Source organism: Microtus oregoni, unplaced genomic scaffold (genome assembly GCF_018167655.1).
Source record: "Microtus oregoni isolate MIOR12 unplaced genomic scaffold, Mior012 000015F_ref0000493, whole genome shotgun sequence".
In the NCBI taxonomy this organism is placed as follows: Eukaryota; Metazoa; Chordata; class Mammalia; order Rodentia; family Cricetidae; genus Microtus; species Microtus oregoni.
The window spans coordinates 47,780,028-47,911,959 of record NW_024543074.1 but is presented as its reverse complement, the minus strand read 5'-3'; the positions used below and the strand labels follow the sequence as shown (position 1 = coordinate 47,911,959).

The window sequence follows — 131,932 nt, the reverse complement described above, 5'->3', positions numbered from 1 at the left end:
AAGCCTCAAGACGTACCAGCATTTTACCCTGGAGAAGGCCTACTTGCGAGAGGATTTCTTCTGGGCCTTCACACCTGCTGCAGGAGACTTTATCCGCTTCCGCTTCTTCCAGCCACTGCGCCTTGAGCGGTCAGTGCTCCCCGGGGAAGAGGACAGGCTGAACACGAGCTAGAGGCCTCAGCATGTATTTCTGGGTCTCTATGAGGGGATTATCTGCCCCCATCACCATCTAACCCCACCATGCCTGTTTCCTTACTGAAAAGCACTCCCCATAGTAGTATTAACTACCTTGTGAGGACTAAGGCAAGCAGAGCTATCTTTAGGTACTCGGTGACAACCATCACCACAGCCTCAGGGGAAGGCCCTGGCTGCCTGGCACAGCCCATGTACTGTCCAAAATGGTGCCCAGTATCCCCCCAGCACCTGGAGGCCCATCTGATCTAGCCTAGGCATGGCCTCTCTGCTGGACCTGGGCAGTGTGCCCAGGCAGTACCTCATGGCTCACTGGCCTGCTTGGCGCCTGCAGGTTCTTCTTCCGTAGCGGAAACATTGAGCACCCAGAAGATAAACTCTTCAACACTTCCGTGGAGGTGTTGCCCTTTGACGTGAGTGTGGTGGGTATGGGTGAGGACTGGGGCTGCCTCCTCCTGGCCAGCCACTCCAGCCCTGTGGCTTTGTCCTCAGAACCCGCAGTCAGAGAAGGAGGCCCTTCAGGAGGGCCGCTCAGCCACTCTTCGGTACCCTAGGAGCCCTGATGGTTACCTCCAAATTGGTGAGTAAGGCAGGGCCTGTGTGGGATGGGCTTTTGGGTGTGGCTTTGTTTTTACTTCTAGGTATCGCCCTTCCACAGGCTCCTTCTACAAGGGTGTGGCCGAGGGGGAAGTGGATCCTGCCTTTGGGCCCCTGGAAGCACTGCGCCTCTCCATCCAGACTGACTCCCCGGTATGGGTCATCTTGAGTGAGGTGAGATTGGCTGGGTGCTGGGATGGGACCAGCCTGCTAGACCATAAGAAGCCCCGTGACACCTGCTCATCCTGAGCCTGACTCTTACAGATTTTTCTGAAAAAGGCCGACTAAATGGAAGGTTTCCAAGGGTGCTCCATGGCCGGCTCTGGAGCCCACGGTTCCAAGGGTGGTGTTGCTGCTGCTGCTGCTGCTGCCACCGCCCCAAAGGACCAGGCATATCCACCCCACCCAAAGGGTTCTGCCTGGCAGGCGGCTCGGGCTGGCCTGGGGTCCACCGCTGGCCCGGAGGCCCCAGAAGCTGGTGCTGCGCCGGGCCGCGAGAGGAGACAGGCGGCCCCCACACTGTGCCTGAGGGCCGGCCTGCTGCCGCCCAAAAAGAACTGAACCGAACCGTTTGCCCCTGGCCGGTCGGCTTGAGCCAGGCCGTTTTAGAAGAGCTTTTTCTTGGGCGCCCGCTGTTTGCGGCGCAAACACTGGAATGCATACACTACTTTATGTGCTGTGTTTTTTATTCTTGGATACATTTGATTTTTTCACGTAAGTTCGCATATACTTCTATAAGAGCGTGACTTGTAATAAAGGATTAATGAAGTGTATGCCTCATAGGTGCTTGTTCTGGCCAGGCACTTGCCTGTCTGCCTCTGTATTTGGCCTATCCCCCATGGCCTCCCACTGGGAGATTCTCCTCCAGTTCAGGCTGACTACTTACTGAAGGTGACTTCGATCTCTGTTGTGCCAGAGACTGAGTCCCAAACCCCCTTTTTACCATGTCAAGTATCCCAGTGCGCTGTTGGCATACCTCAGCATGATCTCATTCCCACTTAGCAGGAAGGTTTTGGCCACTGAGTCAGTAACTGGGGCTTTCATGGACCCAAAGTTGTACCTACCTATTCTATAGGAATCCGCTTCCAAAGCATTCTCTTGTCATCTTGGGGTGGCATCACAGCACCCACCCCAACTATTGTAAAGACCTGAGCCCCTGAATGCTTCAGTAGGGGAGGTGTTAGCCAACTTCTTTCCTGTTCCCCCACCCCCTTTCATGGTGGTGCTCAGTGTCATCCCTGTTCCTCTTCCCTTGGTCTCATGTAGTAGAACCCTGGTATGTGTGTGTGGCAGGGCCAGGAGTTGGGGGTACAGAGGAACTGAGACAGTGAGGCTGCCCTGGAACTCACGGTAGCTCAGGCTGGCCTTCAGTTTATGCCACAGCTTCCCAAGTACTGGAATTATAACCAGGAACCACAGCATCTGGCTCATTTAGAGACTATAGTCTTCTCTAAAATAAATGGGCCATCTCCACCCACCTCAGGGCCTTTGCACACGATGTCAGGCCTGTTTGAGAAGTATTTTCCCTGGCCAGCTAGGATAAGAAAGTCATTTAGAGATGTTTTGTCAGCAACCTTCCTCAAGTCCGGCCCTCCTCAAGCACCCTGAGGTCCACTTCAGAGAACTTATTGCTGACTACATTCCTGGTCAAGCTCACTGCTATGTGGGCCTCCGCAGGGACCGTGAACACCTACACTCATCTGATGTTGGAGATCTAGGGCTGATCAAAAACAGGAACCCAGTTCTCACTTGGGGAAAGACCAACTGATTCTAGTTGTGAGGTCGGGGCTGGAAGTGGAGGACAAGGCACACAAGATCCCAGCAGCTGAGGTTCAGCCTGAGAGGAAAGAGAGCCACAAGCACAGAAAGGAGGGTGAAGGGTGGCTATCTCTGGAAATAAATGTCAAGGCAGAGGTAATGGCACAGGCAAGGTGCTATCTAGAGGAGGGTATATATAGTGAGAGAAGCTCCAATCCAAGCAAGCCCATGCCGCCTCCCAAAGCCTGGCTACGTCGGGGGATGGGGCCCTCGGTAAGCAACCTTCTTCGACCCAGAGAACGTAGGCGGGACAGTCGTGGGAACTTTAATTAGAAACTGAGATTCGGAAGCGGGCACCCCTGCGTTTTGCTCTAAGCTCTTCACCAGTAGCGCTGACTCGGAGGTCCTTCGCCTCAAGCCATCTGCAGGAGGGCCTGAAGTCTTCTGAAGAGCGCTGCCTGTAGCGTGCCGGGGAGGAAGTGGACCAGCAAACCCAGCGCGGCCATCGCCACCAGCAGCCAGAGCGCGCGCGCGCCCGCGTACAGAGGAGCCAGCCTGCGGGCGGATCTCAGCGGGAGTTTGGACAAGGCCCCGCCCCACAGACTTAGACTCCGCCCCCGTCGTGCCAGACGGCCCCGCCCCTCAGGCTCAGGCCCCTCCCACCGGGCTAGACCCGCTTCCTCGGGGAACGTCGGCCCACCTGTGGTCCCCGAAGGCTTTCTTTCCCCGGGTCCCCAGCCGCCGATCACCGCCTCCCACCCGCAGAGCCGCGTCCGGGAGCGACCCTTCCCTGCCGTGCTTTCCCGGAAGTCCGGCCTGAGTTACCTGAGCTGCGCCGAGCGCGCGTATCCCTGGAAGTAGCGGAGGCGCGCAAACAGGTAGAACAGTCCGCACAGGGCTGCGGCGCCTGCAAAAGGCCAGGCAAGCGCGGTGAACACGCGCGCCCGCCACCCGGGGACCACCCCCCGAGCGCACCCCCGCGCCGTCCCGCACCTTCGTGGAAAAAGATGCCGGCGACCCAGAGCGTGGCGAGGAACAGCGGGAAGTACTCGCTGCAGTTCACCCTGCGTGGGACGCGGTGGGTGAGCGCGCGGCCGGACTGGGCTGACACCCGAACCCATCCGGATCCGCCACACTCACTGGGCTCGGAAGACGCGCTCGAACTCGGGAGGTCCAGAAGTGAGTGGCGGCGACACGTGGAAAGCCCTGCGCGCAGAGATCACCTGCAGGGAGAAGTAGGCTACGGCCGTGGGACGTAGGAGTCAGGTGTGGCGCCTAGGGTAGACCCTGTCCCCTAGCCCTCTTCCCCCTGCCTCTCGCTAAGCGACTCTCTTCTAACTCCCTCCTCCGACCTGCCCCATCAGCTGTGTTCTCTGGAGAGGCCCAGTCGGCCTGGCCTGAGGATTGACTGGCGTGGTGCACGCATCAGTAACACCTGTCGGTGGGCGGAGCAACAGGATACTACTTCTGAACTATTTGACTTGCAAAGCACAGGCAAATGCCCACCTCCCGTTCTTCAGGTCTGGACCCCAGTCTTTTAGTTCCTGAGAAGCCAGTGTCCCAGGACAGAATTGGCACCAGGAACAGGAAGCTCACGTCCTGTCACTAAGAGACCCTTGTTTCCCTTCTACAGAGCCAGCCAGAAGGGACCCTGCCTCAGGCCAGGCTTACTGAAGCTTGGGTCTCAGTGCCACCAAACAATGGCAGAAACTCTTGTCTCAGTTTCTGTTTAGACATCAGGAGCCCAGCTCTACCTGGCAGATACATGCTCCAGGTACCTGTCCCAAGGGCTCACCCCATCTAAGCCCATAGCTATCCGGCTATGCATCATACTTCCAAGCAGACACCAGCCCCCACTACAAGGCAGGTGCCTGACACGCATTTCCTCAGTGGCCCCTCGGCAATCGATGCCATCCTTCATCTGGTCCCTTGGCTGTGCACTCCTCCAGACCCTGACCCATGTCATTTGCCACGGCTCCCCTGCAGACATTCTTTTGGGGCTTCTTCCTCGCCCCTTAGCCAGGACTCAGGCCCTTTGACACCAAGACTCCAGTAGCTCTAGAAGAGTTTGGAGCATGGGCTGGAAGTACCCCCATTCCCTAACCCAAGGACCTGAAGGACAGACAGCAGATTGCACCCGCCTCCCCAACAGGAACCAGCGCACCTTGCAACAGAACTCCCAAGAGGGTGACAGTAGCCAGAAGAGCCACATCGTCCTTCATGGTGCCAGTCACAGAGTCAGCTGGAAGGTTCTTATCAGCCAGTGTGCTGCTTAGAACTGGCCCAGGAGAGGAAGAACCTCAGTACCCACCCCACCCCTTCTCAGTAGAGGCGGGGAGGGGTGGGGGCCTGATTGTATCCACAGAGGCAGGAAGCCTGGCTAGGCTGGGAAGGTAGAAACCAGGCCTGTGACAGCTCAGCCACTTCCCGCCATTGTTCTTGACCCTTCTGGGTTTAGTCCTGTGATAGTGGTGCTCAAGCTCCTCACCCAGGCCCACCCTAGCCTTGGATGCTTCCAGCCATCATGTCCTCCACGCCCTGTATCTTGGTAGTTTCCCAGTGGCCTTTCAGACCTGCCCTTACTCCTGGGTTCAAGGTCAAGCTCCCAGCCCTGACCTCTCCCACACCTACAATTATTTAACCTGTATAACCTGTACCTGCACCTCTATCTAGGGCTACTCTGTGACGCGTAGTGCTGACACATTCTTCCCAACTCTCTTTGGCTTCATACTGCTGTCCAAGTGTCCTCAGCCACCTACTCCATTCTTGCTCCTTCTCGGCACCCTGAGGCCCACCACCCTCAAAACCCCACAGGCTCATGAATAACAGCGTCTATCCTCACTCGGGCTTTGAGGGAACATTAGTCTCTGGGCCAGTGTGTTTGCCCAGCATCCAACCCGGCTCAAGGCTTAGCCCCATCCTTCCCACAGCAAACAGAGCTGACAATTCCTCCGCTGCCAGACTTCTGATGTAGACACGTGTGCCAGGGCTGATGGGAGAAAGCGAGACCCCGTTCTGGAAACTTCATTAGCAGTTTGGAAAAGGAAGCTCAGCTGATGAAAGCTGAGGATTCACGTTGGTGAGCCCTTGGGGCCCTGGGCCCACCCCCTCTGATGTGTGCGAGGCAAAACAGTCACTTCTCTTTTCTGATGAAGTTGGTTTGAGGCAAATATGGTCAGCAGTGGCAAAGTCCAGATTGGTCTGGAGCCGCAGGTGAAAGGAGCAGACCAGCGTAGGACAGGAGAGGGTGGATGCTAAGGAATTAATTGCCTCAGTACCAAATCTACACCTCCTGCATAAGCTCCTGCAGCCGGCTTGGTCATATCAATGGGAGTCTTCAGACATCAGGGGCATCCTTGGGAGCTGTACCTTTGCCACAGAGCCAGCCTCCTTCCTTGCTCTCCTTAAGCCCAAGGGCCAGCCTGAGGCCTTGTCCCTGTGGGCTCTCCCAGAAGCCCTGTCACTTTGTTCATCATTGTGCCCAGGAAATCCAATGAGTCCCAGCTGGGGCTCTGCAGGCTTCTCAGGGCAGAGCTGGGTTTTATGCTGGTCCCCGCTTTTCACCAAGGTGTACTAACAATAGCCCGTGCTCAGTGATGGGCAGGATAGCTGGTGCTCAGTGATAGAGGAATGGGCAGGACACAAGCATCCCATGGCAAGATGGGCTGTATCCTTATGTGCTGTCTTACCTTTTAACCCCTCCCTCCCTGAAGCTGCCCTGATGGCAGCCTCCTCTGTCTACACTCCCAATGCCAACTGGATATCCTGAAGTTTGGAACCCAGGCATTGGCATGGCGCTGGCAGGTGGTCCTCCTGTATGCCCATGAGAATGAGGTGCCTGTGTGCATGCCCATCCGCAAGCAAACGTATCCGTGTGTCTGTGCTTGCGGGTGTGGGTGCTCATGGGTACAGGCTTCAAGCCAGTCTGTGTTTGTGCTACTTCAGGCTCAGCTCTGCCAAGCTGGCATTTCCTCCAAGGCTCACATATCTGCCTATCCATTCTCTCTGGCCTGGCAACAGGAAATAGAGGCCTGACATCAGCAACTCCTCAGGAAGTCTGTGAGCAGATGTTCAGGGCAGAGACAAGGGTCTCAGTCTCTTGGAGGAGGGAGGCTGCTTGTTGGTTCCGGCCCAGCTAGTTTAGACCCGAAATAATCACACAGATACTGTATTAATTAAACCACTGTTTGGCCCATTAGTTCTAGCTTCTTATTGGCTAACTCTTACATCTTAATTTAACCCATCTCCATTAATCTGTATATTGCCATGTCGCTGTGGCTTACCGGGTAAACTTCCCAGCATCTGTCTCCAGCAGCTCCATGGCTTCTCTCTGACTCCGCCCTTCTTTCCTCCCAGCATACAGCCTAGCTCCCCCCCCCCCCCCCCCCCCGCCTAGTTCTGTTCTTTCCTGCCATAGGCTCAAAGCAGTTCTTTATTCATTAACAGTAACCACAGCACACAGAGGGAAATCCCACATCAATCCCTGACTCTCCTGATCTCCTTTACTCCTATGCTGTGCTCTGACTTCGCCTAATTTCCGAGGACTCTACTGGGCCTGCCTACCCTCTAACCAAAGAGCTGTATGTTATGAATACCATTGGTTAATAAAGAAGCTGTCTTGAGCCTGTGATAGGGTAGAGTAGAACTAGGTGGGGAAAACTAAACTGAATGCTGGGAGAAAGGAGGTGGAGTCAGAGAAAAGCCATGTAACCCCGCCAGAGACAGACGTCAGTAGGAATCTTGCTGATAAGCCACAGCCGTGTGGCGATACAGATTACTAGAAATGGGTTAAATTATGATGTAAGAGTTAGCCAATAAGAAGTTAGAGCTAATGGGCCAAGCAATGATTTAATTAATACAGTTTCTGTGTGGTTATTTTGGTTCTGGGCAGCTGGGACAAAGAAGTGGCCTTACTACAACAAAGAGCCAGTCCAGCAGGCACCAACACCATCCTCCCTGAACCCTGAAAGATATACCCTTCCTGACTCAGCCCCTACATGGCCCTGCGAAGTCTTCTGGAGACTGAGTTCATGAGTGACGTCTGGCAGGTGGGAAGGCCAGCAGACCACAAGGATGGAAAGGAACCATTGTTTCTGCCCTGGACCTAGCAGCTGTGCACAGTCAGACCCTTGACTCTAGGCTGGACGTGAAAGGTGCGTATATGCCCATGATCTCTGCCCTTGGGAGGCTGGGGCAAGAGGATGGAGAGTCTCAGGCCAGCCTGGGCTACGTAAGAGGCATGCTTCTATTGTAGACTGCAGGGAGGAATTCCCACATGCCTTTCACCAGCTTCCTCCAATATTAAAATACTGTGTTGTGTAACCAGAACCCAAGCCTGCAAGCCAACACAGTAGCACAGACAGAAGGCCACCAGGCCAGTTTATAGCTCGCATTCGTGTTTCATCAGCTTTCCCACAAAGAGTGCCAAGGCCTCAAAAGATGCTGAGTTCTGTCAGACACACAAAGCCACGTGTTGTTTGATTCTACAAGCATGAAGCGGCCAGAAAAGGCAAATGATACTATAGACAGTGCAAAAACCATTCTGTGATTCCCTGGGGCTGAGAGCATTGGGTGGCTACAGTGTTGGTATGTGTGCCACACTGCAGGTTGGACTTAGGGCTTTGCACATCTTCAGCAGGTGTTTCACCATTCAGCTATGTCCCTAGGCCATTTTTTTACCTTACGTTTTCGGCAGGATCACTAAGTTTCCGAGGTTGGCCTTAAACTCACTCTGGCTCAGGCAGGACCTTGATCTGTGCTCTTCCCCTCAGCTGGGATTATTGACATTCACCAAAAGGCCCATGACTATTTTAAAAGACCAAGGAAGGTGTGGTGGCACACTCCCTTAATCTAGCACTTGGGAGGCAGAGGCAGGCAGATCTCAGTGAGTTCGAGGCTAGCCTCGTCTACAAAGAGAGTTTTAGAACAGCCAACACTATTATACAAAGAAACTCTGTCTCCAAAAAACCAAACCTCTTCCCCCCAAAAAGAAGGTATTCTTTTTATCCAGGCCTTCTTCCCCAGATGCCAAGCTTTTTTTTAAAAAAAATATTTATTTATTATATATATAATAATCTGTCTGCATGTATGTCTGCAGGCCAGAAGAGGGCACCAGACCTCATTACAGATGGTTGTGAGCCACCATGTGGTTGCTGGAATTGAACTCAGGACCTTTGGAAGAGTAGGCAATGCTCTTAACCTCTGAGCCATCTCTTCAGCCTGATGCCAAACTTTTAAAAAATGACAATACAGTTACCGACCCCAGTTATTAGTACTGATGTGAACCTATTCACTAATCTGTGCATTGTTTGTTTTCATTACTAGAGGCAAGTTATTTTATAGAGAAAAGGGCTTTTGTTACGGACACAGAGTCCAAACAGTCCACATAGTTCCAAAATACAGACTGCTGGGGGCTGGGAGCTGCAGAGGGCGCTGTGTCTCACTGCAGCATGAGTGTGTGTGTATCTGTATGTTCAGCGTCCATGTGCTTCTCTGTGTGGTCACACTACCTTCCCTTTCTTTATGAAGCTTCGAGGGTTCAATCCTGAGGGATCCACTCTCATGAGCAGATCTAACCTAATCACGTCCCGAGGCCTCGCCGCTAGATACAGTAACCTGGTTAGCATCTTACTCGCTGACACTGTGAACACAGGGCTCTGAGAATCAGACTCCTGCATGACCTTGGAGGGGACACATGGTTATAACATAGACCATATTCAAAGTTCCACAATTACCTCAGAGTGTCCTTTTTCTTTCTTTCTTTTTTTTTTTTGTTTTTTGTTTTTTTTTTTTTTGTTTTTGTTTTTTCAAGACAGGGTTTCTCTGTGGCTTTGGAGCCTGTCCTGGAACTAGCTCTTGTAGACCAGGCTGGTCTTGAACTCACAGAGATCCGCCTGCCTCTGCCTCCCAAGTGCTGGGATTAAAGGCATGCGCCACCACCGCCCGGCTTCTAGGATGGCTTTGAACCCTCACAGATTGCCTGCCTCTGCCTCCCTGAGTGCTGGGATTAAAGGTGTGCAATACCACCGCCTGGCCAGAGTCTTAGTCTTATTTATAAACATCCAGCCTTGACTTGTTTCTTGGCGCCTGTCCTGGAACTAGCTCTTGTAGACCAGGCTGGCCTCGAACTCAGAGATCTGCCTGCCTCTGCCTCCCAAGTGCTGGGATTAAAGGTGTGTGCTACTACTTCCTAGCTCTTGCCTGATTTTCTTAATTTAAATTACCCCATCTACTTTTTGTCTCTGGGCTTTTCCTGTTCTCGTCTTACTTCTTTACATCTTACTCCATGGACTGCTGTGTAGCTGTGTGGTTGACCTCCTTCTCAGGCTACTTCTCCGAACCCCAGATTTCTCCTACTATATATTCTCTCTGCCTTCCAGCCCCACCTACCCTTTCTCCTGCCTCAATACTGGACATTCTACACAAGCTAAGTATCACAGCTTCACAGAGTTAAACAAATGCAGCATAAACAAAAGTCACACACCTTAAAATCATATTCCCAACAAAGTTTCTCTGTGTAGCCCTGACTGTCCTGGAACCCATGTGAAGACACAGCTGATCTTGAACTCAGATCTGTCTGCCTCTGCCTCCAGGGTGCTGGGATTAAAGGCCTGTACCAACACACCCAGCTGTTTGTTTGTTTTTAATGTTAAACAAACTTTCCTTTCTTGCTATCATTGCTATCTGGTCATGTTATATAATTATTATTTTTAAATTTTATTGATTTTTATTGAGCTCTACATTTTTCTCTGCTCCTCTCCCTACCTCGCCCCTCCCCTTCAACCCTCTCCCAAGGTCCCCATGCTCCCAATTTGCTTAGGAGATCTTGTCTTTTTCTACTTCCCATGTAGATTAGATTGATGTATGCCTCTCTTAGGGTCCTCATTGTTGTCTAGGTTCTCTGGGATTGTGATTTGTGGGCTGGTTTTCTTTGCTTTATATTTAAAAACCACTTATGAGTGAGTATATGTGATAAATGTATTTCTGGGTCAGGGTTACCTCACTCAAAATTATGTTTTCTAGCTCCATCCATTTGCCTGCAAATTTCGAGATTTTTTTTTCTGCTGTGTAGTACTCTATTGTGTAAATGTACCATATTTTCCTTATCCATTCTTCGGTCAAGGGGTATTTAGGTTGTTTCCAGGTTCTGGCTATTACAAACAATGCTGCTATGAACATAGTTGAGCACATGTCCTTGTGGCATGATTGAGCATCCTTTGGATATATACCCAAAAGTGGTATTGCTGGGTCTTGAGGAAGGTTGTTTCGTAAATTTCTGAGAAATCGCCACACTGACATCCAAAGGGGTTGTACCAGCTTGCATTCCCACCAGTAATACAGGAGTGTTCCCTTTACCCCACAACCTCTCCAGCATAAGTTGTCATCAGTGTTTTTGATCTTGGCCATTCTTACAGGTGTAAGATGGAATCTCAGAGTTGTTTTGATTTGCATTTCTCTGATGACTAAGGATATTGAAATTTTCCTTAAGTGTCTTTTAGCCATTTTAGATTCCTCTGTTAAGAGTTCTCTGTTTAGGTCTGTAAACTATTTTTTAATTGGATTATTTGTTCTTTTGATAACCAATTTCATGAGTTCTTTGTATATTTTGGAGATCAGACCTTTGTCTGATGTGGGGTTGGTGAAGATCTTTTCCCATTCTGTAGGCTGTCATTTTGTCTTGTTGACGGTGTTCTTTGCTTTACAGAAGCTTTTCAGTTTCAGGAGTTCCCATTTATTCATTGTTTCCCTCAGTGTCTGTGCTGCTGGGGTTCTATTTAGGAAGTGGTCTCCTGTGCCAATGCGTTCGAGTGTACTTCCCACTTTTTCTTCTCTGAGGTTCAGTGTGGCTAACTTTATGTTGAGGTCTTTGATCCATTTGGACTTGAGTTTTGTGCATGGTGATAGATATGGGTCTATTTTCATTCTTCTACATGGTGATATCCAGTTATGCCAGCATCATTCGTTAGCTATGTTTTCTTTTTTCCATTTGATATTTTTTGCTTCTTTGTCAAAAATCAGGTGTTTGTAGGTGTATGGATTGATATCCTGGTCTTCTATTTGGTTATATTGGTCCTCCTGTCTGTTTTTATGACAGTACCAGGCTGTTTTCAGTACTGTAGCTCTGTAGTAGAGTTTGAAGTCAGGGGTTGTGATATCTTCAGAAATTCTTTTATTGTACGGGATTGTTTTGGCTATCCTCGGTTTTTTGCTTTTCCATATGAATTTGAGTACTGTTCTATCAAGGTCTGCGAAGATTTTGCTGGGATTTTGATGGGCATTGCACTGAATCTGTAGATTGCTTTTGGTAAGATTGCCATTTTTACTATGTTAATTCTACCTACCCAAGAGCATGGGAGATCTTTCGACTTTCTGGTGTCTTCAATTTCTTTCTTCAAAGATTTAAAGTTCTTTTGATACAAGTCGTCCATTTGTTTGGTTAGAGTTACTCTGAGATACTTTATGCTATTTGTGGCTATTGTGAAGGGTGATGTTTCTCTGATTTCTTTCTCAGTCCTTTTATCATCTGTGTACAGGAGGGCTACTGATTTTTTTGAGTTAACCTTGTTTCCTACTACATTACTGAAAGTGTTTATGAGTTGGTAGAATTTTTGGGGTCGCTTATGTGAACTATAATATCATCAGCAAACAGTGAGAGTTTGACTTCTTCTTTTCTGATTTGTATCCCCTTGATCTCCTTTTGTTGTCTTATTTCTCTAGGACCTCAAGAACTATATTGAAGCTGGACGGGAGTGGCACATGCCTTTAATCCCAGCACTTGGGAGGCAGAGGCAGGCAGATCCCTGTGAGTTTGAGGCCAGCCTGGTCTACAAGAGCTAATTCCAGGGCAGGTTACAAAGCTACAGAAAATTCTGTCTCGAAAAACAAAACACAAAAAACAACAACAACAAAAAACTATATTGACTATATGTGAATAGATATGGAGAGAGTGGACAACCTTGTCTTGTTCCTGATTTCAGTGGAATGGAGTTTCTCCATTTAGTTTGATTTGGCTGTTGGCTTGCTGTATATTGCTTTTATTATATTTAGCTGTGTTCCTTGTTCCTTCTCTCTCCAAGGCCTTTATCATGAAGGGGTGTTATATTTTGATGAAAACTTTTTCGGCATCTAATGAGATGATCATGTGTTTTTTTTTAATTTTTCAGTTTGTTTATATGGTGGATTACGTTGACAGATTTTCGTATGTTGAACCATTCCTGCATCTCTGGGATGAAGCCGACTTGATCATGTTGGATGATGGTTCTGATGTGTTCTTGGATTCGATTTGCCAGTATTTAGTATTTTTGGATCAATGTTCATGAGTGAGATTGGTCTGTAATTCTCTTTCTTAGTATTGTCTTTCTATGGTTTGGGTATCAGGGTAATTGTAGCCTCATACAAAGAGTTTGGCAATGTTCCTTCTGTTTCTATTGTGTGGAACAATTTGAGGAGTATTGGTATTAGTTCTTTGAAAATCTTGTAGAATTCTTAACTGAAACTATCTGGCCCTGGGCTTTTTTTTTTGGTTGGAAGACTTTTGATGACTGCTTCTATTTCTTCAGCAGTTATAGGTCTGTTTAATCTGCTTATCTGGTCTTGATTTAATTTTGGTAAGTGATATTTATCCAGAAAGTTGTCCATTTCCTTTAAGCTGTCCAATTTTGTGAAGTACAGGTTTTTGAAATATGACCTGATGATCCTCTGTATTCCCCCGTGTCTGTTGTTATGTTCCCCTTTTCATTTCTGATTTTGTTAATTTGGATATTCTTCTCTGCCTTTTGGTTAGTTTGGATAAAGGTTTGTCTATTTTGTTGATTTTTTTCAAATAACCAACTCTTTGTTTCATTATTTGTATTATTTTCTTTGTTTCTATTGTGTTGATTTCGGCTCTCAATCTTATTGTTTCTTGCTGTCTAGTTCTCGTGGGTCAGTTTGCTTCATTTTGTTCTAAAGTTTTCAGATGTTCTGTTAATTCACTAGTGTGGGATTTTTCCAGCTTTGTTATGTAGGCATTTAATGCTATGAACTTCCCTCTTAACACTGCTTTCATTGTGTCCCGTAAATTTGGGTATATTGTGTGGTCATTTTCATTGAATTTTAGGAAGTCTTTAATTTCTCCCTTTATTTCTTCCTTGACCCACTGATGATTCAGGTGAGCATTGATTAATTTCCATGTGTTTGTGGGCTCTGTGGAATTAATATTGTTGTTGAATTGTAATTTTAAGCCATCGTGATCTGATAAGATACATGGGATTTTCCAATTTTTTGTATTTGTTGAGGTTTGTTTTGTTATTGAGTATATGGTCAGTTTTAGAGAAAGTTCCATGAGGTGCTGAGAAGAAGGTATATTCTTTTATGTTTGGATGGAATATTCTATAGAGTCTGTTAAGTCCATTTGAGTCATAACATCTGTTAGTTCCCTTATTTCTCTGCTACTCTTCTGTTCATCTGGTTTATGTGATGTAATGATCAAACCTATGGATTCATGCATAGCTATCCTGCAACCTCTCTTTGGGTTGTTTGGGTGTGGGGTTTTGTTTTGTTTTGAAAACAGGGAAGAAAAAAAAGAAGAAAACAGGGTTTATCTGCATAGCCCTGACTGCCTTGAAACTCAATATAAGACGAGGATGGTGTCCAATTTATGGTAATCCTCCTGCCTCTGAGTGCTGAATTACAAGTGTGTGCCATCACACACAACTCCAAGATTATTTTAGTTCAGAGGAAATAGACTCTCTTGTATCTATCTGGGCCATTACATTGATGGTGTCATGTTAATGCGTGTGTATCTGTGCACCACGTGCCTACGGAGACCAGAAGAGGGCATTGGATCCTCGAGAACAGGTTGTGAGCTGCCATGTGGGTGCTGGGAAGTAAACCCCATCTTCTGGAAGAGCAGCTGGCACTCTTAATCACTGAGTCATCTCTCCTGCCCAAAACAAAATTTCTTTTTCTCACTATGTAGCCCCAGCTGGCTTAGAACTCTGAACTTATTAACCTCTGTCTCCTGAGTGTTGGAATTCAAGGGTGCACACAAACCCTTTCGTTTGTTTGTTTGCTTGTTTGTTTGTAGTCAGGGTTTCCCAGTAGCTGTGGAATCAATCCTAGAGCTTGCTCTGTAGACCAGGCTGGCCTTGAACTCACAGAGATCTGCCTGCCTCTGCCTCCCAACTGCTGGGATTAAAGGCGTGCGCCACCACCCCCCACCAAATTTAATCCTAGCAAGTTTATATTTGAGCTAAGTAACTTTTTCTAACTCTCAGATCAGCATGGCAGTCTCCCAAGTTAGATTTTAAAGCTTTATAACTGTGGTGTCTTTCTGTTGCCTACAAACTGTTCAAGAAAATCATCTTAGAAACTGGGGAATATAGTTCAGCTGAGAGTGCTTGTTTAACAAGTTTGAAGCGCTGGGTTTGACACGTGACAGAGCAATTCTGATGGCCCATGCTTGTAATCCTAGTAATTGGGAAGTGGGGACTGAAGGATCAGAAGTTTTTTTTTGTTTTGTTTTTATTATGTTGGACTCTAGCATCCAAACACCAAGGAGTTGCCCCCAGAGACCACCTCACACACCACAGCCGATGTAAAAGCATGAGGATTTTATTAATTCTGTCATGACAGGGTCCCTCAGCATTCGGGAAGCCGAGAGACCTCGAATAGCTGGCACAGGCTACTTTTAAAGGAGAAGGCCACAGAAGGGTTGTGATTGGCTTATCCGAAAGGACTATTACCAATAATTGGCTGGAGAGCTGTTGCCAGATCAGATGAGGTAAGAGGTCATTTTGACCCCATTTCCCAGGGGACTGAATCAAAACATACGTATATGGGCAATTGTTCAGGAACTGAGTACGTGCATGTGTAGCTATTAGGTCCTTGGTTCCCAGGGGAGGAGGGCAAGCACTATGGCACGGAGGCTGAGAGGATTCGGAATTGTCAGAAATTGCTTCAGAATTGTCTGTATGTATGCCTGAAGGCCAGAAGAGGGTGCCAGATCTCATTACATATGGTTGTGAGCCACTATGTGGTTGCTGGGACTTGAACTCAGGACCTCTGGAAGAGCAGTCAGTGTTCTTAACTCCTGAGCCATCTCTCCAGCCCCTGAAGGATCAGAAGTTTAGGGCCAGTCTCAGCACAGATATAGAGTCTGAGGCCAGCCTGGGAAACGTGATGCTATCTTCAGTTTTTGTTTTTGTTTTTGAGACAGGGTTTCTCTGTATAGCCCTGGCTGCCCTGGAACTCACTCTGTAGAGCACTACTTCCTTTTCCATGTAGTTGTTTTTGTCTACAATGCATGTCCCTTCCCATAATGCATCTGATCTTAATTATATGCATGCCCATCATGCATAGGCATAAGATGGTAAATAGAGGAATCTCCTTAAAAAGATCACTTAAGGATATAGTTTTGCCCTATGTGTACCCAAAACTAGTTTTGGCCAGATAGGCTTTTCAGGTCTTGTACCCAGACAAGAAGAGAATGTGATAGAGTCAGGCAGTGGTGGCACACACGTTTAATCCCAGTACTCTAGAGGCAGAGGCAGGTGGATCTGTTTGAGACCAGCCTGGTCTACAGAGCAAGTTCCAATATAGCCAGGGTTACACAGAGAAACCCCATTTTGGGGGGAAGAAAAGAAGAAGAAGAGGAGGAGGAGGAAGAAAAGAAGGAGAAGGAGAAGAAAAGAAGAAGAAGAAGAAGAAGAAGAAGAAGAAGAAGAAGAAGAAGAAGACAGGCTCTCATTGTCTCACTGTCCTTCTCACTGTGTAGTCCTGGCTAACCTGGAACTCCCTATGTGGCCTGAACTCACAGAGATCCACCTGCTTCTTCCTCCAGAATACTGGAATTAAAGGTTTAGGCCACCATGCCTGGCTGTCTTTCTTTTCTCCCTGTAGATTTATTTTTACTTGCGTGTACACCTATGGGCTTGAGAACATGAGTGCATGACTGTAGAAGTCAGAGGTGTGGGATCTCCCTGGGACTGGAGTTACAGGCAGCTGTAAACCTTTCAGTACGGATGCTGAAATCCAGCGTGGGTCCTCTGCAGAGCAGGAATCACTCTCTCTCCATCCCCCTGGTTTATGTTGTGTGTAAATAGCTGGGTGTCCTGCCCAGGTTCCCACAAGTGAGCCACACTGCAGTTTTTCTGGCATCTGGAGACGGCTGTGGGTTCGTGAGTCTTCCAGGCCGGCTGCTGGGCAGTCTGCTGATTCAGACAGTCTGAGGTTCCTGCGTGGCAGAAACGGACTGGTGCACCACCGACAGGAGTACCGCTGACGCAGGTTCTCAGTACCTTATCGCAGGAAGATGCCAGTCTGTGCTGCAGATGGTGGTACCAACTGAGGCATTGGGCTGGCATCTGCTGCATGCTTGCTGTGGTGTGGGAAGTACCCAAACTGCAGCAGTGCTGTTAGCAGTTTCTGACCTCTGTCCCTGGGTTGGCCCACCCGCTGGAGCTGATGTCTGGATGAAGGTAGGGAAGAACCCCCCCCCCTCTTGCCCCAACATCTGAACATGAGGCCTCTTGACTTCCCCGTCTATGGCCTTTTATTTTATTGTTTCCTGAGTCAGGGTCTCACACAGTCCCAGTTAGCCTCAGATGCTTTCATCTTCCTGCCTCAGCCCCATGTGCTGGGTCCCTCAGAGGATGAAGGTGGAATTCTGCCTCGCTGACACTGGTCCCCTTTAGTCTGTCTCTAGTCCCTTCCTAAGGCTCAGGCTCATCGTCTCCCACTGGGCTCTTTTCTTCTTTCTTTCTTTCTTTTTTTAGTTTTTCAAGACAGGGTTTCTCCGTAGCTTTTGGTTCCTGTCCTGGAACTAGCTCTTGTAGACCAGGCTGGCCTCGAACTCGATCTGCCTGCCTCTGCCTCCCGAGTACTGGGATTAAAGGCGTGCGCCATCACCGCCCGGCTGGGCTCTTTTCTTGGCACGAGAAACTCAAAGGCCCCGGTGCAACTGTCACCTGAAGTTATTTTTACTTTTTAAAGCTAGTGTCTATCCCATCATGCCATCAACCCAGGAAATGGGGTCAGCCCGTGTGCTTCTCCTGATGGAGCAGACTAGCTGCAGCTGGACAGACATCTTTCTCTTTGGTTTCTTCCTTTTCCTGACAGTTTCAGGAAGCTGTGGAGGCCTTAGAATATTGTTGTCACTGTGTGTGCCCATAGTTATATGCGCAGCCCAGAGGACAGCTCTGAGGAACAAGTTCTCGCCTACCTTTCCATGGGCGCTGGGGAATGAACGCAGACTGCCAGGTTTGCTGGCAAGTGTCTGTACCTGATGCCACTGGCCCCTACTAACGTGTTTTGAGACAGGATCTTGCTGGAACTTGACGTGTAGACCAAGCTGGCCTTGAAGTTACAGCCACATGTTTGCCCAAGCTCCCTGGATGTTGAGATCACAGCCTGCGTCATTGTGTTGCTCTCGGAATGTTTAACATATTCTTGATATCCATTTACTCTCTCAGTAAGAACTGCCTTAAAGCCCGGTGTTCTGCTGAAAATGCTCTCAGTGCAGCGGCTCCACAGCTCTGAGGTCTAACAAACCCACTGAGCTGGGTGTCTGAGATGAGTGAATGGACCAGCTGGACAGTGGTGCACGCTTTTAATCCCAGCACTAATGAGGCAAAGGCAGGCGAATCTCTGAGCTTGAGGCCAGCTTGATTTGCAGAACGAATTCCAGGACATCCAGGACTCCATAGAGAAACCCTGTCTCAAAAAAAAAAACAAAAAACAAAAAAACAAAAAAAAAAACCAAAAAAAAATAGAAGGGATTGGAGAGATGGCTCAGCAATTAAGAGCACTGGCAGCTTTTCCAGAAAACCTGGGTTCAATTCCTAGCACCTACATGGCAACTCACAGCTGTCTGTAACTCTAGTAACAGGGATCTCCTCACACAGACAAATATGCAGGCAAAACACCAATGCACATAAAATAAAAATAAAGAAAAAAGAAAAACAAAACAAAAAAAACAATAAAAGAATTGACTTGTTTACAACAGTGCAGAGCATGCTGGGTAACAGCAGGCTCTTATGGAGGGCCATCTCTGACTGGCCTGTGTTCCTGTGGCCTGGCATGGTACAGCACGGCTCCTGCAGAGGGCCATCTCTTTGAATCACCCATTCTCGTGGCAGTCACAGTATCCACCTTCCTGTAGCTCGGCATGTGTGGGAGCAACTTCAGGCTTAGTTTTCATTTGTTGTAAAATAATTTAAGACCTTCATTTAAAGTGATTTTTTAAAAAAAGTCAAACTTGCTAAGAATTAAAAATGGGAGCTGGGCGGTGGTGGCGGTGAGGCAGAGGCAGATGGATCTCTGTGAGTTCAAGGCCAGTCTGGTCTAAATGAGCTAGTTCCAGGATAGGCTCTAAAAGCTACAGAGAAACCCTGTCTCAAACCTCCCCCTCCAAAAAAAATTTTAAATGGAGTTTTTTAAAAACCACCAACAACAAAAAAAAATCACATCTTGACCAGACATGAAGCGATTTAAAAACCTTTAAAGGTGATTTTGGAAAAGTTTTGCTTTAAAAAAATGTTTATTAGCCAGACACGGTGGTACTGGCTTTAAGCCCAGCACTCAGGAGGCAGAGAAAGGCTGTCTGTGTGCGTAAGGTCTTCCAGGGGCCATACCCTGTCTCTAAATAAAATATTTATATTTATGCTGCCTGCTTTTTGCCAGTTTGACACCAACTGGAGTGACCTGGAAAAAGGAACCTCAATTGAAAAACTGGTCTAGGAGCACTACACAGCAGGAAAAAATAATGACATCTTGAAATTTGCAGGCAAATAGATGGATCTAGAAAAAACCATACCCAGAAAGACAAATATGTACTCACTCATAAATGACTTTTAGACAAAAAGTAAAGAAAAACCAGCCTACAGTTCACAGCCCCAGAGAACCTAGACAACAAGGACCGTAAGAGAGACATACAGGGATCTACATAGGAAGGAGAAAAAGACAAGCTCTCCTGAGTAAATTGGCAGTGTGGGGGTCATGGGAGAGGATAGAACGACGTAGGAGAGAAAGGGAGGGGAGCGAAGAAAAATGTAAAGCTCAATAAAAACAATAAAAAAGAAAAATTGGAGCCGGGTGGTGGTGGCGTTCGCCTTTAATCCCAGCACTTGGGAGGCAGAGGCAGGAGGATCTCTGTGAGTTCGAGACCAGCCTGGTCTACAAGAGCTAGTTCCAGGACAGGCTCCAAAAGCCACAGAGAAACCCTGTCTCGAAAAACAAAAAACAAACAAACAAAAAAAAACCCAAAACAACAACAACAAAAAAATTGGTCTATAGGCAAGTCTGTGGGACATTTTCTTGATTAATGATTGATGTGGGAGGGCCAGCCCCCTGGGGGTGGTGCCACCACTACACAGGTGGTTCTGGGAGTAAGCAAAGTAACCAAGCAGCAAACAACGTTCCTGCACGGGTCTGCTTCAGTAGCTGTCTCCGGGTTCCTGCCCTGATGTCCATGCGGCGGAGCTTCGACCTGGGACTTGTAAGTGGAGCTCAACCCTCTCCTCCCTGTGCTGCCTTTGGCCACAGTGCCCATCACAGCAGCAGGGAGGAAACCAGAGCAGAACTTGGTAAAACGCGTGTGGGCTGTTGGGGAGCGGGCCCTGCTCTTTTACACCTTGGACTGCTCGTCGGGGTGTGTGTGTGTGGGGGGGGTTGTTTGGAGCTTGGAACTGAAAAAGTCACTGAGTGCTCAGAGCAGGACGAGCTGCTCTAGGAACCTGGAAGATAATGCTGTGCAGTGGGGCCCGGCTTGTGAAGCCTTAGACCTCAGCCATACATATGCTGCGACCCTTTAATACAGTTGCACATTTGTGGTGACCCCAAACCAGAAAATTATTCCTACTTCATAACTGTCAGTTTGCTTCTGTTATAAATCATATTTTTGTTATTGGTTTTGAGATAGGGCTTCTCTGTAGTTTTGGAGCCTGTCCTGGAACTAGCTCTTGCAGACCAGGCTGGTCTCCAACTCACAGAGCGCCAGCTGCCTCTGACTCCCAAGTGCTGGGATTAAAGGCTTGCGCCACAACCGCCCAGCTGTAAATAATTTTTTGGAGATAAAGGTTTGTAAAGGGGTCGCAACCCACAGGTTGAGAATCCCTGCTTTGGAGGCAAGCAAAGCATTACCAGGGCTGCTCCTGGTCCTGAAATATTTGGAATTCAGAGTCTGTGCAAATGAAATCTTTGCTTCACTATGACAATGGATATTGCTTAATCAGCTGTGATTAAGAAAAGACCAGCACAGGTTCAACGCAATACCCATCAAAATCCCAGCAAAATTCTTCACAGACCTCGAAAGAACAGTACTCAAATTCATATGGAAATGCAAAAAACCAAGGATAGCCAAAACAATCCTGTACAATAAAAGAACTCCTGGAGGCATCACAATCCCTGACTTCAAACTCTAATACAGAGCTACAGTACTGAAAACAGCCTGGTACTGTCATAAAAACAGACAGGAGGACCACTGGAACCGAACAGAAGACCCGGATATTAACCCACACACCTCTAAAGCAAAAAATATCAAATGGAAAAAAGAAAGCATATTTAACAAGTGGTGCTGGCATAACAGGATATCAACATGTAGAAGAATGGGGGGCTGGAGAGATGACTCAGTGGTTAAGAGCACTGACTGCTCTTCCAGAGGACCCGGGTTCAATTCCCAGCACCCACATGGCAGCTCACAACTGTCTGAAGATCAGTTCCAGGGGATCTGACACTTTACACCAATGCACATAAAATAAAGTTAAATAAACCATAAAAATATTTAAAAAAAACATGTAGAAGAATGAAAACAGACCCACATCTATTGCCATGCACAAAACTCAAGTTCAAATGGATCAAAGACCTCAACATAAAGCCAGCCACACTGAACCTTATAGAAGAGAAAGTGGGAAGTACACTCGAACGCATTGGCACAGGAGACCACTTCCTAAATATAACCCCAGCAGCACAGACACTGAGAGAAACAATAAATGGTACCTCCTGAAACTGAAAATCTTTTGTAAAGCAAAGGACATGGTCAATAAGACAAAATGACAGCCTACAGAATGGGAAAAGATCTTCACTAACCCCACATCACACAGAGGTCTGATCTCCAAAATATATAAAGAACTCAAGAAATTGGACACCAAAAGATCACATAATCCAATAAAAAAAAATGGAGTACAGACCTAAACAGAGAACTCTCAACAGAGGAATCTAAAATGGCTGAAAGAGTTTGAAGTCTTTGGATGCTCACCTTACGAGACCTGGATAGAGGTGGGCAGTCCTTGGGCTTCCCACAGGTCAGGGAACCCTGAGTGCTCTTCGAGCAGATGAGGGAGGGGGACTTGATCGGGGGAGGGGGAGGGAAATGGGAAGCGGTTGTGGGGACGAGGCAGAAATCCTTAATAAATAAATAAATTTAAATAAAAAAAATGACCCCCCCCAAAAAAAAAGAAAAAAAAAATAAAATGGCTGAAAGAGCCGGGCGGTGGTGGCGTGCGCCTTTAATCCCAGCACTTGGGGGGCAGAGACAGGCGGATCTCTGTGAGTTTAAGGCCAGCCTGGTCTACAAGAGCTAGTTCCAGGACAGGCTCCAAAGCCACAGAGAAACCCTGTCTCGAAAAACCGAAAAATAAATAAATAAATAAAAATTAAAAAAAATAAAATGGCTGAAAGACACTTAGGGAAATGTTCTACATTCTTAGTCATCAGAGAAATGCAACTCAAAACAACTATGAGACTCCATCTTACACCTGGAAGAATGGCCAAGATCAAAATGTAGAGCTCAATAAATATCAATAAAAAAATCCCCTCCCAAAAGAAAAGACCAGCATCATTGAGGCAAAATCTTCTGGGAAGTAGTTCCTGAGGGTCAGCAGTGCCCTGCAGAGGGGAGAGTCTGGAGCAGAATTAGTAAAATTAATAATGTACGAAAGTCTTCCTTATGCTACTGGTTTTGAGGGAACAAAGTGGTTGTTTTAGTTACTTTTCTATTTTTTTTTTTTTTTTGAGACAGTGTCTCATTATTTAGCCCTGGCTGTCCCTCTGTAGACCAGGTTGGTCTCAAACTCACAGAGATCCACCAGCCTCTGCCTCCAGAGTGCTGGGATTAAAAGTGTGTGGCACCACCACCCAGCAGTGTTTGGATTTTTTTTCCAAACGCTTTTTAAAAAAAAAATATATATATATACACATATATGTGTGTATATATATATAAAATTGACCTATGGTTTGGTTCTCCAGAGAGCCTCTTGGTGTCCCTGAGGGCAAGGATGATGAGGACCTCTGCTCAGAGCTGTCCTAAGCCCATCAGCAGGTTTTTTTTTTTTTTTAAATATTTATTTATTTATTCTGTCTGTGTGTATGCCTGCAGGCCAGAAGAGGGCACCAAACCTCATTACAGATGGTTGTGAGCCACCATGTGGTTGCTGGGAATTGAACTCAGGACCTTTGGAAGAGCAGGCAATGCTCTTAACCACTGAGCCATCTCTCTAGCCCCATCAGCAGGTTTTTGATCTCCAGTTCCAGCTGCCTGGCCTGGACTGCATCAGCAGCTCCTGGACCCTCTGGCTTTCCTCCTGTTGCCGGTAGGACATCTGCAGCAGGTTTCTGTCTTTGGTGGAGGGCATTTGAAGACATCAAAGCCACTGGTGAGCTAGGACTTCTCCAGCCGCTGCTGTTCTGTGGCTCACTTTGGCGCCTTCTGTTTGGTGTCTGGACATCATTGGTGGTCATGGTTCCAAGGGCCCAGATGAAACTTGGACCATAGAATTGGAGAGAAGTTTCTTCTCTGGAGACAGTGGCCGGGGGTCTAGCAGCTCAGAGCCGGGTCTAAGAGATGTCATGGGGGGCTCTCTGTTCATTCTGCTGAGCTACTCGTGGGCTGTCAGGGAAGGCTGAACTGCTGCTGTAGGCAGGTAGATGTCCTCTTGGTAGGATTCTGACCTCCAGGGTACAATCAATGAGGCTTTTGGTTGTGATCTGCTTGTGGAAGTGGAAGATCTCACAGGAAGACATGTGGAGACCTTTCTTTGGCATGGTACCTAGCTTCCTAAATTCTCCTTATATGATTACTCCAGTTCTTTTTCTTTTCTTCCTTTTATTTGACACAAGGTCCCACATAAGCCTGCCACGACCTCAAACTTGTTATATAGAGGAGGATGACCTTGAACTCCTGATCCTCCTGCCTCCATCTGCCAAATGCCTTGCACCCTTAGAAGCTGATCCCCTTCTGTGGGTTGTCGGAGTGGTACTCAGTCAATTAGCTCAGGTGAGGCTTGTTAGTGCTCACCCCAGGGTACCGGATGCTCCTGTCTCCCTTCCCCACAATGTACAGCATGCCTGTGTCTGAGTCGCAGAAGGGAAACACACACCCCAGGAGCCATCCAGGTCCGCCTCTGTGAGGGGAGACAGAAAGGTTGTCCTGGCCCCACAGGGCCATCTGCCGGTTGTTGCATCGGGATGTACCCATGGATAGCAGTTTCTCAAGGTTTCCCCAGGAGCAGCACTTTGTTGGCCTGGTGCCCCTTGTAGCTGGCTTCCTGGAGGACAATCCCTAGTCCGGGGTCAGCAATGCGAATCTTGTGGTCCTTACAGGTGGTGGCCAGCAGGCTGCCGTTGGTGTTGAAGGACACGGAGAGGATCACACCTTGGTGACAGGCGATTGTCTTCACGGGTTTTGCAACTACAGACTCCTTTGTGTCCAGGTTCCACACCATCACCTTGTAGTCATAACCAGCACTGAAGAGGATGCTGGCGGCAATGGGGAACCCAACAGTTCCTTCTTGTTCGCTAGGTTCCTTGCCAACGGCTGCTTGGGGATGTTCTAGATCTTAATCATGGCATCTTGGAAATAGAAGGTGATCTCAAAGTTATCAAAAGTATTCTATTTGATGTCCAAGATGTCCCCTCTGGGCCCACAAACCTTGGGGTAGTGAGGGTTCAACTTTCCCATCTGGTGCAAGGGGGATGATGGGGAAGGCCCCTTGATGGTGCGTTCAGTGACCACAGCAATAAAATCGGGGTTCACCACACAGAAGTGGTTGTCATGAGTATTGTGTGTGATGGCCACCGAGTTGTAGCAGTTCTCTTTGCTGGCTGGCTTACTGTAGACATGTCCGTACTTGAAGCTGTAGTCCTGGCTATACCAGGACATCTTGCTGGCAGGTGGTGGTGGTGGAGGCTCCAGCTCCCACTCCCACTCCACGCTGCCTGCCAAGTCCCCGGTGTTTGGATTTTTTAAAAGTTTGTGGGACTTCTAAAGTGGTACTGTGTTTGGTGTTAGTATCAACATGATCTTGGTACAAGCAAGAGAAGAAACGTATGGGCTAACAGTGATGCTTTGTGTGTGAAGTTGACAAGGGGTAAATTGTGTTAAGTTTTGTCAACTTGATTAAAAACTCGAGTCACCTGAGAAGAAATAACCTCCGTCCAAACAGCCTCTATCAGACTAGCCTGAGGGCCTGTGTGTGGAGCATTGTCTTGATTAAAGATTGATGCCAGAGGGTCCAGCCCACTGTGATCATGTCACCGCTGGGCTGGTGGTCCTGGGGTGAAGAAGTAAGCAAGTCAGGCAAGCCATGGGGGAGTAAGCAGAGTTCCTTCATGACTTCTGTATCAGTTCCTGCCCTGCTTTCTGTTTAGGGACCTGTGACTTGAGAGTTGTAAGATCCAGGATGCTTTGGCTTCCGGTGTTTATTATGGCAGCAAGAAAGCACATAGAGTATCGTTACCGGAAAGATGTCTCTGGGTAAAATGATAAAAACCCCACTGTGTGAAGACACAGATAGTTCGAGCGTATCTGGTCAATGGCTAAGGCAAGCACCGAGGGCTTTCTGCCCTGAACTCCATTTCCTGCAGCTGGGATTGTACACTCATTTCGTGGATGGCTAAGCCAGATGAGAGCTGAGATGTTAAGCCAGCTGATGCTCAGCCTTGCCCTGTTCAGCCTGGGGAGGAGTCAGGTTCTCAGCTGGTGGACGAGCAATTTTGTCCCTGCCATCTTTTGGTTTAGGGTTCTCTGGGCCTCTATGTGGACAGTTGACACTGTTGATACTGATGTTGAGAGGGCTGTTGACCTTGGGTCCTGACTTTCCTTGCCACCCTCTCTAGGCTCTTCGGCAAGGAAGGGCCTTGCGGGATTGGTGTGTCACATATCCACACTGTCTCACTGGTCTACCGTCCTGTCCTCCCTGTGGCTGGTAGCAGTCCATCACTCTCCCAGCACAGGAAGCTGGAAACTTGGAGCTTTCACCTGCTGAAGGGCTGGCCTTGTTGGGTTTGGCATTCAAGAGTGCTCTGCCACTCCTGCCCTCACACCGTTGGGATAATCCTGCTGGTTATTGCGTGAAGAGCCCCTAGGAAGTGGACAGCGCCTACAGTGGTTCCCTCTGCTGTGGATTTACTGCCGTGGGCTATCCCTCTTCCAGGGCTTGTAATGTTGGCCACCTCTGAATCCATTTCTACCTCAGTATTGAACTCGTATTCTTTGGAGGTACTTCCAATGGGTGCTGATTTTGAGACATGGTTTCACCATGTCGTCTAGGCTGGCCTGAAATCTGCAGAGATCCACTTGCCTATGCCTTCCGAGTGCTAGGATTAAAGGCGGGTGCTATTGTGTGTGGCCTCCTTTTCTACGTCTTACATCAAACACAACCTTGACTGAGATAACCTCTTTGCTCCTGTCACGGGGCTACAGCACTAGGCCAGTGCTGCTTGTGGTGCTAGGCTTCGGGTTAGAGCTGGTGTTAGGTGGTAGCTACTGGGTGATAGTGCTACAGCAGCTGCAGGTCTTCCAGGATTGTCATGGTAACCAGGTCAGCAGCGTTCCAGCTGACCCAGGCTCCTGTTACCGATCCAATGCTATCTTTCTGTCTTCAGAATTGTTTAGCCTCCCGTGTATGAGTGTACATCATGCGCATGCCAGATGCCCTCACAGTCGGGAGAAGGTGTTGGATCCCTAGAACTGGAGTTGTGAGGGGCTATGTTGGTGCTGGGAACTGAAACTGGGTTCTCTGGAAGAGCAGTCAGTGCTCTGAACTATTGAGCCAACTACCCACTCCCCATCTTTTCTTTTTAAATTCATCCTTTCCAACTTTCTTTTCTTCCTTTCTTCCCTCCCTCCTCCTTTCATTCCTATGTGCTATCTCAAACTGGGCTCACATGAGCCTCTTTCTCAGCCTTTTGAATGCTAGAGTCTAGACACATGACACACTGCTCATATTCCATGTGGCATATTTTAAAATTTTAAGACATTATTGTACACATGGCCAGCTCAGTAACAGTGAAATGCAAAGCCACCATCCTTTTCCTTCAGGATGCTGTGGCACCTAGGAGTTGCACTTACGTCAGCAGCAAGCATCGTGACAAGGCAATGCTGTGTGTGGGTGGGCTGGGAAAACACCCAAATTCAGATTCTGAAGCAGTTTCTCCTGACCTCACATCGAATTCCCACTGTGGGAAAGTGGAGCAATCACAGACTGAGCATCTTAGATGTGAAGTGGCTGTAGGTCCCCGTGGCTGTGCTCCTGTCCATGGATATCTCCCTAGCCCAGACTTGTCAGCTTTTGGCTGCCCCTCCAGCCTGGACACTTATGAGTACACCAATGCTCTTGAGTTTGCTTTTTGTTTCTGAGACAAGGTCTCACTATATAGCCCAGGCTGACCTGGAATTTATGATTCTTCTGTCTCAATCTCCTTATAATTGACCCCGTCTGGTTTCTGGGAGGTCTTGAGCTCCCTCCTGGCCCCATTCCTTCAAGAGCCTTAATCTTCATTGTTATCAGGGCACCTCTTCTACTGGCAAGCTGGCCTTTGGAGGAACACATAGCTTCACAGAGGCCTGGGCTGGCTTCCCACACATGCGTTCTCTCTGGTGAATGGCATGTATCTGGCCGGTGAGTTGGGGCCCACCAAGCAGAGGGCTCCACCCCACAACAGCTGCACCTATGGATGTCTGCTCCCTTTCCCCACCATCTGACAGTTACTTCTGCATCGTGGCTTTCCCGTAGTGAGGATGGCGACTTACTCAAAACTTCCAGGGGCCAAGCCTGTTGGTACTGCTTGCTGGGGGTTCTGCCAAGGTGGCAAGTCCTGTATCACAGCAAGGGCTCTCCCTGCCCCCAGTCTAGCACTGATAGTCCTTTGGACTGGGTCCTACAGGCAATGCCCTGCAGTGCCTTAGCATGTTGTCCCTTTCTGTTTGACATGCACCAGTCCTTAGTTCATTCTCTGTCCCTATACAAAAAATACTTGTGGCTGAATAATTTAAATTTGAGAGGTTTATTATCTGGGCATAGTGGTGTCTCTAACTTCAGCACTCAGGAGGCTAAAGTACTCCGGAGGATCATTATGAGCTATCAAGAAAGCTTTTAGAGATTCATCTTAGTTGGCTCTTTTCCAGTGTTCATTGCTAGCCACCAGTACCAGCTTTTTGTTCCCGCTTCCTTTGATTTCCTGGAGGCCTAGAATGTGTTCACTTCCACATCTGTCTTGGTCTGACCACAGTGAAGGGACTGCTCTTCTGCAGCATGCCAGCGGTTCACTAGCAGAGTGGGGCCCCCAACAGATGCAGGAGAACTGATAGCTGTCAAATGTCCCTTGCTATTCCACCCCACAGGAGTTAAACACACTGGTGGTTTCCATACTAGTAAAATATTTTTATTATTTTTGTAACACAGGAAAGTAGAGACTTCTTTTTGGTGTACACCAGAGCTAAGGGAAGCAGAATAAGGGGATTAATAGGACTTTTCTGCACTTTTGATGACCGTAAAAAGTTCACAATACCAACTGCTTACCATAAAACTTATCATAGCTCCAAACACATATAAAGGATCAGTTTTAAAATCTATAAAAGTAAAAAATATACAGTTGGACACTCTAACACTTAATTCATCTTCAATATAAAATTGTAAACATTTATTTACACAAAGCACATGTGTGTAAGGAAGTCCCAGCACCCTTTTCTTCTTGAGTCGTGGCTCTGAGGAGATGAGCTGTGCGAGGAAGTGGGGTCACCTCTTCCCAACTCCTCAAAGCCAGACTCATAAATAAAGCCGTGGGCAGCTCTGGGGGGACCCCAAGAATCACATTTTATTGCTATGACACTGCAGCAAGTGAGCTGCCCACTGCCTGTGCAGCCAACCTGGGCCTAAGGTAGAGTGCCGGGGCAGCTGGCGTGCCCTGGGCAATGGGGGCAGGAGGTGGGCAGCTGTCGCAGGAGGCTGGAAGAGGAAACAGGATCCGGCTCCAGCCCTCGGCCATATTTTTGGTAGAGAACCTGCTGAAGCCACCCTCTTATCCCTACATCTGGGGAACTACCAGAGGGTGGCGTCTTCACTGGCTTTATATGATCCACCTGCTTCTTTGAGCGCTGAACTGAGTTTCTGGGGAGGACAGGTGGAGGAGAAATGGCTATGAGACGAGAACCCGAGAGCACAGGTGCCCTCAGCGAAAAAGGCACTGCCGGTGCAATCTAGTTAGCAGTGTGTACCCTCCGACCCTCTGAGTGCGCAGGCTGCTCTTGTCATTTCCTTGGCTCAGTTCTTTACACTGGATGAAGTGTTCTGGGACCCAGGACAGTGGGCGGAGCTGTGACTTCTCTGCAGACCACTCTGCACGCAGGTCACTCCAGTAGAACCTTTCTTTCCCTCCGCCATCCTGTTCAAGGTCTTGCTCTGTGAGCACCATCTTGCTCGTGATACGGCAAGTGCTGTCAGCAGCCCCCGTGCCATTTTCTAGTTCATTGTTTCTCTGCTAAGACACGTCCATCAACAGACCTTCAAAGAGAATCCACTCGCATCTTTAGCAAGGGTGGGTTAGTGTTAAAGCCACTTTAAAAGTGCAAATCATCAGCCGTGGGAGGAGCAGACGCATGGCGGATAAAGAATAAAGTGACTCCTAGGTGGTGGGCTGCCTGCAGCCTTCTTTCCCCAAACCTGTGCAAGGCTTAGGCTCCCTATGGAGTTTGACTTTTCCTCTTTTAATGTAGTAAATCACCATTTCCCATTTTGGCTGGGAGAAGATGAGGAGGCAGACAGAAGGGTCATGGGGATGATGTGGAGAAGAAAGGATGTGTGCACAACTGAATGGCACTTCTACTGTGGTAAATACAAGTTGTCAGAGATGCAGAAGGCTAGAGCCTAAATCTCCACCTTCAGCATTTAGCCATGCCAGGGTATGGAGGGGGCTCCATGGGGGCCCAGTATCCTAAAGAGTGAATGGCAGCCAGGAAGTAGGAGCTTTAAGGAAGGACCCTATTTGGACCACTACACCTAACATCTTGTGGCTTCCTGATCATTTTGGCATCTGCAGTCACAGTCTATACTTACAGCAATGACTTCCAGTGACCATGAAAGCGGACAGAGCAGAAACAGAAAAGGCTCCGACTCAAAAGGAAACCCTCGGTCTCCAGTGCCACTTATGAATACAACCACCACCCATCCTAATCTGCTTAAAAATCTTAAATTAAAACAATTACTTCTATGCTACAAAATGCAAATAATTCTATTTAAAAATTTCAACAGAAATTTGTTCCCAGCCTTGAGGCAAGTGGAGAAATCTTGTGTAAAAAGACAGCACATTACTTTTGATAAGTCTGACATGGCAGGGCTTGTTTCCACTGGCTTTTTTGGTCATCTGGGTAGCAAGCCACCTTTCAAACCTCTATCCTGCTATCCCAATCCCAGGTAGTGATGCCAATGGGCTGGGCCAGCCCAACGGACCAGCAGATACTGACCAGAGCTGGCTTCAGCCGTGGCTTAAGTTCTGCTGGCCCAGTTCTCTGGGCCATGGGCTTTTGGTCCAAAGTAGTTGTTCTTTCTTGAATCTGAGAACAAAAATAAGATGTCTAAACATGGAAAACACCACAAATTTCTCCGTTACTGTGACCCTAGAAGATCATCCAACTCATTTATCCACTCCTCAGAAGTCCTGTTCTTCAGCAGTGAGTCAATCAGATCAGTGTGTGCAGCCACACTGGACAGCCCACTGCTGCCCGGCTGTCCGCTGAAGGCGAAGGGCAGCTCTTGGCCCATGGTCCTCACAGGGTAGGCCTGAGTACAGTGCAGCCCCGCCCGGCTGTTCATCTGTGAAGTGGGGCTCTGGCTAAAGGCCCCCAGCTCAGGTCCTGCAGGACTTAAGCCAGGCAAGCCCTGCTGAGGGGCTGCTTGGGGAGGTGCGGGTGCAGGGGCACTGTTCCTTTGCTGTGTGCTCACCGGAGGCAGCAGTGACCCTGCTGCACCTGCTGAGTTCATGGGGGCCATGGGCCTGCTGGGCATGGCTTGGGAGAACTGCTGGCCAGGTATTTTCAGGTGAGCCTGCTGCATGTGGAAACTGGAAGCTGCAGGGAAGGAGCTCACGCTGCTGTTCCCTGGTGTCTGGCTGCTCAGGTTTGGCATTCCCTGATGTTGCCATGAGGCATTCTGGCCTCCCATGGCTGCTGACACCCTTGGGACTTGTGGCTTTGTTAAACCAGGAGGCAGGGTTCCCTTATTGTGCTGCTGGGAGAGACCAGCACTCCCCAGAGAGTTCTGTCCATAGGCAGCTGGAGCAGAGGCATTCTGGCCCACATTGGTCTGCCGTGGAAGGTGGGCATGTGTGCTGGTAGCCTGTGGTGGGGGCTGGGCGACTATCTGGGATAGGCCAGAGGTCATGCCATAAAGGCTGCTCTGTGGCAAGCTCTGGGACCCAGTAAACTGGGCCACTCCTCGGTCCTGTTGGCCTGAGCTGGAGGGGAGAGACGAAACAGGAGCATGTCCAGGACCCATTGACATCAGAGTCCCAGGTTGCGGGAACACTCGAGGACAGCTGGAATTGGATGGACCCAAGTTGTTCATGCCAGTCACAGCAGCAGAAGGTCCTAGAAGACAGAAAATTCTAGCAAACAAATTGGCATTCATTTTTTCTCCTTTACATGTGTGAGTAGGTGCAGGTGCTTAGTGCCAAACAAGCGTGTGGAAGTCAGAGGACAACAGGTGGGAGCTGGTTCCTGTCTTAGTTATGGTTTCTTCTGTGATAAACACCATAACCAAAAGCAACGTGGGGAGCTTTATTTCATCCTTTCCCCCCCCTGCCTCCCCCTCCCAAGTGCTAGGATTAAAGACATGTGCTACTGCACCTGGCAGTTTATTTCATCTTATAGTTTATAGTCAGTCCATCATTCAAGGAAGTCAGGGGCAGAAACGCCAGGCAGGAACTGAAACCATGGAGTAATGCTGCTTACTGGCTTGCTTACCAGGGCGTGCTCAGTCAGCTTTCTTTTCCACCCAGGACCAGAAGCCCAGGGGTGGAGACACCCACAGTGGACTGGGCCCTCCCACACTAATACCCCACAGGCGTATCTGCAGGCTAGTCTGACGGAGTCATTCTTCTCATCTGAGAGCCCCTCTCTCCAACTGCCGCTAGCTTGTGTCAGGACAGTTTCCTCTCACCACGTAGGTCCTAGGGAATCAAACTCAGGTCATCAGACTTGGTGGCAAATGTCTTTACTTGTTGAGCCATCTTGCCAGACCATGTTGGCATTCCTACTAGTGTGGTGGAGATATCTAGACCTAAGATGCAGCTCTTCTTCCATGGACAAAAACCCCCATACCTCATGGGCAGTGGAATAAGGACAGTATTCAGAAACAGAGGACAAAGGGAAACTCCAGAGCAGTGAAGCCAGTTGTCTTGTCCATTTTCTTATTAAGCATCCAACAAAGTTTTTTTCGGGTAGGACCTAGGGATTTCAAGACAGATACCCCAGCATCTGTCTGTGGAAGGCAAGCCACAACACTGTGTGAAAGGGTCAAAGTCTGAGCAGCAGGATATAGGAAGCAGGGGTCTGAAGGTCTAAGATAAGGAACAGTCTTCACAAAGAAGGGGGCTCAGAATTGAATTTAGGGCTGGAAGTGTAGCTCAGTAGGTAGAACACTTACTTAGTATGCACAAAAGCTTGAGTTCATTCACCAGCAGCAAAGAAGCACACATGCGCACAAAACATGCATACACGTGTATATGTACCCATGCAAATGCACATGTGTACATGTAAACACAAACTCATGGATGCACACATAAAAGCACACATACATATACACAAATGTGTACCCACATGCAGGTTTGACAATATGACAGTTTAGAGGAGAGGGACCTTTGAAACAGAAAAGGCTGTGAAGGAACAGAATTGTGACAAGCTATGACATTAAGAGCCAGCCATGACTAGGGTGTGTCAAGAGCAGGACAGTAAAGCCTGAAACTGCAATTTAGTTCTGTTGAGGTGTGGCTGTTGGTGGACGGTGGCTCTTGGATGAGGCAGTGGCAATTTGGGAAGGGCTATATATAGCTGAAGACATCTCTCTACACCCTGTTATTTACGACATAAGGTGACAAGGTGGTTGAGGGAGGCAGAAATCTAGCATGGAATTACCAGGTATTTACTGAGCACAAGCCTTTGAACTCAGGAAACTTGCTGTCTGCCCTTCTCGTGTGTGTGTGTGTGTGTGTAGGCACAGCATGTGGAAGCTAAAGGCTGACCTTAAGCTTAGTTCCTCAGGAGCTGTCCATCTTGTTTCACTGGCTTGAAGATCACTAACTGGGCTAGACTGGCTAGAAAGCTCCAGGGATCTGCCTGCCTCTTTTTGTGGTGCCTGGATTACACACACATGCTCCAGCACCTGACTTTTACATGGTGCTGAGGATCAACTGGGGTCCTCAGCCTTCCAAGCACTTTACCAACTGATGACTTTCCAGTCCTCTCCTTTCTTACAGAGACCTACTCACTGACCTGGAACTCCTGATCCTCCCACCTCTATCTCCCAAGTGCTGGTATCATCACCATGTCTGGTTGGGGCTTGCTGCCTATTGGTTCTGGCCTGAGCTTTGCAGAGGACCTAAGTTTGGTCTCTAGCACCTGCCCATAACCCTAGCTCCACAGGTTCCTGCATCACAGTCACATAAGACCCCAAATGTAGACATAATAAAAATAACTTTTAAAAAATAGGTGTGAAGCCCAGGGGGTGGTGGCGCACGCCTTTAATCCCAGAGGCAGAGGCAGGCGATCTCTGTGAGTTCAAGGCCAGTCTGGTTTATAGAGTGAGTTCCAGGACAGCCAAGAATATACAAAGAAACCCTGTCTCAAGAAACCAAAAAACCCAAACAAAACCCACACAAAGGTGTGAAGGGGAGAGCTGAAATTGACAACTTCACTCCTATTAGAGCATTTATCAATGTGGCATGGGATGGAGTTGGGAAACTCAGCCAGACACAGGCTTCTGTGACCCTAGAGACTTCAATTCCATATTCCTAGTCAGCACACCAGGAAGCCCCACCTAGGCTCTTAGGTGGGTGTAGTCAGTTTCTCTGAACACTCACAGTGAAGGTCAGGAGGGAAGGCAGACCAGAGTACACCCGACTGATGTGTCACCTGCAATCCCCACCCAAACTAGTTGCTCAATCCATTTCAGAGGTGATGGCTGAGGCTTAGGTGTTTCTGTCTTCCCTATGACACCAACGTGAGGAGAAGCCAAGCAAAAGCCCACACAGGTGGGTGAGAGGGAACCCTTCACCTGGGAAGATCAGACGATTTTGGTGGTTTTGTTTGAGACAAGCTCTCTCAAACTAAGAAGCTGAAAATGACCTTGAATTCCTGATCCTCCCGCCTCAGTCTTCCAAGTACTAGGATCACAGGCATGTACTACCACACCCGCTTGCTTTGGGGTTCTGAAGATACAAAGAACTATCTTAATTAAAACTTACACATAAGATGCCCTCTAACTAGTAATAGTTTTCCTTCAAAACCTATTTAACTATGAGCATCCTCGTCAACACTCAAGACCCTCTTTTCTCCTTGTGCCACAAAAGAACCAAAATCCAGGCCTCCCTCTCCTCCAAACCATAGCTCCTGTGAGCAGGTAAACTTGGGACTCATCAGCACCACACACCATGAGCTCCACCCACTGTCATGCCCGACTGCCTTCCCCACAGCCTCCTTCACAACCCCTTACCTGTGAACTGTCCAACCTGCTGGGGAAAGCTGCTTTGTGTTGGGTCCTGGTACTGTGGGGGTGGGCGGGTCAGATGACGCTGAAACTGCTGCTTCTCCTAGAAAGGGCCAAGAACGGGAGAACATGGTGTAAAAACCAACAAGCAAGAAAGCAAGGTGCTCAAGTGTGAGGCTCACGGCAGTCACCTATGAGTGCAGGGAAGGCCAGCAACTGCTCATGTACGCTGTCTGGGTGATAAAAATGGGTTTTGGCAGTGACTGCACAACTCTATAATTACAATGGAAAACATTGAAGTGTGTAGTTCCAACAACTGTATGTGATATGATTTATATCCTAATAAGCGATTAGTTAAAAAGAGATGGTGGGCTGGGCAGTGTTGATTAAAGGTGGGCACACCTTTAATGTTAGCACTCGGGAGGCACAGGCAAACAGATCTCTGAGTTCAAGGCCAGCATGATCTACAGAGCGAGTTCCAGGATAGCCAAGGTTATACAGAGAAAATCCTGTCTTGAAAAATCAAAAAAAAAAAAAGATGGTGGAGGAGCTGTGGCAATGACCAAACTCAGCAAAGTGTAGTCTCTGAAGTTGGCTCCAAGTCTGCTCTGTGTGTAGGCGTGGGCAAGCGTGTGCCATGGTGTGTATCAGAGGACAACCTGCCATCTCCTTGGGCTATGACAGGGTTTCTTTCTGTTCAGTACTGAAGCCAGGCTTGCTGGCCCACGAACATCAAGAGGATGTGCCTCTGCTTCCCACCTCTGCCTATGAGCCCGGAGGCTGCAGGACTGCGCTCCTGTTTTACTGCATTCCAGGGTTCTGAACTCAGGGCCTCAGGCTTGTGAGCCACTTCCTGGTCTCTTTTCTTCTGAGATATTCTGTAGCCCAGGCTGGCTTTGAACTTACTATGTGGCTAAGCATGAGCGCAAGTCTCCTGTATAAGCTTCTTCAGAGTTAGACCTAGCTGGCTCGCTTCTGTCTTAATTAGAAGATATGGTCCAATCCCTCAAAGGCTCTCAATGGTTGCCTGGTGTCAGCACTCTACCTCTGGTAACCCAGTGTTGAGGGAAATGTGAATCTTGAACTTAAGACCTCAGGGGCATCTTTACTTCCTTTATGCTTTGGTTCCTCAAACCTCATGTTTATAACAAGGAGGGATGGCCTGTGTGCCTGGACAGAAACACAGGAAAATGCCTCTTTACACATGAAGATGCTGCCTTTATTAGTCTCCACAAACTACATGCCTAAGATATGCTATGGCCAGGGGCTGGAGAGATGGCTCAGAGGTTAAGGGCACTGGTTGCAGTTCCAGAGGTCCCGAGTTCAATTCCCAGCAACCACATGTTGGTTCACAACCATTGGTAATGAGATCTGGCACCCTCTTCTGGCCTGTAGGCATACATGCAGACAGAACACTATACATAATAAATAAATCTTAAAAAGAAGATGCTACAGCCTTGGGAAGGAGATCCTATTTACTTATTTTAAATATTAACAACATTGTTTAGTATTCTTTATTTATTGTGTGTGTATGAGTGTGTGCCATAGTATGAAGATCAGAGACCAACTTGCTGGAGTCAGTCCTCTCCTGCCGCCTGGATCAGACATAGGTTGACAGACCTGCGTAAAAGGATTTCTATCCACTGAGCTACCCGAACTCACAGAGATCCACCTGGCTCTGCCTCCTGAGTGCTGGGATTAAAGGTGTGCGCCACCACCACCACCTGGCCCTAATTTCTAAAAAAAAAATCTATCTTGTGTGTATGGCCTGGGCGTGGGGGGGGGGGGGGAATTCATCCACGGTGTGGATATGGAGGTAATTTGTGGAGTTGATTCTCACTTTTCATGTGCATGTGGGTTACAGGGACTGAACTCAGGTCATCAGGATGACAAGTACTTTACCTACTTTGGATTCTTGCTGGGCTAAAAAGTGCAAATATGCTCAAGTAGTGTCTGTGTGGTTTCTTGTGCCTGTTACCTGCTCGGCCAGAAGGTGCTGCCTCTGTAGGAACTGTTGCTGTTGCTGCAGCTGCTGCTGCTCCCTCTGCTTCTGCTGGTCCAGGAGCAGCTGGTGCTGTTTCATCACAGCTGCCTGCTGTTGGCTGCTGAGATATGGGGAGCTGCTGTGAGTGCTGGCCACAGAGACACTAGGAGGTTGGCTCCCCACGTTGGCAGTCTGGGCTGGTACAGGGACAGAAGAAGGGTTCTGCTCCTGTCAAAAAAGATGGAGGGAACCAAGTCAGGTGGGATGGATGATGTCCTAACCCTGATGTTCATCATCATCTCAACTCCTGATGTTATAGTTTGGATATGAAATGTCCCTTATGTGTGTGGTGGCAGCATCTTTAAGTCCTAGTGCTTGGGTGGCAGAGGTCAAGTGGAACTCTGTGAGTTTCAGATCAGTCAGGGATACATAGTGAGATGCTAACTCAATACAACAACACCCCCGCCCCCCCCCACCTCCCACCAACCCAAACAGAAACAAAAAGCTACTCTGTCTTGTACCCACTTGTATACACATTTTCCTGGGAGGGCACAGGATAGCTTTGTCAGTACTTTGTATCCTTAGATTTTCAATTCTGTTTAGTGTTTCTGTGTGCATGAGAGGTCAACATCAAGTCTTTATTGTTTCACTTTATTTTCTGAGACAAGGTCTCTCACTGAACCAAGAGCTTCCCAATGCGGCCAGATTGGCTGGCCAGTGAGCCCCAGGACCTGTCTTTAAAGCACCTTCTGACTGCACCGCCCATCAACTCCACACTCTGCCTTAAATGTTTAAAGACTAACTTTTACACACTCCCCTCTTTTTGTTTCCTACAAAACAAGCAAGGCCTCACACTATAGCTCAGGCTGGCCTCAAACTTGTGACAACCCTCCTGCTTCACCTTCCCTGTTCAGAAATTGCTGTGAACCACAACTAGCTTCTTGTTTTGTGAGTCTCAATGTGTAGACCAGGCTGGCCTTAAATTCCCTCTGCCTCTTACTCCTGAGAGCTGGGATTTAAGGCACAGGCCACCACATCTGGCTTTATTTTTACTTTTTGAGACAGGGCCTTATGTAGTTGTTCGGCATGAAAGAGACAACAACTAAACTAAATTAGGTGACTTCTCAAATGTCTGTGTAGCTAAAGTTAAGTTTTATTAAGGAATTATCTTTTTCTCAAGACAGGGTTTCTCTTTGTAACACGCCTCTGCCTCCCTAGTGTTGGGATTAAAGGCTTGTGCCACCACACCCAGCTATACTAAGACTTTTACTCTTTTTTTTTTTTTTTTTGGTTTTTCGAGACATGGTTTCTCTGTGGTTTTGGAGCCTGTCCTGGAACTAGCTCTTGTAGACCAGGCTGGTCTCGAACTCACAGAGATCCGCCTGCCTCTGCCTCCCGAGTGCTGGGATTAAAGGCGTGCGCCACCACCGCCAGGCTGACTTTTACTCTTTTTATTGAGGTCAATTCCAGTCACCTGTAATCTCAACACTTGGGAGGTAGAGGCAGGGGAATCAGTTGTTCAAGAGCAGCTTGTCTACCTGGCCAGGCCTAAATGAGCTGTGCCTAAAAGACACAGAGATCAATCCTGGCTTATCCTGTGCATTTTCTTCTTCAAAGGAAGGCAGCAGCTGCTCCCACTACTGTCTCCTACATGTTGGCCTAGTTTAGTGAGGGACTTTACTAGTGCCCGCAGCAGTGATGGAAAGGGAAGGCTCTGACTCACCTGTCCAGGTGGAACCAGTGACCGGAAGGACATGTTTCCCTGCTTTGGTTTCATTAGAAACAGGGAGTTCTGCTCATTACTCAGATGGGGCAGTTGCTGGGGAAGATATGCCATCAAAGCTGGTTTGTTCTGGCCAGACCCAGGGCCGCCTTGCCCGCAGTCTGCTTTGTAATGAGAAAGGGGTTTTGTATTGCCATAGTCTAGAACAGACCCTTGGTTATTCACAGAGCTCTGATTCAAGTTACTTGGTGACTGGTGACTCAGCAGGTTCGAGTGGCTGGGCTGGAGGTAGGGACCTCCCGGACGAGGAGAACTCTTGTTTACACTAGGCATTATGAGCAGTTTTGAGTTGGTAAAGTCTTGCTTATAGCCAGAAGGACTGGCAGGCTTCTCCATGGGATAAGGGACATCTAAGGGACTGTGGGAGGGCCCCGCCTGCTGCCATGTGGACAGCTGGCCTGGGGCAGGTGCTGGGGTGGCTTGCTGTGGATTCTGCAGCATCTGCTCCCGCTTCTGCTTGGCAGCTATCTGCTGGAGCTGGTGAGCAGAGGACAGCTCCGAGGCCCCTCCTGGGCCCTGGCTAGGCAATACCACACTTGTAAGGGCTCTTGGTGCATTCTGGGCCTGTGCTGATGCCGGCATCAGGTTTGGACTGGTATTGTCCGCCCCAGGTTGACCAGTGGTGTGAAACAGAGTCTGAGAGCTCCCAAGGCTCGGAGAATCTGTTCCCACAGGGGCAGAGGAAGGTCCTAGAAAGGTCTTTCCTGCAGACCCAGCCCTCACTTGTGGAGAACCTAACTGCTCCTGCTCAAAGGCTGCTGGAGAGAACTCAGTCTTAATATTAATGTCCTGGGCCAAGGGGGTTTGTGTGGCAGAACCAGAGGACTCTAGATCCTTCTTCTCCTCAAAGTCCTCAGTAAACAGGTCCTTCATGTCTTCGTCAGGCACTGACCTATTCAGCTCTTCAATGAGCTCCTTCCACTCCTGCTCATTAAGGTTGAGATCCGGCATAAGATTGCTTTGGGATACGGAGCCTCCGGCTCCTGCAATCATCATGCATGGCAGGTCGACCACTGGTTCTTGCTTGAGTTCCTTACTCAGGATTAGAGGAAACGGCTCATTCGGGTTGCTGCTTCCATTCAGGTGGATGCTTGAGTCTGCCATACACTTCTTGTTGATGGGATCTAGCCCCAGGGAGTGCTTCCCACCAGACTGCAGGGCATCTCCCCCAGGAGGCTTGTCAGGCTGATCAAGGGGTGAGGCAGGAGGAAGCCCATTGGCAGATACACTGAGGCCCAGAGGGGCCTCTCGGCGGGTCTTCTTATGACCAGGAAATAGGTCTCCATAGCCATTCTGTTGATCACCATTCTGAGGTGAGGCAGCGCTGTCAAGGTTCCTCTTCACTGTATCATGAAGATGCTGGAAAACATTGGAACAACAGACTTAGGAACATGGACACATTGTCTTAGGTCGTCCCTTTGCTTCCAACAGTGACTTCAATCAGAGATATGCATTCTTGCAGCACTCTGTGGGTACACACCTCTGTAAACTTCTGCTTCCCCTCAGAGTACCACCTCTATCACCAGATCTGTGCCTGGCCAGTCTAGCTTACTGTGAGAAAGTGAGCATCGGACCCTGGACTGCTGTAAGACAGTGTGATGATGGCTACTGTCATCTAGTTGAGGGTCTGCAAAAGACCATCACACAGGACTCCTGTATCCTGTCATACCCAAGACCTGCCAATGACAAAACCCTTCCTATTTACATGAACCAATATATTTTTTTTTCCCTTGTGCTTAGACTGATTTAACATGGATTCTATCATTCCCAACCAGAGGAGCTATGTGGTTTGAATGAGAATGTCCCCCACCACAGGCTTGTATATTAAAATTTTCGGTCCACAGTTAGTAGAATTATTTGGGAAGGATTAGGAGGTGTATTCTTGTTGAAGGAGGTTAAGTCATTGGAGATGGCCTTTGCGGTTTCAAAAGCCTACCCCAGACCCAGACTGCTCTTTTTCTACCAGCAACTTGTGGATCACATGCGAGCTCTTGTCATGTGAGCCATGGTTGCCACCATACTATCTGCCATGAGGGTCGTAGACTAACCCCCTGAATCTGTAACCAATTCTCCCAACTAATTGCTTTCTTTAAAAAGTTGCCTTGTCCAGCTGAGCAGTGGTGGTATACGCCTTTAATCCTAGCACTTGGGAGTTAGAGGCAGGTGAATTTCTGTGAGTTCGAGGCCAGCCTGGTCTACAGAGTAAGTTCCAGGACAACCAGGGCTACACAGAGAAACCCTGTCTCAAAAAAACAAATAATAAACAGAGAGAGAAGAGGAAGAAAGAGAAAGTAAGTAAGTTGCCTTGTCATGGTGTCTCCTCACAGCACAGAGCAGTGACTGAGACGGAAGCCCTGATTTATGGTTTGTGTCTCAGGCAGTGGCAGTGTAAACCACAATAATCCCACTTCCACCCAACTGGCCATTTCTGTACCCTTCTCAAAGCTCCCCTTTTCCTTCATGGTGCACACTTCCTCACATACAACATGGGCTGTTTGTGTTTTTCAGCTCTTGTCCCACTTACTTCCCATCTTCTCTGCAGTGGTTTGAATAGGAATGGCCCCACAAGCTGGGCGGTGGTGGCGCACGCCTTTAATCCCAGCACTCAGGAGGCAGAGGCAGGTGGATTTTTGTGAGTTTGAGGCCAACCTGGTCTACAAGAGCTAGTTCCAGGACAGACACCAAAGCTACAGAGAAACCCTGTCTCGAAAACAAAAAACAAAGGAATGGCCCCACAGATTCATGTTTTGAGTGCTTGACTAGGAGGTGTGGCTTTGCTGAAGGAAGTGTGTCACTGTGGAGGTGGACTTTGAGGTTTTACAAGTTCAAGTCTTTCTGGCCAGTGGGCCACTTCCTGGTGCCTGCAGATGGAGATGTAGAACTCTCAGCTCTTTCTCCAGCACCATGTCTGCCTGCATGCTGCCATGCTTCTCACCATAATGAACTGACCGCTGAAACTATAAGCCAGCCCCAATTAAATGTTTTCCTTTATGAAAGTTGCTGTAGTCATGGTGTCTCTTCACAGCAATGAGACAACTTTTCTTTTTGGCTTTTTGAGACAGGGTTTCCCTGTGAAACTCCGGCTGTCTTGGAACTCATTATGTAGTACAGACTGGCCTCTGCCTCCCAAGTACTGGGACTAAAGGTGTGTGCCACCACTGCCTGGCCCTCCTTTTCATTTTTTTTTTTTTACATCTGTGTGTGTGTGGGGTGTGTGTGCACAGGCCACAGTAAGTTTGTGGAAGTCAGAGGACAACTTGCTGAAAATGGTTCTCCTGTGGGTTGTACGGACTGAATTTTGGATGTCAGGCTTGGTAGCAAGTGTCTTGAACTACTTAGCTATCTTACCAGCTGCCCTATTACCTCCCAAGTAATGTCCAACTAGCTATCCCACTGCCAACCTCACAAACATTGCTGTTCCTCATCATGTCGGTCCTGGTACCCTCATTTTCTTCTTCACTAGCTTCACCCTGCTAGCATTATTTTTTTTTTTAATATTTATTATGTATACAATATTCTGTCTGTGTGTATGTCTGCAGGCCAGAAGAGGGCACCAGACCTCATTACAAATGGTTGTGAGCCACCATGTGGTTGCCGGGAATTGAACTCAGGACCTTTGGAAGAGCAGGCAATGCTCTTAACCACCAAGCCATCTCTCCAGCCCCTTGCTAGCATTATTAAGGGGCTATATGTGTGCCAGGAACAAGTGCTGTGGGGACTACAAAGGCAAATAAAAGTCACTGCTCTTCATGGCCTTCCAATATCTCAGAGCACAGAGCAAACTGGCACAACTACGGGATAAGGCTAATGCCCTACATGCTGTAGAATAAGTGCAGTTGGAGTTGGGGGTAGGAATTCCATGACAAGAACTAGCAGAGTGTTGGGGAGATGCTGTGGCTTACTCCTTCCCAGCTGGGCTCCAGCTCTCAGCCTGTCCTTTCCTATGCTTACTTTCATTATTAAGTTATATCTTACCCTTTACCCCTCACCCCCAGGACCATGCCTGCCTCCCACTACTCCGAGCACATGAAGTATGCTATTATAAATGCTCCAGCCTGGCACTATGTGGTGTTGAATACTAGTAACCCCAGTACTTAGGAGTCTCGAGAGTTCAAAGTCAGTCTGGGCTACAGTGACTAACAGCTGCTAAGTTTCAGAGTTTCATACTGTCTCTCTGCTGCAGAGGACTGCCCTGGAAGCAGAGTGCAGGCACACTCTGACCAGACTTAGCTGCCCAAGGCAACAAGCGGGGCAGCTCTCAGCAGCAGGCTGTGCTCTGGTCACACTTCCTCCACTTCTCAGTCGCAGCTGCTGCTACCCTCCCCACCTTATCAACATTTTCTTTTTGATTTTTAAAAATTATTTATTTATTATGTATACAATATTCTTCCTGCGTGTATGCCTGAAGGCCAGAAGAGGGCACCAGACCTCATTACAGATGGTTGTGAGCCACCATGTGGTTGCTAGGAATTGAACTCAGGACCTTTGGAAGAGCAGGCAATGCTCTTAACCGCTGAGCCATCTCTTCAGCCCTCAACATTTTCTTTTTGTCCATTTTATGGGTGTTTTGGTCATGTGTACACATATAAATTAAATCTCATTTTTAAATCTCTCTCTTTCTCCCTCTTTTTTTTTTTTTAAAAAAAAGAAGAACAAGCCCTTGAAACCAAATGTGTTGCTTTGCTTCCATGGAGCATCTTTTGCTTCCTACTGCCACCTAGGGGTGGCTGGGGAGAAGAGAGCCATCCTCCTAAAATGTATTCTTCATAAAATGCAGTTTGGAAAGTTTTATTTGGGGAATGTAAATGTGTCCCCCCACTACCCCTTAACTAGTCAGAGAAAATACAGTTGATATTTCCCCTTCTCTTTTGTTTTTAAAGACAGAGTCCAGATAAGTAGTTCAGGCTGGCCTTGAATTTTCAATCCTCCTACCTCTTCCTCTCAAGGGCTGGGTTAGCGCACACATTGGGCTCCAGCATTTCTTTTGTTTCTATCTTTCCTACCTTTACGTCTCAAAAAGCAAAAAAAAAAAAAAAAAAAAAAAGGAAAAAACATGCACCATGATACCCCCCCCCCCCACCTTTTTGGTTTTTTGAGACACGGTTTCTCTGTGTAAAAGCCCTAGATGTCCTGGAATGCTAAGACTAGGCTGACTTTGAACTCGGAGATCCTCCTGCCTCTGGCCTCCAACAGAGAGAGTGCTGCCTGCTTCTGCCTCCCAAGTGCTGGGATCAAAGGCGTGTGCCACCACCGCCCGGCTTTAATTCAGCTTCTTATGATTTGGCTTGATTGGGATTTTTGGCGTCGGCAGAGAGTTCGCATTAGGAAATATTCCTAACAGGAAGGATCCTTGTAAATGTTGGGGTCTGCAGCAGATCCTAACTTAGCCCAATCTTGCAGACAAAATGTCAGTGGGTAAATAGCATGCACCGGAGTTTCAGACTGTACAAATGTTTCCCTCTGCAAAGAATGAAGAGCCCCATCCATGTATGGCTAGAAAAACAAGCCCATGCAGGCCCACAACAGTTCTTTTTTTAAGATACTTAAAAAGATAATGTTTCCTAATTTCTTTCTCAGCCCATTTATCATGTGTGTACAGGGGAGCACAAATAGCACAAAACATCTCAGAGTAACTCTAACAAAACAAGTGGAAGACCTGTAGGTGTGACAAGAACTTTAAATCTTTGAAGAAAGAAACTGAAGAAGACACCAGGAAGTGAAAAGATCTCCTATGCTCTTCGGTAGGTAGAATTAGCATAGTAAAAATGGCAATCTTACCAAAAGCAATCTAAAGATTCAATGCAATGCCCAGCAAAATTCTTCACAGACCTCGATAGAACAGTACTCAAATTCATATGGAAATGCAAAAGATCCAGGATAGCCTAGACAATCCTATACAATAAAAGAACTTCTGGAGGTATCACAATCCCTGACTTCAAACTCTACTACAGAGCTACAGTACTAAAAACAGCCTGGTATTGGCATAAGAACAGACAGGAGGACCAATGGAACCGAATCAAAGACCGGGATATTAATCCACATACCTAAAAACACCTGATTTTTGACAAAGAAGCAAAAAATATCAAATGGAGGGGGCTGGAGAGATGGCTCAGTGGTTAAGAGCATTGCCTGCTCTTCCAAAGGTCCTGAGTTCAATTCCCGGCAACCACATGGTGGCTCACAACCATCTGTAATGAGGTCTGGTGCCCTCTTCTGGCCTGCAGACATACACACAGACAGAATATTGTATACATAATAAATAAATAAATATTTAAAAAAAAATATCAAATGGAAAAAAGAAAGCATATTTAACAAATGGTGCTGGTATAATTGGGTATCAACATGTAGAAGAATGGCCGGGCAATGGTGGCGCACGCCTTTAATCCCAGCACTCGGGAGGCAGAGGCAGGCAGATCTCTGTGAATTCGAGACCAGCCTGGTCTACAGAGCTAGTTCCAGGAGAGGCTCCAAAGCCACAGAGAAACCCTGTCTCGAAAAACAAAACAAAACAAAAAAACCAAAAACCAAAAAACAACCAAAAAAACCATGTAGAAGAATGAAAATGGATCCACATCTATCACCATGCACAAAACTCAAGTCCCAAATGGATACAAAAAACAAAACAAAACAAACAAACAAACAAAAAAACCAACATAAAGCCAGTCACACTGAACCTCATAGAAGAGAAAGTGGGAAGTATACTTGAACGCATTGACACAGGGAACCACTTCCTAAATAGAATCCCAGGAGCACAGACACTGAGAAACAATAAACAGGACCTCCTGAAACTGAAAAGCTTCTGTAAAGCAAAGGACACAATCAACAAAACAGCCTACAGAATGAGAAAAATCTTCACCAACCCGACATCACACAGAGAGGGCTGATCTCCAAAATATACAAAGAACTCAAGAAATTGGTCATCAAAAGAACAAATAATCCTATTTAAAAAAATGGAATACAGACCTAAACAGGGAACTCTCAACAGAGGAATCTAAAATGGCCGAAAGACACTGAAGGAAATGTTCAACATCCTTAGTCATCAGAGAAATGCAAATCAAAGACCTCTGAGACTCCATCTTACACCTATAAGAATGGTCAAGGTCGGGCTGGAGAGATGGCTCAGTGGTTAAGAGCATTGCCTGCTCTTCCAAAGGTCCTGAGTTCAATTCCCGGCAACCACATGGTGGCTCACAGCCATCTGTAAAGAGGTCTGGTCTCCTCTTCTGGCCTGCAGACATGCACACAGACAGAATCTTGTATACATAATAAATAAATAAATATTTAAAAAAAAAAGAATGGTCAAGGTCAAAAACACTGATGACAACTTATGCTGGAGAGGTTGTGGGATAAAGGGAACACTTCTGCATTGCTGGTGGGAATGCAAGCTGGTTCAGCCCCTTTGGATGTCAGTGTGGCGATTTCTTAGAAATTTAGGAAACAACCTTTCTCAAGACCCAGTAATACCACTTTTGGGTATATATCCAAAGGATGCTCACGTGTCACAAGGACATGTGCTCAGCTATGTCCATAGCAACATTGTTTATCATAGCCAGAACCTAGAAACAACCTAAATGTCCTTCGACTGAAGAATGGATAAGGAAAATGTGGCACACTTACACAATGGAGTACATCTTGAAATTTGCAGACAAATGGATGGAACTAGAAAACATCATTCTGAGTGAAACATCATCCAGAACGGCAATTATCACATGTACTCACTCATAAGTGGCTTTTAAACATAAAGCAAAGAAAACCAGCCCAATCCCAGAGAATTTAGAGAACAATGAGGACCCTAAGAGAGACATATATGGATGTAATCTACATGGGAAATAAAAAAAGACAAGATTTCCTGAGTAAATTGGGAGCATGGGGACTTTGGGAGAGGGTTTAAGGGGGAGGGGAGAGGCAGGGAGGGGAGCAGAGAAAAATGTAGAGCTCAATGAAAATCAATAAAAAGAAAAAAACACTAAAGGAGCTGGGCAGTGGTGGTGAACACCTATAATCCCAATACTTAGGAGGGAGCAGGAGGATCTCTGAGTTTGAGGCCAGTCTGGTCTACAGAACGAGTTCCAGGACAGCCAGGGCTACATAGAAAAACCTTGTCTGTGAAAAGCAAAAACAAAAGATACTTAAAAGAAATACACAGAACTGCTTATATATATTCTGTTATTTAAAATTTCCCCTTCATATCCTTTGCTTCTGGTCTAGAATAGTCACCCACTTAGAATGTGAACAGCCCAGTACGGGAAGACCTAAGGACTCTTGGAGGGTCCTTCCACTCGTCAGTGGCATCCTGAAGATGGCAAATTGACTCCAGAAGACTTCACAGTTTGGTGCCTAAGTACTTTTTGGAGGGTCATTATGAGTCAGAACCTTGCTGCCTTGCCTTTCCAAATGCTGGAGCTACAGACACTGCACAGCACACACAGTACTGTTTTCTTTTAGGAAGAAAACAGGTTTGTTGAGTACACTGGTAAAGGGCAGTGGGCTGGCAGCAACCAGAGAGCCGCCTGCCACACTGTCCTTAAGTGTTTACTCTGAAGTAATTAGGTTAAGAGGAAACAACAAGAGTAGTGTGGAAAGGCCACTCTGTCCAACAGTCTCTCCCGTTTCTCTCTTAAACTAGCTCATGTAGCCCAGGCTGGCCTTGACGTTCTTAGCTGATGGTGACTCCACCAGTTGAGACTCATCAGCCTCTGAAGTAGTGTGAGCTATCTCTGAAAGATGAGCGGGCCTTATGAGAGGAAAGGGAAGTATGTTAGAGTTAGTTAGGTTGTACACAATTCAGGATGTTTTAATTTCTTGCAGGGAAGGAAAAAGGCTTTTTCTAGCCAGTGTGAAAGCCTCTACCTCCTCCTTGATGAGGAACAAGGGGAACTTCAATTCAGTCATATCTAAGAGCAGTGAGTAACTATGTGCAAAGAGCGTCAGCAGGACATGAGGCTGGAGCATGAGGAGCAGACCTTATCACCCAGGAAAGGGGAAGCAAACAGAGCATAAGGCAGAATAGCAGGCCAAATACAACAGAAAGGTAACCACTGTACACGGGCAGGGGACCAGCAGTGAGAGTGTCACTGATGAAATCCCCTGAGCAGTTTCAGAAGTTCCAGAGTACCAAGGCTTAGAAGGTGAGCACAGTTGTTCTTTCTCAAACTCAGTCTGAAGAATAGACACAGTAAGGGTTGCCTGGGACTAGAGGGGAGGGGAAGGGTCTGAGGGGATGGACGGAATGATGGAGAAGGAGAGACTGAAAGTGGGAGGAGGGAATGATTGGCGTCTATACAAAGAGGGTAGGGAGTATTTCTTACTATTCCAATGAAAACATTCTGTAACTGACAGTACATTGGCTCTACAACTCCATGAATATACTAAAATCCCCACTGAACTGGGTATCTGAAGTGGGAGGATATGACATGCGAATGTTATCTCAATAAAGCCCTTATTTATAACTGAAGGAGGGCCAGCTAGAAGATTCAGAGTGAAACGCCTGCTGCCAAGCCTAACAACCTGGGTTTGTTTCCCAGAACTCTTCAAGCTGCCCTCTGACCCACACATGCCGCAAGAGCGTGTGTGTGCATATAGAGTCCAGACGCTGAAATCAGGCATCTTCCTCACCCACTGAGCCAGTGTCTTTCACAGGCCCCAGAGTCCACCACTCTGACTAGTTAAGTCCACTTGCTCACCCTCCTGAGTACTGCAACTCCAGGTGAGCCACCACAGCAACCCAGCATTCACTGGGGGCTAGGGAAGCAAAATCCCCTAGGACAACACATGCTTTCTCACTGAGTCATTTCTCTAGACCCTCCCTTAGGATTTTGAAGGACTGTTCAGCTACCTTCCTGGTTCCTACTGCTAGTGTCACGTAGGACCCTCCTTCCTCAAGTGTGAAACGGTATGCCTGATGTCGGTCTGTTTTACTAACCTAGTGCTGGGCACAGGCATATCCTTTAATATGCAGCTGACTCCCTGCAGTTGTCTAAATTATGTAGGTCATTTCCTGTTGCTGTTGTTGTTTTACTATAATTTCTATTATTCTGATATTTGAACTACTGAGTTGTCCATTAAATTATTTTTTTTTAACCCAGTTTTTTGAGACAGAGTTTCTTGTAGCCCTGGTCATGCTGAAACTTCCTCTGTAGACCAAACTGGCCTCAAACTCAGAGATCTGCTTGTCCTTGCCTTCTGAGTGCTGGGATTAAAGGTATGTGTCATCACATCTGGCTCCTTTTTTTCTTTAAAGTTCTCCCTTTCTATCACATGGGCCCCAGGAACTGAATTTGTGCTTTCAAACTTGGCAACATACCCTAAGCTCCCATCTTGTCCATCTTGGTTTTTTTTTTCTTGTTTCTTTTCTACTGAATGTATTTCTTTTCTACTTGTTATATTGTTTTTTCAATTAAAATAAAAAAGCTGGGAAGTGGTGGCACATGCCATTAATCTCAGTACTCAAGAGGCAGATGCAGGCAGATCTCTGAGTTCCAGGCCAGCCTCGTCTACGGAGAAAGTTCCAGAATGGCCAGGACTACACAGAGAAACCCTGTCTCAAAACAAAAAAAAAAAAAAAAACCCAGAAAAACAAGTTAGGGGTGACAGTACACACATGTAATTCCAGAATCAGGAGGTTTGAGGCTGGGTTACTTGGGCAGAGCCTGTCTGAAAACCAAAACCAACCCACATACACTCTCAAGTCCTAGTGTCAGCTCACCCCAGAAATGAATTCCCACAGGTGCCAGTATCATCAGGACAGCTCTAGGTTTCACTTTTTTTTATCTTCTGAGTATGTTTAGCCTGCATGTAAGTCTGTGTGTAGAGGCCGTAAGAGGATGTCAGATCATCTGGACCTGGAGTTACAACAGAAAGTTGTGAGGAGCCATGTGGTTGCTGGGAATTGAACTTGGATCCTCTGCAAGAGCAGCCAATATTCTTAACTGCTGAGTCATCTCTCCAGTCTCCAGGCCTTACCTCTGATATTTTTGGGAACTTCCTTAAAAAATAAACTACAGGGCTGATGATGTAGCTGTATGTGGAGTCCTGGCCTAGCAAGAGAACACCCTGGGCAACAACTATAAGACAGCTAGGCACCCCGTGGTGCTAAGGTGCTGACTACTTGAAAGGCTGAGGAGGGTAGACTGCTTGAGTCTGGGAGTTTAAGACCATACTAGATGACAGACTTAAAAAACCAAATGAAAAAAGCCCCAGGCATGGTGGCATACACTGCCATCTCAGCATTCTTAGCCCAAAGTCCTGCCTCTATGCTAACCTAGGCTACAAAGCTACCCCATCTCAAACAATCAATGGCAAAAAGGCTATTTGGGGATAAGAGGCCTGAGCTGTTCATCTCTTGAGTGCGGCAAGGGTTAGGCAGTCTAAAAGTCATTGTGAATACAGGCTGCTTTGGGAGCACATCAGCTCAACTGTCTCCTGGATGCAGTCAGTCTGTTCTGCAGTCTTTGTTACATATACACCCCCACCCCCATCACCCAGGATCTTCAGGTCCACTATGCTCAGCTGATCTACCCCTTAGACTATAGTGCAGATCTAGCTGTCCTTCAGTCTCTCCCAAACCCTCTCTACAGGGAGGTGGTTAACCAGGGGGGATCCTAATGAGTTGGGTAGCTAAATAACGACCCTGATGCAGTAACACAACCAAATCTCTCTTTTTGCTTCACAACCGAACTCCGAAAACTCTCTATCATGTCTGATGAAATATTCCTGTCTGAGATCCTGGTAAATGTAAATTTCCATTTACTTGGTAAATCTATGCCTAGATAAAAATATTAACTTCAGCGGTTAGAGGAATGACCACCCATAAATCCAGGATCTGGGAGGAAAGCAGGAGAATCACATGGTGAAGTCCAGCCAAGGGCACAGCAAGACCTTGTCTCCAAAAACTAAAACAAGCTGAGGCCAAAGTAGTACAGTGTCTGCCTCACTAGCATGGTGCCTGCAGTTCAATCCTCTGAATCGTCAAAACCAAACAAAAGGAATAAACAAGAAAAAGAACATAACCTTCATAGCCCCTGGGTCTCAGCACTGCTGACAGCAGTGCACAAAGCCAGTGTTTCGCAGCCTTACATTGCACACATCCTTTTTGCTGTCCCCTGTCTTTGCTGTTTGGGAGAATTACACATGTATGAATTCCACATATATACTTAATGTTGTAAATTTTTCTAAAACTCTGCTCTTCCTGTCTGTGAATGCATATCATGTATTTTCCCAACTTTCAAACCAACTCTTAGTGACCAGAGAAAATTGTATGGATAAACCCAAATAAGAGGATGAGGGGCTAGAGAGATGGCTCAGAGGTTAAGAGCATTGCCTGCTCTTCCAAAGGTCCTGAGTTCAATTCCCAGCAACCACATGGTGGCTCACAACCATCTGTAATGGGGTCTGGTGCCCTCTTCTGGCCTGTAGGCACACACACAGACAGAACATTGTATACATAATAAATAAATATTAAAAAAAAGAGGATGAGGAAGCACATCCCGCCTTCTGTGATGGTGTATGTGGATGCATGAATGACCTGAACTGCAACTAATCACTTCCCTACTCCCACACCACTAAGGGCTATGACATCTTATCACTGAAGCTCATTAGCAACAGTAAGAAAAGCCCAGGATCCAGCACAGGAGAGGCAAAGGCGAATTCAAGGCCAGTCTGGACTACAGGAGACTCTTGAAAGCAAACAACAATAAATAGGAAGGAAGGGAGGAAAAAAGGAAGGTAGGTGAGGGTACAGATAGCGCGAGTAAGCAAGGAGGTAACCAGCAAGCAGGAGGTAAGCAGGCACCTCATGGCTCTCTGCCACAAAATCTTTGATGAAAAACCACTGTTCTTCACTGAATAAAATACAAATGAGCAATTTATTTCCTAAAAATGTGTAATTTCTAGAGTGCTTTCATATATATGATTCACATGCAGAAACTAAATAGCCTAGTGAAAGGATAAAGAACCTACATAGAGAAACCTGTCTAAAACAAATACATGATGCATTGGCAGATCATTGCATCCCAAATCATTATAATGCAACTTAAGAAACAGATGAAGGCCGGGCGGTGGTGGCGCACGCCTTTAATCCCAGCACTCCGGAGGCAGAGGCAGGCGGATCTCTGTGAGTTCGAGGCCAGCCTGGTCTACAAGAGCTAGTTCCAGGACAGGAACCAAAAGCTACGGAGAAACCCTGTCTCGAAAAATCAAAAAAAAAAAACAAAAAACAGATGAAGCACACAGACACTCAGACATGTCCACATTCTTTTATCCTCAACAATTAGTATGCATCATTTGTACAGAATAATGGGTTCTATCGACAGTCACGTATACCTACAATCTCCGCTGACCATAGTCACTGCCCTTTTCTTCTCACTTCTCTCCCCTCTCGTTGTTCCTTCCAGAGTCCCTTTTATTAAGCTCTAGATTCTGGAGCTGGAAAGACAGCTCAGTGATTAGGATCGCTGGCTGCACTTCCTGAGGCTCTGAGTTCAGTTCCTAGGGCCCACATGGAAGCTCACAGCTGTCTGTGGCTCCAGTTCCAGGGAATCCAGAAACTTTCATACAGGCATGCATGCAGGCAAAACACCAATGTGCACTGAGTAGAAACGACTAAATCATTAAAAAAAACAAAAAACAAAAACCCTAGATACTGCACATATATTCTTTTCTAGGAACCAACGTCATTTTAATTAATTTATTACTTAAAAACGACCAAACAAAAGGCTAACCAGGTGGTGGTGTCACTTTAATCTCAGCACTCAGGAGGCAGAGGCAGGAGGATCTCTGTGATTTCGAGGCCAGCCTGGTCTACAGAGAGAGTTCCAGGACAGCCAGAGCTGTTAAATAGAGAAACCCTGTCTCTAAGCTAGGTTTAGAGTTAGAATGCACAAGTAGCCCTGGGTTCTAGCCCCTGCACCACACACATGCTGAAGGGAAACAGTAAAAGTCTGAAGTTCAATTATAAAATTATATTGTCAGAGAAATATGGAAGCATAATCAATAAAAAGATTTTCATATACATGTTAAAAATCAAAATACATATATGGAGTCAGTGTAAAATATAAAAGAAATGTAAGTTCTAAGAGAAAAAGTAATAGTAATGATTCAAGTTTTTTTTTGTTAATTGGTTTCTTTTTTTCAAGATAGAGTCTGTTTATGTAGCCCTGGCTGTCCTAGAACTCACTGTATAGCCTTGGCTGTCATGGAACTCACAAAGATCCTCCTGAGTTCTGGGCCTTAAATGTGTAACCAGTGCCAGCTTCAAAGTTTTGTTTAAAGAAAAGCATTCTCCAATTAGTTATTAAAAGATAGCATGCTGCTAAGATGTTTACTGGCTCCATTTAAAAAGTGATGTCACCATTTTATTTTTAAATGTTAATATTTATAATTCTCTGGAAGTTAAATTCCTTGCAACTATAAATAGTATATTTAACCATTTCACTTTCTAAGATAGCCGATTTATATTAAGCATGTAGCATGTATAAAGTTGTTACATACAATTTTTATTTCATTTTTCACTTAAAAGTTAATTATAATTCAGTATACAACTGGTCTAAAAATAAATGCATTAATATTTAATTTTTTAAAAAAATGTATGTGAACGAGTGCTATGCCTGTATGTATGTCTGTGTACCACATGTATGCCTATTGCTGGAGGAGGCCAAGAGAGGGCACTGGATCCCCAGCAACTGGCAGTACAAAAGGTATTGAATCATCATGTAGGCACTGGGAACCAAACTTGGGTCTTTACGAAGAGTAGTCTGTGCTCTTAACCACTAAACCACTGATCTATCCTTACATTTAGTTTTAAATATGTTTAAAAGCTTAAGATGAAAAGTCTTAGAGGTTTGACCAGACATGGTGGTGCACGCCTTTAATCCCGGCACTTGGGAGGCAGAGACCAATAGATCTGAGTTCCAGACCAGCCCGATGACTACGTAGTGACACCCTAACTCAAAAAAAAAAAAAAAAAACAAAATAAGTTTGAGGGGTCAACTTAAAAATATGTGAGAACGGTAGGGATACAGCTCAGTAGTAGAGTGCTGGTCTAGTATGTCAAAGGTTATGGGGTTCAGAGTGCTTAAAAATGACAGTCTAGGGGCTAGAGAGATGGCTCAGTGGTTAAGAGAACTTGCTGCTTAGCTGGTGGTGGTGGCTCACGCCTTTAATCCCTGCACTCAGGAGGCAGAGGCAGGCGAATCTGAGTTCACGGCCAGCCTGGTCTACTGAGTGAGTTCCAGGACTGGCTCCATAGCTACTGGGAAACCCTGTCTCGAAAAACCAAGCACAACAATAACAACAATGAAAAAGAAAGCCTGCTGCTCTTCCACAGAATCAAGTTTCCATGTGTTAAATACAGTTTCAGAGTATCTGACACCTTCTTCTGGCCTCCACAGGCACCCCCACATATGTGCCATATGCTCACACAGTCTTAAACACATACACAAATAAAATTAAATAAATCTTAGTTTCCTAAAGGAATCAAAGTCCTACTAGATGCTTTTTGGTCAGTGAGCAAGTCTTCATGGGCATCACCTTGTTACAGTTTGTAATGACATTTGTTAAGCCGAGTGTTTCCCAAATATTTCACTTCAGTTTCTACATGTGTGTGTAGTGCTGAGGATCAAACTCAGACTCTCTAGGCAAGTGTTCTCTCACTGAGCCACCAAAGCCATCCCATTATTCCCTAGAACTTCTGAAATAACCAACAAAATCGGTGTTCCATAGAGCCCTTGAAATATCAAGGCTAAATCAAGACTCATCTGCTAAGCCGGTTCTTTTCAAGTGTTCCACACTGCACTCAAGAGGCATCCCTTCCCCCAACAGTCCCACGGGCTTTCCCATCCCTGTCCATCAAACTGTTAACACTGGTGCTGAAAGAACAAGCAGCTGAAAGCTGGCGGCAGTGGAAGGGACTACAGGTGGCTGTGTGGGCTGGTATGACCGGTAATAGAAGACATGTGAGAAGGGCTAAGAAAGGCCGTTTTAGATATGCTGGAAATAACTGTGGGACTGGCCAGTATACTGGCAGAAACATGGATCTTGCCTGGAAATTCGACAATTATAATTCTCAGATAACATACAAAGTCAGAAAAGAATCAATGACATTACTTAGGAAAAAATAACACTTATTGAAAAAAAGTAGAGGAGATAATTGCCTAGAAACATTAATATTTTTCTAAATGTGCAAAAAAGAACCAGGTAATACATGCCTGTAATACAAGCACTTTGGAGTCTAAGGCAGGAAGATCACAAATTCAAGACTAGCCTGCGTAACACAGTGAGATCTTGTGCTCCATTTACTGGAGAGATGCTCAGTGATTAAGGGCACTTAACCTCTCTTGTGGAGGACAAGTTCCACTCCTAGCCCCATATCAGGGGACTGCAACAGTCTGTAACTCAAGCTCCAGGGGAACTGACACTCTCTTCTGGCACCTGCATGCATGTGTGTATATGCATACGCATAAAAGAAAAGAAATCTGAGAGGAAATATGTCAGGTGTGGTGCCTGTAATCCCAATGACTGGGAGGTGGAGGCCAAGGATGTGGAACTCAGACTCAATGTTAGCTATACTGCAGACTGGACTACATGAGACCCTGTTCTCCCTAAAACAAACACACAAAGGAAAGCTGTTTTGCTTTTCTTTCCTTTTTCTGTTGAAGAACTGGGACTTGAACTCAGGGTCAGCTTGTGTTATTGTTTTACCACTGACCTGTACTTTCAGTCCCAAGTTTTCTTTCTTTTTTAAAAAATTTATTTTTATTTTATACGAGTATTTTAACTTGCATGTGTATATAAATATGCACCATACTCATGCACTGCCCACAGATGTCAGAAAAGGGCCTCATAACCTCTGGAGTTAGTTACATGATAGTTGTGAACAACTATATGAGTGCTGGGACTCAAACCTGGGTCCTCTGAAATAGCAGTAAGTGTTCTAAATCACTGGGCCCACCGTCCCCCAACCATTTCCCCCCTTTTTTAGATTTATTTATTTATTATGTATACAGTGTTTTGTCTATCTGTATGCTTGCTGGCCAGAAGAGGGCACCAGATCTCATTACAGATGGCTGTGAGCCACCATGTTGTTGCTGGGAATTGAACTCAGGACCTCTGGAAGAGCAGTCAGTGCTCTTAACCTCTGAGCCATCTCTCCAGTCCCCAATCATTTTTCTTTTCTTTTTCTTTTAAAAAATGTTTATTTTATTTATTTATTATGTATACAATATTCTGTCTGTGTGTATGCCTGCAGGCCAGAAGAGGGCACCAGACCCCATTACAGATGGTTGTGAGCCACCATGTGGTTGCTGGAATTGAACTCAGGACCTTTGGAAGAGCAGGCAATGCTCTTAACCTCTGAGCCATCTCTCCAACCCCCCCCCCCAATCATTTTTCTTAAGTCAACTGAAGACTATTCATTTCTCAACATGGTCAAACTACCTAGTCTAGCAATCCAGAACTGTGTTGTCTTTGCCTTCAGGAACTGTTTACCAACCCCCCAAATCTTCCATCTGGCACCAAAATGATCTTAAAAAAAAAAAAAAAGCAAAGGCAGGGGCCAGTGAGATGGTTCAGTAGGTAAAGATACTGTTACCAAATCTGATAACCTCAGTTGCCCTGGGTCCAGTATAGTAGAAAGAGGAAATTGCCATTAAATAAACCCATATATCCTCCCTCATACAGTAAATAAATAAATATAATAAAAATTAAAAATTAAAATAAAACCTTGAAGCAAAGCCAGATCGTATTTCTGTTTCAAGCCCTATCACTTCCCGTTTTCCAACAAACCTGACTTCTGTCTCTGCTTACCATAACCTAACAGCTACCTACCTGCCAGCCACCTACCTTTCCTCTCACACACAGAAAATTTGTGCATATGGGCCTATTTGAAGGTTCTTTCTCAAGACTTTCAGCTAGCCAAAGTCCTCCTCTTTGGTCCAAATAAGAACAGAGCATCTTGGTAGCGTAGTGGCATACACCTTTAACCCAGCACTCGGGAGGGAGAGGAAGGTGGATCCCTTGAGTTCCAGGCCAACCAGGACTACACAGTGAGACCCTGTGTTATAATTAAATAAACACATTTACTTATTTTGAATATGGTCTAAGTTACCCAGGCTGGTCTCAAACTGGAGAACCTCCTTTGAACCTTCTGAGCAGCTGGGCTCATAAGTGCACATCAACACATCTAGGAAGAGTTAACTTTTAAAGTTACTGATCCTTTCTCTCCACAGCAGCCAAGTTTTAGTTTTAGTTTGTCTTTTCACTGGTATACATCTGTCCCTACACAGTAGCTCAAATACTAAGGGAAACAGGAAAGAGACCGAGAAACACACACACACACACACACACACACACACACACACACACACACACAGTAAGAACTGGAAAGAAAATCAGAAGAGAGCAGAAGCTAAGAGTTTGTCAGAGGAGGAAGTCAGGAACGATGACTAAGAAGCCACTGAATTTGGCAATACCATCTTTGGTGTCCTTTAAGGGGACAATTTCAGAAAAGTAGAAGGGGTAAACAACAGATAACAATGGGCTAGTAAGTACAGGTGGAAAGGACAAAAAGGGAAGGGAGACCACAGAATTTGAGTTTGAGAAAACACAAGAGAAAAGACTGTGTGCGGAGTGTTTGCTCTTGTTTTCAAACTAAAGGGACAGGCTCGATGAGAAAGGAAATGATGACTATCACAGGAGAGGGTGGGAGGCCCCGGGGGAAAATGGGATCCTGAAGCCACATCAGTCATCTTTAAAAACAAAAGACTGTCCCGGCCCTCCACAAGCACAGTACAGTAGCTTCTTCGTGCTTAGAAAGAATTTTTTTCTTTCTTTGCTTTTTGAGACAGGGTTTCTCTGTAGCCCAGGTTGAACTTGAACTCAGTGATCAGCCTGCCTACGCCTACCAAGTGATGGGATTAAAGGTGTGTGCACCACTGCCAGGCCAGGAAGATGTAGTTTTTGAATTAATTTACTGATGTAATTCTCATGTGAATTTCCAGTCTTAGGCAATACATGCTGGGTAACTGGGAGCAGAGAAGTGTGAATCTTTAGAACAAAGAGTGGGGCTTTGAGAGGGGAAGCAATGTACAAATGACAAAGCAGCTGGAGCCCAAAAGTGACGATAAGTCAATCAAAGCAAAGTATTCTTTTTTTGTTTTTCGAGACAGGGTTTCCTTTAAGTAGCCCTGGCCTGTCCTGGAATTCACTCTTTACATTAGGTTGTCCTCGAACTCACGAGATCCTCCTGCCTCTGTCTCTCAAGTACTGAGATTAAAGGTGTGTGCTACCACCGCCTTTGTATCCTTTGTACTACTGATGTAGTGCTTCCCTGTTAATGACAAGTTAAAATGTGCACGGTGGCACACACATTTAATCCCAGCACTCAAGAGGCAAAGGCAGGTGAATCTCCGTGAGTTCCAGGACAGTCTGGTCTGTAGTGAGACCAAACCAGACCAAACAAACAAAACAAATAACCTAAATGAGCGGAGCTGCTCATTACTAATGAGGTGGAGAAAGCAGCTTCAGGGATGAATAGGCTGCAAAGCAACTGCCAACATTTTGTCAACTGTCATAACCACTTAGGGTAAATTCCTCTTGACTTAGTAGCAAAAGTCTAACGAAAGTCCGTAGAGAAACTTGGAATAAACCTTTATAACATTTTATTATAGAAATAAATTACCCATGCTAATATAGGAGACTACTTTCACTCACAGAATGAAAGTTTTTATGAAGTGGTGGATAATTTTCTATACTCTAGCAATAAAAAGAAGGCAACCATGCTATTAGGACCAGCAAGATATTTCAGCGAGTAAAGGGGCTTGCCCACAACCTTGCAACCCGAGTTTGTTCCTTGGAACCCACATGGCAGGAGAGAACAAACTCCTAAAAGCTGTCCTTTGCTATCTATACTCAAACTGTAGTACACCACCACCCGTGCATACACCCCACTCCCAACACACACAAAAACAAACAAGCAAAGTAGGATTCTAGTATTTTTTTTTTTCCTAAGAGCAGATTACAAAGAAAACCTATCAGGCTCATTCCTCAAAAGCCAGGATAGAAAAGAGCCTGAAGTACTGTTCCTGACTCATCTCTAACAGCAGAGCCGTAGGGTCCTTGCTAAGGCGTGTGTGTTCCCATTCTTGCTGGGTGGGTGTGTATGTTATCTTAAGAAGAAAACAACGTGAAGTAAAGGGGAACACTTACAGCAATATCTGATCTCGTCACATACAAAGTATGGCAGTTAGGGAACTCTGGCTGTGCAGTGACGGCCTAACAGCTTGACAAAACTGGAAGCGGGTGAGTGGGTGGGTGGGTGGGGTATATTTAACAGTCCTTCAGGAAAGATGAATGAGATCAAGTAAACACACAAGTGTCAAAAATCAGGAGTAAGAGGTGTTCTTTTCATCTCTCTGTGAAGCTGTGTTCTTGAGCTGTCGAGATGGCTCAGCTAGTATTGGTGTCTGCCATGAAACCTGATGACCCGAGTTCAATCCCTGAGGCCCACTTAGTAGGAGGGGGGAGCCAACTTGAGCAAGTTATCTTCCAATTCCCACAGGCATGTTGTGGCATGCGCCTACCCACCCACATGCACGCACATAAAATTTTCTAAAATGTAGTAAAATTCAAAGTTGTGGTCTCCAAGTCAAAATCCTACAGTCAAGGCCTCTTTTCCCCTCTAAAATGGAAACACCAGTTTTCTTAGTGATACCTAACTTCTGGGCCCCATCCCCAGGTTCAACAGCTCTGAGTGAAAAGGGTCCTTCTTCCATAAAGAAGAAATCCATTCTAAAGTTTCAAGTCCGAAGACACTCAGGTCAAGGTTTAACATGGTAACATCAACCTGACATGTCAGGTTTCACACTCTAAGGACTTGACTTACTGATAAGTCAGATTCAAAGTGCTTTTCTTTTTTTTTCAAAGTGCTTTTGAAACGTTTATTTTCTAGCTAGGCTTGGTGGTGCACGCCTTTTACCCCAGCACTTGGCAGGCAGAAATATTAGCTGCATCTCTGAGTTCCAGCCTGGTCTACAGAGTAAGTTCCAAGACAACCAGGGCTACACAGATAAACTGTGTCTCAGGGGGAAAAAAAAGTTTTTATATTCAGTTTTTTTGAGTGTTGTGCCTAAATGTATGTCTGTACATCACATATGTGCCCAGTATCCTCAGAGTCCAGAAGGGGGCACTGGATCTGTAACTGGAGTTACAGATGGTTAGATGTCACGTGGATGCTGTAAACCCAACCTAGTTTTCTAATAAGAGAAGCAAGTGCTCTTAATTGCTAAGCCATCTCTTCTGTGTCCCCCTTCCCACCCTTCCTTAGAGATAGTCTTCCCCTACATAGACCTAGTTGGCCTAGCTCACCTTGAACTTGCAGACATCCTCCTATCTCTGCTCCTGAGTGCTGGGATCACAGACATGTACCACCAAGTCCTGCCAGATTTAAGTTCTACCATTTCTTTTAAAAACACTGGATGGGAGCCAGGTAGTGGTGGCGTACTTGGGAGGCAGAGGCAGGTGGATCTCTTTGAGTTGGAGGCCAGGCTGGTCTATAAAGTGAGTTCCAGGAAAGGCTCCCAAGTTACAAAGAAACCCTGTCTCAAAAACAACCAAAAACCAAAACCAAAAACCAAAAAAAAACCAAAACAAAACAACAAAACACTGGTTGGGAACTCACATTTTCTCTAGTAATTGAGAAATAAAAACATAAAATTATGTAAATTCTAAAATTTTACCACAGATTTAAACAGAAATTCAAACCTCATTAATGTTCTTTCTAGGAGGTGTTCAAGGCAAGTGCTTATATTTGCAAGTATTTATAAAATGATAGTACTATATATTTAATAATTTTTATGTTAATTGGTTTCCTCCCTGCATGTCTGTGAGAGTGGCAGAAGGCCTGGACCTGGAATTACAGATGGTTGTGAGCTGACACAAGGGTGCTGGGAACTGAACCTGGATCCTCTGAAAGAACAGTCAATGCTTTTAACTGCTAAGCCATCTCTCCAGCCCCAAAAGTATGCTTTTTTTTTTTTTAAAGAGCCTTCATAATCTATTTCAGTTGGGATGACCACCACTACTCTCAGAAGTCTTTCTGTAGGGTTAGCAGTGTAGTTGGTGGTAAAGAACTTACACAGTATGGTGGCTTGATGAAAATGGCCCCCATAGGTTTATTTGGCACTATTAGTTTGGATTAGGAGTGGCCCTGATGGAGGAAGTGTGTCACTAGGGGTGGGCTTTGGGGTTTCAGATCCTCAAGCCAGGCCCAGTGTCGCTCACTTCCTGCTGTCTGCCAATCCAGATATAGAACTCTCAGCTACCTCTCCAGCACCAACCAAGACTGCCTGCATGCTGCCATGCTTCCTGCCTTGATGATAATGGACTAAACCTCTGAACTGTAAGCCAGCACCAGTTAAATGTTTTTATTTAAAGAGTTGTCATGATCATGGTGTCTCTTCACAGCAAGAGAAACCCTGAATAAAACAGTAAGTACAAAGTCCTATGCCCAATTCCCAGGAGGGATTGGGGGAGACTTAGGGAATCTTTCCTTCAAGACTTGTTAGAAAAGACAGCTCATTCAGTTAAGTCATTTTGGGTAAAGCACAACCAAGTTCATTATCAATCACTCAACAAATATACAGAAAGCCTAAAATATGTATGAACTCCAAAAGCATACAGTCTACCTGGCAGGACACAGAGTGGCTGAAATAATAGGAGACTATGCTGAAAACGAACAGCAGAGGTGTATTTCATAACTACTGACAGAGGAGACTCTGGTGGGCTGGGAGCTGAAAGACGGAAGGGCTCTGTAGAGCGCTGAGACCCTGCCAGCCATCTTTCAGCTTGTGACACTCCCCACATCCACGCTCATTTCTCCTTCCTGCCGGCAGCTGGGCATGAACTACCACACCTGACCTCATACCCATCTGACTCCTCCAAGCAACTTCATAAGGAGCCCAGCATAGCCTTGGTTTACAGGTGAGAAAAGTGGGGAGGACAAACAACCTTGCCCAGCTGGGTGAGAACCCAGGGATTCAGCCTTCTAGTCCAGCAGCAAATGAATGTGAGAAAAGACTGAAAACAGTAATTCTGTGGGGGATTTGGAAAGAAAGGTTACGTTGGACTGGTCCCAAAAGTCAACCAGAGACTAAACTTCCAACAACAGAAACATTCTAACATTTCAAGAGGAAGGGTATTAAGTGACTGAAAGTCTAACACCAGTTTTACAATCACCCAGGAAAGAGTATTACAATGGACCAAGTGAGAGACAATAAAGACATGAATTAGAATTAATGAACAACTTAACTGTTGTAAACTTTTACTTTTAAATTACCAAGAATTTATTAATACCCCTCCCCCCCCACACACACAGGTTTCCCTTGTCAGGGAGGCAACACCTCTAACAAATCTCAGGATCAGCTACTAAAAAAACCAAAGGCCACAACTGACCAACAACTAACGTCATTTCCCCCGTTATTATCAGAGATTTTAAAAAGGCTTAACAGGTTAAAATTGGAACTGTCAATAGCATAGCAAGACTCTAGTTTTCACAAAATTCCAGGGTCCCCTAAAAAAGTAATATTTCTTATGCAACTCAATGAGCAGACCATATAGTTTACTGAAGCTTTCAAAGGCTTTTCAATTCGCCATTCGAAAGCCATAGGATACTGTCAACTGAAGGGCGACTTATTTCCATATAAAAGCTCTAACCCTGCCTACAGCTCCGGACCTTCCACAGAGTAAGGATCCAATCAACATTTGCAGACTAAAGGAGGTCAGGCCTAAAGTGCCAGAACGCCCTACATCATAGGCACCTCCAACGCGGGTCTTGTTACTAGATGAAGTTCTCAACAGTCGGCAATCAAGTTTGGGAGAAAAGCTTATCAGCAACTAAAGTTCTGCCTTTCCGGCCCCGACTTCACTCAAAGTTCCCACCGTAGTAACGTTTTCCCAAAGTACACCGCAGTGCCACTTCCCGAAGATGACAAGCGCCCAGCTCCCTGCCATGTTAGCCTCCTCCCAGGACCCAGACCCAGAAGTGGGGACGCCCGGGGAAATTTCCCCGAGGCCCAATCCGCGCCGGGGGAGGCGTTTTCGGGAGAAAGGGCTGATGCGGCAGGAGTCTGCCGTACTCACCGCAACCGGGCGGCCGTGCTCCGGGCCGTCGGCTGCGTCCAGGCGCGCGGCCGCTGGGGCCGGGGCGGGGGTCGGAGCGGATGCCGGGGCCGGGGCCGGGGCGGCGGCGGGCGGCTGCCGGTGCTTGCCGGCGCGCTTGGCCTTGGCCTGGATGCAGCGCTGGTGCAGGGCGAAGGTGTGCTGGCGCTCGAGCTCCAGGCGCTCGGGAGACACGGCCTCGTAGCGGGCCTCACAGGTGCTGTGGTGGCGCCGGCACAGCTCGATGCGCCGGCGGAGGCGCTCCATGACCGCGCTGTGCCGCGGCAGCGCGAACTCCGCCATGGGGCAGGTGGGCAGCACCATGGGCCGCGGGCGGCGCGGGCCGGGCCCGAGCCTCTCGGCGCCGGCTGGCACTTCGGGCTCCTCCGCTTCTGGCGGCCCCGGTCCGCCTCACGGCCGCGCCATGCCCCGGCGGGCGGTGTAGCGGGTTCGGGCGCGGCGGTGGGTCTTCCTCCGACCCCGCTCGGCCCGACTCCAGGCCAGCGCACGCCGCCCGCCTCAGGCCTTGGCCTGTCCCCGGCACCCCTGCCCCATTGTTTTCCGCGCCGCTGCCGCCGCCATCTTAAAATTGTTTTCGGAGCTTTCGGAAGAGGGCGGGGCCTGGGCCGGCGAGTCCTGCGTCACTGCTGATGGACAGCAGCTTTGTCCAACCAGACGAAACCCGCTGCCCGAGGGCGTGGGGTCGAGCACGTTACGGAGGCTCGGGTATTTAAACTGAACACTCAGGCGAGAAGGGAAGGGAAGCCCCGAGGCGGGCTCAGTGCTGGAGAGTAGACTTGTGACTGACAGCAGCCTATCCAAGAGGAGCCACGTTTTCTCAACACCACCCCCTGAAGGCAGTCCCTTCCGGGTTCGCGAGGAAAGCGGGGTAAATCCGAGTGTGGTGGAAGCCGCCAGACCCAGATACCCAAAGCGGTCTACATTTTCAGTCTGCCCACACTATTCCGAGGTCATCCATTTTTGACCTAAGTCCTTACATGCAGCTCCATGATTGTTTGAGTGACCTAGTAGAGGTTTTCCCCCATTATAGCTGGCAGATTAGGAATCACTGTTACTGTCAGCAAAATTTCCTAACTTGGAAGGGGGAAAAGCGCGAAATCACTCCTCAGCCTCACTAGCGGAAACCGGAGTTAATTCGATCCCCAGGGGTTTACACTTAAAACCGATCGGCATATAAAATTGAGTGACTCAAACTCCAACCCAAAGACATTAGGTTCCAGTGATACAACTAGCAAGCAAATGGGCAAAGGAAACAAGCCGGGAAAGGACCAAAAAAACCTCTTCTGGTCTTCGGGCATATACACAGACAGAATATTGTATACATAATAAATAAATATTAAAAAAAACTTATTGGACATTGTCTGCCACAGGAGATGCTGCGTGGCTGCGCACTAGATGACACCATCAGCTCAAACATGTTACTCTTAACCTCTCACAAGGGTTCATGAAAGTTTTATTTTAAAAAGCTAACAGCCGCCGGGTGGTGGTGGCGCACGCCTTTAATCCCAGCACTTGGGAGGCAGAGGCAGGCGGATCTCTGTGAGTTCGAGACAAGCCTGGTCTACAGAGCTAGTTCCAGGACAGGCTCCAAAGACATAGTGAAACCTTGTCTCGAAAGAACCAAAAAAAAAAAAAAAAAAAAAGAATAGAATAAAAAAAAGCTAACAGCCAAATGTAGTAGAAAAACAGGGATTTTAAGTTTTTTGGTAAAGGAAGTGAGCTACAAAGGTAAATGGTGTCTTACTTCTTACCAGTACCTAAATATTCCAATAACAATCAATCAAGTTAAACGAGCAATCTTTTAACTTTTTGTGTGCAGTGCTGAAGGGTTGAATCCAGGGCCTCAAGCATTACCACTTACTACACACCCAGCCATGAAACTTTTTGAGACGTGTCAAGTACCCCAGATTAGCCTTAAAAGAATTGTCTAGCTGAGGCTGACCTTACTTATTCTGCTTCTGCATTCTGAGGGAAGGGATTACAGGGTGCACTATTATGACCAGCTAGAAATACAAAGTTGTCTTCAAAACTCTAACTAGAAGCACTACATACACTGTGTAGAATGTATCAATTCAGGAAGCAATCTAAAACCTTAAACACAAAATATCTTCAGTATGACTTTCAATAATCTCAAATATGGAGCCAAAGCAAAGACTATTCCCCCACCCTTTTTGGTTTTTCAAGACAGGATTTCTCTGTGTAACAGACCTAGCTGTCCTGGTGTAGAGCAGGCTGGCCTTGAACTCATAGAGATCTGCCTGCCTCTCGTCTCCCCAACACTGGGACTAAAGGTGTATGCCAAACTGGCACAAAGATTTTTTTTATAAAAACATTCAAATAGTTTCCATACATCTTAAAAATTATTATCTTAGAAGGAGAGGGTGTAGTTTAATGGTAACACAGCAGATCAAATCCCAGCCAGCACTGAAAGAAAAAAGTTAAAAAAAAAAAGGCTCCCTGTTTAAGCTGTTGTCCATTTTACACAATGAAATGACTAAACCATTACTGGACAGAGGAAGTTAAATACAAGACTGAACCAAACTCTTCTATAGTAGCCAACAAAAAGATCAAACCATTATTCAAACAGTAAAACACATCTAAGGTTATCAGAAAGTCCAGTCAAAAGCAGACTTAACACAGGTCTTTAATGCAACACCATGTAGTAACACAACAATCTGAAAGTGAAGAGTACTTTGTGGACAAGAAACGGAAGACCACAGCTTAAGGAGTGGGCATTTCACAACACACAACAAGGAATTCAGCACAGAATATCAGAACGTAAGAGTTTATTATTATTATTTTTATTCAGTGCCAGAGAAGAAAACCTATGGCGCTTTGCGCATGCTTGACAGTTCTACCTACTGAGCTATAACACCAGTCCAGTAAGTTTTTTTGTAAGATGACTGCTGGTCATTCATTAATGTGTCAGACATTTAAGGAGGAAGAGGGTCCCAGAAAGGCAATGACACCACCAATGATATAAAAATATCTGTCATTTTACAGCCTGGGTGAAATAAAGTAGGCATGAAACATGTCAATGCGGAATGACTGAGCAGATAAAACAGATTTCTAAAAAGCCATCATCGCCATGTTTGCTTCAAAGAGAAACCTGCAGACATGTGTTCATTTCTTGCTAGTAACTGTTTATTTCACTCTATACAATTTGGTAACATCTGCTACATAGCTATGGTACCATGACCACAAACAACAGATGGGGATAAAGCACTGAACAGCAAGAAAAATGCATTCTACCCTCAAAAGAAATGAAATCAACCAGTGTTTAAAAAGACAACAAATAACACAGCCTTCATCCATTACAAATATATTTTCTTTCCCAGTATCTCCCCAATATAAACACTGTGGAGTGTTTATATATATATATTCAGTGCAAGGAACAGTATCATCGGTACAATTGGAACGCCTCTAGAGAAAGAATAAACTTGAAACATCTGTTTCTGAATACATTTCAGTGTGGTATAATGATATTAAGAGCGGGAGAGGCTCTTCTAGCACCCATCTGCATTCCACATGAAAAACAATTCTAAATTCACTTTAAAAAATTCTTCAAGCCACAATAAAAAAAATTTTGAACAGGACTGCTTTATTGTGTGAATTTTAAGACACAACTGTTACATGAACTGCAAATGAAGATTTTAAATATCCTACAAAAGTCAAATAACTCATGCTATGTGTCAATTCTCCCATAAACACTTTTAGCCTATGTTCAATTACAGTTAATTCTGAATTGGCCCACCTCTGGATTAGACTTTCTAAAGTCTACACAGAGTAAAAGAAATAGACACTAATGAAGTCTGTAATCTATCCTGTAGTTGGACCCTGGAAAGGTATGGGCCTGCTTAAAATAAGAAACAGATAAGTAAAGCTAACACTATGCAGAGCTTATAATTTTCAGCAACGGACTGCAAGCTGCACTGTGAAGAAAATGCATAGCAGAGAAAGCTGGGGACTGAGAAGACCCATGAGTAAAACAGTGTCAACACAGTGGAACAAGTGATGAAATTGTCTACTGAGGCACAACCAGCATTCCTTAAAAAGCCTTGAGTTCCAGAGGTCACGCGCTGTCTGGCCTCCTGTGTGGGAAGTGCAGTGTGAACTGCTGCATTAAGCCAGCTCCTCTCCTCTGCAAAGCTGTCTGTGAATGGAGCAGTCCCAAGGACAACACAACACTGCACTTTATGATCTGACCAAACACCAAGTGAAAAATCTCCTTTTAGTTCTTTTTGGGTCTATTCAATACAACTGAAAGGGAACTTTAATATAAATTTGTGCTTCCATCCAATTCTTCTCTTATATCCTTAGGAGGAATTAAGCAATGGAAGCACACAAAACAAGGTTATAATCACAAATGACTGCATTTGAACGTGATTACAATTTTAGGGACAGAGAGACACATGAATGTTTTAATACCAAACTTAAAAAAAAATTGTTATAAAAACTGCAATTCATTCCCCCTAGCATTCCTAATGTTGGTGTTATTTCTGCATGAACAGATTAATATATTAAATTAAGCCAAGATTTTAAACTGGCAAAAATTCTATCAAAAAAAAAAAAACCCAGAAAAAAGAAAACAAAGGAACAAAGGGGGTGGGGGAGAAACCCAAAGATTTTAAAAACATCAAAACAAACACAAGTTAGTTGCTTCATGTTACATTTCACAACCATTATTATGTTAAATGTTCTTTTCTACAGAAATAGGGTCCTTTACAACTGCAATTATTTACTGCTAGATGTTTAAAATTACAGACTAATATCCACTGGAACCTGTAGATGGTGGCGTCTTGAGGTTTTCTGAGTTCCCACCTAAGGTATACCAGGCCCTCTCCTAGGACCATACTTGCAGGGGGAAGGGAGGGAGGAAATCACAGATCAAGTTCTTAAGATTGTTTCACTCTCTTCGTGGCTTTCTGTTTCTTGGTGATCTGTTCAAAATTTCATCCTCCTATTTAGATGAAAAGAAGAGAAGTTCACCATATAATTAGCATATTAAAAAAACCCAAACTTCTTGCCAAATTTCCATAACCATTTAACTCATAATTGGGGGAAAAACAGTATATTGTTTTAAAAGTATATTGTTTTTGGTAGTGGGATTACAGGCATCCAATTTTATTCTTTTTTCCAAAAGCATGTACTTTCCTCAAACCTATCAACATTTTCTTTCATTTGGGAGGGGCATTATTTATTTTTATTTTATGAGTATTTGCCTGGATGTGTATCCACATTGCATACCTGGTACCCTTGGAGCCAGAAGAGGGCACTAGATTCCCTTGGGAGTAGAGTTACACAGACAGTTGTAAGCCATCATGTGAGTGCCAACAACTGAACCCAGGTGCTCTCAAGAGCACCTACAGTGCCACATAAAATAAGTAGGGTGGAACATGCACCTATAATACCAGGCATGAAGGCAGAAAGGTCAGAAGTTCAGTATTATCCTTGACTACGGAGTTCAATGTCAGCATGGGCTATATGAAACCCTATCTCAAAAAGTTTAAAATGTAGTGGTATGCAAGAAATACCTTTGAGGAGACACTGAGGAGACATAAATGTCACAGGACTGTTAAACTCAATACTCCCCTCTCAGAAAGCATATTTTTCTTTCCCAACTTCTACATATCACAAACAAATAAATAAATAAAATGAAGTTTCCACACAGAAAAATACCTTTTGAGATCAAATAAAATCCACTGGCATCTTCAAGCACTTGCACTCACACACACACACACCCCACACTAATTTTTAAAAAATCCATTTAATAAATACACTCTCAGCTTAGATGGCTGGAGTAATGTATTAGCCCCCTTTACCTCTGCTGTAGGTTTTCTATCTTCCTCATCTTGACTGCCACTGCCACCATCTTCTTCAGCATCACTTTTCTGTTTCTCTTCTAAGACAGAAAATAAAACAATTGAACAAACCTTCCATCTGGCTTTGACAATAATGAGCATAAAAACAATCTTTCCTGTAACATGTTGTTAGTCAGGATTTAGGATAGAGTTCTCAGCACCACTCACCAAGTTTCTCTTCTTCTTCCTCTTCATCCCCCTTGTTCTTCTCTTCTTCCTTCCCTTCTTCCTCCTTCACATCTGGCTGGGGCGCATCCGTCTTCTTGTACTCCATAGCACTGGACTGTTTCTGAAATGTTACCAAGTGCAAGAACAATGTTTATGCCATCACAAGCGTATTACCCCTCAACTCCTAAATGCTGTGGGTAAAATGTGTCCAAGGCTGTGGACAAGGTAGATATGCAGAAATGTGAAAGATAAAATTCTAATTCACTTCTTTTATGGGAGGAAAAATGAGGGAAGCAGAGCGAGAGCGGTACCAAAATAAAATAAACAATAAGAATAAAGGTTCAGGCAGGAAGTCCAGGCCTAGCTTGTCAAGCTGACTCAGACACAGATACTCCCAAGAGTGGTGAAGGTAAGGTTGGAAAGAGACCTTTGAATCTGACAGAGTGCCATATATGCAGGTCCAATTCTAAGTTACAAGACAGTGTGTAACAAGGTCTGAATAAGAAAAATACTGAAGCTTTAAAATCTGCATGTACAGTTTAAAGAAGTATTGCTTTGAGAGAGTGAAAGCACGGAGGGAGAGATGCATGAATAACCACAGGTCAAATAACAAAAGATAAGAATAAAATAACATCAGGAGAAAAACTGACTTGTGCCCAAATGGCTGATCTCATATCTAAGTTGTTCCTTTTTTCTCTAAAAGGAACATTAAGAACAGTAGAACAGAGTGACAAACCCTGTCATCTGAGCACATGCACACTGAGAAATGGTAGCTATGGTTTTACAAGTCAATACAACCATGTCTACTTGCTAGAGAGGAGAGCCAAGCAAGGAGGGCTAGGTACCAGCCCTGCCCAGTGTCCCTATATTCTATCCCCAGGTTTGCCGATATGTCCTGATTGTGCAGAATAAAATGCTCACTCCATTAGTAGGGTGCTATTTTGAGTTGAATGCTGTTGTTTGTCACACTCAAGGGTTTTAAATAATTTTAAATAAAGGTTTTACTTTTTTACTCTTATTTGAGGTGGTCAGAGGACCTGTGCTAGAGCAGCCTCCTTTGAAGTCTGGCAGAGATAGAAGTGTCACCTCCCGTGGCTCAAACCCAAAAGTAAACTTGTTTAAAAAAAAAAAAAGGTCAATGCAAAATAATAATCAAGTACTTATCAAACAGCTACTAAAGAAAATCTCAGTTAATACAATGTTAGTTATTTTTCATTAACATCAAAAGAGCTCGTTCTAAAAGTAGCTCTAAGGAGGCATCCTACCTTTCCAGAACAGCAGAAGAGGATCACAAGGAACACTGGCAAAGCTACAGTCAGAATGTAGACAACCCAGAGCCATGGACGTTCTTCAGCTGCCTCCAGCATCTGTCCCACTACACCTGGCTGAAAAACAAAACATAATTCAGAAAACTGGCTTTTGATACCAAATACAGGCCAGACTGATTGTTCCATGTTTACTCAAGGCATGGTGTACAACTTAAGTTGTTTCCTTTTCAAAGTCAAACTAAGATACACATAAGGAAAATAGAAAAAAAGCCCCCATTTTCCTGTCTTGCCATCATGAGGTTTCACCTTCATAGACACAGCAAAAGGTGGCTTCTAATAAGCGCAAAAAGGTCCCTTACTCAGGAAACAGAGATGAAGAATGTAATGTCTTCATACCAACTCTCTGGCCCTTCAAATCCTTGAAATACTTGAAAATTCCATACAAGGGGTAAACAAAGATTCAGCAATGTTAATGCATTAAAGCATACTTAAATGGTAAACACGCACGCACACACACTGCACACACACGCAGGACTCTAAAGCCAGAATATGAGACTAATAGAATCAGGTTTAAATACTAAAAAAACAAAACAAACAAACAAAAAACTCTTCTTTTCACCAAGCGATCAGTTCCTCCCAGAAGCAGATACAAATGCACAGTAATAAACACTCACTGACCTCAGAAGCCCCATCAGCAGCTTTCTTCAGGCCCCACCCATCATTGGCCCAATCGTCAACTACTCTGCGGTCACCACTAATAATAAAGTTGTCAAAAAAAATGTCGGAAGTCATGGACCAGAGCTCCAAGCCAATAGCACTGAAAGGAGTCATCTTAAAAGGTTCCAGGTCTTCAAAGAAATCTGGATTTGGTATTTTCCTTGGTTTCCAGACTCCCTAGTTTTGGGGTTTTTTTTGGGGGATTGGGGGGAGAAAAAAGAAGTTTCAAAACATCATTTCAGATAAAAATAAAAAAGAAAATCTGTAAGACTCATTTCGCATGTTCAATGGAGAGAGATAACCATTAACTTTATCAAATTTAAACAGATAGCAGAACAATAAATGCTAATGATGTTTTTATACTCTGATTTCTGGATTCCACTTAATTCAATTTCCAACCTCCAGATCTTGTTCTGAACCAACCCATGGTGGCTCTGTGCAGCCCACTCCACCCTATCAAATGTTGGTGGAGCGTAGTCAGTAAAGCCGTTTCTCAGAGGTGATTTAAATAAAACTTATAGACTTCAATTGTAATTTACCTCTAAATAATAACTAAACAAGTACCGACTACAAATATCCTGACACATATGTAACAATAGTTTTAGCTGTGATGACTCTCAGTGATGGCTAGGGATGAGGTTCAGAGGTACAGAGCTTGCCTAGCATGCATGAGACGCCGGATTCACTCTCAATACTAATCCTCAACAAAAACAACCCACTAGGTGGCTGTCTACAGAATAATTGTTAAATATCAACTTGGTTTGGTTTTGTTAAATAAGGTTTCACAAAGCCCAGGACAGCCTCAAACTACTCCTAATTCTCTTAATTATACCTGAAGTTGACCATCAACTCCTGGTCCTCATACCAATAACCAAGTGTTAGAATTATAGGAATGTATTGACATATCCAAACATCTAAGTGGCAAGCCGAAGTACAATTTTTATTTCATCTTGGTTATCTAAATGTACAACTAAAACCATTTTACAATAGAAAAGCACACACAGTATATGTATACAGATGTAGCTAGCTATACCTTACATCTTAAAGTCTAAGTGGAAATGAATGATTATAGTTTTCTTTGCTTGGAAACTGAAGCCAAATAAAGATCTGAATAGATACATTCCCAGAATACAACTGGGGCTTCACAACTGCACTATACATATTCCAATCACTTCACGTGCACCTGTCTTTTGGCAGGTGAGGAAAACCAATGAGACCAAGCAATGGGCTGACTTTACAGAGTAAGATCCAACACCCATTACAATTCTCTTATAGCCAATCTAACATCTGGATCCTGTGGCTCAAACAACCCTAACACTTGACAATAGGGCATGTAAGTTCTTTTACCCCACACTTATTCATTTATTTATTTACTTATGTTTACAGTTTTTCGAGGCAAGGTTTCTGCTTCTGCCTTCCCAAATACTGGGATTAAAGGTATTAAAGGCATGCACCACCTCTGCTAGGCTTCTACTTTCATTTTTAAACAAAGGTTACATAGCAATTGTGAACATTTTTCGCTACTGTTTTAGGTTTTATGTTTAGCCTATTATCCAACTGTCTCTTATATTTACTTTCTCTTCTTGATTCAGCATCTTGAATACAGTCATCAAACCTGCTACCTTCACTACTGCTCAAGCTTCTACCCAGACAGAAACAAATAATAAAACAACTAAATCATCAAGAGGCACAAACCTGGTAGTTAGGATTGTCAATCATGGGAGGTTTCCATTTACCCTTATAATTGGGGTTGTCAATCATAGGTCGTTTCCAGACACCACACCCAGGGGCTGACTCACATTTCGGGTTGGCAATCTGAGGAGCCTCCCACTCTCCATCCATATCCTCATCCCTGTGGAGGTACAAACAAGTTACAAATGAAGAGCCAGCCCTATGCTCTTAAGATCCTGCTGCAGCTGTCATTTCTCATTTCCAGTAGCAATAATCTTTCATAAAAGATCAATTTTGTTTTTACACAATGAAATTTAGCATAAAGTTTGTAGGCCTCTAATAAACTTTGTTATTTGGCTGTGCTTATTGCCTTTTGGGGGTGGGGTGGGGAGGATTTTTCTGTGTAGTCCCGGCTGTTGAGGAATTCTCTGTAGATCAGGCTGGCCTTGAACTCAAAAGCTCTGCCTCACTAGTCTCAAAAAAAAAAAAAAAAAAAAAAAAAAAAGCTCTGCTTGCCTCTGAGTGCTGAGATTACAGTGTGCACCAACACGTCTGGGTTCTTTTCTTTTCCCTTGCTTCCTTTTGTGTGTGTATGTGCATGCATGTGCACACATGCATTTATTATTTTATTTATTTACTCGTGTTTTTCCAAGACAGAGGTTTCTATGTATAACAGACAACTCTGGCTGTCCTGGAACTGACTTTATAGGCCAAGCTGACCTCAAATCTCATAGATATCTGTCTGCCTCTGCCTCCCCAGTGCTGTGATCAAAAGTTTGCAACATCACATCCATAGCTATTGCTTTTAATTTAAAACAAAACAACAGGTAATTCTAAAAGCAAACTCAAATGCTCACCAATCCTCTGGTTTTTCCGCGTCGGGGTCTGCGATATAGTCAGACTCATCATCTAGCCAGCCTTCAGGCTTTATGGCCTCTTCATCTGGAATTTTAGCAGGGGCATCTTCATCCCTTAAATAAAACAGAAAACACCAGCTATGACAACACTGGCCAGAGAAGCAAAGCAGTCAATGTTGTCTCTTAGAAAACTGAACTAATTTAACCTAGAAAATATTTGTAAATCATGTATCTGAACCTACTGAAACTCACTGAAAACAGCAGCCAAGGATCATGTACACATTTCTTTACTGGAACTATAGGAATAATCAAGAGTCAGAGGAAAAGATGTGCAACATACAAATAAACACAAATTTAAAATTAGCTGGGTGTGGTTGCGCACACCTATAATTCAAGCACTTGGGAGGCAGAAAGATCCCTCTTAGTTTGAGGCCACCCTGGTCTATATAGGTTCCAGGTCAGCTTGGGTTATATGATAAGATTCTGTCTCAAAAATAAATTTCAAGAAATATTTTTATTAAACAAACAAATAAACCCACAATACTGAAAAAAAACAAAAACAAACAAAAACATGAGAGCTGCAGAGATGGCTCACTGGTTAAGAACACTGGCTGTTTTTCCAGAGGACCCGGGTTCAATTCCCGGCACCCACAAAGCAGCTCAAAACTGTCTGTATCTTCAATTGTATCTTCAATTCTAGGGAACCTGACACCTTCAAATAGGCAAAACATCAATGTACATAAAAAGAAAATATCAATTAAAAAATTCAGAATATTAGCTTTAAATGTGGATGTAGTGGATTATCACCCAGTAACACAGCACATTTAGTAAGTATGTGAAGACCCTGGGTTCAATCCCTAGCACAAGAACTCAATAAAAACCAGTAGGAAAGAAGCACTGAAATGGCTGGATCAAGACACTGCCACAAGCCAACTCTGTCAGTGCAAAGAAACCACAACAGTTTTAGCATCCTGTAGTTTATAAAATGGTGAGAGATAATTTATATTATCACTACTGGGTTCTTTCCCGCCACAGTAATTGGTACTCTTCTCCCCTATAATATTGCATAAATTCCCCATTCTCTTCTTGCAATGGACACAAGGTCTTAATTTGTAGCTCAAACTAGCTTCTGTTAGGATCCAGGCATTATACTGGCCCGCCTTCTGTTTGCAGGATGTGTCCACTGGCATTCAGGCAAATACCTAACCCAGGGGCCCTACAGATGTCATGCATTGCATGGCCACGCCATGTGGCTGCATAGGGATCTGTATGCATGCAAAAAGGGTCCCTTACAAGCAATTTCCACCTGCTCCTCACTCTTACCATTCCTAGTTGACTGTCACACCCCCTTCACCTCCCTCAATAAACTCCTACATGGGTTTATTGTATATTGTGTTTCGTTCTCACTCTGCCACTGCTTGACAACTACAGCTTCACCTTACAATATTTCTTTTGCCTTAGCCTTCTGAATACTCAGATTACAAATTATTTAAACAATCAGATTTCATTCAACCAACATTTAGATGTTCAAGCTATGTGGAATACACATAATATTTGCTAATACTCAATGATGGAACGTCAAGATTTACCAGTCATCTGGCTTGACAGCATCTGGATCTGGTATTTTGGCCCTTTCATCCCAGTCTGCAGGCTTCCGGTCTTCTGGGTCCTCAATTTCACGTGAAGGGTTTACAGCAGGAGTCATGTCATTTAGCAGATTTCCACTGTTCACAACAGACTGGTCAACTAATATTTCAAAACTATTGTCTGGGTTCAAGACTGAAAAGAAGTTTAAATGCAATTAAAAATATTGACTTAACCACTCATCCCAACATTTCCATCAATCCAACACAACAGATCATGTTATCTAGAGAAAGAACCAGGGAGTAGTCATGGACAAAGAGCTCAGGGTACTGGGGTCAGAGTGTCAGTCAACAAAGCCTAGTTCTTAAGAGCCTGGAGGCTTCAATGCCATTTTCTTGGGGTCCTAGAAATTACAAATGATAATTTAATAAGGTATTTTTTTCCCTCCAATCTGGAGGATCAACCCTACGGTCTTGTACACACTAGACAAGCATTCTTACCCTGGAGCTATCAAATAGTTGCTAAACTATTTAATAATAATAGTATTTATCAATTTAATAATAGTAATTATTATTATTTAACTATTAAAATAGTTAAAGGAGCTGGATTAATAGTTCAGTGGTTAAGAGAGCTCTTACTGCTCTACCAGTGGACCAGCGTTCAATCCCATTATCTACATGGCTGTTCACAAACTTCTATAACTTCAGTAGCAAAGGATATGACAACATTTTCTGGTTTCTATGGGCACTAGGCACACATATGGTGCATAAACATGCATTGAAGAAAAACACCCATACACATAAATGATAATTAAAAATAAGTAAGGGGCTGGAGAGATTGTTCAGTGGATAAAAATTTTGGTTGCTCTTCCAAAGGACCCAGGTTTGGTTCATGACACCCACATAGTAAGGTAGCTGACAACCATCTGTAACTTCAGTTCCAGGTCTAGTCAACACCCTCTTTTGAGCTGAGGGCACAGCATGCACATGATGTACATACATACACACAGGCAAAACACCCATAAACATAAAACTTAAAAAATTGGAAAATTTATGACACCAGGTCAGACATGGTAGTGCATTTCTCTAAGATCAGCACATGCTAGACAACCCAGGTTTGAGGCTAGGATAGGTTATGTAGCAAGACTCTGTCTCAAAAAACAATAAAAAAAAAACTTGTTGGGCATGGTGGCACACTCCTATGATCTTAGCACCTGGGTGATAGAAACAGGGTCAAAGTCATTCTCAGCTACACAGGAAGTCTGAGGTCAGCCCGAGCAACAACCAAAAACAATGGCCAGGTAATGGCATGTGCCTTTAATCCTAACATTTGGGAGGCAGAGACATCTGGATCTCTGTGAGTCTGAGGGCAGGCTGGTCTACATAATGAGTTCCCAGACAGCTAGAGCTACACAGTGAGACACAGTCTCAAAACAACCACAACAAAAAGAAAGAAATGAAGGAAGGAAGAAAGGAAGGGCTGGTGAAATGGCATATCAGCATATAAAGGTGCTTGCTACACAATCCCAATTAGATCCCAATAACCTACATTAGGGCTGGAAATAAAACAATCAACCACAACCCACAAAGGTCTTCTTCACTGGTAGAATCCAGTGGTTAAGAGCAGTATTTGGGAGGCAGAGGCAGGAGGATCTCTGAATTTTAGGACAGCCTGGGATCCACAGGAAATTACTGTCTCAAACACCAAAAACAATTTTTTTTTCTCAGATTGTAAAAACATCATAACTTGTTGATTGATGTAGTGAAGAAATCTTAACTCCTATTGCTATATAAAGGAACAGAAGACAATCTGCTCTACAACTTTGCAGTTCAAATGCTTACATGCAACACATTACTTATGAAAAAGAAACTAGCTCACCTACAGGTAATAAATATTGGAAAGCTAATATTTCATTGTAATTTTTAATATAATAATTCAGAAAGTTTTCAGTCATTAGTAGTTCTAGTGCAACTTCAGGTACAACTGGAAACTTCCAGTCTTAATTGGCCAGTACCCATGAAGGGAGCTCTCTAAAACTGACCTCACTTTTTTCCTTCTCAGCACACTGGCCCCGGGCCCTCAGCACAGTCTTTCGCACATATTTTTTTTCTGCACTAAACCTGTGACCATGGAAGTTATTTTACACACATGACATCGAGACCTTCTCAGTCACCATATATTTTCTCCTCTCCATCAAATTCTCCTTTGAGCCCATAAGCAGTTCAGTAGTTTCCTGGTGAGTGGGAGCACGGTCTGTTATCCACTTTCATTGGAAGGTAATAGACAGGGTCTTTCCCAAAGACCTTTTATACAGAAACGGCTTAATTGTAAGCATCAGTAGTCTTCAAGTCTGCAAACTTCACATTAACCAGATGATAAGTACACAATGTCTTATACTCCCAACAGCTGGTTTTTCTTACTTAATGTGTAAAGATGTGTTTTCTTGTCAGTGAAATAGGTCTTCAGATCTGCATCTGGCCTCTTAGCATGCTTTTCTTCATATACACCTGTCTTGGGGTTTTTGTGGCGAAAGATGAAGTGCAGTTTGTAGTCCTCTCCACATTTATCTGGACCAAACATAATAGTATAGGGAGTCTTGTCGTGGAACTGATCCTTAAGACACAAAGGAGGAGTGGTTTAATAACTCTAGTCAAAAATCTCAAAAGGCAATCTTTGAAAAGTATATAATACTTCCTCATCATAAAACTCCATACAAGGGGTAGAGAGATGGCTTAGAGGTGAAGAGCATTGGCTGCTCTTCCAGAATACAGGTTCAATTCCCAGCACCCATATAGCATCTCACAACTGTCTGTAATCCAACTCAGTAATTTGACACCTTCATACAGGTAAAACACCAATGCACTAAAAACATAAAAAAAAAAAATTCCATACAAATTAGCCTATTAAAGAGAACCTCAAGTTTTACAGAGCTTGTTTCGATACAAACGAAAAAAATAAAAAACAACTAGTAATCACCACAAATATTAAAATGCTGAAGAAAACAAAGTTACATGCATATAAGTTTCTTTCAAAAACAAGAAATAAGTGTGAGAAAACAGAAAATTGCCAGGCCATGGCTTTAATCCCTAAGGAAGAGGCAGGTGGATCTCTGGGAGAGTTCAAAAGGCCTGCTATATCTACACAGCAAGTTCCAAGCCTGCCAGGGATACACAGTGAGATCCTATGTCAAAATAAAATAAATAAAACCACAAAACAAACAAACAAACAAACAAACAAAAAAACCCTGAAGATTCCAGTTAATAAACCAGAGATAAAATACAGCTAGAGCTTCAACAGTTACCTTTTCAAGTCACAAGCCCATCAGTATCAAGCCTCCATGGCTCAACAGCAGAACAGCCTTTATTTTCAGAGGTCTTACAAACTTTTCTTTTTTTTAAGAGATGGAAATTGAACCCAGGGCCCTACCCTACCATTGAGCTCTTAAAACAAATTTTACATAAGCAGACAGAGTACCTACCAAGTTGAGTTCTGAGGTCTTGGAAAGCAGCTTCACATAGGCTCCACCACACTCTATTCCATTCTGAAAATTAACCTCATACCTAGTTTCAGAGAGAAAAGCAAAAAATTTCCTTGGCATTTTGAAAGAATTTCCTAATTGATTCCTCCCCAGACTGGTCATGTTTTATCACAGGTCATATGATTAGCTCCACACAAAGGATTTGATCCTTTACTGTTTTCATGTGGCCACTCAAACATTAAAAAAAAAAATTAATCCTTAATGCAAATCCAGACATTTGCTTGCTATCAAGAGGGTAAACAATCAGGCTGCTTTGAAGTAACTTGCTAAGCAGTTAAAAACAAACCACTCAACATGTTCAACTTTACACAAAATTCCTATTGTAAACAATTCATGGGTTTTTTAGTGTATGTTAAGTTTTAAATCATCAACTGAGATTACAGTTTCTAAATACACTCTATCAAGTAGGCACTGAACTTACTGAACAATGAGAGGCTTTGTATCAAACAGGAAGGGTTTGTTCAGTTTAGCAGAGATGGCATGATGCTTGGCCCGAGACATCAGTATAAGTCCTTTATCACCTGGAAGCTTTGTGTCCTTCATTTCATCTACCTCCCACTTTCCTAAAAGACAATACAAAAAGGTTTTCCACTGTTACCCATACCATTTAGTCTTTAAAATGGTAATAACCTAAATTCCAGGCCCTATAAGTATCGCAATGATCAATGTTTATTTACCATTATAATTACCTGTAACCAAGTTACTATAGAGTGCATGTGTATCTGTCAAATGGTAGCACATGGTTTGGAAATAACTGTAACTTATTCATTATACCTAAAGAAGAACTTCCATTTCTAACACGGTAATTAAATAGGTCTATTTCTATCAAATACAAAGCCAGATTCAAAGATAGTATAATTCCTAAGGAAAAAAATCTGAAAGTATCTCCTTTTTAAACTATTTTCAGCAAGGCAAAATGGCACAAGCTTTTACTCTCAGCACGTAGGAGGCAGAGGCAGGAATAGAGTTTTAGGCCAGCCTGGTCTACAGAACATGTTCCAAGACAGCTAAGAACACAGAGAGAAACCCTGTCTCAAAAATAAATAAATTTTCAGCTGTGCATGAATAAAGGCACAGCCTTTAATCACAGAACTTGGGAGGCAGATGTAAACCTATGAGTTGGAGGAAAGCTTGCTCTACACAGAAGGTTTGAATTGAGCCAAGTCTTTTTTTTTTTTTTTTTTTGGTTTTTTCGAGACAGGGTTTCTCTGTGGTTTTGGAGCCTGTCCTGGAACTAGCTCTTGTAGACCAGGCTGGTCTCGAACTCACAGAGATCCGCCTGCCTCTGCCTCCCGAGTGCTGGGATTAAAGGCGTGCGCCACCACCGCCCGGCTTGAGCCAAGTCTTAACCTGAACAAGGAGGACACCAATAGACATGCCAGTTCACAAGAGGGAAACCCTTAGGCAACTATAAACAATTTCAGAGTATTGAGAGTGGGAGAAATAGTCTTCCTAGGAACAGCTCCCAAATTGGTTACCAAGTGGTTAGCCCTGAAATCATATACACGCAAATACCTTTGTATACAAAATGAGCAGGTTGTATTTATATACTTAGGGGAAAATATGTAATAAAAATAAAGGCCATGAATTTGAACGAGAGTAGTGGGGTGCATGGGAAGGGTTAGAGGAAGGAAAGAGGGAAAATAATGTGTTTTAACCTCAGAGATAAAATAGTTTTAAAAGTAAAACAAAATATTGTTTTCATTTCTGTTTGTAAGTGTGTCTATTATGTGAATACCCATGGAGTGTTTATAATCAATTCCCAGAGCTTGAGTTACAGGTGGTTGTGAGCCACTAACACAGGTGATGGGAACCAAACATGGCTCTAGAAAGCAATACATGCTCCTGATTGCTGAACTCTAGCCCCAAGCATCTTTTGAATTAGTCTTAAGGCCATGGACCTAGAGGATAACCCCAGCATGAGCATATGGGCAACACAAATTGTAAAGAGTGGACTTTAAGTTGGGAGGAGGGTGGCATAAGAGTGTGATCAATACATTACACGTATATATAAAATTCTCAAAAATTAAAAAACATGCTATGTTTTAAAAAGAGAGATGCCATGGAGTCAACATGCCACTTTGATATCATACTGTATCTAGAATATATTCTCACCATCGTATTTGGCAATTTCATCATCAGTGTCATCTTTTTTGGCTTTAGATAAAATCCACCTGTAATTAAGACAAACCTCAGAGTTAAAATTCAAGTGACAGTAAGTACTGTTTCAAGTAACATCTTTCCTATTCCATCTAGCCTACTTAGCAGGGCTCAAGAGAAAAAAGAAAATTCCCAAATAATGAAATATAGAGTAGAAAAACAGGAATGAAAGCAACAAGAGGCCAAGTTCCAGGACAACTTTCAGGTACAACACTGCAGATGTACCACTGGACATGCCTGTTCAAACCATATCCCACTTATTTATATTCATTTGTTCATTAATTCATTTTAAATTATTTTAAACTTTACATCCTGGCCCGATTCATTTATTTTAAATTTTACGTCTTGGCTATGTGGTGGTAGCACACAACTTTAATCCCAGCAGAAGCAGGCGGATCTCTGTGAGTCCAAGGTCAGTCAGGTCTACAGAGTTAAGTTCTAGGACAGTCAGGCCTACATAGGGCTACAAAGAGAAACTTTCTCTCAAAAAGCCAAAAAATAAATAAAATAAAAACAAAGCACAAGGGGCTGGAGAGATGGCTTAGAGGTTAAGAGCATTGCCTGCTCTTTCAAAGGTCCTGAGTTCAATTCCCAGCAACCACATGATGGCTCACAACCATCTGTAATGGGGTCTGGTGCCCTCTTCTGGCCTGCAGGCATAGACACAGACAGAATATTGTATACATAATAAATAAATAAATATTTAAAAAAAAAAGCACAAAAATCTTTACATCCCAGCTGGGCGGTGGTGGCGCACGCCTTTAATCCCAGCACTCGGGAGGCAGAGGCAGGTGGATCTCCAAGAGTTCGAGGCCAGCCTGGTCTACAAGAGCTAGTTCCAGGACAGGCTCCAAAAGTCACAGAGAAATCCTGTCTCAAAAAACAAAACAAAACAATCTTTACATCTACTCTCCTCCTAGTCTCACCCCATTCCTCCCATCTGCTTTTCTATTCAGAAAACAGTGGGTCTCCCATGGATATCAACAAAACATAGTATATTAATTTGAAGGTAAGACTAAACATCTCCCTCCCCTTGTTTTAAGGCTAAGCAAGGCAACATAGTATAAAGAGTAGGGTCCCAAAAGCCAGCAAAAGACTTAGAGACAGTCTAACTGTTAGGAGTTCCACAAGAGGACCAAGCTACACAACTGTAACATATGTGCAGAGGGCCTAGGTCAGTCCCATGAAGGCTCCCTGGTTGTCAATTCAGTCTCTATGAGCTCCTATGCTGAGGTTAGGGTTCTAAGGGTTTTGTTTGTTTGTTTGTTTTGTGACGTTCTTGACTCCTCTTGTTCCTATAATCCTTCCTCTCTTCAGCAGGATTCTCAGAGGCCCAATTTTTAAGGCTGTATCTCTCTTGCCTCCCACGTATGACACTAGGTTCAACCTCAATACTGCTTAAAAAGAAGCAGGAACTTTCCCACTATTCTTTCTTATTTACAAGCCATGCACCTTTTCAAACTTTTACCCCCAGGAAAACACTTACCCTGACAGAGACCCTCTGTCAAAGGAGTCAGCAAAATAAACCTCCCCTGTTGGAACTGGAGCTTTGTAGGCGACCTGTGTTAAACACAAAGTATAATTAAGAAGTAAAATTTTAAGTTGAGCAGTGGTGGCACATGCTATCTAGCACTTGGGAGTTCGAGGCTAGACTGGACTACAGAGCAAGTTCCAGGACAGCCAGGAAGGCTACAAAGAAAAACTCTGTCTCAAACAAAACCAAAACCTTTTAGCCAAGCACTGTGACACAAGTCTGCAATCCCAGCCTTTCAGAAGGACCACAAATCCCAGATCATGTTGTGTTTGAAGAGAGGAACATTTAGTAACACTCTGTAGAGTGTACTCTCTTGGTTTGATTTCAATTGTCATAGCTGTCCCTGAATTCAATCCACATGTAACCAAAGGTTGCTAGAAGGCTTAGCAAATATCTTTTGAAAACAATCTTTTTGGGGATGGGAGTTCCTGGGGATCAAATTCAGAGTCTTACATTATCGGGTTATATGGTTATGTTAAGGTGTGTTACTTTTGTTTATGTTGCATTTGTTTAACTCTGTTTAGCTGTGATACTTTGCCTGTCTAAAAACCTGATAATCTAATAAAGCTCTGAATGGCCAACAGCGAGGCAGTAGAAAGGATAGGCGGGGCTGGCAGGCAGAGAGAGAATATATAGAAGGAGACAACTAGAAGTTTGCTGGAGAAGTAGCTAGAGAAGGAGGAGAACATCAGGGGCCAGCCATCCAGCTACAGAGCAATCCACGGAATAAGAGTAAGATTTACATAAGTAAGAGAATAGGAAAGCCCAGAAACAAAAGACTATGGGGATAAGTTAAGAAAGCTGGCAAGAGCAGGGCGGTGGTGGCGCACGCCTTTAATCCCAGCACTCGGGAGGCAGAGGTAGGCGGATCTCTGTGAGTTCGAGACCAGCCTGGTCTATAGAGCTAGTTCCAGGACAGGCTCCAAAGCCACAGAGAAACCCTATCTCGAAAAACCAAAAAGAACCAAAAAAAAAAAAAAAAAAAAAGAAAGCTGGCAAGAAACAAGCCAAGCTAAAGTCAGACATTTATAACTGAGAATAAGACTCCTTGTGTGATTCATTTGGAAGCTAGGTGGCAGGGCCCCCCCAAAAGAACCGAAAGAGTAAAAAACATCATACTACATTACATATGCTAGGCAAGCACTCTACCACTAAATTATAATTCCCAGACTCTGGCTTCCTTTATTTTATTTTATTTATTTTTTAATTTTTAAACCAAGAGAGAAAGAGAGAGAGAGAGAGAGAGATATCAAATAGGGTGTGGTGGCCCAACCCTTTAATCCAAGCACTCTAGAAACAGAGGCAGGTGGGTCTCTGAGTTCAAGGCCAGCCTGATCTATCAGGACAATCAGAGATACACAGAGAAACACTGTCTCGAAATACCAAAAGGAAAAAGAAAGGGAAAAGAAAGATCTACTTCGAACCTTTGGAGATGAAGGAGTGATGGTATCTGATTTCGATTTTGAATCTTCTACCTCTTCAATAACATCATCAAGATCATCTTCAATATCAATCATGTCATCATCATGTCCATCATGAGCCTGAATAGCTCCAGTTCCAAGGACCAGTAGCAAACACAGTAACCACTTCCCTTCCATGATCTACCTGCAAAAAGAACAGAACGTAAGATGTGCTGTCTTCCACTTTAAATTTCATAAAAACTTCACCTGCTCCTTGTTTCAAATCAAAGAATTAAAAGAAATACTGTATTTCAACCTACAAAAAAGGAAAAGTGAACGGGGTGTGATGGCGCACACCTTTAATTCCAGTACTTGGAAGGCAGAGGCAGGCAGATCTCTAAGAGTCTGAGGACAACCTGGTCTATAAAGCAAGTTCCAGGACAGTCAGGGCTATTACACAGAGAAACAAGGGGGAAAAAAGGTATGTGTGTGTGCTGCAGGGGGAGAGTGAACCCTGGGAGATGAAAGGATTTTCCTAAAATCAGTTAATTAAAAGCAACACTCGAGCATATCTAACTATACCAATATAAACTGAATGTTCTGGTACATACTTGTACTATCACTCTGATGGCTGAGACAGGAAAACCCTGAATTCAATCAAGGCCAGCCTGAATCACGTGAAACCCTGTCTCTTTCTCTCACATACAAAGTCAAACAATACCAAGGGTATTGAATTAACTAGTTTCATTATATTTATTTACGATGTGCTCCCTTCCTGAGAGCTAGCAAAAGAACTTTCAAGAGTCTTTCCTTCTACCAACAGAGCCTAGGGATCTAATTTAAGTCATCAGGTGTGGTGGTAAGCACCTTTACCCACAAGCCATCTCCTTAACTCTTAATCTGTTTCATAATGTCCAAAATATCTTTCACATCTAATTTACAGTAACTACTGATTAAAATACTAAAATGAAATAACAGAGGCAACAAATAATTTGGTTCACATTTAAAGACTTACTATGACCATTGCTGCTCATTTGGAAATTAGTGTTCTAAGAGTCCATTAAGCAGAGTACAAACTACTGCAATCTATCATCTTCTAAACACTTAGGTCTTTGTGGATTAAACTGGATTGTCAGGGGTGGTAGGTAGGCCTTTTTTTTTTTTTTTTTTTTTTTTTTGATTTGTGACAGGGTTTCTCCGTAGCTTTTTGGTTCCTGTCCTGGAACTAGCTCTTGTAGACCAGGCTGGCCTCGAACTCACAGAGATCCGCCTGCCTCTGCCTGCCGAGTGCTGGGATTAAAGGCATGCGCCACCACCGCCCAGCGGTAGGCCTTCTTTTTAAGGATCAAGGTTCTACTAAAATAAAAGCTGAGCGAGCTATTAAGGGCATACAAAGTGAGCTTAGAGTAGGTGGGGCCTGAGAAAGCAGAGCCAAGACACTGGGAAAAGAAGTAGATGACCTACACGCATAAACATGCCTTTGACGGGGTAGAATTTTCTCTTTCCCACATGGTCACCAAGTCAACCCTGATCTTTCACTCTCCATTTCCGTCAGACACGCAGTCTCATCATGGCTTCAATTATTCCTCTTTGTAGTCACCCTACACCAAGATAAGATTCCTTACCCCAAGATCCTGTCATGGAAGGTTGTATCTGCCGACACCTGTATATCCTGACTAGCAACCAGACCTTTCTCTCAGGCCATTCTGCATAGTATTTTCACAAAAACCACCACTCACATCAGTCAAGAAATTTTCTTTTTCTTTCTTTTTTTTGGTTTTTTGAGACAGGGTTTCTCTGTGGTTTTGGAGCCTGTCCTGGAACTAGCTCTTGTAGACCAGGCTGGTTTCGAACTCCCAGAGATCCGCCTGCTTCTGCCTCCTGAGTGCTGGGATTAAAGGCATGCACCACCACCGCCCGGCAAGTCAAGAAATTTTCAACCTCCCCATACACACTAATGTTCATTATCCATTCCCCCCTACTACTGTCTTAGCTCACTACTAAAAAATTCTTAACACAGAAATTCTGAGAAGCTCTTGGTTGAACCTTACTCCTCCCCTGAGCACCTATCTATTAAACCCCATGTGAAAATATATTGAACTCTTTTCAATAAAGCACAGCTGCTAAGAAAGAAAATAGCCAGCCACGGTAATAAATACAACTTAATAAATACCAGCAAATGGGAAGCAGAAGAAGCAGATCTCTGAGTTCTAGATCTGAGTTCTAGGCTAGTGTGGTAAAACAAGTCCAGGTAGTAAAGGTTATGCAGTGAGATCCTATCTCAAACAAAACAAAAACATCAAAATGTACAGGTGCCAAGTGTTTTCCTGTGACTTTTCTCTTGGTGACTCACATAGTGTGACTATCACCTTTCACTCTGGCTACACCGTTAACTTTTGCCCACTGGCTGTCTTTCTTGAAGACTGTTTCTTCCCATGTTCTCAAAGCAACATAAACCCACAATTTTTGCTAAAACTCAGCATATTGTTGTAAAAAGGCTGAGGTACAAAAATTAAAAAAACATTATGAAGCTTTTACTAAAATTATAATCCAGATAGAAGATACAATAGTAACTTGACAGAAGTCAGAACTCTTGCATACCAAGAGTGAGATTGTAAAATAGTACAGGTACTAGGGAGAAACAGCTATCATACAATCAATCTAGCAACTTCAGTTCTGGTGGTACAACCAAAGTAAGTAAAAGCAGGTTTTCAGAGGAATCTGCACATCCATGTTCACCACTATCACAATTACTAAGTAATACGAACCTGCTACAAAAGGGCAGATACTGTATGATACCTTTTACATTAAGACAATGGTTTTCAACTTGTGGGTCTTGACCCCTTCCCTCAGGGAGGTTGTGAAGGACCCTTTCACAGGGGTAGCAATCAGATATCCTGCATATCAGATATTTTTATTAAGATTCCTAACAGCAGCAAAATCATAGCTATGAAGTAGCAACAAAAATAACTTTATGGGGGCTGGAAGTCAAACCTGGGTCGTACAATAACAAGCGTTCTTAGCCAGTGAGCCATCTCTCCAGCCTACATAGGGTGTCCACATACATAGGTAGAGAAACAGAACTGTGATAAGTGATGAAGGAAGAAGCAAAGGAGAGTTTAATATGAAGAGTCTGAAAAGGTTCTGGAGATCCACTTCATGATGGTGTAAATATGTTTAGTGCTACTGAACTGCATATTTAAAATAGTTAATATATGCTGGGTGGTGGTGGCGCACACCTTTAATCCCAGCACCTGGGAGGCAGAGGCAGGAGAATCTCTTGTGAGTTTGAGGCCAGCCTGGTCCAGAGTGAGTTCCAGGACAGCCAAGGTTACAGAGAGAAATCACCTCATAAAAACAAAACAAACAAACAAAAACAACAAATACCACAATTGAGGACCGATGAGATACCTCAGTGAATAAAGCACAACCTGAGTTCCACTCCCAGAACCCACATGGTGAATCTAAAAAACTAAAGTTGTCCACCTCTACAGATGTGCTGTGGCGCTAGTACACACAAGCATGCAGGAACAAAATAAATAAATTTTTAGAATTGAGCTAGAAAACATCATATTGAGTGAAGTAACCCAAACTCAGAAAGACAATTATCGAGTGTACTCACTCATAAGTGGTTTTTAGACATAAAGCAAAGAAAAACCAGTCTACAAATCACAATCACAGAGACATACAACGAGGACCCTAAGAGAGACATACATGGATCTAATCTACATGGGAGGTAGAAAAAGACAAGATCTCCTGAGTCAATTAGGAGCATGGGGACCATGGGAGAGGGCTGTAGAAAGTAGAGCAGAGAAAAATGTACAGATCAATTAAAAATCAATAAAAAAAAAAAGATAGCATAAAAATTTTTAGATTTATCTGTATGAGTGTTTTGCCTACAAAGGTCAGATTCTGTGTGACTGGAATTATAGATGAGTGTGAACCACCATGTGGGTGATGAGAAATAAACCCAGGCACTCTACAATGCTCGTAATCACTGAGCCATCTTCCTAGTCCCATAAAATTCTTTTTAAAACTTGTAACTGGGGGAGAAGGGTGGGAGGAGAGGGAGAAGGGTGGGAGGAGGGGAAGGGAAATGGGAGGCTGGGAGGAGGTGGAAACTTGTTTTTTGTTTATGTTTTTTTTCTTCTTTTTGCAATAAAAAAATAGAAAAAAAATAAAAAAAAACTTGTAACTTTTTTTTTTAATAAACAAGAAAAAGGAAAGAGAGGGGAGGGAGGAAAGAAACAGAGAAAGGCTGAACTTAATTTTTTTCTCTTTACTTTGCAGGCCAGTCTGAAACAAAAAAGGGAAAAGGAAATGGGACCAATTTACTCTACTGACCAAAATGTAAACCAATTTGTTCTAATGCTAAACAAAAAATTCCTTATAAACTCTACTATATATATATATTTAAGACTATTTAAGACTTTTTTAAGAGATGGAGAGCTGGGAGTGGTGGTGCACGCTTTAATCCCCGCACTTGGAAGGCAGAGGCAGGCAGATCTCTGTGAGTTTGAGGCCAGCCTGGTCTATAGCAAGTTCCATAACAACTAGGGCTGTCTGGTACATAGAGAAACCCTGTCTTGAAAAACCAAAAGAGAAAAAAAAGAGACAGAGATGGAATGATGGCTCAGCAGTTGCAAGTGCTTCCTGTCTTCCAGAGAACCCAAGTTCAGTTCCCAGCACCACTGTCAAGAGGATTACACCTGTCTATAACCCCAAGTCCAGGGGGATACAACAACCTAGCCTTTACAGACACCTGCACTCATGTGCACATAACCTCCTACAAACACACAGACACATATACATAATTAAAAGTAAAAATAAATATTTAAAAAATACTTGGGTATGTTACAGGTTCTTTAAAAAACAATACTTCTGGCAGAGTGGAATGACTAAATGCTAAAGCTGGATGAGCAGCTGTCTGGGAAGAAGGGAAGCTGTGAAGGACAGCAGTCTAAGGGATACCCAGACACCCACAGTATTGTCAAGCTATACAAAGCACGCTGTTTCTCCTTTCTTCCTACTCCTCGCAGGTGGTCCTGAGCTGTGCTAGAAGTTTAGGGTAATTTCCTGCTGCCCATCCTTATGATTCTAATAATCGCATCTCAGTTTATGTTGGCTTGAATTTAGGCTACATCTGGGGGGTGTTTGGTGTTCTAATAGAGTCATCGTATTGTTAATTTAAGATTTGCAACTCTGAAGAGTAAGACACTCTGCTGAGACCAGGTCCACGTGGGAGAGGGTAAGGGTTAGTATTGTCTGTATGTGGTTTGACAAGGACTCAGACCAGAACCAGACAGTGGCCTCTTCTGAGATGTGTTTTTAGAGTCTTGTACCCCGACTGAAACAACCCAAGGCTTACACATCAGCTAATCCCTAACAGTCCAGCTCAGGTGGCTACACAACTGTTGATGTCCTGTAACTCTAAAGATCAGGGCTACTGTGTTGAAACATGGCCATAGAGAGAGGGGCTAAACCTTGCTTCTCAGTAGTGTGAGCAAGTCACTGGAGTTGCTGGGTGTGTTAATTGGGTCTATCACAAAAATAAAAGGTATTGGATTCAGAAAAGAAAACTTCTCTTTTAAAAACATATAGTAAAGGACGATCACAAACTGGGAGAAAATATTTACAAAACACACATTTACAAAACAAACATACAAAAGACTTGATTTCAACATACAAAGAAAAAGCCCTCACCAACAAGAAAGAATCCAATTAGAATCTAAGCAAAATCTGGGAGAACATCTCAGCAGTAAAGTCCATGCCTCAGTACTTTAGAGGCCCTGAGCTGAGTCAACAACCTGTACCCAAAATTCTAAAGGCAATCAAACTATACTTCCAACAGGTGAATGAAATCCATACAATGGAATTTTGTTTAATCACTGAAAGAAATGATCAAGCACAAAGGTGAATTTTAAAGTGTGCTGCTAACTAAGTAAAAGAGATCAGACTGCAGAATTCCAATTATTTACATTCTGAAAGGGGTAGAACTAGAGACTGTACCATAAAAATCAACTCTCTGTGAGCTGGGCATGGTAGTGCATGCCTTTAATCCCAGTACTTGGGAGGCAAAGGCAGGAGGATCTCTGAGTTCGAGGCCAGCCTAGTCTACAGAGTGAGTTCTGGGACAGTCAATGCTACACAGAGAGACCCTGACTCGAAAAACAACAAAAATAAAAACCAAACCAAAGTACTATACTAGCTCAGAGAGGTGTTTCTACCATAGCAGATGGGTCAATGACTCTGATAGTGCAAGACGTGTCAATAGTATATCTGAACAATTAAGTATATGGTAGATGGAAGCCACTTTTTTTGTTAGAATAGAAATTTACAGATAAGCAAGCAAAGGCTGGAAGAATCTACATGGCAATGCAAACAGAATTAGAGATATCTGTATGAATGCTTAGCTTAACAGTCGCATAAAAATGTTTGCGTGTATTTACATATATACACCAGTTGGAATGCATACATACTTCCTTGTTGTCAACTCAGAAGACCCACAGAAATGAAGGACACTAGATTACTATAACCATCAATAGGCCAAATGTTTAGTTTCTAATATTCTTCAGTAAAAGGAAAGAACATTCCTGAAATAGCTGATCCTAAGAGAACTGGATAATATGCAAGACAAGTCTGGAAGCTACATATGGTGGCACATACCTATAACCCTGACACTCAGGAAGCTAAGTGAGGCAGACCAGCTACATAGTAAGACTGTCTTAATAACAAAGGGGGGGGGGGACCTAAGTACCTACCGCCAGAGAGGAAGTGATCAATGAAACACTCATTCACAGAAGGACAGAGAAATACAGTTTACTGATCAAACTCAAAGGTTTAAGGATGAATAGTTTGAGCAACAAAATTAGCATATTGGATTATACACTCAAAATATTTAAGTTTCTACAAATCTATGATGATCCAAATACATGCGTATGGAACAAAGTCCTTGCATAGACTCCAGAATCCACTGACACTGCATCGTCAGCTAATGCGGGCAATCCTTATCTCCAGGCTGCACGGTCACAGCCTTCTAAAGAGAACAAAAAGGAGGGGAAGAAGAACTTTATAGTGTAGAAAGCTGGCAGATTATCTCAGCCCGCTTTGATCACGGCCAGCATCAACAGAAATAGGCTATATTGAGAGTACACATCCTTGATACAATGTGATAAAGGTGGTACTAGAACATTTGATCTTCCCCCTAAAACCCATGTCTGCAGTAGGATAAGGGTCAGGCAAATCCCAGATATTCTACAAAACACCTCTGCAGTTTTCCTCAAAACAAACAAACAAAAAACCAAAACCAAACAAAACAAGACAACAAAAATAAGTTTGAAAAACTTTCAAAAGAAACTACCGCTACAAGGTGCCTAAGGAAACCTGTGTCTTTCAAAGATTAAACAAGACTAACAAGTAACCACTCCTGGCTATTATTCATACATCTTAATCTCTACAATGATAACACTTTTTTTTTTTGCCCACTCCAAATCTTTTATATTTATATCTATAGTTTCCTAAGGCAGAAGCAGGCTGTGAGTTCAAGGTCAGCTTGATTTACATAGTGAGTTCCAATACAGTCAGAGTTATTTAGAGACCCTGTCTCAAAAACAAACAAAAAAAGCAATATGATTTTGTTTTTTACATTTATTTATTGTGGGTGGTGGTCAGAAAACTACTTTCAACTTCTAGGGTCTGTTCTCTTTCCCTCTTTCCACCACGTGGGGCTTAGGAATTGAACTCAGGATATCAAACTTGGCACTAAGCATCTTTACCCACTGAACCACCAGAGCAATAGGTAAAAAAAAAAAAAGTCAAGGGCTGGAGAGATGGCTCAGTGGTTAAGAGCATTGCCTGCTCTTCCAAAGGTCCTGAGTTCAATTCCCAGCAACCACATGGTGGCTCACAACCATCTGTAATGAGGTTTGGTGCCCTCTTCTGGCCTGCAGACACACACACAGACAATATTGTATACATATTAAATAAATAAATAATATGTCTCTTAAAAAAAAATCAAGCAGGGAACAGATTAGAGCTTAAAAGCAGAGTACCTGCCTAGCATGCTACAAGTCCCAGTCTTTGCAGCCAATGTGGAAAACAATCAGCAGAGCTCTAAAGCCACAGTTAGGAAGAACTTCCTGGAATTTTAAAGCTCAAGGGGAAGTCAATACAGAGATTATCTTACTCCTATACAGAAACACATTTCCTACAGTTCTTATCTAAGGTAAGGCTTCTGGCATTCATATATACTATTTTTTTCCGGACTCTGACATAATTTTATTTTCTGCTTACAAGACATATCACTTTCTGTTTTTTTTTAAGTTCTTCATTTACTGTTTTTCCTACAGTGCTTGAACTCAGTGACCCTGCACACACTTACCACATGCTTTATCAATGAGCTACATCCTCAGCCTTGCCTACTACTCTTCAGAATCACCCTATCATCTTACACAAGCACACAGGATTCTGCCATTTAAGTTTGTTGTCATAGACGCCCTCTGAGCTGGGATGAAAATGCCAGACTGTGTGGCTACCAGCTGCAAATACAAACAACTATCTCAATGTATGTCCTTGTAAAAAATCTGTTTTCCACTTTTTATTTCCCTTCTGGTAGTGCTGAGTAATAAAACCAGACCCTTGTCTGTTATGCAGCCTAAATCTTTGTCTTGTGAAATTACAAATTACTAGTGTCTTAGACCTTCAGGAGACAGTAATTAGAAATCAAAGCCACAGTCATGAAAATCTTAACATCTGAGCCTACTGAAAGGACAACTTCTCCCAAAACCGGCTTAAGTTATATTACAAACCTGAATTTCACATGGCTTTGCCGTTAATGCAAACAATAAAACCAAGGGTAAAGAAAGAACAACTAACATACATACTACATGACACAAGAACTGACTTATCATCCAGAACTTTAAAAAAGCTGCTCAAGACTGTTTCCCAGCAGTCACATAACTGGACATTACACAAACTCTGTGGGGACCAAGTAGAAGATGCATCTGGGACCTAGCAGAGCACTAATACACTAAAATGGGCTACTGGTGGTATACTATAGCATTCAGGCGACTAAGGAGGGATCAGCAGTTACAGAATGTACAAGGCCAGCCAGAGTCACATAAGGGATCTCTCAAAGAAATCAAACAAGGCCTGGCAAGATAGCTCAGCGAGTAAAGATGCTTGCCACCAAGCCAAAGTTTGATCACCAGAGCCTACATGATTTGAGAATTGACTCCTGGAAGGTGCCCTCATACTTCCACACATGAGCTATGACACCTGTGCTCCCTCCCCCAATGTTTAAAAAAAAAAAAAACCCACAACGCCAAAAGGGGAAAAAGTCCAAAGATAAATTGTTCTTAGAACTAGAAACTACGGGCTGGAGAGATGGCTCAGTGGCTAAGAGCACTGCCTACTCTTCCAAAGGTCCTGAGTTCAATTTCCGGCAACCACATGGTGGCTCACAACCATCTGTAATGAGGTCTGGTGCCCTCTTCTGGCCTGCAGATATACACACAGACAGAATATTGTATACACAATAAAAAATAAAATAAAAAAAAAAAGAACTAGAAACTACACACATAAAAGTGAGTGTGGTCTGACTATTCTCTTAAGAGCACACCCATGGAAAAGACCTGGCTTGAATTTTACAGTTACCTGTCTATAAGGAGATGCTCAGCGGTCACTGGGTACAAAGACTGTTCTGTATATTTTTGCCACTTCTCAAGTGCTAGGGCCTCTGCATCTTAGCCTGGCATTCAGCATTCTATTGCTGAGCTTCATGTCTAGTGCTTCATTTGTTTGTTTAATTGGTTGGTTTTTCGAGACCAGGCTTCTCTTTAGCTTTGGAGCCTGTCTGGAATTCTCTTTGCTCTGTAGACCAGGCTGGCCTTGAACTCACAGAGATCCTCCTGCCTCTGCCTCCCAAGTGCTGGGATTAAAGGTGTGCACCACCACTACCTGGCATCCTTGGGTTTTTTGAGACAGAACTTCACTATGTAATCCAAGCTAGCCTCAAACTTAATGATCTCCCTGCCTCCTCCTCCATGGCTAGGATTAAATGCATCCATCACCATATCTGGCTTACTTTTGTAAGTTAAGTCTATAATTACTTCAAATCTTCAAAAAAAAATTACTAAATCATTGAAGATGGCTTTGTAATTAAAAGGCAGTGCTGGGTTCAGAACCCAGCTCCTCCAAGAGTACTGAACCGGGAGTGGAAGGAAAAAAAGAGTACTGAACCACATCTCCAGTAAATTAAAATTAATTTACATTAAATTTAAGAAGAAGAAATGTTTGCCAGGTGGTGATGGTGCACGCCTTTGGAAGGCAGAGGCAGGAGGATGTCTGTGAGTTCAAGGCCAGCCTGGTCTTACAGAGCAGAGTTCCAGAATAGGCTCCAAAGCTACAGGAGCTGTCTCAAAACACACACACGCACACACACACAAATAAATAAATTAATTAATTAAAAAGAAATGTGAGCTTAATAACATTTAGTATTACTGAATTTAGAAGGATGTGAAAGGCTGGGAAGGGCTGGGAATCACTAACCACTTAGCCTTAGTTTAATAGAAAACCTTAGGCCAATGGCAGACCCTATCTTAAAAACAAGGTGGACTGCTCGAGGTGGCTTTCTGGCCTCAATGCACACACATGTATGGCCGCCCATATAAATGTGACACACCCTTGCACATGCCCACAAGTTTAAGGTATGTTATCACTGGTGGAGCCTTTACCTAGCATGTGAAAGCCCTAGATTTGCTCTCCAGTAATCAAATAATCTGCAAATGACCTAAAATCAAACATAAAGCATGGGCAAATATACACAAAGCCAAGAAAATACATTATTTACAACATGAAGACTCAGACAGAGAAACAGGGCCTAGTTTCAGGACCAAAGGAATCTTCAAGACCACCTATCTATTCACATTTCACTGCAACACACTCAGCATTTAGAATGGATAAAATCCTAGTGGTGGAAACTTCAGATTTTATTATTCTGCAGTGCTGATGATCAAAACCAGAGCCGAGTGATGGACAAGAACCCTGCCTCAGGCCGGGCGGTGGTGGTACACACCTTTAATCCCAGCACTCGACAGAGGCAGGCGGATCTCTGTGAGTTTGAGGTCAGCCTGGTCTACAAGAGCTAGATCCAGGACAGGCTCCAAAAGCTACAGAGAAACCCTGTCTCGAAAAACCCTGCCTCAGAGCTGTGTTCCCTGCACCCAGCTTCAGGTTCCTGATTCTGAAACTTCCATTCCTTATTATCAAGGCAATTCAGTGCTGGGGAAGACTGTTCTAGTTTCTCCAAATTCTGTGCAGCCCTGGTCAAGCTCATCCAGTCCTCCTTTCTCTAGTTTATAAACCTTAGACTTTAAAAACAGAACTACTGCCCAATGCCTGTACTTTAAAAATATTATTTTTAAAGTCCTCGACCAAAGCACAGACTATGGACATCCTCATGACCTCCAGCAGCAACAAGGAACATGAATATTAACGTCGCCCTCAGTGGCAGCACAGACCATCCATGGACATCCGCATGGCTTCTGGTGGTCACACTGACCACAGACAATTGGCATGGTCTCAGGTGGCAGCATGAATCACAGGCATCAACAGGCCTCAGGCAACAGCCATAGATCCTCCAGTAGTAAACAGACCACGGACATCGCCATGGTCTCTGGTGGCAGCAAAGCCCATGAAGGCCTTTCAAGGAGGCCCAGTCCAGAAACGAACCTATCTCCATCTCAGACATCCTGCAGTTGCTCAGAGCCAGGGTGATTATGTAGCTGAGCTGCAAGTTTGGGGGCAGAGCCTGCACAAGCTCAAGCTGCTGCACACCACCCTCAGCCCTACTCAGCATCAACACATTCCCTCAGTGACCAAAGCCATACTACACACCTGCTGTTGCCATTGTCTCTAAATCTGCCTCTCTCTGTGCACCCACTGCCCTGTTCCGATATCCTTCCCCTTCTCCATCACACATTTGTTCATCAAAGTAGCTTTGCAAAAAGAAAAAAATTAAAAAATATTATTTTTTTTAGTTTCATGTTTGAGAGTTTACCTTTATGTATGTCTACTTATCATGTGAGTGCCTGGTGCCAAGGAGGCTAGAAGAAGGCATCAGATCCTCTGGAACTGGAGTTACAGATGGTTGTGAGCCATCATGTAGGTACTAGGAGCTGAAGCTGGATAGGTCCTCTGGAAGGGCAATCAGTGCTGCTAACCACTGAATCATCTCTCCAGCTTCCAAATACTTCTTATGAATTTAAAAACAAATTCACGCAGGGCATGGTGTTATAGACCTATAACTCCAGTACTCAAGAGGCAGAACAGAATGATCACAAGCTCGAAGTCAGTTTGGTGTACATTGTGAATTCCAGGCCAGCCAACGCTACCAAGTACGACCCTATTTCAAAAATCAAAAAGAAACTTCAATTTCTTCCCTTTATAAAAATTACAGGAATAAAACTGGATGGTAGTGGCGCACACCTTTAATCCCGGCACTCAGGAGGGAGAGGCTGGCAGATCACTGAGTTCGAGACCAGCTCTGGTCTACAGAGCGAGTTCCAGGATAGGCTCCAAAGCTACAGAGAAACCATCTCGAAAAATAAAATTACAGGAACAGTAAAATGACCAAATGTTCTTGGTTGTTCTAAAATAAATATTAAGTAATTTTTGAAATAGTACACAGAATTTTTAAACGTGATTTCTTTGTAAGCTATTACTTCATTCCAGCATAATACTGACATGAATGTGTCACAGGTCCACTGACACCTGGTGTCTTCCTCCATTTCCTTCCAACTTGTTTTCTGATAGGTGGTCTCTCAGAGAACCTGAAGCCCCACATGGGGCTACCTAGTCAATGAGCTCCAAGGTCCCACTTGTCTCCAGCTGACAATCTGAACTCATCCCTAATGCCTACACAACAGGTCAGGCACTTCAGCATCTGAGCCATCTAATCGGCCCTCATCTGACAGTCTTTAAAAAATTTTAGGTAGCCTAATAATCCCCACATAAACTCCAGGGAAGTCTATCATCACCATTTTATATTTGCCCAAGAGCACAAATTCAAATGTTTTGAACACAAATTCAAATCACAATGCCTGATTAGCTACTTAATAACGTGGGTCAACTACTCATCTCTGGATCTTGGTTTCTTCTCTAAGCCAATACTAACTCTTACCTCTAAGAACTGCTAAGTTAAGAATATGTAAACTGCTTTATAATAAGGCCTGTTTTACAGCATGTGCTCAATATTAGTAATGACTGCTTACTAATATTTATATGTCAATTTTTAATGGTTCCAAAAACAAATTTTATTTTTTTACTTTTGGACAGGGTTTGTGTAGTCTTGGCTGTCCTGGAACTAGCTCTGAAGACCAGGCTGGCCTTGAATTTACAGAGATCCACCTGTCTCTGCCTCCCCAGTGCTGGGATTAATACCAACACCACCAAGCACAAAACTGAATTTTGAGGCAAATGCTCTAAACTTTATATTGGGAGAAAATAAGCAATTATATTTATTTATCTTATTTTGTGCAGGTACTACTTTCAGCAGTCAGTTCTGTCCTTCCACCAAGTGGCTCCTAGAGAAATGGACCTCCAGTCACCAGGTCTGGTATCAAGTGTCCTGATCCACTAAGCAACTTACTGGCCCAAAAATAAGCACTTAAAAAAAGAACTTTGTTGCCAGATAATGGTGGTACATGCCTTTAATCCCAGCACTCAGGAGGCAGAAGCAGGTGGCGTATCTCTGTGAGTTCAAGACTAGCCTGGTCTACAGAGTGAGTTCCAGGGCAGTTACACAAAGAAACCTTGTCTGAGGGGGTAAGGGGAGAAGAACAAAATTTAGTAGAACCAGCAGGAAGGCACAGAAAGTAAATGCTCTTGTAAAGAAGGCTTACAAATTGAGTTCAATTCCTAATACCCACATAGTAAAAGGGAGGAATCAACTCTCAAAAATCATACTGATTTCACTCACGCCCTCATGCCATTGCACTTGCATGCACAAAAATAAATGTAATAAAATGCTTGTAAAACTCAGAACAACTGCTGGGGGGTGGTGGCACATGCTGTTAATCCCAACACGCCACTAGGGAAGCAGAGGCAGGCATATCTCTGTGAGTTCGAGGGCAATTTTGCCTACAAAGTTCGGGGACAGCCAGGGCATTACAGAGAAACCCTTCCTCAAACAAAACAAAACAAAACAAAACAAAACAAAAAAACCAAAAAACCCAGAACACTTCTTAAGGAAAATACATACAAGTCTAAATAAAAAACAAGTATTCAAGATGGCACACTCCTGTAGTCTCCGTTACTTAGGCAGCTGAAGTTGGATGGATACGTGAGGCAAGAATTTCAAGATCCCCTTGGCAGTAAGGGATATATAACTAAGAGGTAGTGTTTTCCTAATCATTAAATTCAAAGCCCTAGGTTCAATTCTCAGTATTTGGAGAGGGTAGGTGGTGGGGGTAACATCCTGGGAACGGTATTATCTGTGACCTGCTCTAAAAATGAGATCTCTAATATCTTACTCACATTTTTAGACTTGCAGCTATTTGTTCAAGTGCTAGGGATAGAGAGCCCTGTCCCTCAAGCTTGCTAGGCAAGAACTCTACATACAACATCGTATCTTCTTAGATTTTTTTTTCATTGACTGTAACATTAGAAGTGTTTTCTTTCAGTAACTTTTCCCCTATTAATTCACTTTAAGATATGAATACCCAGGATGGAGAGACGGCTCAGTGTTTTAAGAGTTCAATTTCCAGCTCCAGAGAATATGATGCCCTCTTCTGGCCTCCATGGGCAACTACAAATATATACTCACACTGGCATACACATAAAAAAATAAATAACTCTTAAAGAGATTCTTAAAAGACTTGAATACCTAAATAAAAAGTTCGCTAGATCCACCCCCTGCCAAAGACTCCAGGATGGAGACATAGTTCATAGTGGTTAAGAGAACTGGCCGCTTTTCCAGAGGTCTGATCCCCAGCACCCACTTGGTGACTCAAAACCACCTGTAACTACTGTTCTAAGGGACCCAATGCCCGCTTCTGTCCTCAGGCACACACATGAAACACAGACATACATGCAGGCAAAACATACATACATATAAAATAAAAACAAATAAACCTAAAAAGTCTTAATTCTCACTTAGCACAACAAAACATTCAACAAGCAAGCACTTTCCTGGTGAGTTTTACAGTATGCGATCCCAAATACAACTATCTTCGGCTCTTCATTTCTTAACTTTTGATGAGCTGCTGATTGTATTTGCCCAGTTCCTTACACCTTCCAAAGCAGTTTCACACCGTCCCGTCTGCCCCCTCAAAGGTGAGGCAGGTAGGAGACTCATTCCCATTTTAAAGGTATAGGAACCAAAGTTACCGTGACACAGAATTCTACAGCTATGCTTACCAACTGCCACTCTTCTCTCTTAAAGCTCTCTTGCAGAGCAAGTGACCTCTGCGGAACAAGGGAGCAACAGTGTGACTGTCAAAGCTGCAGTAACTCTTGTCAATATGCACGTGCCCAGTGGCCCTTGAAAGATATGGAGCTAACTGCACTGTTAAGATAGCAAGGTGGGGAAGAGATGTTGACACCCATCTTCAGACAGATCGGTAAACTTCTACTGTGGACAGTTCACGACAAAACACTGTTCATTGGCGCCTGGCTTGCCTGTGCACCCAGCCCTGGTCCGTGAACTTAATTATAGCAGAAATACAACATGGGGACAGATTCTGTTCGTGCCCTTTCAAATATTACTGGAAAATAAATAAATATTTTTAAGATAACCCAATCCCCCCTTTAAAAAAAAAAAGAAACAAAAAAGGGCAATTTTTTTTTAAAAGACATCTTCCTTTCCTCAGGGTAAAGAAACTGTAGCTCACCTTTGCCCTCGAGCTTTTCAGCTCAGTTTAACTTCACAACCAATCTCTAGTGCCATGACCAGCAGTTAATACACAAGGTACCATGACCGTGTCTTCAGATCCTGGCATATAGGACTTAATCCAAAACTTATTCTGTTAAGTGTAATGGACCGAGGCGTTCAGATTGCAGAAGCCGCCACTCCATGAATACCCACTGAACCTTTACTACTCATCGCACTTCCCATTTAATTTAATACAAGGCCATCGGGTATTCAATCTACAACTGGGGAATAAGCACTAAAGTAGAAAATCTCCCAAATTCCCATCCCCCGATACACACACACAAAATACCAGCGGCTAAGTGCTTGAAACCGGGGCTTTTAACCTTAGCTAAGAAACCAAAACTGTCTAGCCCTCAAGTTACAATCGCAACATGACCATTAAAACTACCTGCATGACCTTGGGCCAGTCATTTCAAACTTCTAGGCCTCAGTTTCCTCCGTTGGCTAGTAGAACTTTCGCTTGTTTCCCCTGCTTTTAGGGTCCAGTGAATACTCACGCTGGATTGCTAGCCACCATCGACAAGGCAGGTGCTGTAGTAGTTAAGCCTTAACTTTCTCAAGCGCTACACGTTCTAGGACATTTTTCTCCCTCGTCAGAGTGCTCGGGGCATGTTATTTTCCCTGGAACTGTAACGTTCACCTCTCGATCTACCCCACCTTTCCCTACTACTCGGGATACCTACTAGGCCCGAGTCTAGTTCCGCACCTGTATACCGGGTTACTCAGTCCACCTCCGGGTGGGCCAGGACCCGGCCTGAGAAAGCTCTAGAAGCAAAACCAGAGAAAGTTGTTAGCTTTCTCAGAGGTCAAGGAAAGCCCCAGGTCACCTGCCACGCCTCCCGACCTCGGCCGGCGCTTCTCGGGCCTGCCTCGTTACCTGGGCCGCTCGCGTCAAGGTCCTGAGCGGCCGCCAAGGCCTACGCCGGCCGAACGCCCGCCCGACCCCCCGGCCGTCGAGACTCCGGCCACACCCGACCCCTCCGCAGCGGCGCCTGTCTCCCAGGCCCCCAAGGCTCGTCCCAGGCTTGAGGCTCCCGCATACGCTTGCCGTCTCACCTCGAGCCTCCCGGGGACCACTGGCGGCTCCCGCACCTTCTCCCACCCGCACACCCGGCCCCGCGCTGCAGTAGAGACAGCGGCGGAGGCGGACCGACCGTCACGTGCCGCAGAACTAAGAGGCCTCGGCTACCGCTGCCGCGCGAGCGAGCCCCACCGCACGAAGACCAACCCCACGTCCGCCCCTCGGTCCTGACTGGCTACGACGAACGTCAATTCCCGCCTCATAGCGCAGATTCTGCAATTCTATTGGTTGATGCAGCCATCGTTCAAAGCTCCTTCCCATACGCCCCCTAGGGCTATTCTTCGTGGAGCGTGATGATTGGTCAAGAGCGAGGCAGGAAGAGGTTGTTGATTGGGTAAGTGGAAAGAAGGCGGGCCGTGACGGAGCGGGTGCGCTCGCCCCGGGCCCCTCCGCTTTGGCAAGCGTTCTCGAGTAGGGTCGCCTTGGTTCTTCAGTGGGCGGCCATTGCGGGAAGACTCCTTCTACCCGTTGAGCTAGGAACCCTATTCCAACCCCTGCTGCCATTCGTTGCAGGGACACGTGGCCTTCATAAGAAATGGAGGGAGGTCTGGGCGGTAAGCCTGTGCAGAATGAGATCCCGCTGGGCCTCAGGCGCCACCGTTCCTGCGGAGTCATCGCCCTGAGCCCGGGAGCTTGAGACCTCTTTACCTAACAAAACACAATCTAGATTCACAATCATGCCACATGAAGTCCCCTCACCGTGTTCCTGTGCTGTTTTCTGATATTGGTTATTAAAATCAGACATATCCTAGCGACAGGGTGGTAATCATGTGCAGATTCAAAATGCCCGTTTCTGTAAACCACTCATTTCATTTCCAATATGTTGAAAAAACCCTGTGAGACCACTGATCGCCTCTGGTTGTGTTTCGTGACCCAAAGCTTTGAATACTGGGAAAAGAACCAGCATGTTCTTAATCATCTATGTAACTACCTACATAAAACCAGCTCTATTCCTGCCATCCCAAGGGAAAAGCAATCAGGGTTTGTTTGACTCAATTTAGTAGCCGCCAATTCTCACTTCCTAATTTTATAGCAGAGAATTTGCTTTCCTTATTTGCCTTGGAAAGATGTTCAAAAATCTGAAGCCAGGTGTGCTGGCACATGCTTTAGTCCCAGTCCCCAGCACTCAGGAGGCTGAGGCAGGAGGACCCACCCCCTTAAGGGTCTGGAGAGTAGCTTGGCCATTAACAACACTTGTTGCTCTTGCAGAGAACTCAAGTTCGGTTCTCAACACCAGCAGCAGGCGCTCACAACTGCCTATAACTCCAGCTCCCAGGGATCTCATGCCTCTTATGGACCCCAAGGGCACCCGCTGTACTCTGAGGTGCACATAATAGCCACATACAGATACTACGTAAGTACACATAACTTTAAAATCTTTTTTTTTAAATGTCTTTAAGATGGACTCTGGCTTGTGTACCCAAGATGGCTTGGAACTTAAGAGAGTCAAAAGACCACCACTGCAGAAAGGGGTTATGTCTAAAGGGGTAGAAACCTTTCTGTGTGAAACAGAGGAAGAGGTGAGACTTGAACCTCATGTAGATAGATATGCAGAATTTCTGAAGGAAGAGTTGGAAGGTGGATTTTCGAGATGAGGAAGCGGTGTATGGGAAAACAGGAAGCAAATCACGGGTGTTTGGAGGATTCATATACAAAAATGTGCTGGGGACCATCATGATGAGGGCACTCTGCAGGTAAGGGCACTTAGCACCAAGCCTGATGACCTGAATTTGATTCCCAGTACTCACACTGTGGAAGAAGAGAACTGAATTGTACTCTGATCTCTAGATACATTCACATACACACAATAGCAAATGTGGAGATTGAATGAAAATGAGGATATGATTGCTCCAAGGTATACAGTCCAGAGAAACTGGGAACTTCAGTTTCCTGATCCTGCCGTGGTGCGTCATCATACAGTTTCACAGTTTTTGTATAACTCAGTTTATCCAAATAGGTAAAGCTTAACAAAGTTAGCCAATACAAAGGGACTAGACATTTGTATCTTCAAGTCGGTTACTGTTAACCTGAATAGACCTTAGGAATTTACAAACCTTTTTTATCAAACATATCCTTTTCATCAAACATGTTACTTATCTAAAGTTTTCTAGAAGCGTGGCGTTATCGACAAAAACATAAGTGGTTAGACATTCATTTCTAAGTTACTTTCTGTTAACCTGAGTAGGCCTTTAGACCTTAAGAATTGAGCCGGGCAGTGGTGGCGCACGCCTTTAATCCCAGTACTCAGGAGGCAGAGGCAGGCGGATCTCTGTGAGTTCGAGGCCAGCCTGGTCTACAAGAGCTAGTTCCAGGACAGGAACCAAAAGCTACGGAGAAACCCTGTCTCGAAAAATCCAAAAAAAAAAAAAAACAAAAAACCTTAAGAATTTATCATGATATAAAAAATCCAAACTAAACTGGGTGGTGGCAGCACATGCCTTTAACCCTAGCACTTGAGGCAGATGCAGGTGGATCTCTGAGTTTAAAGTCAGCCTGGTCTACAGAGCAAGTTCTAGGACAGCTCCAAAGAGAAACCATGTCTCAAAAAAAAAAAAAAGAAAAGGAAAATTCCATTCTAATCCAAAATATTTTGTAGGCCTGTTGCTATCTTTCTAGTCTAAAAGGAGATATAATGATAAGAGAGTTCAGAGGACTAAGTTTGATACATGTTGCCTTGCTTTATACCTCTCAATCATCTTTTTTTTTCCTATTTTTTCTTTTCTTTTTTTTTTTTCTTTTTCCTGAAACAGGTTTTCTCTGTGTAACAGCCTTGGCTGTCCTGGAACTCACTCTGTAGACCAGGCTGGCTTTGAACTCACAGCGATCACAGAGGCCTGCTTCTGCCTCTTGAGTGCTGGGATTAAAGGAGTACGCCACCACTGCCCAACTGCCACATGGCATTCTTACATCAACCAAAATGGAGGAAAGACACATGGTGGCTATTTAAAAACATCTACTTTTCTAGTATATCTATTTTTTAAAAAACAAGAGTTAAATCCAAGTTACATACACATTGGGGCAGTTTGAATGTAATTGGTCCCCATAAACTCATAGGGAGTGGCACTATTAAGAGGTGTAGCTTTGTTGGAGTGGGTGTGGTCTTGTTGGAGGAAGTGTTTCACTGTGATGGTAGCTTTAAGGTCTCATATGCTCAAGCTGTGCCCAGTATCTCAGATCACTTCCTGCTGCCTGTGAGTCAAGCTGTAAGGACTCTAAACTCCTTCTCTAGCACCGTATCTGCCTGAATACTGCCTTGTTTCCCACCATGATGGTAATGAACTAAACCTCTGAACTATGAGTTGCCCTAATTAAATATTTTCCCTTATAAAAGTTGCTGTGACCACTAGGCTGTGGTGGTACAGACCATTAATCTCAGCACTCTGGAGGCAGAAACAGGCAAATCTCTATGACTTTGAGGTCAGCCTCTTCTACAGCATGAGTTCTAGGACAGCCAGGGATAAAACAATGAAACTCTGCCTCAAAAAAAAAAAGTTGCCATGGCCATGGTGTCTCTTCATGGCAATAGAAACCCTGAGACATACAGTATATTCTAAATAAAAGTTGAATCACCTATCTCATTTGTTGTAGCAATTTGAGATTAGCTATGTACAGTTGTTTTTAACTAAAAGCCTTTTGTTACACTTCCAAATCCTGAGAAAAAGATTTTACTCAATAGTTTTAAGGATTTTTGTTGTTGTTTTTAGAATAGAGAGCCAAGACATTATAGAGATAAAAGATTTTTTAAGAGTGGAAAGTAGAAAAATCTTAGAAATAGAGTTGAAAGTGTAGAACAGAGAAAGTTTAGGTATGAGAGATTTGGGGTTTGTTGTTTGTGCAGGAGCAGAAGTTATTACCATATGAGAAAATTTGGAAATCTAGTGTGCCATCTTTGGCCATTGAGCTATAATGAAACCAAGCTATTTGTGGTAAAACAGCGAAACTTTAATGGAATCTCTGAGTCCAAGGAAGAAGAGAGGATGGGGTCATATAAGGCCCAGAGTGTATAAGGAAGCTAGAGGCTCCGGAGGGAAAAAGGAAGCAGTGGGACTTCCAGGAGGGAGCTGATAGAAGGGACAGGGTTACAGATTACCCATGGGAGGATTCCAATATCCCAGAGGCCTAGGAGGGCACAAGGAAGCTGTAGGACTTAGCAGGCAGGTCGCTCCAGGGGGAGCTGAGAACAAGTGGAGAGGGAGAAAGGGTGGTACAAGAAAACAGCTGAAGAAGTGGACTAGGAGAGGCTTTGGGGGAAAAGGAGGGTTTCAATAGAGGAAGAGGAATAATTGTCTTAGCTGAGAGATGCCCAGGTGGCAGGTGCCCGAGGAGGGCATGGCAGACTCCAGGAGCCAGAGAGACTGAGATGTGTGATGAGTGTCTGGGAGGCATAGTAGGCTCCAGGAGCCAGAGAAGACACTTATGGAGCAGGCAAGTAGGAATGAATCATGAGGGCAGGTGGAGGGAAGGAGGGTGAGGAGGCAGACTCTAGAATTTGGAGTGAAATTTGGTGGGTGCCAGGAACCTGCAGAAAGGAATGATCTCCTGCTGTGAGATAACCCTTTTTACACTATGAATATATCTTTCTCTCATTGGTTTAATGAAGAGCCAGATGTTCAATAGCTAGGCAGGTAGAGGTTAGGAAGGATCTGTGGACAAAAAGAGAGCAAAAAGATGAAAAAAGGCGGAATCATCAGCCAGACACAGAAGAAGCAGGAGATGAACATGCCGTGTTGAAAAAAGGTACCACCACAGAGTAGAGTGTAGATAAGAAATATGACTTATGACTTAGGGGGCTGGAGAGATGGCTCAGTGGTTAAGAGCACTGGCTGCTCTTCCAGAGGACCTGAGTTCAATTCCCAGCAACCACATGGTGGCTCACAACCATCTGTAGTGAGATCTGGCACCCTCTCCTGGTGTGCGGGCACACATAAAGGCAGAATGTTGGAGACATAATAAATAAATAAATAAATAAATAAATAAATAAATAAATTAGAAGAAATATGGGTTAACTTAAGGTGTAAGGGCTAGTTAGTAACAAGCCTAAGCTATAGACCGAGCATTGCATTTATAATTAGTAATAAAACTCTGTGTGGTTATTTGGGGGCCGGCTCATATATGCCCCTCCCAGGTTTCAGGCACCAGATACATGCAAATGAAGACATGTATGAGAGATCCCACAGAGACACTGCATCTGGCTTGAATTCTGGAGAGTCAGCACCTAGGCTTTGAACTGCCTTTTGTGATTGCTACCTTTTATTGGAAGTGTTTGATTCTTATCTGCGTTCTTCCTGAAGGACTCCAGAACCTTTGCAAACTTAGTGATGAGAGGACCTGGCAGTCAGTTCACCAGATGCTGATTCACACCACTGCTTTTGCTAAACCCAAATTCATCTTGGAGCAACCTTTTCCTTCCCTGGACCCACATAAAACAAGACATCAACAAGGACATGACTGCTGCAGGGTATAGTTGAGAAGGGTTTTATTGTAGATATGAAAGTTCAGCCAGAGGCATCTGGAAGAGTCCAGAAGAGGAAAAGAAAGAAGTAGACTGAACATGGCTACAGGAGGTGGGGGGCGAGAGAGGAAGAGAAGAGAGAGCTGAGGACCAAAAATGAACATAGGAACATGTTCAAAAGGACAGGGTTATATTAGAAGAAGAAGAAGAAGAAGAAGAAGAAGAAGAAGAAGAAGAAGAAGAAGAAGAAGAAGAAGAAGCTGGGGGAAGGGCGGGGAAGCCCCTGGGCTGGAGAGGTTTGGGGTAGCAGGCAGGCATGAAAAGAGCAGAGGGAGTCACAGGTACCTAGAGGGGAGCAACTACTTTGGGATGCTAATAGACACCTCAGTTAGCCATTTGTCCCAGTTTTCTTTGGGACCTGACAAAATAAAATGTTTTGCAGGCCAGCGGTGGCACTTGGGACGCTGAGGCAGGTGGATCTCTGAGTTCAAGGACAGACTGGCCTACAGATTGAGTTCCAGGACAGTCAAGGCTAAACAAAGAAACCCCTTCTTGGGGGGAAAACAAAAATAAATAATAAAACATTTTGACAGGAGAAGGGTATTAGGGAATGAACAGAAGTCAGCTCCAGAGTTGGGGTGGAACCAGGTTCTGAAAGCCTACCTTGGCCAGAGAATTTGTAGAAACGTAACATAGACTGTGGTCACAATTGAGATTTTCAGGGGAGAATTATTGTAATGCTATCCCAGACAAGTCTGGCAGCAGTGAGGAGGCCATCTCACTATAGAATACAGGAGGGATTAGCAGGGATAGAGAGACAAAGCCAATGGATGCTGTTGCTGAAGAATGAGCTACCAGAGCCTGGATAACTGGCAAGCACAGCAGAACGCAGAGCAGAAAGTAAGTCAAGGGTCCTGTTCCTGAGTCCAAGGCATAGCTACAGATTGGGATTCTTCAAAGAGGGACCAAGGACAAACCCCTAAGGAATGAGGTTCTTTTCTTGATAATCCCAAAAGAACTTTGAGATATTTTAAAATAAAAAAAAAAAAACAGAGCCAGGTGTGATGGAAGGAGCCTGGCGTGCCAGATGCCCTGAAAACTGAGGGGGAGGATTACTTGGTCAGCATATTGAGATCCAGTCTTTTTGAAGGAAAACGGGGGGGCTGTGATGGAGGAAGAAAGAAGGGAAAGGGGGTCTTGGGATTTTTTTTTTTGGTTGGTTGTTTTGTCTTAGTTCTTAGATGTAGAATCTAGTATTACCTCGTGATATATAAGATGGCTAGGATATGGTTTCAAAACAAATTATATCCATTTTAAAGCATACACTTCATCTGACACACAAATTCTACTTCAATGAAGAGTGTTGGAGTGCTTGCCTAACAGACGTAATGCCCTCGCCTTAATTCTCAGGACTACAAAAACAACAACAACAAAAAGCAAGCAAAGTAATGAGGGGAGGGATGTAGTTCAGTGGGGAGAATGCCTGCTTAGTACACATAAAGCTATAGGCTGGATCCCCACACAGACAACCCAGGCATACTGACGCACACCCTAAATCCTACCCCTGGGAAGCCGAGGCAAAAAGTTCAGAAACACAATGAGCTACATAGTGAGTTCAAGACCATCCTGGGCTATATGAGAATGCAAAGTTCTGAGGCCTCTCACTTTCTGAACATTATCTTTTGAGTTTCTGTAACGTGTCCAACTCTGCCCCAGTCAGCTACCCAAATAATGACATGGAGACTGGTCTTTGATTATGAAAGCTTGACCTATACCTTAGGCTTGTATCTAACTAGCTCTTATAACTTAAATCAACCCCTTTACGTTAATCTACATTTTGCCTTGTGACTTTTTACTTCTCTTCCATCTTGTACCTCCTGTTTCCTCTCCATGTCCTCTGGTATCTCTCATGAGCCTAAAGTCATCCCTCGCTTCCTCTCTCTCTGCCCAGAAGTTCCGCCTATACCTCCTGCCTAGCAATTGGCTACTTAGTTCTTTATTAAACCAATAACCTTGACATATCTTTATACAGTGTAATCAAATATCTCGCAACAAGTTTCATGAGCTCCAATTTATTAATTTTTGTTCTTAATTAATGTTCATATAACTTGTCCAATTTTCTATTATAGGCTTTGTCTTTTATTGACTTGTAAGAAATCTTCAGCTAATGGTTTTCCAGATAAGATGTTTGGATGATTTGTAAGAAATCTTTATGCACTGGTACATTCTTTTATCTACTACTATACTATAACCCATCTCCAGCTTCATTAAAAGTTTTGAATTAGGAGCTCTCTCTCTCTCTCTTTCTCTCTCTCTCAACACATTTGTTCCTTTTTTCCTTGTTATGGTTTGGGTGGGTTTGAGGACTGTATGTGTGTGCTATTCATGCATGTGTCTGTGTGTGTGGAAGCAAGGTGTCTTTATTATTCTTCACCCTAATCCCTTAAGACACAGGAGACAGGATCTCTTTATTAAACCTGGAACTAGAGGGGCAGCCAGCCTTCCGCATTGCTCTTCCTGTCTCTACCTGCCACAGCACGGTGTTACAGGCATGTGCACCATGCCCTTGTTTTCTTAGAATAAGTTTTTACTTATCCTTCAGTGTTGCAGGATATTTGATTACACTGTGAATTGTAGACAGAAGTTTCTGTCCCACCTGGTCCCACAGTTTATATTAATTATAAACTGTTTAGCCTACTGCTCAGGCTTATTACTAACTAGCTCTTACTACTTAAATTCACCCAAAATTCTTATCTATTTTTAGCCACATGGCTTTGTACCTTTTCTCAATAAGGCATTCTCAGCTTGCTTCCTCTGCATCTAACTGGTGACTGACTCTCTCTCTGCCTTTCCTCTTCCCAGAATCCTCTTAGTCTGGTCGCCTTGCCTATACTTCCTGCCTGGCTAGTGGCCAATCAGCATTTTATTAAACTAATACACGTGGTAAATCTTTACAGTGTACAAGAACATTATCCCCTAGCATTTTCCCTTTTTTTCTTTTCAAAACAAGAACTCGGAATCTTATCTCATTTATTTAGCTTTTTTTCCTGACCATTACCCATAACAACTTGTAAGCAACACTCTAAACAAAGAAAACATCCATAATTCATTTTTGGGGGGAATGTGGGTATAGTTTTCCTGCTGATTTGGGTGCTGATAATTTTATGGTGATCCAAAGAAAATTTAGGATTATGGCCAAATCCTGACTGGAGTATTCTGTGAGGCTGCATCATCTCAGCCAGCAGTCTCGAGGCTGTTCTGGATGTAGAACTCAGAGGAAACTGCAACAGAGATGCTCTGAAACATTGGATCATCTGGGCCACCCGTTCCTGTTGGATATTTTTCAGGGGATCTTCCTTGATCAAACTATATTTTATTTAACCCAGAACGAATCTACAACCTCTCATTTCCATGGAAACAAAAACAAAACCTCTTATACAAAGTAACATATCTTTTGATTTAAATTTTGAACTCCAGGCATTTTCGAAATACATAGGTTGTATTAATCCAGCAGCATTTATAATCAAATGTCTTTTAGCAGCTATTTATCCTTCCTCAAACAATTTAAAGTCAACACAACACAATAACAAACAGTATTCAAATTCTATGTATATTTTCTATCCTTACATGGCTTTTTAAAAACTATTTCTTTTATTTTTATTTTTTTAATTTTTGGTTCTTATAAGACAGGATTTCTCTGTATATCTTTTACTGAGCTCACTCTGTAGATCAGGCAGACCTCAAACTCACAGAGATTCATCTGCCTCTGCCTCCCAAGTGCTGGGATTAAAGGCATGTGCCACAACATCTGACCCCTGATCTTCTTCTTCTTCTTCTTCTTCTTCTTCTTCTTCTTCTTCTTCTCCTCCTCCTCCTCCTCCTCCTATTCTTCGGGTTTCTCTGTGTAACAGTCCTAGCTGTCCTGGAACTAGTTCTTGTAGACCAGGCTGGCCTCGAACTCACAGAGTTTTACCTGCCTCTGCCTTCCAAGTGTTGGGATTAAAGGTGTGCACCACCAGTGCCTGGCTCTATTTCTTTTTTTTTTGTCTCAAGTATTTAAAGCTTCTCTATTTCTTTTTTAAGGACTTTGACTATCCTTTTTTTTCTCTCCCTAGCCTATGTATATTTTTAAACACACTGTGAACTGTTTAGGTTTTTTTTTTCTGTCTAAATCTGTATTTACTGTATACATCTATCTTTTTCTGAGCACATGAGTCTTTAATCTGCAAAGCAGCATGGCTAGGATTAAAACTGCGGTTTTGGCAGCTGATTCTGCCCCATTCCTTAGCCTCCTGAAGAATCTAGCTTCACGGGGGAGGTACAGGCGGGAGCCACTTTATGGCCACAACTTTGTGGGGTTTCTAGGTCCATGCCACCATCAAGAAGCCTGCTACCTGCTGCTGATAAACACCATTTAAGTGTTTGGTGGCAGGGCCTCTTAAAAGAGCTGTGAGGTTTCTGCTATTAATGTTGAATCAGGAAGCCTGTCTTAAAGGAGTCATGCCTCTGCTCACTGCCAGCAAACAAAGCCTACTGGAGAAAATACAGTTACTAAGAAGCTGTGCTTGACTCTATTATTATCTGTCTAGAGCCCCCCCCCCCCTTTTTAATGCTTTCTCGGGCTTTATGTGGAAATTCTTGCCAAATGTTTGGGCACCAATTGTAGATGGAAGTTTCTGTTCTGCCCTGTCCCGCAGCCGTTCAGTCCCAAAGACACACACAGAGGCTTACATTAATTATACACTGTTTGGCCTATTGCTCGGGCTTATTAATAACTAGCTCTTATGACTTAAGTTCACCCATAATTCTTGTCTATGTTGAGCAACATGGCTTGGTACCTTTTCTCAGTAAGGCATTCTCAGCTTGCTTCCTCTGTATCTAACTGGTGACTGACTCTGCCTTTCCTCTTCTCAGAATTCTCTTAGTCTGGTTCCTTGCCTATACTTCCTGCCTGGCTAGTGGCCAATCAGCATTTTATTAAACTAATACGAGTGACAAATCTTTACAGTGTACGGGAGCATTATTGCACAGCAGTGAACCCCGAGATTGCGTTACTTACTAGAAAAACCTGCCTCTAACTGTGATGTGGCCCAGCCTTAGTTCATACCCTAATCTAAGAATTTTCTATTTATCATAAATAGGATGAATAAAATCAACTAGAGATCAAGAGGAGTGAGTAGCTAATGACAGAAAGTAGCCATAGAGAGTATGAAGGAGTAAGAAAGAGATAAAGAGATGCACAGGAAGTAGTGGGGAGGGACTTTGAGTTTGATGGTCCTTTTTGGTTTGGGATGGCAGAAGAAAAGCTCTCTTTCTGGGACACCAGTGAAGAAGGTGTTCAGTTGGAACCTCCAGCTCACTCCTGTACAATCTGGAAAGTCCCATTTCTGTCTCTCTCTTCAAACCCTACTTGCTGAAAGAGTCTTTGGACAAAGGAAAAGCACCAAAAGCCCAGTTACCCATTCTTAGTGGCTACTACAACTTTCTCCCCTGAAGTTGCCAACCCCCACTTAAGCAACCAGTTTTTGACCATACTTGGGCACAAACCCAGCTTGTGGAGGACATGTCATCAAACCTTGCCTACAACCTAGAAAGTCTCCCCCGCTTTAGTTCAGGGGCGTGGCTTCTCTGGCCTCAATCTCTGGGACTGGAGTACTTGCCCAGGAGCTGCTTTGCTCAAACAAACCTGTTATTATCCTTTTTCAATTAAGCTTGACCTGGCCTATTGAGTCAGCAGAGAAACTTCTTATTGGGGCCAGAAAACCTATTAGGAGGAAGATCAGCTGGCTGCTTTCTCTGCCTCTCTGAGCTAGCAGGTTTTCACCCCAGTATCTGGCTCCCAAGTCTTTACTGGTAAAACAAAAGGATAGAAACTTGGTTAAAACGACATTTGTCTCCCTATGTAGAGATGGCTGAGGCTGTGGCGGTGAGATGCAAAGACTCCCCTGAGCTGTGGCTTCATCACTGAGGAGGCAGCTGTGCAGATACAACAGCTGAGGCATTGATGGGATTAGGTGTAACTGCTGTGCTGCAGATATGAAACAACACTTCAGTAATTTCATATATATATATATATATATATATATATATATATATATATATATGGACTTAAACTCAGAGATACACCTGCCTCTGAATCCTAAGTTTTGGGATTAAAGGGGTGCACCACCACCCTTAGCTATATTTTTTTCTTTAAAAATAAATATGTTCTTGGGGATGGAGAGATAGCTTGGTGGGTGAGAGCAATGGCTGTTTTTTGAAGGGACAGCAAGGGTCAGTTCTCTCTTTCCATCTTGTTGGTACCAAGGACTGAACTGAGGTTGTCATCAGGCATGGTGGCTATTTCAGAGTTACTATTGTTGTGATGAAACACCATGATCAAAGCAACTTGAGGAGAAAAAGGTTTGCTTGGCTTATGCTTCCATATTACAGTTTATCATCAGAGGAAGTCAGGACAGGAACTCAAACGGCAGGAACCTGGAGGCAGGAGCTGATGCAGGGGCCATGAGGAGTGCTGCTTCCTGTCTTGCTTCCCATGGCTTGCTCAGCCTGCTTTCTTATGGACTCCAGGACTACCAATCCAGGGTTGGCTCCGCCCAAAATGGGCTGGGCCACCCCCTATCAATCACTAATTAAGAAAATGTCCCACAGGCTTTTCAATAGCCCAACCTTGTGGAGGCATTTTCTTTTTTTTTTTTCCTTTTCTTTCTGAGACAGTGTTTCTCTCTAAAAGTCATGACTGCCCGGCCTGTCCTCTGACTCTGTAGACCAGGCTGGCCTTAAACTCAAAGATCTGCCTGCCTCTGTCTTCTGAGTTCTGGGATTAAAGAAATGTTCCCCGCCATACTAAGCAAGGAGGCATTTTTATTATTTGAGATTCCCTCCTCTGAAATAATTTTAACTTGTGTCAACTTGACTATCCAGCACAGTGGCAAATACCTTTACCTGCTGAGCCAGTTCACTAGCTCCCTTGGTTTTCTTTTGTGAGACAGAACTCACTACAGAGGCCAGCCTGGCCTTGAATTTGGAATCTTCTTGCCTCAATCTCCTTAGTGCACATACATACAAACATACATATACATACACACAGCAACTTAAATGCATAATGATGGCAAAGACCCACAAAGAGAAAAAGAAATACCAACACACCTCACCTTATGCCATTCCAACCTGGCACTTGCAAAGGACGCTGTTCTTCCCTCTGGAGCCACCTGATTCCTGCTTCCTTCTCCCTTCCTTCACCAACACTCTGTTCCCATTTGCTCAGGCAGGGTCTTCCAGTATAGTGCTGGCTAACCTGAAACTTGATGTGCAGATGGGAATGGCCTTGGATTTGCCTCCTAATTCAGGGATTACATACAGGCCTGTACCGCTGAGCACAGTTGCTCCTGCACCCCCACCCACCACCTGACCTACTAAATAAGCACTCTCCCACTAAGCTACATCATTGTCACAAAGACTAGGCTGGTGCTGTAGGAAGTATTACAGCTTGTATTTGCCCGCCCACTGGGGCGTGGCCTCTAATACTACTTACGCCCCTTCTTCTCCTTGCTCCGTTCCCACCGGCTGCTCCGTCAAGCAGAGAATTCTGATTTGTGAGTTTACCCCTTAATAAATGCCTATCTATTTCTCGATTCCGAGCTAGTGTGGGATCTCTTTTAAGCGTCTGACCGCCATAACTCCTGGAACAGGCTGGCCTCATACTCACACCTGCCTCTGCCTCCCACTGGGATTAAAGGCGTGTACCACCACTACCTAGCACAAACAATTTTTCAATTTTACATTAAAAATTGTGCATAGAGAGTGAAGGTGCAATTGCCACGACATGGGTGTAGAGGCCAAAGAACAATTCGCAAGAGAATCAGTTCTTTCCCTCTCTCTCTTTCTCTCTCTTGGTTTTTTGAGACAGGGTTTCTCTGTGTAGTCCTGGCTGTCCTAGAACTCGTTCTATAGACCAGACTGGCCTCGAACTCAGAGATCACTTAGGTCCTCAGGATAGACATCAGACATTAGGACCACTGAGTCACCTCTCTGACCCTTATTTTACTTATTTAGAGACAGTATACTAGGCTGGCCTTGGACCCAATCTGTAGCTGACGATGACCTTCGCCTCCTAAGCATTGGCGTGGGCTACTACGTGGTTTATGCAGTGCTGGAGATGAAACCCTACCTTGGCCTTCTGAATGTAAAGTAAGCATTGTATCAACTGAGCAGACCACCAATCTATAATCTGTAGTTTTATGAATTGTTTTATGTGCGTGTATGGGGGCGGGCGCATACTGCAGTTGTGTGGATGTCAGAAGACAACTTTGCAAGGTTTGCTCTCTCCTTCAACCACTTACGTGGGCTTGCCAAGCTTGTGTAAGCACCTTCACCCTTTGACTCACCAAACTCATCTGCCAACTCCTTCATCTGTGTTACAAAGCATCACCTTTGTTGTACATTTCTAGGATTTTGAAAAATGCACAACACATACCATGTAAGCACCACCATGGTCAAGAGAGAACATTTCTACTACCCAAATGCTGTTTCCATGTCCCCCGATGCCAAAGATAGGTGTGTGGTGTTCTGACTACCAATGTGACATCTCTTTGACGGACACCACTTCTGTCATTTCAACTCTGTCCTGACACCACCCAATTACAAACCCAACTCCATATGCTTAGTCTCAGAAGACTGCACTCACTTCAGATGCCAGTGCAAACAGGATGCCCAGATTGCCTAGCCACATTTCTAGACCGACTACAAATTTGGAGATTCTGACAAGCTCCCCTTGGGCTCCATAAGTTGCTAAAGAGAATAACTCCAGAACTCAGAGAAGCGCTTTATTTATATTTACTGGTTTATTCTAAAGGATATAACTCAGGCACAGCCAGCTGAGGAACAAACAGCACAGAGCAAGAGATGGGTGGTAGGACAAGCACTGGACGCTTCTGAGCTCACTCTCCGAGACCTTCTTTCTTTCCTGGAGTAAAGAATAGAAACTTGCAAGGCAGCGCTTACGTGGGCGGATCATGGCCACCAGCCCTCATGTTGAAGCTGTCTAGAGTTCACCAATAGAGTCACCTCACCTACACAAACTCTACAATGGCTGACAGGGGTTCTGTAAAGTACAAGAAATGACTCAAAACTCAAAAACACATCTCTTACTAAAAGGGAATAAGTTGATTCTGGGGACAAATATGAATGATCAGGGCCATGGACACAGATTTAGGCTACCCCAAACTGTTTACCGAAGGTTTTATAGTAACAGAACAAACAATAGAAAACCCATAATTCAAGATATGCATGGGTAAAAACATCAGGTAGGAGGAAGTCTCTGCTCTAGGCCTCAGATGTTATCTGATGACATTGTTAGGAAACATAGGGCTCTTGCTGGTATGTTCTAAAAGGGTTTACACAATATTTATGAAGGCATTAGGTTACACAGAGAGGCAGGCAATACAAGGCTTATTTAAAGAGCTGAAGCTATCCCAACAGAATTTGGCTCCCCACCTGGGGAACCCTGGCTCTGCCCAGTCACAGAAGTTTCAGTCAGTCTGCTTTGTAGACAGTTTAATGTAGGTGTAGCTTTGTGGGGTGGGGGGTGGGAGTAGGAGTTCCAGTTCTAGGAAGTCAAAGGCTTTAGGACCCTGAGGTAGGAACCAAATAGTTTTTACTATCCTTTATCCTGTTCCAAGTCTCTCCCTCCCACCAGCACCAGGGGAATTGGCCTGCTCCTGTGGGTAAGGTCTGTCTTTTGTAGAGCTTCACAAATGTGGAACCATTGGTAGCCTTCCCTTACCCAAGGTTCTACCAAGATTTCAGCTACCTCGACTAACCTCACTCCAAAATTAGTAAATGGAAAATTCCAGAAATAAAAATAACCAAGTTTTAAATAACTTTTATTATAGTATAGTTGCAATTATCCTATTATTAGCTATTGCTGCTAAGCTCTTATTCTGTTCATAAATTAACTTACCATGAATATGGGTGTATGAGTTTAGCAAAAATGGATATAAAAGGCTCAGAGTGTCTTAGGTTCCAGGCATCTAAGAAATATCTTAGAACATATTCCAGAGAAGTGGCAGACAACTTTGTAGTATTTGGGGTCTGGCTCTTAGTTTTTTGTTTTTTGTCACACTGTGTCTGTGTATGTGTGTATATACATTATTGTGCCATGAAGCAAGTATGAAAATCTGAGGACAATTGTGTAGGAGTCAGTTCTCTCCTTGTACCATGTGGATTCCGGGGCTTGAACTTAGATCATCAGCCTTAGCAACAAGCATCCCTACCTGATGAGCCATCTTGCCAGGCCTTTTATTTTATTTTGTGATGTTGGACAGTCTTTCGATCAAAATACTGATTTAGAAGCTTGGTTCACATAGTAATCCTTGTTAGTAGGGTTTTTTTTTTCTTTTTTCTTTCTAGGAAGAGAAACACTAGCTGGGCAGGAGATGATGGTGCACACACACCTTTAATCCCAGCACTCGGGAGGCAGAGGCAGGCGGATCTCTGTGAGTTCGAGACCAGCCTTGTCTACAGAGCAAGTTCCAGGACAGCCAGGGCTGCACAGAGAAACCCTGTCTTGAAAAAGAAAAAAAAAAAAACAAAGTAAGAAAGAGAACACAGAGAGAGAAAGAGACTGTAACATTGTGTTTAGTGGTTCAGTTTAGCATACTCCAGCCAGGACTGGCATGGAGGCAAAGCATCAGGGACCACTAGGTGACCCGATGGAACCGCACAGAGCAAACAGAATGGGGAAAACTACCATCAAACAAACAAAACAAAACAAAACAAAAAAAAAAAAACCATGTACTCAGGGAAGCAGAGTCCAGAATGGCAGAGTATAATAATCTGAGGTTACCAGTTTAGCACCCTGGATAAACCTCGTCAACATTACATTAGTCCGCTGGTTTTAGAGGGGGTGGAAGGAGGGGTAGCAATCTTTCAGGAGCTAGGTGTGGTCTTGATCGGGCCATATAGCTGCCCGGCTCTCATCACACTTGCTCTTCTCAGCACTGTGTCTCTGGACTGATGGACTTCTCAGAGCTGTCTGAGTATCTGTGCTTCTCTAGGTACCATTTGGGCTAATGGGATCAATTTGGGACAAAGAGGCCATTAACTGCCTTGTCCTGAGATAGTAACACACATGTGCAGAATCCTTTTCACCATGTAGAATACAGAAGTGCCTATGTAGGATGAATCCCCCATCTCATCATTACATGGTTTTATGATGTTTTATTTTAGGGTTGGTGTCTTACTGTTGCCCAGGCTGACTCTGAACTCCTGATATCAAGTGATCTTTTAACCCAGGCTCAGTCAATTCTATCTAGGACTACAATCTTCACTGATATAATTTACACAATATAAAGGTTACCCATTTGAAGAGTGATTACTTTCATTAAATTTATATAATACGTATACCACCAACAAATTACTTAATATTTACTGACAGTCAACATCCAGACAACCAAAATGTGTCTTCCCCTTTATACCATGTAGGAGGCCATGGATTTGGAATGGGCATCTGCTTGGGCCCCAGTAGACCAAACGGACAGTGTTATCACAGTAACTGAGTTCAGATTGGTTGTAAAAGGCTTGATGGTCAGTCAGTCACCTAAGCTACAGATTGGCTAGTCAAAACTGTAACCAGGGGCTGAAGAGATGATTCAGTGGTTAAAAAAACTCCGTGGCTTCATTCCCAGCACCCACATGGCAGCATGCCTCATGGTAGCTCCCACCTGCTCCTAACTCTTGCTCTGGCTTCTTTGAGTACCAGACACACAGATGGTATACACGCATAGAACACAGACAAACACTCATACAAATTAAATAAGCAAAACCAAACCGGGTGGTGATGGCGCATGCCTTTAATCCCACTACTAGGGAGGAGAAGTGAGCAGATCTCTGTGAGTTTGAGGCCAACCTGGTCTACAGAGCAAGTTCCAGGACAGGCTCCAAAGCTACAGAGAAACCTGTCTTGAAAAACCAGAACCAAACCAAACCAAACAAACAAAGCAAAAAACTGTAACTCATGTGCAGTGGTGGCACATACCTTTAATCCCACCCAGACAGAGGCTGGCCAACCTCTGTGAGTTCAAGGTCAGCCTGGTCTACACAATGAGTTCTAGGACAGCCAGGGGCAGGCAACACAGAGAAACTCTGTCTAGAAAAACCAAATCCAGGGGCTAGGGAGATGGCTCAGTGGTTAAGAGCATATTCTGTTCTTCAAGAGGACCCAAGTTCAATTCACAGCACCCATTTCAGGCAGCTCACAACTGGCTGGAACTCTAGCTCCAGGGGACCTGACACCCTTCTGTCCTGCTCATATGTAGACATACACATAAATAAATAAATAAATAAATAAAGTATTTAGACAAGAAAACCCAAACAAACAATGACAACAAAAATCCGTAACCAGTTGACTGGTAGATTAAACTATAACCAATTTAGTTGCCTTGGTAACCTCTCAGTTGGCTTCTGTGTTGTCTGATCCAGTCATTGGCTGCTCTGGTTCTGGAAGCTGACTGACTTTCAAATCATGTTTTGTTTGGCTTTGGTTCTACTAATTTAACTCCGGCATTTCCCTGTTAGCAGTGGAATGATACGCTCTGTGGCGACTTACAGTATTTGATTTCTTTTGGTTTGAATGTTTTCAGCTTGTTCCTGATGAGACACATAAGAATACTTTATCCCTTTTTTATGGCTTAATGATGTTCCAGTATGTGGCTATTCCAGATCTTCTCCACTGATTATGTGAAGGACATCTGGATGGCTTCCAGTTACCAGCTATAACGAGGGATGCTGCTGAGTATTTGTACACAGGTATTCGCATGGGCATGTTTCCAGTTCTCTTGGGCAGCACATAGTAGACTTGTGGGTTTATGTTTAACTTTGTAAAGAAGCTACCAAACTGTCCTCCACGGTGGCTATGCCATTTCATGTTCCCCTGTGGAAGGTTCCAGTCTTTCGATGTCACTGCTGATTTGCTATTGTCTGTCTTTTTGAAATCCATCTAGTGGGTGAGAGGCTATCTCACTGAAGGTCCTTCTAGGTCAGGCGAGCCCCTCTGGCAGCAGAACTGTTATTTTGTACATTGTGCCTAATCTTTCTTGGTACACTAACCCTGTTGACCAGGTGGGGCAAAGTTAAGAGCCCTAGGCAAGAATGTTACAGTTCTTACCTGCAGGTCCAAAGCTTCTCCTGGATAAAACACTTCTGCAATTGTTCCAGTGCTGTGGTTCAACTTCCAGAGCATTAACTGGGTCTGTCATCTTTTTCAATGTATGTGTGTGTGTGTGTGTGTGTGTGTGTCTACATGTGTGTGTCTGTGTTTGTGTTTGTGTGTGTATGTGTGTCTGTATATCTGTATTTGTGTATTTCTCTGTGTGGATGTGTGTCTCTTTGTGTGTGTGACTCTGTATTTGTATACACAAGTGCATGTACTCACATTCATGTGTATGTGTGAATACACACATGCCACAGCTCACGTGTGGAGATCTGAGAACAACCTAGGCTGTTGGGTTCCACCATCCACTTTGAGACAGTCAGTCACTTTGAAGCTTCTGGGGATCCTCTGCCTCCCACTTCCCCAGAGGGGTGTGGGGTCACAGACATTTGTGCTTTACATTCAGTTTTTTGTGGGTTCTGGGGATTCTCACATTTTTTTTTGTTTTTTCGAGACAGGCAGGGTTTCTCTGTGGTTTTGGAGCCTGTCCTGGAACTAGCTCTTGTAGACCAGGTTGGTCTCGAACTCACAGAGATCTGCCTGCCTCTGCCTCCCGAGTGGATTAAAGGCGTGCGCCACCACTACCCAGCGATTCTCACAATTTTTATGTGGGTTCTGAGGTCCCATACACTTGAGTGGCAAGTGCTTTTACCCAGCGAGTCATCTCCATATCCTTTTGTTTTGTTTTTTGAGACAGGGTCTCACCACACAGCTGTCTAGGACTTACTATGTAGCCTAAATGGGCCTTCAACCCACAGTCTCCCTGACTGTAGTAATAGGAGCGGCGGAGCTGCGTCCCGCCACCCGGCTAGCTTTACCCGAAATAATTACACGGAAACTGTATTCTTTTAAACACTGCTTGGCCCATTAGCTCTAGCCCTTACTGGCTAATTCTGATATCCCGATCAACCCATTTCTAATAAACTGTGTAGCACCGGTCTTACCAGGAAAGATTCAGCATGTCTGACCTGGCAGCTTGCTTCATCTCGTGCATCTGCCCGGGAGAGGGGAGCATGGCCTCTCTCTGTGGCGTCTGCCCCCGAGAGGAGAGCTGTCGAGTCTGAGCTCACTTCCTCTTCCTCCCAGCATTCTGTTCTGTTTACTCCTCCCACCAATGTTTTAACCTATGAGGCCAAGCAGTTTCTTTGTTACTTAACCAATGGCCTTCCTCCATCACCTGACTGTGGCTTTAAGTTTTCTCCGGTTTTGTAGTTTTGCTTCCTCCCTTTTAAAAAATGACTTATTTATTTTTATGTACATCGGTGTTTTGCATGCATGTATGTCTGGGTGAGGGTGTCTGATCCCCTAGAACTGGAATTACAGACAGTTGTAAGCTATTATATAGGTGCTGGGAATTGAAACCAGGTCCTCAGGAAGAGCACCTAGTGTTCTTAACTGCTGAGCCATCCCTCTAGCCAGAGATAGGATGTGTTAATCCCACTCTACCACACCACTGGCCTCTCTCACCGTTAGCTGAACAATTTCCCTCTCGAGCCACATTCTCTGTTTGCCCTACACTGCTTCCCTGCTTGTTTATCTTGGTCTCTGTTCTATGTGTGTACATGGAATGGCGAGCTGCGTTCCTGCCACCCGGCCGCCTGGCTAGCTTATGCCGGAAATAACAACACACAAACTATATTCTTTTAAACACTGCTTGGCCCATTAGCTCTAGCCTCTTACTGGCTAACTCTCACATCTTGATTAACCCATTTCTAATAATCTGTGTAGCACCACAGGTGGTAGCTTACCAGGAAGGATCTTAACCTGTGTCCATCTTGGAGAGGAGAGCTATGGCGACTGCCCTCACTGCCTTCTTCCCAGCATCCTGTTCTGTTTACTCCACCTACCTAATTTTCTGTCCTATTAAAGGGCCAAGGCAGTTTCTTTATTTAACCAATGAAATCAACACAAAACAGAAGACTCTCCTATATCATGTGTGAAACTTATTTTCCCTGCCTGCATGTCAGTATCATCTGAGCAGCTTCTCAAATCCCCATGCAAATCAACAGTAATCCCAGAATGCAGGAGAAAGAAGGAAGAAAATGAAAAGTTTGAGACTATGGCCTCAGGATGTAGCTCAGTTAGCAGTGATAGGCACAGTGGTTACCTAGCATGCAAGAAGCCCTGGGCTCTAGTCCCAGAGTTGCATAGAGCAGGCAGATGTGGTGGTACACATCTGTAATGCCTGCCCCAGGGAAGTGGAGACCAGACGATCAGCAGCTCAGTCATTCCTGGTGCTATATAACTACTTTGAAGGCAACGGAGCTAAGGAGTCCCTGTCATATGAAACCAAAGTTTGGATAGCAAGACTGTGAGGAAAGGAGACTTGGGTGGTACAGCCATTTCTTCTGCCCTCTGTCTCTGAGCCCTTGCACAGTTTCTTGCAGCATCATATTGGGTCAGAGCATCCAGAGGTTCACCACCTCCATGGTCCATCACAGCCACTATGAGAAGGACCTGGGAAGAATTTGCCATTTTCAGTAGAAAATAAGAGGCAGTTACTGGCTATGAGAACTGTGTACTTTGGATCTGGATTTGTCGTGGCTTTCTTTATAGTAAGGTACCAGTTACTTAAGAAATAAGGATGTTTAATTCTTCCCTTTAACAGACATGAAGAATGATCAAGAAGAGACTTCTTAGTTCCTGTTCTATTGCTGTGAAGAGACATCATGACCAAGGAAACTCTTATTTATTTATTATATATACTGTGTTCTTCCTGCACACCAGAAGAGGGCGCCAGATCTCATTACAGATGGTTGTGAGCCACCATGTGGTTGCTGGGAATTGAACTCAGGACCTCTGGAAGAGCAGCCAGTGCTCTCAACCTCTGAGTCATCTCTCCAGCCCTGTCTCTTATTTTTTTTTTAAAAAAAGAATTAGAATTAATTAAGGGCTTGCTTACAGTTTTAGAGGGTTAGTCCATGATCATCATGACAATGGGGAAGCAGGCAGGCATGGCACTGGGGCAGTAGCTGAGAACTTTACATCATGATCCATAGGCAGCAGGAACAGAGGGGGGAGGCTTAGATTTTGAAACCTCAAAGTCCAACCCAGTGGCCACTTCCTCCATCAAGGCCACACCTACTCCAAAAGGTCACACCTCCTAATCCTTCCCAAACAGGTCCACTATTGGGGATCAAGCATTCAAACATATGAGCCTGTGAGGGAATTCTCATTCAAACCACCACAGGTGTGATCTCTGAAAACTGGATTGAACTCTTGAGTTCATATACTAAATAAGCTTATAAATAAACCAACAACATGAAAAAAGTATGGTGCTATCTGGGCTTTGTAGTGAGATCTTTTTTTTTTAATTGTTTTTATTGAGCTATACATTTTTTGTCTGCTCCCTTCTCCTCTTCCTCTCTCCCCTTCTTGTAGTGAGATCGTGACAAAAACAAAACCAGTTCCCAAGCCGTATGGCAGAATACTGCGTCAGATTTTTGGGATTAGGGATCAGTCATCTGAGGACTGAAGTAATTGAAGGATTTATAAACCACTAAGAAATATAAATTAATCCAGGGATGGTAAGCACATACCTGTAATCCCACTCTTCCAACACTTGGAAAACAATGGAGGATCCAGTGTTCAAGACCTGTGCTATACGGGACTCTATGTCAAAAAACAAAACAAGGAGGATGGGTAGAGAAATGGCTCAATGATTACTAGCCTTTGGTGCTCTTGCAGAGGGACTGAGTAAGGTTCCCAGCACCAACGTGGGGATGTCCACACGTACCTGTAACTCCAGCTACAGGGAATCTGATACTTTATTCTGGCATATGCCCAAAGACATACACATAAACAGGAATAAATCTTCAAGAAAATGAACAATAAACTGGGCGGTGGTGGCACACGCCTTTAATCCCAGCACTTGGGAGGCAGAGGCAGGCGGATCTCTGTGAGTTCGAGACCAGCCTGGTCTACAGAGCTAGTTCCAGGACAGGCTCCAAAGCCACAGAGAAACCCTGTCTCGAAAATCCAAAAAAAAAAAAAAGAAAAAGAAAATGAACAATAGCCAGGTGGTGGTGGCTCATGCCTTTAATCCCAGCACTCGGGAGGCAGAGGCAGGTGGATCTCTGTGAGTTCGAGGCCAGCCTGGACTACAAGAGCTAGTTCCAGGACGGGAACCAAAAGCTACGGAGAAACCCTGTCTCGAAAATAAAAAAAAAAACAACAACAACAACAACAACAAACAATAGATGATGGCCAGCAAGCTGGCTCAGCAGGTCATATTTGCGAACAAGCCTGATGGCCGTCCTTGAGAAAGGGAGAACTGACTCCTGTGAGTTGTCCTCTGGTCACCACGTGTGCACTGTGCCAGATGTGCCCCTACCAGAAATCAATGTTAAAGAATACAAAAGAAGTAAGTTATATCAATAATAAACAATAATATGTCGTCAATAGAGAAGAGATCGGATCTCTTGTTTCCACCTGCTGAGGGTCAGTTGGCAGACACGGATGGAGGGAAAGAGTGGTTGAGAAAGGATGCTTCTTCCACATCATGAAACATTAGGGTCAGGCAGCCGGCGACATAACTCAGCGGCACAGCATGCGCCTCCCACGTGCAAGGCTTTAGGTTTGATCCGCAGCATAACAAAAGGATTTTTTTTTGAGATGGTCTCATTATATAATTCTAGCTGGCCTAGAACTGGATATGCTGTAGATTAAGCTGTTCTCAAACCCAGAGATCAACTTCCCTCCTTGTCCCAAGAGCTGGAATGAAAGGCATATATCACCAAGCCTGGCAATAAAAGTAATTTTTAAATAAATTTGGATCAAAGGTTGAAGAAATGGTTATTCTCCCAAAAGATCTAGCTTTGAGTCTTAGGACCCACATGGCAGCTCACAGCTGTAACTCCAGTCTCAGGCTATCCACTCAACTTCGCTGGCTTCAGAGGGGACCAGGCATTCAAGAGGTGTATAGACATATATGCACACAAAACACCCATACACATATAGTAAGTGTTTTAAAAATTCAGGTCAATCAAAATCATCAAGAGTTGTAAAATCGGGGAGAAACTTGATTTAAAAATAGTGTTTGTTTATGTATGTATGTATGCATGTATGTTTGTATACATGTGTTAGTTTTTCTGAAGATAGGGCTTCTCTGGGTAGCCCTGCTGTCTTGGAACTCACTTCATGTACATGAGGCTAGCCTCAAACTCAGATTTACCTGCCTATGCCTCCCGAGTGCTGGGATGGAAGGCATGTGCCACCACTGCCAGGCATGAACAGAATATTTTAACAGCACGTGAACCCGCAGAACTGAATCATGGATAGCAAGTATCAATCGCTATATAAAGTTGGTAGCTATACTGGGATCACTTAAGAGAATTCCCACTGAGGGGTGGGGATGAAGTTCAGTTGATAGTGGTTGGCTAGCATGCATGAGGCCCGGGGCCCTGCACTTCATAAACTAGGTTTGGTGACACATGCTCATCATCCCAACACTCAGGGAGTAAATACAGGAGAATCACAAGTTCAAGGTCATCCTAAGCTATATAGCAATTTCCAAGCCAGCCTGGACTGTTTGAGACCCTTTCTCAAAAGACAGAAGATATAGCCTGGAGTTGGGGGACATACCTTTTGCCCCAGCACTTGGGAGGCAGAGGCAGGTGGATTTCTGAGTGCGAAGCCAGTCTGGTCTACAGATCGAGTTCCAAGACAGCCAGGACTACAGAAAGAAACCATATCTGGAAAAACAAACAAAAAGATATTATATACCCCAAGTATGAATAAAGGACTATAGCCTTGGTGTGGTGACACGCTCCTTTAATCCTACGACTTGGGAGGCAGAGGCAGGTGATCTCTGAGCACGGGGTCAGCCTGGTTTACAAAGAGAATTCCAGGATAGCAAGGGCTATACAGAGAAGTCCTGTTTCAAAAACAAAAACAAAACAAGAACAAACAAAACAAAAGAATAAAGGGCTATAATGTATACAAATGTTTAGAAACAAGGCAAATGGGCTGAACTGTTGACTGAATTTGGTCAGGTTGTGCAAGACTGTGTAATACCAGCACTGGGTGGAGTGGGATGTGCTGCTGAAGAGGATAGGACTTCAAAGGACCTGTCCTCCGAAAAAACAGGGGTGGGGGGCAAGCTTTTATCTTTCAAGACAACCGCCAAGTCCATTTCGGAAGCTCAACGCTCAGAACAGAGTTCTGTTTTGTGTAGAATACCTCGGGTGTTCACCGAAGTGGTAACAGAAGCTAAGTAGAAAGGGCAATCATCCCAGGCAAGCTGAGCACACACGGGCTGAAGATTAACCCCACACAGTCTTATTTGAGTGCATACAAGCATAAACCCACTCTGAACCATTCATTTAGGCTGACAATGTAGCTCAGTTCAACAGTGCAAAAATTAATGAGCAAACAGACCTGTAAGTAAATAGTTACTTATTTATAACTATCCTATAAATATAAACCATAAAACATTTCTGCAGTGCTGAACTCAGGGCCTAATGCATCCCAAGGCAACACTCTGCCATTGTCTACGTCCTCAGCTCTCATCAAAGATTTTTTTCTTTTTTACATTTAATTGAGATAGGGTCTCACTAAATAACTAGGCTGACCTGGAACTAAGATTTCTGTCTTACCTCTGCTTCCCCAGTGCTGGGATTAAAGGTTTGTGCCACCATGCCCAGCACAAAAGATTTTTAAACTTAGATTTAAAAAAAAATTAAAAATCAAACTAACATTTTTTTTCTAATTAACATTTAAGGAAGATAATAACAATAAGAAGAAACACTGTTCAGGGCTGGAGGGATTGCTCAGTGGTTAAGGAAACTGGCTGCTTTTCTGGAGGACATAGGTTTTGACTCACAACCATCTGCAACTAAAATTTCAGGGGATCCAATGCCCTCTTCTGACCTCTATGGACCAGAAATACATGTATGTGATATACAAAGACATATACATGCAGGCACAAATCCATACACATAAAAAATAAAAGTTTAGCCGGGCGGTGGTGGCGCACGCCTTTAATCCCAGCACTCGGGAGGCAGAGGCAGGCAGATCTCTGTGAGTTCGAGACCAGCCTGGTATACAAGAGCTAGTTCCAGCCGGGCGTTGGTGGCGCACGCCTTTAATCCCAGCACTCGGGAGGCAGAGGCAGGCGGATCTCTGTGAGTTCGAGACCAGCCTGGTCTACAGAGCTAGTTCCAGGACAGGCTCCAAAGCCGCAGAGAAACCCTGTCTCGAAAAACCAAAAAAAAAAAAAAAAAAAAAAAAAAAAAAAGAGCTAGTTCCAGGACAGGCTCCAAAGCCACAGAGAAGCCCTGTCTCGAAAAACCAAAAAATAAATAAATAAATAAATAAATAAAAAGTAAAAAATAAATAAATAAAACTTTAAAATTATTTTTGTTTTTTCAAAAGGGTCTCACCTGTGTGACCACCAGCTAGCTTGGAACTCACTCTGTGGACTAGGGTAGACTTAAACTCACAGAGATCCACCTGCTTCTGCCTCCTAAGTGCTGGGATTAAAGGGTACACAACAGTGCCCTTCCCAATTTTCAAAAATGAAAAAAAAAAGGGCTGTGGTTTATGAGCTAGTGTCTAGGCAAACATCACGGAGCCTTCTGGAATGTGTGCTGGGCAGTTGTCGGTTCACTTCATTCCTTCGGTGACTGAAACCTTCCCTGAAAGACCTCAGAGCTCTGTTGCTGCCTGCCTTCCTGCTGCTGGGATTACTGGCATGTCAATAGTTTCACTTTTAGTCTTGGCTACCAGGCAGGACTCAAACTCACAGATATCCAATTGCTTCTGCCTCCCTGATTGCTGGGATTAAGGGCACACACAACCACACTTGGTGATTTGTGTGCGTGTGTTCAGCACAAGTAGTTGCTTGTAAAAGCCAGAAGAGGGCAAATAATTCCCCCAAAACTGGAGTCATGGATAGGTCTGAGTAATTTGATATGGGTGCTGGGACTCAAATTTGTAAAGCACAGCTTCCCTCTACACTCTATGGTACTACACCTGTGCCGCTACGGGACAGTACGGGAGCCAGGAACTAAGCTGGAGACTTAGAAACACACGCACACAGACAGACAGAGACACGGGGACACGGGTCATCCTTGATACAAGAATGCCCACTTTATTGTGCTCAGGGGCAGTTTATAGGGCTCTGTCCACGCCCCAGCTCTTGGGATCTTTCAGCAGCCGACTCATCAGAACCCACTCCTATGCCATCAGGGTCTTGTGCTCAGAGCAGAGGAAAACAAGTTGTTTACAGGAAATTCAGGGTCTGGTGGTCCACAGTTCCCAACACAAATTCAAGAAGAACAGTAATAGTTCTTAACCACTAAGCACTCACTAAAAAAACAAAACAAACAAACAAAACAAGCTCCTACTTTAAAAAAAAAATTTAAAAAGCCCACTTGTTTTGTATATATGTGGTTGCAACCACACCAAGGCACAGATGTGCACCACCGCAGCCAGGCCTCCTATCTCACTGAAGAGTGCCCGGATTACAGATGTGCACCACCACAGTCTGGCCTCCGTATCACTAAAGAGTGCGGGATTACAGATGTGCACCACCAGAGCCAGGCCTCCGTCTCACTGAAGAGTGCTGGGATTACAGATGTGCACCACTGCAGCAAGCTTCTCACTTGGCTTCCGGAGACTGAGCAGACTTTCACAGCAAGCACTTTAAACCTGGGCACCATCTTCACAGGCCTGTTTCTCTCTTTGTTAAACCTGGGCACCATCTTCACAGGCCTGTTTCTCTCTTTGTTAAACCTGGGCACCATCTTCACAGGCCTGTTTCACTCTTTGTTAAACCTGGGCACCATCTTCACAGGCCTGTTTCACTCTTTGTTAAACCTGGGCACCATCTTCACAGGCCTGTTTCACTCTTTGTTAAAGCACAGGGATCAGCTGATTTTCTCAGAGAGGACAAGTGTTACTAGCAGACTGCCTCAGAAGCCACGGTGAGGGGTGGAGCTCAGTGGAGCAGTTGCCCAGCATGCTCAAAGCTATGGGTTTGCTCCCCAAAACTTAATTCAGAAGCCAGAATGAAAGTGTGGCTAAAACAAGGTTTCACTTCTTCAGTTATAGGAGTGTTATCTTCCGTTGCTAGAAAGGACTGGCTGACCAAGGTGCTTGTGCAGGTACAGGGAGATCTGAAAATTTATTTTTGGTTCCATTTTTTTTTTCAGAGATAGACAAGCTCTGGCCTCAAACTCAAACACACTATTCAATCCCAGGCCTGGAACTTGCTGCAATCCTCATGCCTCAGCCTTCAGAGTACTGAGATAACTGATACACCACGCCAAGATCTAAATTTATTATGAGTGCCAGGTGTGGGAGCACACCTTTAATCCCAGCACTGGGGAGGCAGAGGCAGGAGGATCTCTGTGAGCTTAACACCAGTATGGTCTACATATCAGGCTCCACGACAGGCAAGGCTACATAGTGAGACTCTGTCTCAAAACAAAATGTGTTGTGTGCACATTGTATGTGGATGCTGCCCAGGTCAGAGGACAACTTTGTGAAGTCGCTTCTTCCCTTCTGCCTTTGCATGAATTCCAGACGTCAAACTCAGGTTGTCAGGCCTGCACAGCAAACGTCTTTACACACTCAGCCATGCAGGCCCACACCGGGCTTTCGTGTTCTCTTCTTTCCTGTCACTACAGTAACCTTTATGTCCTTATGTTCAGATCTGTTGGGACTTGGTCCTCCCCCATGACAGGGACCAGATTTTGATGATGTTGAGGGGGAAGATGTTAAAATAGTGAAGGCCTACTGTGGAGTACTTTGGGTTGTTTTGTTTTTGTTTTTAATTAAGAATGTAAATCCTCTGGCTAACATTACACTTCTGCAAGGGACTGAAGAGATGATTCAGCATGGTGTTCAAGCCTGAAGACCAGGTTTCAGATCCCAGCACTTATGTAGCAAGCTGGGCACTTGTCACCCTAGCTCTGAGAGGAGCAGAGACAGGAGGATCTGTGGTTTACATGTTTCCAGACTAGCAGAGAAACACAAGCACCCAGGTTTAGGGAGAGACTGTGCCTTGAAGAAAGAGGTGGAGATGACAGACACCTAAGAAATTCTTCTGTTCTCCACATGGTACACACACATACGTAGTACATACGTATAATCACACACACGTCTCCTGGGACTGGAGAGATGGATCAGGGATTTAGAGCTATTGCTTCTCTTCCAAAGGATCTAGGATACAAAGGGTCCAAAGCACTCACAACCACCTCTAATTTTAGCTCCAAGGGAGCTTCCTCCCTCTTCCGGACTCCTCTCCCTCTCCTATCCTCTCCCCTCCCCTCCCCTCCCCTCCCCCCCCTCTCTCTCTCCCACACACACACACTAAACTCACACTGGCACAAATAGATACACATACATTTTGCTTTGTTTTTCAAGACAGGGTTTCTCTGTATCGTCTTGGCTGTCCTAGAACTCAGTCGGTAGACCAGACTGGCTTCAAACTCACTGAGATCCACCTGCTTCTGCCTCCTGAGTGCTAGAATTAATGGCATGCACTATCACTGTCCAGCTTAAATTTTTAACAGATATTTTTAACTTTTGTATATAAGTGTTTTGCCTGCATATATGTTTGTGCATTCCGTGTGCCTGGTGCCAGGAGACCAGAAGGCATGGGATTCCCCTGGAACTAGAGTTACAGGTGTTTACTGAGCCAGTGTAGGTCCTGGGAATCGAATTCAGTCCTCTGCAAGAGCAATGAGTGCCCTTAGCTGCTGCTGAGCCATCTCTCCAGCCCCCATACTCATAAAAAATAATCTTAAACAAACAAACAAACAAAAAGGCTGGGTGTTGGTGGCGCATGCCTTTAATCCCAGCACTCAGGAAGCAGAGGCAGGCGGATCTCTGTGAGTTTGAGGCCAATCTGGTCTACAAGAACTAGTTCCAGGATAGGTTCCAAAGCTACAGAGAAATCCTGTCTTGAAAAACCAAATTTATATATATAATGTATAATATATATTATATTATATATTATATATTATATATAATAATATTAATATATAATTATAATATTATATATAATATATAATATTAATATAATATAATATAATATTATATATATTATATATATATAACACACACACATACATATGCTATAATCTTAAAGATAAATTTCCTCAAAATCAAAGTGTGTTCATGAAAGGAATTAGTTGGCAAAATGGGAGTTAACTACATCCCTCCTTACTTCCTGCTTCAGTCACCAAATAAGATTTTCTTATGTTTGGCAGCTTTTCCTTCATGGGAGTAGGAAGGAACAATAGGAATTGAAAATTGTATGTCTTCTGGTGGTCATGCATGACCTACCCAAAATATCATGTTTAATTTTATCTTTTGTCTCTTGCCATACAGCCTTGCCTGGCCTGGCTGCTATGTAGACCAGGCTAGCCTCCAACTCAGAGACCAGCCTACCTCTGGCTTCCAAGTACTGGGATTAAAGCATGTGCCACCATGCCCTGTATCATGGTTTGTGATGGAGGTGGGTCATATATCAATCTGTTGATTTCATTGGTTAAGCAATAAAGAAACTGCTTGGCCCTCATAGGTTAAAACATAGGTGGGTGGAGTAAACAGAACAGAATGCTGGGAGAAAGAAGCTGAGTCAGGAAGTCGCCATGATTCTCCCACTCCAGGCAGATGCAGGTTAAGATCATTCCTGGTAAGCCAGCTCGTGGGCTACACAGATTATAAGAAATGGGCTAGTCCAGGTACGAGAGTTAGCCGAGAAAAGGCTAGATATAATGGGCCAAGCGGTGTTTAAAAGAATACAGTTTCCGTGTAATTATTTCGGGGCATAAGCTAGAGCTAGCCAAGCAGGCGTCTGGGGTGCTGGGGACGCAGCCCCGCCGCTCTTACTACTACAGGTTTGTTTGTTTGTTTATCTATTTATTTATTGGTTTTGCAAGACAGGGTTTCTCTGACTAACAGTCCTAGCTGTCCTGGAACTAGCTCTTGTAGACTAGTAGACAAGGCTGGCCTTGAACTCACAGAGATCAGCCCATCTCAGTCTCCTGAGTGATGGGATTAAAGGCGTGCACAACCACCACCCAATGTCCACGGTTAATTTTGTGTATTCTTCAGAGCTAAAAGATGGAACCAGGTTCCTGTGCATGCTAGGCAACACTCTCATTACCGAATTATACCTCAGTGCTTCGTACTTGTTAGCTGAAATTAACTTTCATGAGACATGGTGAAAACAGTGGGTTTCCTGGGTTCTGATTCCATCCATGCCCACCAGACACCCTCTGAGTTCCCCCTAAGCATCCAGGTGAGGAAAGACCTCTGAGCATCCAGCATGAAGGTCTGTTTGCTGAAAATGGCTTTCTGTTCCTAATTTCATGTGGATATTCAAAAGCCATGGGAGACATCAAAAGATTCCTATTAAAGTGACTGGTGCATACCTGTTTGCATGTACACATGGATGTGTCTATAAATGGATGTGTGTGCATGTGCACGCATGGAGGCCAGAGGCTGACTTCTGCTGTCTTCCTCGGTCGCTCTCCCAATGGGACCTGGAACTCAGTGTCTCAGCAGACTGACAGCCAGCAAGGCCCCGGGATCCTCCTGTCCTCGCCTCCACAATGCTGGGACCACAGACAAGGGCGCAATGCCCAGACTTCTAGATGGATGCTAGGGATCAGACTCAAATCTTTGTGCTTGCATGGCAGGAACGTCACCAATTAAACCATCTCTCCAGGAGCTCAGCTAGCTTTCTTCTTATTCTGTCTAGGGCCTTGATCCTGGGTCAACATGGGTCTTTCTTCCAAATTAAAACTTTCTGAAAACACCTCCACAGACACTCTTTAACAGTTGTTTCCATGGTGATTTTAAGCCACTGAAGATAAAAACAGCTCTACTCTGGAAGGAAGGAGCGAGAGGGGGAGGAGGGCAGAAACAGAACAACCCGTAGGATGGTCAGTAAAGACACTACCACAGTTAATGGGGGAAACAGAACTTGTTTGTTTGTTTGGTTTTCCAGACAGGGTTTCTGTGTATCCTGGCCATCCTGGAACTCGCTCTGTAGACCAGGATGGCCTTGAACTCACAGAGATCTGCCTGCCTCTGCCTCCCGAGTGCT

The 131,932-nt window shown here is 44.4% G+C and overlaps 4 protein-coding genes and 2 pseudogenes across 6 annotated transcripts in view; 2 read left to right on the top strand and 4 right to left on the bottom strand.

The window, feature by feature from the left end:
• Mgat4b (alpha-1,3-mannosyl-glycoprotein 4-beta-N-acetylglucosaminyltransferase B) overlaps positions 1 to 1,558 on the top strand; it is a 10,031-nt gene extending 8,473 nt beyond the window's left edge. For both annotated transcript variants that reach the window (XM_041664057.1, XM_041664055.1), the window contains exons 11-15: positions 1 to 129; positions 527 to 605; positions 685 to 772; positions 851 to 963; positions 1,054 to 1,558. The exon at positions 1 to 129 is cut by the window's left edge and continues 65 nt beyond it. In XM_041664057.1, coding sequence (XP_041519991.1) covers positions 1 to 129; positions 527 to 605; positions 685 to 772; positions 851 to 963; positions 1,054 to 1,077 — 433 coding nt within the window. In that variant the 3' untranslated portion in view covers positions 1,078 to 1,558. The remainder of the gene's footprint in view (positions 130 to 526; positions 606 to 684; positions 773 to 850; positions 964 to 1,053) is intronic.
• A 1,301-nt stretch (positions 1,559 to 2,859) lies between these two features.
• Ltc4s (leukotriene C4 synthase) lies at positions 2,860 to 4,803 on the bottom strand. The gene is made up of 5 exons (XM_041665706.1): positions 4,712 to 4,803; positions 3,688 to 3,787; positions 3,541 to 3,611; positions 3,373 to 3,454; positions 2,860 to 3,102 (listed from the first exon to the last, which is right to left on the bottom strand). The coding sequence occupies exons 1-5, from the start codon at positions 4,767 to 4,769 to the stop codon at positions 2,961 to 2,963; spliced, it is 453 nt and encodes a 150-aa protein (XP_041521640.1). The 5' UTR covers positions 4,770 to 4,803; the 3' UTR covers positions 2,860 to 2,960.
• Positions 4,804 to 20,751: 15,948 nt separating this feature from the next.
• On the bottom strand, positions 20,752 to 24,682 carry LOC121456377 (annotated as a pseudogene).
• Positions 24,683 to 28,169: 3,487 nt separating this feature from the next.
• Positions 28,170 to 62,987, bottom strand: Maml1 (mastermind like transcriptional coactivator 1). The gene is made up of 5 exons (XM_041665039.1): positions 62,396 to 62,987; positions 38,207 to 39,625; positions 36,478 to 36,711; positions 34,506 to 34,602; positions 28,170 to 31,384 (listed from the first exon to the last, which is right to left on the bottom strand). Exons 1-5 carry the CDS (start codon positions 62,735 to 62,737, stop codon positions 30,405 to 30,407), a joined length of 3,072 nt encoding a protein of 1,023 aa, XP_041520973.1. The 5' UTR covers positions 62,738 to 62,987; the 3' UTR covers positions 28,170 to 30,404.
• A 2,218-nt stretch (positions 62,988 to 65,205) lies between these two features.
• Positions 65,206 to 100,314, bottom strand: Canx (calnexin). 2 transcript variants are annotated; one of them, XM_041664355.1, is made up of 16 exons: positions 100,180 to 100,253; positions 99,830 to 99,888; positions 83,217 to 83,397; positions 81,745 to 81,818; positions 80,214 to 80,272; positions 78,520 to 78,661; positions 78,039 to 78,120; positions 76,981 to 77,173; positions 74,566 to 74,755; positions 72,977 to 73,090; positions 72,144 to 72,300; positions 70,410 to 70,625; positions 69,729 to 69,848; positions 68,464 to 68,584; positions 68,257 to 68,336; positions 65,206 to 67,394 (listed from the first exon to the last, which is right to left on the bottom strand). In XM_041664355.1, exons 3-16 carry the CDS (start codon positions 83,388 to 83,390, stop codon positions 67,341 to 67,343), a joined length of 1,776 nt encoding a protein of 591 aa, XP_041520289.1. In that variant the 5' UTR covers positions 83,391 to 83,397; positions 99,830 to 99,888; positions 100,180 to 100,253; the 3' UTR covers positions 65,206 to 67,340. The 2 variants fall into 2 exon arrangements, with proteins under 2 accessions (XP_041520289.1, XP_041520288.1); XM_041664354.1 differs by lacking the exon at positions 99,830 to 99,888 and having other exon boundaries at positions 100,180 to 100,314.
• Positions 100,315 to 100,497: 183 nt separating this feature from the next.
• Positions 100,498 to 121,448, top strand: LOC121456376 (annotated as a pseudogene).
• The last annotated feature ends 10,484 nt before the right edge of the window (positions 121,449 to 131,932 follow it).

Bases quoted from the DNA above. Each gene is read 5' to 3' on its own strand.
- Ltc4s (XM_041665706.1), bottom strand. From the start codon at position 4,769: ATGAAGGACGATGTGGCTCTTCTGGCTACTGTCACCCTCTTGGGAGTT. The intron at 3,788-4,711 runs GTGCGCTGGTTC...CCACGGCCGTAG, and splicing joins CTTGGGAGTTCTGTTGCAAG to CCTACTTCTCCCTGCAGGTG. The intron at 3,455-3,540 runs GTGCGGGACGGC...GGCCTTTTGCAG, and splicing joins CGGCATCTTTTTCCACGAAG to GCGCCGCAGCCCTGTGCGGA.
- Canx (XM_041664354.1), bottom strand. From the start codon at position 83,390: ATGGAAGGGAAGTGGTTACTGTGTTTGCTACTGGTCCTTGGAACTGGA. The intron at 77,174-78,038 runs GTAGGTACTCTG...TTGTGTCTTAAG, and splicing joins AGACCTCAGAACTCAACTTG to GATCAGTTCCACGACAAGAC. The intron at 74,756-76,980 runs GTAAGAAAAACC...ACTTCTTTTCAG, and splicing joins AACACATCTTTACACATTAA to TCTTGAACCCAGACAATAGT.
- Maml1 (XM_041665039.1), bottom strand. From the start codon at position 62,737: ATGGTGCTGCCCACCTGCCCCATGGCGGAGTTCGCGCTGCCGCGGCAC. The intron at 34,603-36,477 runs GTAACAGGCACA...GGCCCTTTCTAG, and splicing joins AGCACCTTCTGGCCGAGCAG to GAGAAGCAGCAGTTTCAGCG. The intron at 31,385-34,505 runs GTAAGGGGTTGT...TCTGTCTTCTAG, and splicing joins GCAGGTTGGACAGTTCACAG to GACCTTCTGCTGCTGTGACT.